General features: G+C 37.0%; 3 protein-coding genes, 1 long non-coding RNA gene and 1 pseudogene across 6 annotated transcripts; 4 read left to right on the top strand and 1 right to left on the bottom strand.

Annotated features, from left to right (window-relative positions):
- Positions 1–29,050: 29,050 nt before the first annotated feature.
- LOC113061525 (uncharacterized) lies at positions 29,051–29,845 on the top strand. The gene is made up of 2 exons (XR_003278377.1): positions 29,051–29,298; positions 29,383–29,845. It is a non-coding gene; the product is annotated as an uncharacterized LOC113061525 (long non-coding RNA).
- Positions 29,846–56,444: 26,599 nt separating this feature from the next.
- LOC113061524 (ubiquitin-conjugating enzyme E2 N) lies at positions 56,445–67,535 on the top strand. Of its 2 annotated transcripts, XM_026230688.1 has the most exons (4): positions 56,445–56,597; positions 62,595–62,841; positions 65,566–65,706; positions 66,520–67,535. In XM_026230688.1, exons 1-4 carry the CDS (start codon positions 56,568–56,570, stop codon positions 66,564–66,566), a joined length of 465 nt encoding a protein of 154 aa, XP_026086473.1. In that variant the 5' UTR covers positions 56,445–56,567; the 3' UTR covers positions 66,567–67,535. The 2 variants fall into 2 exon arrangements, with proteins under 2 accessions (XP_026086473.1, XP_026086474.1); XM_026230689.1 differs by lacking the exons at positions 65,566–65,706; positions 66,520–67,535 and adding an exon at positions 65,094–65,245.
- Positions 67,536–68,263: 728 nt separating this feature from the next.
- Positions 68,264–82,995, top strand: LOC113061523 (diphosphoinositol polyphosphate phosphohydrolase 3-beta-like). 2 transcript variants are annotated; one of them, XM_026230687.1, is made up of 5 exons: positions 68,264–68,860; positions 74,425–74,535; positions 78,981–79,025; positions 79,219–79,303; positions 81,275–82,995. In XM_026230687.1, exons 1-5 carry the CDS (start codon positions 68,633–68,635, stop codon positions 81,478–81,480), a joined length of 675 nt encoding a protein of 224 aa, XP_026086472.1. In that variant the 5' UTR covers positions 68,264–68,632; the 3' UTR covers positions 81,481–82,995. The 2 variants fall into 2 exon arrangements, with proteins under 2 accessions (XP_026086472.1, XP_026086471.1); XM_026230686.1 differs by having other exon boundaries at positions 79,216–79,303.
- Positions 82,996–84,076: 1,081 nt separating this feature from the next.
- Positions 84,077–107,391, top strand: LOC113061522 (early endosome antigen 1-like). Its single transcript, XM_026230685.1, has 29 exons — positions 84,077–84,240; positions 86,109–86,183; positions 86,907–87,019; positions 87,215–87,269; positions 87,408–87,479; positions 87,608–87,641; positions 87,940–88,044; positions 88,216–88,337; positions 88,477–88,632; positions 91,893–92,009; positions 94,194–94,532; positions 95,239–95,388; positions 95,653–95,772; positions 96,138–96,341; positions 96,433–96,633; positions 97,850–97,963; positions 98,080–98,235; positions 98,544–98,683; positions 98,940–99,270; positions 99,378–99,479; positions 99,573–99,767; positions 100,112–100,294; positions 100,364–100,549; positions 100,808–100,939; positions 101,575–101,760; positions 101,865–102,103; positions 102,184–102,304; positions 102,426–102,524; positions 104,796–107,391. Exons 1-29 carry the CDS (start codon positions 84,217–84,219, stop codon positions 104,916–104,918), a joined length of 4,194 nt encoding a protein of 1,397 aa, XP_026086470.1. The 5' UTR covers positions 84,077–84,216; the 3' UTR covers positions 104,919–107,391.
- A 331-nt stretch (positions 107,392–107,722) lies between these two features.
- LOC113061521 (pleckstrin homology domain-containing family G member 5-like) lies at positions 107,723–125,130 on the bottom strand (annotated as a pseudogene).
- Positions 125,131–125,392: the final 262 nt, after the last annotated feature.

The following is a 125,392-nucleotide window of genomic DNA, read 5'->3' as shown; positions in this document are numbered from 1 at the left end:
ATGTTCCAGATTGTTTGGATCTTCTGCATTTCAGACTTCAGAACCTTCACTCTCAAGATTACTCTGTTCTAGACCAAGGACCCTCTCAGTGCTCAGGAATTCATCTTTCACTAGTGCTTCGTGTTCAAGACTGTGAGATGGATCTAACTCTTTTAACTAACTTCCTTCTAACTTCCTTCTAACTAACTTTCTAACTTTTCTTCTAACTTCCAACTGCAATGTGGCTCATATCAACAAGTTGAAGATGCTGCCGCCATAGGCTGAATAAAAACATGGGCATAGTGTCTGTGACGTCAGCCGCAGGTTTATGAAAAGCATTTTTAAGGCCAAAGTGGGCGGAGCCGGTTGCCGTCATCTTGGCAGCATGTCACCATTTGTCACTCCCGTATAATCAAAATGGGCAAAAAGGCAGAATGTGGGTGGAGCTGAGGTTCTTGGTTGCTGAAACCATGCCCGCCTAGCTCGACAAAAAGACAATCTACCTGCCACTCAAGTGACTACGCCGATAATTATGCAGACCTTTAAGGCTTAATATAATTTAAACTGAAGATTTATATAAAAACAAACAAACAAACAAAATAAAAACACCCCTCTCACAGTTGTCATGAAGAGAAAAATTAGCTATATAGACCAGAACCACCTTTTGTACCAGGCTGTAAACATATTGTTTTCTGCTGTAAAGTTTTTTTACAAGGGGGTGGATTGACTCCCTTTTGTGGACCAGTCAATGAATTGCAGTTTATAGAGGTCATATGATGCAATTTCAAATTTCCTTTCTCTTTGGAGTGTGACAAGCTGTTCGTACATGGATAAGATCCCTAAAGTTCCAAAGACTAAAGTCTCACACCCACAAATATATTCTTTATAAAAGTTAAGACTCCTTCATGCCCTACTAAAAGGCCTCATTTAAACATGCCCCCACATATCTACATCACTGTGAAAGCAAAACTGCTTTGGTCTTCCAAAAGAGGACACAACTATAAATCAGTGGTTAAGTTGTATTTACAACAACACTGTTCAAGGACAGTTCAACACAAATATTCAGATGTGTGCAGCATATTTTATGGAGGACTGTTTCCTGAACCTGGAAGAGTAGCCTAGTAGCCTAGTAGATATAGGGAGACATACAAAATGTGCTGGGCTCGTAATACTCCAGTGGGGAATTGCACAAAAGCAGGATAAGGGATGAAGCTGTGATTTTTCCAGTTATGCTGGTTGAATTTATCCCTGATTCAGTTGCATGAAAGCAGGCTAAATTAAGCTTAATTATGTTACTATGAAGATTTATTCTTTGCCGCCAGCTGCTCCAGAGCAGGCTAACAACCAGGCTAAAATGAATCATATGGATTTATCTGTTAGTTCTGCTGTCAATACTTCTAGAAATGAATGTGTAAAAAAGTGAACAGCTTATGTCATTTGTGGATTAATGCTTATTGGAGATGCGAATCGTTTTAAACGATTCAGTTCGATTTGGTGAACTGGTTCAAGAAGATCTGGTTACATTGAATGATTAGTTCGCGAACCGGATATCAATACACTGCAGAGTTTTGAACTCTCTCACAACAGACACGGAAGACAAGACAATGATCAATAAAGTCGTAGTTTTTGCTATTTTTGGACCAAAATGTATTTTCGATGCTTCAAAAAATTCTAGCTGACTCTCTGATGTAAGACGAACTACTTAGATGATGTTTTTCTTACCTTTCTGGACATGGACAGTATACCAAACACACAGTTTCAATGGAGGGACTGAGAGCTCTTGGACTAAATCTAAAATATCTTAAACTGTGTTCCGAAGATAAACGGAGGTCTCACTGGTTTGGAACGACATGAGGGTGAGTCATTAATGACATAATTTTGATTATTGGGTGAACTAACCCTTTAAGGCAAAGTGTACAACTGTTAATTTGTGTAAATGACAAGTCACTCGAATTGTAATTATGATGGCTTCAGTGGAGCACTGGTTATTTGGACTACTTGTGCATCAAATCGGTCTGCTTTTAGGCTTTTGTTCTTTGTTTTAATATAGCAGCTGTATTTCCCTTTTTACATATATGTTTCACGTTTTTATATGTTTCCATTAGAAGCTGTTGCTCATTTGGTGAGAAGTACGCTGCATGAGTTTTATCCATTTCTGCATCATTGATTCTGTGACCGATCCTGGAATGCTGTGACATGCACTTATCAAAACTATCTACACCTGGCTTGACATAGCATCATGCTCTCATATTGGATCAGCAAACGTGCAATGGACTAAGCCAGGATTTGATGATTAAACTAGGTCAAGCTGCGCCTTTTCTTTTATCCTGGCTTTCTTAATTCTATTTTTGTGCAATACCCCTCAGGGCTGCATTTACACTGGCACAAAATAATCTGATTTATTTTCTCCCATCTGACAGATCAAAATTGGTTGCATACCTTTAAACACATAAATCTGCACTGATTTTATTCACATCCAATCTGGGACACTTCCAAATGTGGTTTTAAATCAGAATTATATCTGATATCTGGACATGCGACCTATGTCTAAACACGCATATCTGATTCTTATTGGAATTCCAAGCCATCATGAGGTGATGACGGCATGCTTGCTCACTAAATGATAGCTTTTATGTTATATTATGAAGCTGATGTGCCTGTATATGCACTCGCACTAAAAATTGTCAGCATTATAACTGAGGTGGGAACTTTAGTTCTATCTATTTTTTCTTTAAAGAAATTGCATGCACACGCAAACACACACATATTCAGCAGCTGAATTTCAACCACTGCCTAGTTAATTTAAAAGAGACACTTGAGTTTTTTTCCTTTTTATTATATAAACCAAAAGCTTCACTGTATAGGCTACTCTCCCTTGCTCGCTCTCTCATTATCATTATATTCAAATTATTTCTAATAAATGTAATCTTACCTGCTACTTTATTTCACTTCAGAATTCTAGATCTAACGACTGTAGATACAATGACAAAAGCGATTTTCACAAAAGTGAATCTGACCAGTAGAAACGTTTAAAAAAAGTTTTTGAAGTAGCAATGTTATGGAAAAACAAGTTGAGCTGAGACATACACAAAGCGTATTGTTAGGCAACACTATCAGCTGTCTCCTTGTTATCTGGGATGTACTCTACATTGACAATTCTATGCAATTCTATGCATGCAGCCAGGTCATCCTGATTAAGTGGGTGTAAAATGACAAAGTCATTCACCTAGGACTAGGACTCTTTTAAAAGGTACACATGCCTCCTCACTGGGAAGTTTGAAAAGGTACGGAAAAAAAACTCAAAACAAGGTTTGTTTTGTTTTTTTCCCTAAAATGTTTCGCTAAATATGTTGCATGTTCTAAGAAGTGCAGATCAAAACAATTCCAAAATGTAAAAAAAATGCTCATTGTGTTTATTCTCAGGTTGTCATGTTTGTTGTGTTTATTATTTTGTTATTTTTGGGTCTTATTAATTTTTTATTGCCATTGCCATTGCCATTGCCGTTGTTTTTTTGTTTTTGTTTTTTTGTTTTTTAAGAAAAACGTTTCTTGTTTGTTAGCCAAAATAATTTTTCTCCAGTTTTTTACCATTTTATAGATTTGAATCCTTGTTAAATGTTAACTGCTCTTTTAAGTAAAACGTTTTGATTCATATCAGATGTTGTTTTTTTAAGATCTTTCAAAATAATGCATTTTAAGTAGATGCGTGTAGCCCACAGAACAATAATATTCTACTGTAAATCTAATTATAACATCATTGGTTACTTTAAATTCACTCTTTACAAAGGCGTATAATAACATTGGTTTTAAAATAAATCTAAAAAAAGATTTGATATAAATTAAATAAGTAATGAGTCTTCAATCTAATTATTTCTATCCATTATTTTATGCCTTTGTACAATAAAAAGTGAATTTAAAGTAACCATAATGATGTTGTAAATATCACAGAAATGTACTGATGGAATTTTTACAGAAAAAAAAAGCTGTTAAATAATTCACAGTATGAATATTGTAGAATTACAGTAGATTGCTGGCGACTTTACAGTTACAAATTACTGTACACATTACAGTTTTTTTTTTTTTTTACTGATTTTTTTTTCTTTACATTGTACCCATCCCTAAACAAAATAAAATATTAATAACAAAATTTAAGACCAAAAACCATTACATTCATGGCGCTACTTAGATCTAAAACCTCCACATTTAATAGTGCCCTGTTTGATGCCCTCTAAGATTGAAATCACTACATCACTATATGGTGCCCGTGTCAGGCTATCTGACATTGAAACCAATATATTTAGTGGTGCCCCGTGTGAGGTTACCTTACTTTAAAATCATTACTATGTAACAGAAATAAGTAATCAAGAATAAAAGAATATATAACATTTCTATTAGTAATAAAATAAATAAAATTTGGGGAAAATGTCATATTATAATTGATTATTAATTAATAAATTAATAAGTTTGATAAAGTATTCAAATTTAAACATTTAATCTTTAAATTAGGATATTCTTTTAAAAAGTTTTTAAGTACCTGAATTCATGTCTCTGTCGTTGTTCCATAGTGATGCTTCCAGAGCAGCAAAAACATCTGATTAATAATCTGTAAAGCAAACAAGAGCTTTATAACTAGATGGGAGGGATCTATACATTATTTAATCATGTTCCTCATATGACTGGATGCTATTTCCACTTTATTTTATTATTTTTTTCAAATATGAATACTCCTTGCTTTTATGATGAAACGCTTTTATTAAATTGTTTTCTAGTGATTCACCAGAAACAAGCCCAGATATTTGGCCAATCATTTTTAATTAACTTGTGGTACTAGTTTTGTTTTTCTTGGTAACACTATGTTTTCTCAACAATGATTCTGACTCCTGTATAGGTTAATTAAAGAAGGGAATGTTGTTTGATGTTTTTATAGCAGCAATGAAGACAATAAAACAAAACTGGTTTGAAACATTTTGGATTCACATCCTCCTTAAAATACTGACTTGTAAATATACAACGGCACAAATGAACAACACTTTAAAAAAAAAGTGTAATTTTAACAGTACAATACGCTAAAGAAAAGAACTGTTAATAGGTTAACAGTAAGTTCCTGTACTATATAGTATATATACATAGTATATATACTATGTAGTTTTACAGTAAAATGCTGATAATTTTACAGCTTTTATAAGTAAAAAAAAAAAGTCAATGTATAATTTACAGTCAAAAACTGTAAATGATATTCCCAGAATTCCCTGCATAATGCTCCACGGTTAAAAGTATTTCGTTTAAATAATGTTTTTTAATAGTTTTTTGTTTTCATTTCTGTACATTTGGGCTTTATGTTACATCTTCTGTTGTTTCATGAAACTTTATTGCATTATTAAAGTAACGTGTGATACCATGATGGTGTTTTGAGTTTGCATGAATGACTCTGCGCACCTTCTATATATTAATATATACTTCTGCTTTTGGCAAAGCTACTTGTGATGAGCTTTGATTCCTCAAGTGGCTTTCTCGTTTACCACCTGCAATTTTATGGTGGTTGTCAGTATGTTAAAGGTACAAAACAGATTTTAATAGTGTGCATTGTTGAATTTACTAGTTTACATTCAAATTTTCTTGTTTGTAAATTACAGCTTTATACTGTGACTTTTACGTATTTGACTGTAAATGTGTTTACAGTTTTTCTGTATTTTTTTTTTTTTTTTTTTTTTTTTTACAAAATTATTCTGGCAACCAGAGCTACCAAAGTGGTGTTAAAAAAAAGAAAAAAATTGGATTATATAAAGTAATGAATATAAAATGTTTCAGATTGTACAAATATTTATATGTCTGTTGTGCCCCCTTCCCTATGTTGTTTGTTTGAATGGATTTTGTTTTATTCGATCAAAAACAATAATAATAAAAAAAGGAAATAGTTTGGGCCATTTTATGTTATTGTGGGACAGTACACTTGCAACTAAGATGCATGAAGAATTGGTGTCTGATGTGAAAGTACTTAGTTTCTAACATGCAAAAAAGTCCAGACCTCAACCTCAGCATGTGCTAAAAAATATAAATGTATGACAAAATATCTAAGTGTCACACCCCAGTACTGTTTTTTTATTCCCCATGTGCTCCGTGACCAAGGCTGTGTTCAAAATGGCATATGTGCTTACTGCCCAGTACACAGTCTTTACTACCTACTATTTTTTAAAGAATAGTGCAACATAAGTGTGCTTATTCATAATAAAACGTGCCTCAACATGTCTCCTGCAGTGAATGCATGCGTTTTTGTAAGAAAAATGTCAATATTTCAAATGTAATAAACACTTTCTTTAAACTCTCACTTCTGGTATCTGTCATACATGGAAGCCATTCCAGCGAATGATGCAGCATGTATGCACAGTGCGCACTTTAGAGATATGCTAGTCTAACAAGTTTATAGGAGCAAACGAAGCAAAGTTTCCTTACTTTAGCAAAGGAAAACCAGTCTCCTCTTGCTTTATATTGAAATCCTCCGAAATTTTTCTTTGCAAATCCTTTGGTTTGTACTTATAATTTTTGACTGGCATTTTGTTTTGTTCTCTCTCCACTTTCATCACTAACCCCGCAATGAATGAAGGAAGGAAAAAACAAACAAATGAACGAACGAACGAATGAATGAATGAATGACTTAGAACCAATTAGAACCAATGCCAGTGTACTATTACTAGTACTAAGAATTAAATCCACAGTGCATTTTAAACTTTCGCAAACAATACACTTAACAGTCTAATCAACAACCAAAGCCATCATCAGACCAATAAAACGCGTTTAACATACTGAATAGACTTAAACATTCAAAACCACAAGAAGTGTGACCTCAGAGTCATACATTAACCATGGTGTACTTGCTAAGATAAAGTTCTAACTTATAAACAATATGAATATATGACAGATATTTACAAATTATTGTACCACAGTATACAATATAAAATTATAAACATGCATTACCATTAACACAGCTATTCAATCAACCTCCCATTTATTCAGTTGAATGCAGAGAAAATGATGTATTCCAAACACATTTTTTAAGTAAAAACAAGTTGTTTTATTTCAGTGCATTTAATTAATTTGACCTCACAAAAATACAGCTCTCCTTGACTATTCCAGAGACAATAGCCCCTCTTTGTCTGTCTTTAATCATGTTAAATTAAGCATTGCTAAGTGGATCGATAGTCATAGTCATAGCCTATGTCAAGCCCCACATTGACAAATGATCTCACAAGTACCATTGCCCCATTTTCTGTAAGAACTGCATGTTAATACCGTGCAGCATGCTCTAGAATGTGCATATTAAAACTGGAATGACATTTGCCATATAATCTCTCAAATCGGCTCACAGAATTTTTGAACGGAAATTCAGCTACATCTATGTCATGTGGACAAATAATAAATTTCAACAGAATGAAAGTTCCTTGTAAAAGTAGAAGTAATTGTTCAAGGAAGTGCCATGGTAAAATGCCACTCAGGCATTGAAGACAATAAAACAACACAAAATTCCTGTATTATGAGGCCTTCCAGAATTTGTGCATCTTTATAGATCATTGAGGTCTTGTATTGTTGGCTGGTGGCTTTATTTCAAGTAGCCATTTATCAATGGCATGGCTTCGCTTTCAATATACCAGCTCTCTCCATGATACTTTGAATCAAACCATAGTGTTGTCAGTTGCTGACATACACCAAGTTAAAATTCCATGCATATAGACAAAACCAAATAAGCAAATAGTCACATTAATAGCAGTAAAGGCGATCGACCTTTAACTCCACGAGCACATGTGCCTTTTGTAACTACTGTTCTTGCATCATTGAAGTGCTGGTTGTGGGTGCGTGTGCTTGAATCTCCACTTTCCGGACTGTGTACTCTAGTGAAACCTTTTTTTTTTTTTGGCAACAGTTTCACCCTTCTTTCAACACCAGTTGCATCCGTGTTCCTCATTAAAAAATTTGGAGAGTGCAGAGAGCAACTGAGTGACACACACAGACTGTACAAGACTGAAAACACTGACATTCAAACTTTGTCCTCTGTGCATTACAGTTAGACCTTCTTCTTCTAGCTGAATGCATGCATCAGCAAAGGGCTGCAGAAAATAATTCATTTTGGGCTTACAGGTGCATCTCAGTAAATTTGAATGTCTTGAAAAAGTGATTCAACTAATATTGTGAAACTTGTGTATTAAATAAATGCAGTGCACACAGACTGAAGTAGTTTAAGTCTTTGGTTCTTTTAATTGTGATGATATTGGCTCACATTTTACAAATACCCGCCAATTTACTATCTCAACAAATAAGAATACTTCATAAGACCAATAGAAAAGTTTTTTTTTGTGAATTGTTTATTCTGGAAATTATGTTCATTTACTGTACATGTACTCAATACTTTGTAGGGGCTCCTTTTGCTTTAATTACTGCCTCATTTCGGCATGGCATGGAGGTGATCAGTTTGTGGCACTGCTGAGGTGGTCTGGAAGCCCAGGTTTCTCCACCCTTCTCCACCCTTCCTCCAGAGTCTAGGACCTTGGATTCCAAAATGAAACACAAAACTCGCTCCCATCTGAAAATAAGGGCTTTGGACCACTGGGCAACAATCCAGTTCTTTTTCTCCTTAGCCCAGGGAAGACGCCTCTGACTTTGTTGTTTGGTTCAGGAGTGACTTAACAAGAGGAATATGACGACTGTAGCCAAATTCCTTGACATGTATGTAGGCCTTGACCCCAGCCTTAGTCAAATTCTTGAATCGATTTTACTTGAAAATCCTCATAAGGCTGCGGTTCTCTCGGTTGCTTGTGTTAACATGCTTGGATACAGCACTCTGTGAACAGCCAGCTTCTTTGGCAATGAATGTTTGTGGTTTACCCTCCAAACTGATAGACCATTCTGAAGGCTCAGGAAACCTTTTGCAGGTGTTTTGAGTCGATTAGCTGATTGGCATATCACCATATTCTAATTTGCTGAGATAGTGGATTGGAGGTTTTTTTTGTTAAATGTGAGACAAAATCATCACAATAAAAAAGAACCAAAGACTTATGCTGGGTACACAACAAAATATTTTTTACATCATATAAGATTTTCAAAAGGTGACAGACCGCAAACATGAGGATCAAATATCGAAATATTTAACCGTTTTGCTCCTATAGTGTGTGTCACAATTATCGAGTCTCAAGATCCAAGTGCGAGGGCAAAAATGGTTTATTTGCATAACTCAGATAGCCAGCAATGAGACAGTGTGTTGTGTGCTATGATGTGACAAAGACAGCACACCACACATGAACAGATTTTCAACCAGTCTCGACTGTGAACACAGGAAATCTTGTAAAATCTCAAGAGACTTCAGAATAAGCATAGCGGACGATATGCAGAAAGAAATTGTAATGATGGTGTTTGGAATGATTTTATACACGACACGTTGTATGAAAATTTGTGCTGTTGCCACAAATCCACAAGCTGATCCTCCATCTCTGCTCTCCACATCAGTTACACTTTGTGCTGCGACATGACTGCTTCCGACTTCCATCACCTCGCTTTCTGATTGTATACTGTTTCAATACTGTGAAAATACTGGATTGCAAAAATGTACGTGCTGTGAGCTTCTGTGTGCATCGCGCGCCGGTCTGCACCATGATGTTCTTTTTCAACTGTCACTCTGAGAGCCCTGTCAGGTAATGCTCCTCCCTGCCTCAGGTGAGTGAAAATAATTTAAATATATCTATAATAGTAAAAAAAAGTCTTGCTTAAGATTGTTTTTTTTTTCTTCTTCTTCTTTTATTATGTTGTCTCCTTGTTATGTACACCAAATACATGGGTTGGCCTGTTAACTAAATGTCGTCTATGGGCCCCCAAACTAGTGCATTTGGCATGGTTTTTGTAAAACTGTGTTGGCAGAATGGTTAATAATACACATTAAGCGAAAGACTTAAATATATATTGCACTTTAAGCATGAACCCATTAACGTTACTGTACCTTTACAATTATTAATGTACAATGCGCACGCAATGTAATCAACCTTGTGTGCCATTTTGTGCTACCTGACTAGTCACTGACTATTTAAAATGTACATTTTTGTTATAACGTTACACTGTTTGTTTTCTCATTGTGCAGTGTATAAAAAGACATTTAAAAAATCCACTTTTATTTAGATGATGCATGTTGAGGAACAAATTACAGTTAATCTAACCATTTTACACTGATGTGAATGCAGGAGTGAGGGAACTTGACAAAACTCAAATATAGTATATTAAAAAGCAGCAAACAGGATTTTATTAGAAGGAAGTTTTCAACCATTCTAGGTAAACTATTAATGTCTTTGAATCTTTATATCACTAGTGGTCAAAGTAAACATTTAAATAAATAAAATTATTTTGTAATTTCTTAGTGTCATTCAACAGATGCAACTCGGACTGGCACCACAACTAGCTTGAATACAATCCTGAAAGAACACAGAGATATTTCTTCAAGAAAGTTTGTTTAAAGCTGCTGTCAGTGACCTCGTGGAGAAACATGGATTGTGAGTATATGTGGTTGTTAAGAAGCGACCATAATTCCAAAGCTCTTTAATTCCAAAAGATCTTTGGAGAATAAAAATGACATCAGACACTTGCTGGAAAAAGCTGATAATCAGCATGATGGTGTGATTTTCTGCCTCATTGTCTGTTGCATGTGTACACATTTCTAAACGTAGTTTAAATGAGAAAAATAATAAATGTGAATTGAACATTCAATTCAAGTAATCATTTCAAATAAATCTTGTTTTAAATTCTCCTTTTACATGTGACCGGCATCTTCCCTTTATCAAGATGAGCTGTGTTATACTTTGTTGAAGAATTTATTCATCATCTTCCACACATGGCATCTGGCAGAAGTGTATGGAGGTAAATCAGTAGCTAAAATTGAGAGGTTGAAAATCTGAATGTGAGAACTTGTCATATTAATATTTGTATTTGCAAGCTGAAATTTACACTCACAGCTCTGATGTGAAAAGCTGAATCTTTCAATTTGCACATACAGACAATGATCAAAACACCCGTGTTTTGAATTGGAAGTTGTAGATTAATATTTACAAATGTGTAAAATTACATTCACACAAAGAAATTGACAAACAAATTGTTTACAACATATTTACTTTCACTTTACTTCAGTTTCGCTGCACAATGTCAAGTCGGCACTTAAAACCTCTTAGAACTGGTAGTACAAGTTCAAATCCTAGATGTGAGAGCAGAGCCAGGGGCGGGGCTTTGGTGTGAATGAAGACATTTTATTGATTGATCCCCAACCAATGAACAATGCCAAGCATTGAGACTTGCCAAGAAGAAATTTGTTTTATGCATTTGTTTCAATTATTTGTAAAACATTGCAAATTTTCACTGAATACGCTTAGCTTTTACAGTATTTTAAGAAACCAGATTCATCTTGTCATTCAGGTATTAACTGGCAAACAAATAATGCAACATCTTTCATATCTACGTATATACCACTGCATATTGCTGTACCAGAGCAGCAACATAACTCTGTTGTTTTTATTATTTTTATGTTTTGTAAAAAATAATTTAAGCTTCTTCATTTGGTTAAATTCCTAATTTGCTTGTGAGTAATGAACCTCTTTAAATGCAACATTAAAAAATTCACAAATTCACAAAAAACTAATTCACATTCCGGATCAACAAGCCCTCAAGTTTTGCTACTGTATTACCTTCAATGAAGTGTTGCTGGCAGTAAATGCTGTGTCTCTGCAGTCTCATACCTGTTGGAGCAAGTGCCTGTGCACTTTTTATTGTGTTAGCCTGCAATTAAACAAAATTGTTTCTCATGCTGTAACATTTTTGATGCTTTTCATTTTAATTTCTGTAGGCTGGTCCCAATGTGACCTCCTTGCTCAGTGAATGAAAGAGTCCCTGTCAGCTCAGCCACAGTTGGTTTCCATTGGTTCTTTTGGACATGGAGCCCAGTACATAACTGTGGCAAAAGAATGGTTCTTTTGCCCTTGCACATGATGTTGAAAGCCTGAAATGTGCTGTAGACAGACTTTTCAAATTCTTCTGGCTGTGCAATCTTCAGTATCCATGCCAACTGTCCTCTGTTTTTTTTCTCTCTGTTTTTTAAGGATACATTATGACCTACCTTTGTCCCAGTCCTCCTGCAAACGATCAAATGTCAAGTAATTGATTGCAAAAATGCAGTCTCGTCCCTAATTGAAATAAGCATATAGCCTATACCTGTCCAAAGTGTCTTAAAAATGTTTTTGTTGAAAAAGCAGTTAATTTGGCATTTAAGGGAAGTACATACACTCAAAAAAATTATATGTTGGAATTATTTAACTTTATGTCAATGGGTTCCACACAACTGAATTAGGTTGCATTTAAGTGACAATTTTTATTTCAGTAAACTTAAGTTAATTACTTAATGTTAATGCAATGTTGTCTAGTTGAATGAACTTTCTTTATTTTATTTTAATCTATAAGTTAATTAAGCTCCAAATTGATTCTAAAATTAATATTGTCATCTTCAATAAAATCAATCAAGTTTCATTGAGTTTATTCAATGTCCATTCAAAACATTACAAATTTCACAAGTTTCTCCAACAAGAATTTGTACAAATGCTTCACAGGTTTTTCACTTAATACAAGAAAAGAAGTAAAAATAAAAAGTATGCTGACTTCAAGAGGATTTACAAAATACTTCATATGTAATATATGCCTCCTTGAAACTGAAAAAATGCATCTGTTATTCAAAGCGAGACCAATTTAAAAGGAATATAACATGGGCAATATTGAAACAAATGTACTGCATATTTGTCAGATATTCAGATGCCTTCAATCATGATCCCAATTTCTTCATAAGGAATCTGCCCCTTCATGTACAATTACATGGATTCCAAGGGTGGTGTTGTGCATTGAGGATAGGGCAACTTCATGTTCAACATCATAAAAATGTCAAGTATAAAAAGAAACCATAACTAACAGAAAAAAGTAAGTATTTACCTTACCATATACTCCTTCCTTCACAAGGTTTGAGGGATCTTCATTAAGATCAGCCAGGCCTTTTCCCAGTAGTGAAATGCTGAATATGAAATGAGAATTAGTCAGCAATTTTTGAGATGTTTACATCTCATTATCAGTAGCATTATACCAATTATCTCACTGTGTTGTTTCAACAAAAGTTAAGTTTGTCAATCTTATCAATCGATAAAAAAGTCCATGTGATATTAGTGGTTCAACCATAATTTTACGAAGCTACAAAAATATCTTTGTGTGAAAAAATATTGACTTTATACAACATCACCATCCTCCTCCGTTCATGAGAGTACCACAACATATTTGTGCATTGTTGCTGATGTAGAACATGCATTTGTCGTGTTATTCTCTTTAATGGAAACAGAGGGTAACTCAGGGAGAAGAACTGTTAAATATTTTTTTTCTTTGCATAAACAATTATGTCACAAGGACTATTTTATTGTTATCCTTACTACCTTTTTTGGACTTCAATGCGTAAGTTGCATTACTGTCTAGAAAGCTCTCTGAATTAATAAAAAATAACTTCATTTGTGTTCTGAAGATGAACTGAAGCTTTTACGGGTTTAAAACAACATGAGGGTTAGTAATTAATGACAGAATTTTCATTTTTGGGTGTACTATCCCCGATTTAAAATGACAATGAATTTAGAGAATTTACCTGATCCATAACTGACAGGATGTTTGTGATCTTCTGTGACGCTGCTCCTTTTTTTTTTTTTTTTGACAATTTTGAGAAGCTGGGTTAAGAAATTATGAAGCTGGCCCATTGGACACCAAAGGGATTGTTGTAATTCTGCAGCTATCTAATAAAACATTAAAAGTACAAATCAGGTTAGCTGCTGAAAATGGATATGCGTGTTTGTGGCCATAGTGTCCATGTACCAACCTGAAGTGTTTTAAAAGCTTTGATCTGGATGTGTGATAAGATCCACAATCTCTGCACAGCCACATATGGGTCTAAAAGCAGAACTCCAAAACTCTGTGTGTGTGTGGGGGGGGGGGGTGAGTCACCAATAAATAATAATAATGAAAAAATAAATAAATTGTATAAGTTAAATATAAGTTATATATATATATATATATATATATATATATATATATATATATAAAACACTGCCAACTAGTAAAAATGTGTTGGATAACTTATAAAACAAGATTGCACTCTTCCTAAACAGCAATTTATGTCATTTTCATACTTTGTGTTAGGGAATTTAAATATTATCAAAGTTCAACAAGTATAAAACATTACATAAGAGTGAAAACAAAGAATGTAACATATCAATTACTTTAGGGAACGCTTTGTTTGTTGACAGCAGACAATCTTGCCTGTCACTCATCCTGTGGAAAGTTTCTCTGCAGACCTACAAGGGAAAACTATGCATACCATGTAATGTACAACTCCATGCAAGTGCAAACGGTGTCAAGCATAACTCATGCCTAAATGTATTGTCATCTCACTGAGAATATTGGTGTGGACATTATGTATGATGTGCTAGAAGGAGTCGCACCTCTTGATGTCAAATTGATGCTGCTGCATTTCATTTAAGAGGAGAAATGTTTTTCTCTTGAACTATTAAGTGAAAGAATAGCAGTGTTTGACTATGGCTATGGAAATCAAAAAAAAAAAAAATCTGAGGACATCTGAAAATGCTATTAAGCAGACTGCATCACAGATGTTGTGTTTACTACTAGTCTTGCCTTTTCTTTTAGGTGCTTTAATTGATCAAAAGAGCCCACATTGGCATCTTTTCCTGTTGTTGGGGGAAATATGTGACATGATTTTTGCACCTGTTACAACAACTAATAATAGATCACCATTCATAATTCATGTCTCTTTATCCTGATAGAAATCTAATTATCAAACAGAATTACGTGGCACATTACCTGAGTATTGTTACTTTATTTGGACCACTTTCCAAGTTGTGGTGCATGAGGTTTGAAGCCAAACATCACCCTCTTATGTGACAGGCCAAAGCAGTATGCAACTTTCCAAATATTTAAAAAATGCTGACTCATTAACATCAGATTCAGCAAAGGTGCCACTAGAAATTGAGCTCACCGCTCAATTTTGAATTGACTGTGCCAAATGATTTCCCAGTTGTGATTTCATCTTTGTAAAAGGCTGACAAATTGCTTGACAAGTTATACCATTTTGCAAGTTATACTTATACCAGTTCAGTTCATGCGACTAATAATATCAGTTTTTTGGGGACAACATAATGGACGGGATGAGTTCTGACTTTAAAAGCAGGTGAGAACCGTTATTTGGTGAAGTTGTACACATTATTCCCCAAAGTCAAAGAGAATGTGTGTTCTGTTTTGTTTGTAGTTTATGAGTTTAGCAGTTAAGGTTTAGTTGGGGCATCTCATATGCTGAAGATTTTGGTTTTGGTTTTATTTTTATATTTCTTATTTGTGTACCTAGTTTAAAAATGTGTCAGTAGGATTGTTTTGTTTTCTTTCATTAATTTGGGTGACACTCCTGTTTTTGTTTTATTTTCTATAGTTAGACATTGTTAAACTTAAACCACATGCATTTTCTTTAGAGATGTTCAGTAGTCTTTCTAAAAAATACATTTTAGTAGCCTTTAGTTTTTGATCCGCACCACACCTAGTAACACTTGTACCACTTAAATGTTACGGTATCATCCTATTTAACATCAAGCTTGTAACATTTGGGGGCAGCGGTGGGATATTATGATAAGTCTTTTATTGGGATGATATGTGGGACATTGTTGCTGGTGTGATGAAGGATCAACTCTGAATAGAGGTAGGCTACTGCTGGGGTAGTATGTTGGAGGCTGTTTAGTAAATAGGTAGAGCGTCATTGGTATGGCTGATTTTAACTTAGAATGTATTGTTAGTGCACCAAATGTCGAACAATTAGATGCGAGCAGAAAGGATGATTTGTTGAGAGTTGACGTCCATTTCTAAATGTTAGTCTCTAGACAACAGTTAAAACATGATATTAAGAGAGTCATTGTGCAGCATTTAAGGGAACGAGGGGTGTTGGCTGCTAGTTCTCCTGCCGTTGACGGTCGCTCTTCTGGGTTAGGCAAGTGGGAAACGGGTGGGGCTGTTTGGGCGGAGGGTTCCGAAGCCAAAGCTGCTCTGCCGCCTTTCGAACCTTTTTCTCTGGAGGTGATGCTCGCCTCAAACTGCGTCTTGCGAGAGATAATCACGCCGAAATGGAACTACGACTTGAAACTGGAATTGGAAATCGAGACGAAAACGAAAGCCAAGCTGCGAGAGCTTGAGTTGAATGAGGCCAAAACCTGTGCAGAATGCTGCACCTTCTACTGACTTTGTATAATACTGGCGTACGTTTGATGTGAGTAAACATATATCTCTTGTACCTCAATTTAGGGAAGCTGAGGTTAATTCTTATTTTACGGAACGACTTGCCTCCGCTCTTGAATGGCCAATAGATGTTTGGCCTTTGCTTTTGCAATAGGTTTATTGGCAAGGCTCAAGAAGAAGCCTATGTACTGCTCTGTCTTTGGAAGACAGTTTTGATTATGACGTTGTGAAAAGGGCAATTTTTGCAACGTTTCACGAGCCATAAGAAACATTCATGTCCGACGTTCTTATAATTCGCGAGAGAAAAATGTGTATTGTTTGACAAATGGTATACATCAAATAGGGTGACAGATTTTCAGGCGTTGCGCAATTTAATTATCTTGGAGGAATTTAAGAGTTGTATCCCTGACCGTATTCTGGTGTACTTCAACGAACAAAAAGTAACTGTTTTTGTCTCAGGCATCTGTTTGTACTGATGAGTTTATATTGACCCATATAAATGTTTTACTCCGGTCTCTGGTTGTCAAGAAAAGTTCAGAAAATATTATGGCTGATGCTTTGTCAAGAACTTAAAAGAAGATGGGAGTAAAAAATAAAACTAGACGTTTTTTTCTTCTTAACCTATAGTTTGTCTTAAGGGGAAGAGTGTTAAGTTCCACGTGTGTTTTTTTTTTTTTTTTCACTCTCCGGTCCCTTTTGTGTTGCTGCTCCGCTTCTAGGTCGTGATTGGGTCAAGCGACTGTCAATCATCATAACGACGTACAGCCAAGCTGTACTTGGCTGTACTTGAGGACGCGAGCTGATTTTATGTGTATGCGTGCCAGCGTACCTCGTGTTCCAACACGATCTCCTGATGCTACGTGTATCTTTCAGTGGGTCTTGTTTTGGTCTAGATTTGTTTCTTAGCCACTGACTTATAGAATTCTTAGCAAAAGCTTAGGTTTTAGAGTTCCAGCCTGATTAAGGGTCAAGTTCCCAGCAAGCAATTTTCGGTTTAAAAGACGTCTATTAGCCATCTAAACACAGCCCAGACTTCTAGGCTAAAACAAGGCTGAATTTGGGCTGTCAGTGAAAATTTAATAGACGTCTAACCATAATAATCGAATAGACAGATTATGAATGCTTACATAATAGATAACAAAAAAATACCTAAAATATTTTTGTTAACTAAATATAACATATTCTTCTCATAAATAGCAATTAAAACAAACACATTTTTTTCACAAAAATAAAACTTTTATAAAAAAAAACATTTTATTAATGAAAACTTGAAACAATATTTAAAACAATATTGAATACAAAATGAAAAACATAAGAAATAATGTATGAGCCTTAATACCCAAACCAACCCCCACCCCACCCACTCTCCCTGGTGCTTGTTTAAAATACTCCATGGCCTTCCTCAAGTCTAATTCAGTTGCCATTGGGAAGTTGGTCATCACATCTGGCAAGAAATAAAAACAATAAACACGATAAACAGCTTTTTTGGACAACATCATGTTATATTAATTACATTAATTGTGATGGAGAATCTTTCAATTTTACTTAGATCATTGGTTCCCAACCTTTTCAACTCGCGGCCCACACAACCACACACATATGTTTGCGCGGCCCATAGGCCCACCTCAAAAAAATTAACTGACCCCGCTATTGTTGGGTTAATAATTTAGTACTCAGAAGCTAGATTGTTAACTGTATTTATTGAATGAACTAGGGCTGTGCGATATGGACAAAAAAAACTATAGCGATTTCTTTGATCAATTTTGCGATTGTGATACACACCGATATGCTTTTACAGTCATAAATGCATTCAGGATTAATTTGAAACATATTTCCAAAAGAAAACCAATTAGAGCTTTATCAAAAAGTTCTAGAACAGACATAAGTCAAAATTATCACTATAGTAAAGATTTAAAAATGTATAGACTTAAGGCAAAAAAAATGGCCATGCATTGTTCATAGAGCTCATAAATTGTAGCGGTGCTTCAGGTCTTTGCAGAGTGTATACAGTATGTGTATGCGGTCAGCAGCGAGAGTGCATAAATATAACGCGAAAGCACATTAAAATAATGCACAACTGCGAATCTGCTGCGGAGAGAGTGTGCGCACTTAAAACGTGTCCTGTGCGCTCACAACTCTCTCTATGCTGATGTGTTAGATATTAATTATTTTCATACATTTACCGCGTGCAGTGTGAACGCTCTGATCCATTAACATGGGCTCAGAAAAAAAGAAAGTGTGTGAACCTGGAGTTAGGCATATGCCCACTCTGTTCTCTTCTCGCACTAGGCGCAATGCATTCTGATTGGATCGGATAGCATACTACGGGAGGTCAGGCCCGTGGAAAATCGTGCTATAAAGCGATTTAGAAATCGTGCACGCTCAAATCGTGATTTTATGACGATTTCTTTTAATCGCACAGCCCTGGAATGGACTGGAAATGAACAGAAAATAATGGCGGCACACCTGCAATACCACCACGGACCACAGGTTGAAAACCACTGACTTAGATGATAGGGCTCTGTAATATAGAGCTGACGTTTATACAGTAGTCTCAGTATATACTGATTTGGAAAATATGTTTATATTTTAACACTGACTGATGTCATAAAGAAAAACATGAAATCATTAAAATAATGATATTATATATCACCTTTAAGCCTCTCTGAGCAATGTTTACATGCAAACACACGCACATACCTGTAATGACCGGGAACAGAGTCGTCTACTTAAATGCTGCCTTCTGCAGTGTACCACACCCCTTCATGTTAAAAGTGCACATGAGACAATTTTGCAAAACCCTAAAACATAAAAAATTGGAAATAAATACTGACATGACATCATTGTGAACACATTAAAGAATTGAGTATGGACACCACAATGTTTGATTAATGTGGCACGTTTTGAAGGCTTTACCTGTCCATCATCCTTCTGTTACAGTCTTTGATGTTTCTTCCTCCTACTGTGCACAGTTTTGACCCCTGAGTAACACATGTCAATGTCAAGCAGATAGAAATATATGCTTCAGTGTACAAGTGTGCAATGTACTTCAATATAAAATGCTAGATTTATAAAGAACTGAAAGTTTTAGGGCCTCTCAGCTCAGCTTTCTGTCTCCAGTGACAAAACTACATTTGGAGAATAAGGATTCAGTTTTTATATGGAACAAACTGCCAGAAGCTGAAAAACTTTACTATCTGCATCTAATAATTTCTGCGAATTATTAATCTCTCACATTGCACTTATTATAGTGTGTTTAGAGGTATGTAAATGCATAAAGTTGACTGAGGAATATGACTGGTACAAACATTTTATGTCTTCCAAAGTCGATATAAAAACATTTAGAACCCATATCTTGGTGATCTCCATCGGAAAATATGAAGAGATTTTCAACCAACATAACACAAAGTGCTTTTGAACTGAATCCATTGTCTTTGATATAACCACAAAATAGCGTACTCTAGTTACCCTGCTATCTCCTATAATTTCCTGGTCCCTACAAGATATCTATACCAGGTCAAATCTAATGGCGCTAGCGGTATTGTTTATCGCAAGATCTGTCCGAATTCTTTACCAACTTCCAAGTCTCGCGTTGGCAGTGGCCATCTCTCAGTAGAACAAATTGCCATCTACAGGTTGGGATATGTAATTGCATGTTTATTTAACAAAGTAAAAAAAATCTAATCGGGAAATGCCACAGATTGCCTTGATTTCACCCATACACAGCCTGTCCAATTCTAAGATAAATCGTGGCTCCAGATGTCTCGAAATAACACTTTTTGTCTAGATATTATTGATACTGCGAACATGATGGGAACCATCTCATGTGCTGCCTGGGCAAAAACTGTCATATATTTCGCAACTTGCAAAAATGACATAAAACCAAATTCAAGGTTATAGATGAGACAGATATCGGGTCATTTTTATTTTTGCCTAATTCAATATTTAATAATATGCTGTAAAATAATTACATAAACTATATAATAATTCTAATTGCAATTTGATAAGCTGCGTGGTCAAAACTTACATGTAAACAATTTTAAAGCTATTTTAGTAATGCTCATCGCTGGTATAGGGCTATAGCCAAGCCATTAAAATTAGATAACATATAGCCCCAATTTCTCCCAAGGGATAAAAGCAGACTATACGTAGCCTGTCCAGAGCAAAAACGTGACTACATATAGACCAGGTCAAGAAATTACACTTATATTTTTTTAGATGTTATTGACGCTGCAAACATAATGGGATATGAATCATGCACTGCCTGGACAAAAATTAGTGGCTCATTTTGGACTATGAGTGGGCTACAACTAGCTGCTCTGATGAAGAGTTACATAGTGGCTACACTCAGGATACTTATTGAACATGTCAAAGAAATTAAATCAAACACCTTATAAACGCTGTTGACTTTGATTACATGATGTAATATTATATATCGGACAAGTTATTTTGCCAAAAAATGACTTTTAACCAAATTCTGGGTTAGTTGGGCCAGACTATATCTGGTCTATAGTTAACCGAGACGGTGAAATGACAACTATTGCTTGCTGGGTTCAAAGTTAATGCATGCATTGATACAAATTATTTTGTGGTTAAGTAAATACTAAATAAAATAAAAAAAAATTCTACATTAAATAATTTAGTTATGGCAAGAAAAAAAAGAAAGAAAGTAAATTCTTTGTTAGTACTCAATTTAAGTTCGTAGAAATTAAAGTTGGATCTCATAAGTATATGTTACTCGGAACCTTTTATTATGTTTACAAGGATTCCTTCAGTAAATATCAAAGTTTTGATCCCATATTTCCCATCATGCACTGGGGCATAAATAATAATAATAATAATAATAATATTAATAAAAACTATTTTTGTGAGTTGTAATTTAATTGTTTTATGGCTGCTTTTGATGTTAGGTTTAGTAGCATGCTGTTTTGTGACATCTGAAGTTTATTTTCTACTCAAAATGACAAATTCATACTCAGACACTATTCACTGATTGTTACCATCATTGTGTATGGTGTAAGTATTGCGGTCTGATATGATTGCATATTATCTTAAAAGGATAACATTCTGGGCCCGGTTCCCCAAAACGTTTTATCGCTAAGTAGTTCTAAACATATTCCTTAACCTCTCTCTTAACCTTATGGCACGATTCCCGACACGTTCGTACGCTAAGTATATCTTCTGTAAGTCACACTTTCGTAGGGTTGGTTCTGACCATTCGTAAGCTCTCTTTTAGCGTTGTTTGAGCTCAAGACGCTAGTCGCCGCCAGTGGGCAGACTTTAAAAATAAACGCAGCGCAGTACAAGTCAAAATGTGGTATGACAACAATGATCTTATGTTATGGACATTTTAAGACTAATAATAAAATATGTTCGCAATGGATACAGGCCTATTTATGAAGTTGACTTTGTGTGGTATCAGAACTAATATGATGGTAATTAGCCTAGGCTATTTCGTAATGCCATTAAAGCGTTTAAATTGGCAATCACTTTTGATAATTAAAATCTGGCAAACGATTTGGCTATTAAATGGCTAAGATCTATAAATGGGTAATCATGGTGGTGTCCAGTAAGCGACCAACTATGGCGGAGATCCAACTTGTCCTTGTATTGAATCAAAGACGGCGCAGGCCGCGGAGTTCATGTCAGTTATTTTATTCGGCAAAACTTAAGCCCTTTTGACATTTTGCCTGACGTGGCTATATTTAAAAAAAATCGCCTCCCAAGACAACTCATTATGGAGCTGCTGGACCTTCTCAGACCTGAAGTCCAGCTGCTTGCAGCGCTACGTTTTTTTGCTACAGGGAGCTTCATCGAGGTCGTGGGAGAGGGCTACGCACTAAGGAAGACCTCGGTGTGGAGGTGCGTCCACACTGTCACCAAGGCCCTTCTGCGCCATGCCGGGATTACATCCGGCTGCCGGTGTTGTGCCGAATTTTGACCCCCTGCCAAATTATTACCCCCCTCGTTCAAATCGCTACCTGATTGTCTAATCCTAACCCCACCCCTAATCCTAACCCCTCCCCCAAACCTACCAATACTAGGGGGGTAATAATTTGGCAGGGGGTCAAAATTCGGCACCACACCGGCAACACGTCAGAAGGTCCAGGAGGTGCACTAGGTCTGTCATGCCATTGCTGGCATCCCCAGATTCTTGGGCCTGGTGGATGACACACTCATTCCTATAGCCAGTCCATCAGTGATTGATCAGGCGTACATATCGGGTGCCCATTTTTACGTTGCTTCCCCACCATATTCTGTTTCTAACTCTCTCTCTCTATGTTCATTATAGATAGGTTGATTTTTATTGAAAACATTAACCAATGACAATCAATGCCAATTCTGATTGTAAAGTATATCTTACCATTAATATAAAAGTGTATTACATAATTTTAGACGTCTTTAAACCCATGTCAAGAAGCGGCACAAGTGGCACAACGGGATAAGGAGGGTGGATGATCAGCGAGGGATACCCGGTTCGTTTAACTGTAACATATCGTGTGAACATTACTGCCATTAGATCGTTTAATTTATAGTCTATATTTTACCGATAACTTAAACTATAGTTAAAATAAATGTTACTGGAATAATTTGAGGAATGTTTCATTTGCATAGAACGTGTTGTCTTTCTTAACGCTGTAATGCACCTTCGCTTGAAGTGGAAAATCGATTCCTGAGCCATCGATGCCAACTAATTCAGCACCCTCACTTTGGACAGCGCCTATGTAAGGTCGGACGTAACAAGGCAGCGTGTTAAGAAGCTTCCTTAGGGACACACCGTGGAACGCACTTAGGAACATAAACAACTTTGGTAAGATATATCTTCTTAGCACGCTAAGAATGAGCGTTATCGGGGGACCGGGCCCTGGTTTGACTGTATATTTAATTTTTACAGTGCTATTTTAAATTTAATTATTCGGTTTCTATTATTTTCTATTCGGACACTTACACATTTGAAAAAAAAACTTTAAAACTGTGTAAATAGCACAAACAAATAAACAGAACGACCATACAAATTAAACACTTTCAGACAGGGCCCACTGGTACAACCTGCACCGGGGTCCTGCTAACCCCTGCTACGGCCCTGGGTGCATATGAACCCGGGCAGTTTGGGGACATGCCGAGCTGGGGGAAACTTCTGAATAAAACAAGGGAACGAATAGAGCCCTTTATGGGCCGGGCCGTTGTCCAACATATTATTAGAATTCTTGGCCCGAGTCTGACTGCATACCATGACTTTTTTTCTCTCTCTCTTCCCTATTACCCAGCTATTAAAATAGTTTCGTTTTGGTTATAATAGAAACGTTGTCATATTTATTTTTGTTTCCTTATTAAGTTAATTTAGAAATAAGTTTGGAACACTTTGTGTTTGGTAAATTCAAGTTCGAGCAAACGGCAGACAGTGAGTTGTTGAACATTATGTTTGATCAATTTAGCCTTCTCAAACCAACACGACTTGCCCTAAAATAAACAGACATAATACTCATACGTTCCACAGCATTAATTCAAACATTTAACCTAAATAAACGAGCACTGTTAGGTGTATCCAATCGTTTGTGTGGAGAGTGAGCGCTTTGCAGGACATGGAGGAGACAGCTTGCTTTTATTTTAATGATAGTAACAACTTAAAAATAAGGCATTCGGAAATAAATATATTTCTGATAAATATATCTATGCTTTTTGCGTTTTAAATTACTATTTTAAAACGAAATAGTTCCAATCGAAAACAAAAACTCTTTCATTATGTAATCCTAAAGATGCATTTCTCTCTAAAGTCATGTACAAAAAAACAGGAAGTCAGTATCGTCAAATTCATTTTTGCAACATTGACTCAGAAGACATTATTTTAAGAAATAATTCAAATATCTCGACATTTCGTTTGTTTATTTTTTATTTATTTATGTTTTGTTTGTTTGTTCTTGGGCCGCTGACGCTGTGCCAAAATTGTGTTTAGATTCAGTAGCCTATAATGCAGCATTTTGGACCACTGAATTAATAAGATTAACATCATAATATTTTAAGAAAAAAAGTCAAATAAAATAATAAATAATAATAAGTCGATAATAAAAATATATTACATTGTGAAGTAATACAATTTTTAATATCTTTTTTTTTTACTAACTCTGATTGATCGATTCATGAGACATTAGTTTGTATTAAACTGTTCTGGGTTGGGTTTCCCGCTAACGATTGATCTTAAGCGCGTAATTTTGCGATCGTTCGTTATTGTTTCACGTGCGTTTCCCAAAAATGCACTTAACACAGTCACAGCTGTGCTTTATACTTAGGTGTCGCTCTCCGTTTGTCAAGTGCTGAAATGTCACCTTATAGAATGACTCTTAATTGTAGTACACGTTCGCTTATTGACGTTAGCCTAATGCTGCGTTGACAACTTGTATATAATAACTATAATACAATACAATATTATATTATAGTCTATAATATTATACTTTACATATATATATATATATATATATATATATATATATATATATATATATATATATATATATATATATATATATATATAGGCTATATATATATATATATAATTTAAATGTGTATTTCTGTTTTTTCTGCCCTTTTAAATTATTAGAAAAATAAATAAAGAAAACGACGAAAAAGTGTACAATAAAGCACAATTAAATCCTTATATTATAATCACATTGCACTTGAATCAAGTTGGTGTACTTGTCCTGCAGGTGATCACATAAAAGGGCCCGGTTCCCCGATGACACTCATTATTAGCGCGCTAAGAAGACCTCGACAGATATATCTTAGCAAAGTTTTTTATGTTCCTAAATGCGTTCCCCGAAGTGTCCCTTAGGAAGCTTCTTAACACGCTGCCTCTTACGTCTGACATTACAAGAGCGCTGTCCAAAGTGAAGGTGCTGAATTAGTTGGCATCGATGGCTCAGGAATCGATTCTCCACTTCACGCGAAGGTGCATTACAGCGTTAAGAAAGACAACACGTTCTATGCAAATGAAATATTCCTCAAATTATTCCAGTAACATTTATTTTAACATAGTTTAAGATATCAGTAAAACATAGACTATAAATTAAATTATCAAATGGTCAGTAATATGTTCACACGATATGTTACGGTTAGACGAACCAGGTATCCCTCGCTAATCTTCCACCCTCCTTATCCCGTTGTGCCACTTCTTGACATGGGTTTAGCGACTAATTATAATTATGTAATACACTTTTATATTAATGGTAAGGTACTTTACAATCAGAATTGATAAGCAAGCAGCTGCAATTACTTCTTCGTTTGCCAGATTTGAATTATTAAAAGTGATTGCCAATTTAAACGCTTTAATGACATTATGAAATAGCCTAATTACCACCATATTAGTTCTGATACCACATAAAGTCAACTTAATAAATAGGCCTGTATCCATTGCGAGCATATTTTATTATTAGTCTTAAAATGTCCATAACATACAACCATTGTAGAGGCACAGTATTGTGAATATACCGTAGTTTGACTTGTACTGCGCTGCGCTGATTTCTAAAGACTGCTGTACTCACCGCCACTGACTAGCGTCTTGAGCTCAAACAACGCTAAAAGAGAGCTTATAAATGGTCCAGACCAACCTTACGAAAGTGTGACTTACAGAAAATATACTTACTTTGAGTTTTTGTGCATCCATTGACCGACTATGCAGCTACCACTTTAAAACTCCAGTAAGGTAACAAAGACATAATTTAAGTAATCCACGTGACTCCAGTGGATTAACCTCAAATTTCTGAAGTGATGTGAGTGCTTTGTTTAAAACATGATATGCGATTGAGATTGATAGATGAATATGGTCACACTTTATTTTAAGGTCCAATTCTCACTATTAACTAACCATTAACTATGACTTTTGCCTCAATTAACCCCTTATTTGCTTATTAATAGTTTATAAGGTAGTTGTCATGTTTAGGGTATTGGGTAGGATTATGGATGTCATGCATTATATGTACTTTATTAGCACTAATAAACAGCCAATATGTTAATAATGGACATGCTAATAAGCAAGTAGTTATTAGTGTGAATTGAACCCTATACTAAAGTGTTACCATTATGTCTTTATTACCTTACTGGGGCTTGAAAGTGGTAGCTGCATAGGCGGTCAATGGATGAACAAAAAACTCTCAGATTTCATTAAAAATTTCTTAAATTGTGTTCCAGAGATGAATGAATGTCTTGCAGGTTTGGAACGACATGAGGGTGAGTAATGACAAATTTCATTTCAGGTGAACTAACCCTTTTAAAACTGACCCTGCGAAACAGGTTTCTTCACATATTCTACATTTTTAAAGGCTTATAACATTTAATAATGAAAATCACATGTACCATGAAAATTACGTTTTGTTACAAGGATATTCTATATCTCCAAAAATGTGGTTGAATGCAAACACTGTTTTTATATCTAATTTCGTGAGTAAGTGTACAGTATGTGAAGGGAAATGTGAATGGATGAGTGACTGCAACCAAAGAAGAAATAATGAACACTTACATTGAAGTTGACTATCACTGAACACAATGATTTTCTCATTGTCATTAGAGCTGGCAAAGAGTTATTTGTTTCTGAAATTTTGGCTTGAAAGTTGATGAATAAAAACATCACATCAGAGAGTGTGACTAGGGTAGAGTAAAATCCTCTCCCACTAAACAGTGAACAATTTGTTCCTTACTCCGTGAACTCTGACCGAACATGTCTCGCCACCAGTTTTCATCAGCAATTTTTAGAGTACTTCAAATGTACATTTGTCCTTCTTGGGGTAAGTGATATTCAGGGCATAAAGAAGCCCCAATAGAACAGCAAAGGCATTTGACACGTCCTTTAAGCTTTAAGCAAAATCTGCTCCTCTAACACCACAGCCACATCAATTATTTCCTTTGGGAGGAAGTTTGCAGTGTTCTCCTCTGTGACCACCAAGAGTCCAAAAATTCATCCCCTTCACCACTTCTTCCTCATCAGTTGGCTTATAAGAGAAAAAGGAAATTACTATGAATCACAAAATTACAAAGCATTTGTAGGTTAACAATGAATGAGTTTTAAACAGAGGTGTGCTTGCATTAGAATAAGGGTATGTGAATAATCTATAGTACAATTAAAGGTAAATATTCTTTAATGTTTTAATTATTTTAATACATTTAGGTCTTGTCAACAACCTTGGACTACATCCCTCTAGTTCCTGCAATAATGACGTAACTAAAACAGTTTTTTGACTAACCTCCACCCACATGAATACACAAAACGGGGGCGTGGCCTTGTTGCGCTCCGACGCAGAAGAGGAAGAGCTGTGTTTGTGTTTGTCACCATGTCGTCGAAATGCTGTTATTTTCATCTCAGAGTACAATCATCTTTGTTTGGGCTTCCCAGGGACGCTGTACTTGGAGATGAATGATTACAGTTTATGTTTAACTCAGTTCCAGAAAATTATAATCCACATGTAAAACTATGTGCAGCAAATTTTGCTGAGGACAACTTTCTCAATCACAATCAGTTTAATGCCGGATTCGCACAAAGATTATTCTTGAAAGATGGAGCAGTTCCCTCTTTGTCTGGAGAAGGCGTTGTTTATGGACCACAACCGGTAAGTGTATTTTATTATTTAAGTTGGTGCATTTAACAGTTTCTGTAACTTACACAAAATTACACAAAGGGCAACGCTGTTTAGCTTTGTTAAATGTTAGGGCTGTGCAAAAAAATCAAATGCGATTTTCATGCGCATCCCATCAGTAAAACCGCTCCTGTGATTATAAGTAAATCTCCAGCACGTGCGTTCTTTTACTGTCTATGGTTCAGATCAGGATTGCCAGGATTTCAAAACAAATCCACTTTCTCAAAACTACTCCAAAACTAGCCCAATCGCGTTTCCAGGAGGGCAACGTGCTCTAAGATGGTGTCGAATCAGAACACAGGAACCGCTGGCACAATCAGAACTCGTTACGTATTTCTGAAGGAGGGACTTTATAGAACAAGTAAGACATCAACCCATTTTTAGGACAATGAAAACAGTGGTATACAGATAGGTGAACTATGTGAAAAATACTGTGTTTTTTTTACACGCGAAACTTGAACACGTTATATTGCACACTGTAAACACAATCAAAGCTTCAAAAAAAGCACGAAAAACGTGACCTTTAATCTCCCTCCTGTCGTTCTATTCCATAAAAAAGTGTGCATCTTCATGACACGAATGACACGAACGATAACCCAAATCTCTGACACCCAAGAAGCATGGCAGTGTAAGCAGGACATATAACACTCAAAACTGATCATCCACATTTCCCTGCTAATATTGTTTTTATTTGGTTTTATACAGGTGTCTGATGTTGGTGCAGTCTGGGCACTAGTGTCTGTTGGCTTGTTGACTATCACTAGCTGCGTTTCCACTGTCTGGCTTAAACCGTGTGTGCTAGTGCGTGCCAGGGCCAGTCGCATTTCTATTGTCACTTCCGGGGCTTGATCGTGCCTTGTCGGGGCTTCCTTGGGGCCAACAGCCCGGGTTTTTTAGCCCGACGAAAACCTTGGGCCAAAGCGGGCCAACTGAGGCTAGAGGCATGGTCAAAGTGAAAGGTGGAGCTTTCTCCGGTAAGCGAGTATTATGTTGTGCAAAGAATTCCAACTAAACTTAAAATAGAGAATCGCCAGTACTGGTCTGTGGAAGATACCAGGGCTCTTCTTAGCATTTGGGCAGAGGACAATGTACAACACCAGTTTGACGGGATCTGAACTCGCAAAGTTAAGTATCCAGCGCACTATGATGCAAGTTCGAGAGAAATTAAAGAAATTACGGGCACAGTATAAAGTCATAAAAACACACAATTGACAAAGCGGTGCCCAGAGAAGGTGATTGCATATTTGTATGTTTTCTTACCAGTAAGTAATTATAGCTAAATGTATGTTTATTGTAGAGAGACACGATGGTCCCCAAGACATTACAGTGAACAGAGGGGGATCACATCGCTTTCCACAAAGGACCAGAACAGGTCATGTACCTGCTGAATCGCTCAAACCATACTAGATGTGGAGCTTATTGTTCACATACTTTTCTCCCCTTTTTTGTATTTCAGAAAGTTGAAAACGTAAAGCTGCTAATTTGGCATCAAGGAAATTTTTGCAGTGTATGCGTGACATAACACAGCAACAGCTGGAAGAAGAGCGGGAGTTGAGAAGGGAAGAAATGAACAAAGACATGATGATGAGAAGAGAGGAGCTGGATTATGAGGCACGACTCAGATGTGAAGAGATGTCTCAGAGAGAGAAGGAAGCAGATGCTTTTGCTTCTGTCTTTGCACATTTGGCAGCAGCTCTACAAAAAAAGTAGATGAACACTGCACTTGTTTTGTGTTCTGTAAAGCAAACCTATTCATATTACTTGTTTCTTATTTAAAATGTTTCTTTTAAATATTTTTTTGTCTAAATACTATATTGCACAAACACCTGTTTGTTGTGTATGCACATTTTCAAAGCACCTTTGTATTTATTCGCTGATACAAATTTCATATATAAATAAAGTTATACGTTTGCTGTTTTCCCAGAGACTATTTGAAGTTATTGCATAAGGGGCACAAGGTCCAAAATATAAACATTATTGTTGATGTAAGCATTCATTTGTTTTAGTACATATCAGTTCACAGTGCACTTACTCATGTCAGAACATAAAGTTATTTTTTGTAAATAACAAGCAAATGTCAAAGTGATAAATGTAAATGTGAGAGCATAAAAATCAAAGACATAAAATCCCAAATATGTGTCTGAGATTTTCAAACCATTAATCACCTGCTATGCAAAAAAGGTGCTATTCAAATAGAATCACACAATCAGGCAGATATTGATGTGGACAAATTATGCTGTTTTGATGGGCACATTACTTAAATGGCTCTGATGGGCACCTTTTGTTTCTGTGTAAACCAGGTCCTATTCAGTAAGAGTTATATACACTATGAACTATTGTTAAAGGCAACTACACATAGTGAAGGGAATGTCTGATGAGTGCCTTTTGTTTTTGGTCAAATGCAAATATGCTTCCATACAAATATCAGAAATTTCTGACAACGTATACATTTATTTACATCATCATGAAAAAACACTTAAAAGACAACACGTACTAATGTTATTACACATCTGTACCTGAATCAGAATCAGAATGAGCTTTATTGCCAAGTATGCTTGCGCATACAAGAAATTTGTTTTAGTGACATAAGCTTCCAGTACACAGAGACACCAACACACAGACAAAAAAAAAATGTAGGCAAATAAATAAGTGTATAAACAATTGTGCTATAAATGATAATGGAATAGGATTGAATAAGACTCAGGGATGTACTAGGATGGAGGGGTAACAAATAAATCTAAGGATATTGCACTTTTTTTGCATAAGCATAAGTGGGGAAAATGTAACTATTCATGAGGTAGATTGCCTGGGGGAAGAAACTGTTGTTGTGCCTTACTGTTCTGGTATTTGCGGCTCTGAGGCGCCGGCCTCAAAATAAAGACATAAAAAATTTAAACTAGAAATACAACTGTGTAGTTAAGATGTCAACATAGTGTGTTAATTTGAAAGCAACTATTGGCTCCAGGTTGAGTAACTCTTTGACAGGATGAAGCAGTTCACGGAGTTACCCGGTTCACCGAGCTGCGCATGTGCTGCTTATAGCGTCATGCTGCTGTGGAGGGCGGAACTTCAGTGAACGAGAAATATGAGTCAGTAGATTATGTCAACGAGAACGATTCGTTCACCTAAAAGATTCGTACACCTAAAAGATTTGTTCACCTAAAAGATTCGTTCAAAAAGAACGATTCGTTCACGAACGACACATCACTACAACGCACGGCCTTCGCCGCTAGTGGAGGCAGCCTCAAACTGCGCCACAGCCGGAAAAGCCACGGTGAAAGGTTGAGCCGCGACGAGAAGCAAGAGAGGCTTGCTGCGGTGAGATTTGGGGTGCGGCCCAGGCTGGTTGAATCCCTGCTGCTGCTTTGATCCAGCTCTCACAGAGAGCCTGGTCTTGGGCGGGACGATCGTGTTGTCGAGTGAGGTGAGCTCGGGGCTTTGCACGGTCTTTTGGCCACAATGTGTGGCTTGGTGAGAAGATCAGCTGACGCTATGATGCATGTTGGTGCCCGTGTTTGGTGGTCAAGCAAAAATGCGGCAGATCTGAAAAATCCACGTTATAGATCTCTTCGTCGGAAGGAAAATTGGGTCTGTGATAAGATGACAGACAGAGCGAACCCAATACTGATAAACCGTCCATGCCGAAAAACTGCGGTAGGACAGGAGGTAGGAAGGCTAGATATATATTCACTTGTTGTGCTAGTCAAGATGGTAAGCTAAACGAGATGCACCTGTGCCAAATTGGATGATTATCTGATCATGCTCCTCCCAAACTTTGTTAACAAAACCCCATTTGATGTAATACCAGTTGGATGAAAGATTTGTGTGTAGGTCATTAAAACAGAGAAATTAAAGCTCCTTTTCAAGTGATTTATTTGTAGCATACACAGATGCAATGGCACTTCATAATTATTGCTGTTGAATAAACAACTGTTGAAGAGCACTTCTGACATCAGAACAGACATCACCTACATTACAAGGTGGACGTTCAGCATCTTCATCAGGGCCACCACCCCACTCTGGCACAAATCTATCCATGTATAATACACATAGGTTGTGCAGTGTACAACATGTCTCAACCATATCAACAACAAAATTTACATTGCAGTTGTTTCTTCCACGATCCTTTCAACCTTCCGAATTCATGCTCAACCACACAACGGGCTCGACTTGTTCTCATGTTGTATAGTTATTGACCCTCCGTAAGCCGGCCAGTGTCAGGAATGGTTTTAACAACCATTTCTGCAATGGGTAAGCAGAGTCACCAAGAATAAAGTAGCCTACATCAGTTCCCCAAATATTTTTTACTCTGCCAGAGAAAGCATTACTGTCTGTGGCCCAAGCCCAAAGGCGTGACCTTTTGAGAATGCTAGCACCATGTTCCCTTCCTGGCTGTCCAACATTCAGGTCCCAGAACATCCCTTTACCATCTACAGCTGCTTGTAAAATGATGAAGTGCCAGCCTTTACTGTTGTGAAAGTCATATTGGTATTGTGGAGGATCCAAAATAGGGATGTGAGAACCATCAATAGCACCCACACACTGTGGAATTCCAAACCTCTCCTCAAAATAATCTGCCATCCCAGACAGTTGGGCTTGATCAGGTGTTTTGATAAATTTTGGGCGAAGTATTGCAATCATAGCCTTGCAAAAGTCATGGACACAGCGGCAAACAGAGGTCAGACTGACAGCAAACAGGTTAGCGACTTTCCTGTTCTCAGTGGTTGAAGCATTTTTATACAATGTAATGGCTACCTGTTTCTCCAGAGGAATGCATAACCGGTATGATGTGTCTTGTCACTGTAGTGCAGGCTTCATAGTTTTACAAATGTATTTGAATGTTTCTCTGGAAACTCTGAAGTCCTCCGGCCACTGCTCATCTGTAAATCTTTAAGCAGTGTTCTCCCACCAGTCACTAGTTCGAGGATAGGTCCACACCTCTGAGGTACGGGTGTATTGGTGTAGTAGTAGTGATGCACCATCTGAAAAATAATAGAATGAAAGGTAAACATTAATTATCCAGTTATGTTATATATCTACAGATGTATATAAATGTCAAAACATAAATAGATCCATCATTTGAATGATAATCTAAAAGGTAAACAATACGTCCCTAGTTATGTTAAATATCTGTTTATTAATAAAAACAGATATAAAAAGATGTACAGAATATGAAAATAGTGCATTGAAAGGTATGCTTTACTGCCCTAATTTTCATTAAGATCTATATTAACATAAATGTTTAAACATTTATGTAAGCTTACGTTAAAGAACAATAATCAAACCAACTCCATATGTTACTTATATAATATATCTCATAGGGCTAAGTTATATATCATCAATTTAGGTTCGCACTGAATATAATGAGAAAAATCCACTATATTATGTAATTTAACAACTTTTACCATTTCCATCCATTGTGTGCGTTTCTGCTTTCGCTGCATCCGGTTTGCACTTCGCAAAATCGCTCTTTTTCGCCTTGCAGCTAGCATGAGCTTTCGGCGTAAATGCCGCTGAGCATCCATCTTCGCATCTAGGCTGCACTGCCTCATCTTCCACCATGAAAACACTAAAAGGAGCAAACAAACAGCTGCTTCGGTTCTCTCCATTTTGCTCAATCAATAGTCACACTATAGTGCCCTATCTTCATAACTCATTTTTCCCGCTGAAAGGGGAGGGGTTTCGTGACGTTTGATCCAAGGAGGTGTGTAAAGGGCGGGCTTCAGTTTTGTGCAGTGGGGCTACTGGCTCGACAGTGGAAATGCTGTTTGCTTTTGGTCTTGGTGCTTGCGACTCGAGGACATTGGCCCCGCTCGGCATGCTCTTAGCCCTGGCTTGCACTGGCCCGACAGTTTAATTTTTATCATTACATTATGGAAAATAATGAACTTTTTCACAATATGCTAATTTTTTTAGAAGGACCTGTATATATATATATATATATATATATATATATATATATATATATATATATATATATATATATATATATATATATATATAAATTCTTATGTTTTATTTGAGTTTGTGTAATTTATATATTTCTTCATGATTTTGAAGTTGTCTTAGTTTTTTTTTTTTTTTTTTGTAGTGTGTCTGTGAGGTTGTTGTGTTTCATTTTTCTTTTGTTGGTTGCTGTTTTCCAGCCTCTCAACCAACTGGTCATTGTGTTGGCCGGACGCAGCCCCTTGATCAGCGTGGCAGAACTGACCTGGCGAACTTGGCTATTGGTTGAAACTGTGATGCATGTTCGTTTCAATGTGTTTTTAATAATTCTTTTAATAGTCTTATTGTTCCTTTGTTTCTTCAGGATTTGGGCAGCCAGCTGCAGAGAATCGGCATCTCTTCTGTGGTGGCAGGTAGAGATGAAAAATCATGATTTTTCATGGTCGATTCTGATACCGATTTTTTACAAGCAAACTGGACGATTCCGATTCCGATTTTTTTTTTATGGAACAAACAAGAAAGAAGGAAAGTATGCATAAACAAGATGTTTATTATTTAATAGGCCAAACTGGCTTTTGGATATTGAAAACAAGCTATTTATGACCGATCAACCAGTGCATCCCTAGTGGCAGGTCTCTTGCCTGAATGCAGTGTTCACAGTGAGGTGTGGTATGCAATGGTGTGAGTGTAAACTTGACTGCTGGGTTCCTATACAGACTATACAGTTTGGCCAACCCTTATTCTGGATTGGTAGACTCTGTGTGAGTGATTGTTTTTTCAGAATGTATTGTGTATGTTTCTATAATATAAAATAAAAATTGTTATTGTTTAAATTGACACCTCCTCGTCTGTTATCTGACTCAGCCTTTACGAACATGTGAGCCTGGAGGGCGATCCCCAGTAGTAAGCATAGGTGGTTAACCAGGGTAGTTCCTTAGATAGTTGTAGTTCCTTAGAATTCGTTTTACACATACTGCCACAATGGAAAAGGAATGTAATATGCATGTTTAATTAAAAAAATACAAATAATCAACAAACATAAGGAATGTCAGAGCCTTATGAAAAATAACTAACTGGTGCTCAACTGGCACCACAAGCGCTAGAATCAACTGAAATGAGAAAATGTTTCTCAAATTTAGGAGCACTCAGCAAAGGAGCATTTGATGATAAAGCTTAACATTTTCAAAGACTTTGAATGTAGGCCTCTCTGGGCTCAACAGATCAAAGGTGAAAGTGAAGTGTGGCCAAGTATGGTGACCCATATTCTGAAATTGTGCTCTGCATTTAAACCATCCAAGTGCACACAAACACCCAGAGCAGTGGACAGGCATATTGCTGCAGCACAAGGGGAGCAGTTGGGGGTTTGATACTCAGTCGTGGTATTGAGGGTGGAAGAGAGCTCTTGTTATTCACTCATCCCCACAAAAATACCTACTGGACCTGAGACTTAAACCTGCAACCTTTGGGTAGCAAGTCCAGCTTTCTAAACATTGCGCCACAACTGCTTCCCTCTAGCTGTTTGAGGTGCACTCACAAAATCCTCCATAGTACTTCAGCATTCCTAGGAAATGCCACAGTTCAAGAGGGGACTGTGTGTGGAAACTACAGATAGCATCCATTTTAGCATCGATGGGTCTTACAGATCCTTGCCCAACTGTGTCTCAGAGCCTTTTTTTTCTAATTCACATTTGGCAAGATTAATGGGCAGATTAGAGAAAAGCTCTAGTAGTTCAGACCAGGAAAAACTATAGAGAACAACATTATCCAAGTTAGCATTGTATTCTCTACTTTCAAAAGGTTGAATTAGCCAAGAACTAAAACTTGGTTCTGTTCAATTATGAGGAAGTAAATGATTCACCTACCTACGTATTTCTACTTGAATGGAATTCACTCAACAGGCATGCTGTTTTATCAGTTGGGCCATAGCAACATAAATGTTATGCTCAGTGACACGAGATCTGGTTAGCTGGCCCAGTGTTTTGTAATTCGCTAACCGCCTTGTGCAAGCTAGTATAAGCTCGACTGAGAAAATGACATTGACACTCTTACTGTTCTAGACTAACCCTAATTTTTTTAAATCAAACAGGCATATTACATTCCCTCTCGATTGTGGCAGTATGTGTAAAAGGAAATACTAGGGAACTACCCTAGTTAACCAACTAAATCACCCCAGGGGCCTACTACCAGGGATTGGTTGATCAGCGCGGCAGAACTGACCTAGCGAACTGGCTTGTTGGTTGAAACTGTGATGTGTGTTAATTTTAATGTGCTATTAAAAATTGTGAAATGGTTGTCTTATTGTTCCTTTGTTTCTTCAGAATTTGGGTGGCCAGCTTCAGAGAATCAGCATCTCTTCTGTGGTGGTGGGTCTCTTGCCTGAATGCAGTGTTCACAGTGAGGTGTGGTGTGAGTGTACACTTGACTGCTGGGTTCCTTAGACTAGTGTGGCAAACCCTAATTCTGGATTAGTAAACTGTGTGTGAGTGATTGTTTTTACTGAATTTAGTGTGGTATGTTTCTATAATCTAAAATAAAGATAGTTATTTTTTTAAATTGACACCTCCTTGTCTGTTATCTGACTCGGCCTTCCGAACCTGTGAGCCAGGAATATTTTTCTGTGAAGGGCAATCCCCGGTAGTAGGCCCCGGGGTGGTGTAGTTGGTTAACCAGGGTAGTTCCTTGTTCCTTGAGTTGTATTTCTTTTAACACATACTGCCACAATGGAAAAGGAATGTAATATGCATGTTTGATTAAAAAAATACAAACAATCACATCAGAGCCTTATGTAAAATAACTAACTGGTGCTCAACTGGCACCACAAGCGCTTGAATCAACTGAAATGAATTTTTTTCTCAAATTTAGGAGCACTCAGCACAGGAGCATTTGATAATAAGCTTTAGCATTTTCAAAGACTTTGAATGTAAGCCTCTCTTGGCTTAACAGATCAATCAGTGGTGAAAGTGAAAGTAAGTGTGGCCAAGTATGGTGACCCATATTTTGAATTTGTGGTCTGCATTTAAACCATCCAAGAGCACAGGAACACTCAGAGAAGTGGGCAGCCATATTGCTGCAGCACAAGGGGAGCAGTTGGGGGTTTGATGCCTTCGTCAAGGGTCTCACCTCAGTCATGGTATTGAGGGTGGAAGAGAGCGCTGGTTATTCACTCACCCCCACAAAAATACCTTTGGGTAACAAGTCCATCTTTCTAACCATTACGCCACAACTGCCCCCCTCTAACTGTTCGGTGTGCACTGACAAATCTCTGCCACAATCCTCAATAGTACTTCAGCATCCCTAGAAAACGATACAGTTCAAGATGGGATTGTGTGGGGAAACTACAGATAGCATCCATTTTAGCATAGATAGGTCTTACAGAACCCTGCCCAACTGTGTCTCAGAGTCTTTTTTCTAATTCACATTTGGCAAGATTAATGGGTAGATTAGAGAAAGGCTCTAGAAGTTCAGACCAGGAAAAACTATAGAGAACAACATTATCCAAGTTAACATTATATTCTATTCTTTCAAAAGGTTGAATTAGCCAAGAACCAAAACTCTGTTCTGGTCAATTATGAGGAAGTAAATGATTCACCTACCCACGCATTTCCATTTTAATGGAATCAAAAGGTGGAACTCACCAGGCATGTGGTTCTATGAAGTTCCTCCCTCAGAAATACGCAATGAGGTTCAACTGGTTAGCTGGACCAGTGTTTTGTGATTCACTAACCACCTAGTGCCTAGTATAAGCTCCTGTGAGAACATTTTGATTAACGCTTTTGCTGTTCTAGACTAATCCTTTTATTGCTGCAATCCTAAAAAACAGTATGCAAGAGGGTTAAAATGCTCTGACCCTCCTTATGTTTGTTGAATTTTTTATTTTTTTTGGCAGTATGTGTAAAAGGAAATACAACTATCTAGAGATCTACCCTGGTTAACCAATGTAACAAATTAGCTCAAAGTGAGATGTACATAATTAATAATAACAGGTTATTATTAACTACATTCATCTTCAGGAATTACTTATAGCATTATAGCATTAATAGTATAATAAAATGATTTGTTCAACTGCGGGGCGGACAGTGTTAATCATTTATTGACTCTAAGTAAAATTATTTATCTGGCCACAAAAAAATATTTTACTACTAATACATTTCTCCCAGAGGATGTAACGAAACTGGAACGTTAAAGTGACTTCGTCCTGTGAGCAGCAAACACGGGCAACCAAGTGTGAAAACATATGGATGTTTATTAAACTACACTACAGGGGAACATACAACATCAGACTAAACACAAACATACACACATTAAACATAGATGCCAACGCAAGGAAAGCATTGATAGAGAGAGAGAGAGAGAGTGCACTGCAGAGAGAGTGGAGAGTCATGGCAGCATTTACTCATAAACCAAATCACAACCTGTTAAGAACCATCAAAGAATCTCATCACCTTAATTAAAAGGGGTCAAATAATGTCAGAGCATTATTTAAAATAACTAACTGGTGCTCAACTGGCACCACAAGCATTAGAATCAACTGAAATGAGAAAATGTTTCTCAGATTTAGGAGTACTCAGCACAGAAGCATTTGATAATAAAGCTTTAGCATTTTCAAAGGCAGAAATTGACTGTAGGCCTCTCTGGGCTCAACAGATCAATCAAAGGTGAAAGTGAAAGTAAAGTGCAACCAAGTATAGTGACTCTTACAGAACCCTGCCCAACTGTGTCGCAGTGGCTTTTCAAATTCACACTTAACAAGGTTAATGGTTAGATTAGAGAAAAGCTCTAGATGTTCAGACAAGGAAGAACTATACAGAACAATATTGTCCAAGTAAGCATTATATCCTATTCTTTCTAAAGGTTGAATTAGCCAAGAACTAAAACTCGGTTCTCATCAATTGTGAGAAAGTAAATGATTCCCCTCCCTACGCAATTCCCTTTTAATGAGGTTCACTCAACAGGAATACTGTTTTACCAGTTCGGCCATACCAGCATAAATGTTACGATCAGTCACATGAGATCAGGTAAGGACAACAGAGAAGAGAAAGGAGAATGAGCTTACCAACTCAACATCAGCATCTGAACTTTAAAAAAGTTTCGAAACATATGAAGTTTGAACCCTGATCTGACAGAATCATTCTGGAATGCCAAAAACAGACATAAAACTTAAGATGTATTTGATCAGCTTTTTCTGAAGGATTGATTGTGTTTATGGGGTGCAAACAAAAACAAATTATTTTCAATTTTTTACCTTTATTCTTATTGTTTTAATTGATTATTTTTGGAGGTATTCCGGGGGAAGAGATTTATTTCTCTTAACTGGTAATCCTCTGAAGATTAAGAAGATTGTAATTAATTTTGTGGATCGATAGATAGGTCTGGAGTGTGCTTACTTGATTCTTATTATTTTTTATAATGGCAACATTTGATTTGACTTCATTAAGCAATCGAGGGTCGAAACATTGGACAACTGTCGGAAAAAGGTTCTGGTATTGTTGCCCTTGCTGGGTGCTGCTCTCGCTGCACGTTTTTCAGGGCCCTATGTCGTTATGAAAAGTGTGAGCGAGACTGATTATGTGCTTCATACTCTAGATTGACATAGGAAAGCGCCTCTATGTCATGTGAACATGTTGAAAATGTATACGGAGCGATCAAATGACACTACCGTGACAGGTATCCTCTCTGAGTTAACCACAGAGATTGAAAAAGTGAACCCTGTATTGTCCGTGTTGAATGCACAGGTTAGTGAGGATGGATTGGAAGTTCACTGTGAGATGCTGACGGATGGGCTTTTAGATAACTCTGAGTGTTTAAATTCTCTAGAGAAGCAGTTGTCTTATTTAGATGCTGATCAAAAGCAGGATGTTATGGAGTTGATAAAGAACTATCCTGTTTTGTTTAATGACATTCCCTCCTGTACTTCAGTGTTACAGCATGATATCAATCTGGGTTCTGTCACACCAAGCAAACAACACGTGTATTGATGTTCTATAGACAAAAAATATGGGAAATGAAAACCGAAGTAGTGTATTTGTTGGAGAATAATTTCTGAAGTCTGAGTAAAAGCCTGTGGAGTTCTCCTTGTAGGGGTGGGCAATAGGGGAAGGGGAAGTCGTGGCCTAATGGTTAGAGAGTTGGACTCCCAATCAAAAAAAAGGTTGTGAGTTCAAGTCTCGGACCGGCAGGAATTGTGGGTGGGGGGAGTGCATATACAGTGCTCTCTCCACCTTCAATACTACAACTTAGGTGTCCTTGAGCAAGGCATCGAACCCCCAACTGCTCCCTGGGCGCTGCAGCATAAATGGCTGCCCACTGCTCCGGGTGTGTATTCACAGTGTGTGTGTGTGTGTGTTCACTGCTCTGTATTTGTGCACTTCGGATGGGTTAAATGCAGAGCACGAATTCTGAGTATGGGTCACCATACTTGGCTGAATGTCACTTCACTTTATCTCGATATTTAAGATATATTGATATATTTTAAACCCAATATGGATTTTGACAAATTGTGTATGTAGACATGTGGTTTATATTTAATTCTGATTCCACCACTTGCTTGTTTGCCTTCTATGTGCTGTGCCCCCGTTCGCTCGCACTCCGCCTCCTTGCTTTTGTTCCCCTTCCCCACGCGTGTTGTCTCATTGAACATGGCGGTGTCCGCAACCAGCCCGGAGGCTACAGAACTCGTCTCAAAAATAAGGACAACCGGCTCCATTATATGAATATACTTAGGTTTTAAGGCGTCGGATAAACAGCAGACAGATGTCTACTACCGTGAATGTCGAAAGTTGGTGCCAACCAAAGCTTCTAGCACCATAAAACTTTTTCATCATTTACAGACAAGGCACAAGCTCGCATACGAGGAGTGCGCCAGACTAAGGTTCCTGGCCACTAAACTCACTAGCTCTGGCAACACTCTACACACTACAAACATTACACAGATAACACTCCACAAATCTTTAACGCGGAGTTTAGAATATGAAAGAAAGAGCGCAAGGTGTTGTAGCATCACCGAGTCCATTGCATTACACATAGCTGTGGACATGGCACTCATTTCTGTCATTGAACAATGTGGCTTTATACGCATTCTAAAAATACTTGATCCAAGATACAGTTTACCTAGTCGGCATTACTTTGTGAGACAAGAACTCCTACAACTGTACACTACGGAGAGAGAGTGGCTTGCTGCTGATTTGGAGATGGTTACTTACTATGCCCTGACTACAGACATGTGGAGCAGCAGGACATGCAAGTCTTATATGTGCGTGTAATAATAAAACTCCATATTCGTCCCTCACGGACGACTGATGCACGCAAATAAAAAGCAAAACCTAAATTAAAGCCCAGGCCTGGTCCTTCTCTGTCGTCGCTCCAGTTTTATATCCTTCCATCTCCAGACCGGTGGTGGGTCACAGGTGTAGCTCATCTCCAATCACTCCACCGGCCTCACTCCTCCTTCCCACATCCCTCAGCCCCACCCCACTCGTCACAGTGTGTCTCCATACAATATATTTTGGACTGGAAGATTAAAAGCACATGCCCTCAGAGACGTTACAACAACCTGGATGTTAAATCCAAATGGACCCGTGGCCATTACCACTGACAATGGAGCAAATATCATCTGCGCAGTCCAAAACAACAACTGGCAGAGGATGCAATGTGTTGGTCACAGACTACATTTGGCGATTGGTGAGTGCAATATACCTGGTCTTACATGGGCATGTGTGTGTGTGTGTTTGTCTGTGTGTGTGTGTGTGTGTGTGTGTGTGTGTGTGTGTGTGTGTGTGTGTGTGTGTGTGTGTTTCTGGCTGTTTGCACTTGTAGGTTAGTCTGCTTGGGACTGCCTGGGTGTGAAATGTTTGATTGTTTTGGGGGAAATATTTTAGCAGTGGGAAACTGGGTTGCATTGAAAGAGAGGGTCATCTGCGAAGCACAGAGTTTGCTAGGTGATCAGGGGAGCTCTGCAGGTGTTGACAAAGCTGTGCCTCAGTCTGCACAAGAGAGTGCCATAGCAGATCCTGTGCCCCCCATTGCTGAAAAGAAAAACCCCTTACTCTTCTTCATTCACACCTCGAGAGCCCATTGAGAATGAGCTGTCAAGCTATTTACAGGCTGTATGTTTGGAGAGTGAGGCAGATCCACTACAATGGAGGCAGGAACATAAGGTTGCCTATCCATCACTGAGCACCCTAGCAAAAAGTACCTCTGTGTGCCTGCCACTAGCAGTCCTTCTGAAAGGATCTTCAGCTGCAGTGGAAATATAGTTACTTGTCTTACTGGTCTGATGTGTGTCAACAATCTTTTGTGTGCGAAGTCTCTTTTTTGCAGTGCTCTAGTTCTGTCAACTCCTGACCTGTCCCTACCATTCATGTTGGAGGAGGATGCAAGTGTGACGGGAGCGGGAGCTGTCCTGTTGCAAGATGGTGCTGACGGGTTTTCTCATAATGTGTCTTACATTTTTACTAAGTTCAGTCGGCCTCAGCTGAATTATTCGACTATAGAGAAAGAGACATTAGGGATGTTAATTGCGTTACAACATTTTGATGTTTATCTGGGGGCTGTTTCCTTACCTGTGGTGGTTTTTACTGACCACAATCCTTTGGTATTTCTGTCATGTATGTACAATCATAACCAGTGCTTAATGCATTGGGCCTTGATGGCCCAAAAATATACCTTAGAAATTAAGCACAAGAAGGGTAATGACAATATTGCTGCAGATGCTCTTTCGCGAGGATAATGTAGCCTTCCATGTATGATGTTTAGGTGGGGAGGTGTTACGGTCAGTGGCTTGGTCTGTGTCTGTGTCTGTGTCTGTGTCCTCCCTTGTTTTTCTTGGCGTTACTCTATCCTTTTGGAGAGTGTACTACACACTCTATCTCTCTCTTAGGTGGACGCACCTGTTCGTGAATTGAGTGGCTGATTAATGGAGCTGATTGATACCTGTATAAACATCAACACAGAGGAGAAAGAAGGTTGTCGACAGATCTTTATTATATTTGTATTTAGTTTTCTTTCTTTGTTAGGATTTGTCTATTCTGTACAATTTCGTTCCCTGATTGGTATGTTCATTATTATTGTGACGTCTGTTGTGAGTGAGTGAGTGAGTGAGTGAATAAATAGTTTTGAGTGACTTCAATATTTACTCGTTCTTGTTTATGCTATGTAGATCTCTTCTTATTAGTATTATTAGTAATTCTTATTAGTAATCTTATTAGATTAGTAAACTGTGTGTGAGTGATTGGTTTTACTGAATTTAGTGTGGTATGTTTCTATAATCTAAAATAAAGATTGTTATTGTTAAAACTGACAACCCTTCGTCTGTTATCTGACTCAGCCTTTACGAACCTGTGAGCCTGGAATATTTTTTCTGTGAAGGCTGAGTCCCGCTAATAGGCCCCCGGGGTGGCGTAGGTGGTTAACCAGGGTAGCTCCCTAGATAGTTGTATTTCCTTTAACACATACTGCCACAATGGAAGAAGAATGTAAAATGCATGTTTGATTAAAAAAATACAAATAATCAACAAACATAAGGAATGTCAGAGCATTATGTAAAATAACTAACTGGTGCTCAACTGGCACCATAAACGCTAGAATCAACTGAAATGAGAAAATGTTTCTCAAATTTAGGAGTACTCAGCACAGGAGCGTTTGACAATAAGCTTTAGCATTTTCAAAGACATACTTTGAATGTAGGCTTCTCTGAGCTCAACAGATCAATCAGAGGTGAAAGTGAAAGTGAAGTGCGGCCAAGTATGGTGACACACACACGTTGTGAAACGTTGTGCATTTTTACTTTCTCAAAAAAACTCTGTATGATTTATAAGCGTTTTGAAAAATGGGGACATGGGTTATGTCCTCATAAGTCACCCTCTCCTTGTAATACCTGTGTCATACCCATGTCATTATACAGAGTTGTATCCTGATATTTCACAAAAACAAGTGAAAGCGCACACACACACACACACACACACACACAGCAGTGGGCAGCCATATTGTTGCAGCACCCATGGAGCAGTTTGGGGGTTTAGTGCTCCGATCAAGGGTCTCACCTCAGTCATGGTATTGAAAGAGATTAGAAGAGAGCCCTGGTTATTCACTCACCCCCACAAAAATACCTACCAGACCTGAGACTTTAACCTACAACCTTTGGGTAACAAGTCCAACTTTCTAACCATTACACCACAACTGACCCCTCTAACCATTCGGTGTGCACTGACAAACTTAAGAAAAAATACTCAATAGTACTTCAGCATCCCTAGAAAATGATACAGTTCAAGATGGTATTGTGTGGGGAAACTACAGATAGCATCCATTTTAGCATCGATGGTTCTTACAGAGCCCTGCCAAACTGTGTCGCAGTGGCTTTTCCAAATTCACACTTGACAAGGTTAATGGTTAGATTAGAGAAAAGCTCTAGACGTTCAGACCAGGAAGAACTATACAGAACAATATTGTCCAAGTAAGCATTATACCCTGTTCTTTCAAAAGGTTGAATTAGCCAAGAACTAAAACTCGGTTTTCATCAATGTTGAGAAAGTAAATGATTCACCTCCCTACGCAATTCCCTTTTAATCAGATTCACTCAACAGGAATGCTGTTTTACCAGTTCGGCCATACCAGCATAAATGTTATGATCAGTCACATGAGATCAGGTAAGGACAACAGAGAAGAGAAAGGAAAATGAGCTTACCAACTCAACCTCAGCATCTGAACTTTAGAAAAGTATCGAAACATGAAGTTCGAACCCTGATCAGACAAAATTGTTCTGGAATTTCCTAAAACAGACATAAAACTTAAGATGTATTTGATCAGCTTTTTCTGAAGGCTTGATTGTGTTTATGGGATGCAGTATAACGCGTTCATGCTTTGTTTATCAAAACTAAAACACATTATAATCAATCTTTTTTACCTTTATTTGTATTGTTTTAATTTATATATTCCGGGGGAAGAGATTTATTTCTCTTAACTGGTAATCCTCTGAAGATTAAGAAGGTTGTAGTTAATTTTGTGGATCGGTAGATAGGTCTGGAGTGTGCTTACTTGATTCCTATTATTTTTTATAATTGCAACGTTTAATTTGAACAACTTTATTAAGCAACTGAGGGTCGAAACATTGGACAACTGTCGAAAAGATGATTTGTTTCTTATTGCTCAGCAGTATGAGATATCTGTTTCTAGAGTATTACTTAATAAAAAGAGTTGAAAGATTGTTTGTTGGCCGGTCTTATTGAAAAAGGGGGGTTACCTGATGACGCTGAAATAATGCAGCAGGGTGAACCATCAGTCTCCTATAGCTCCTGTTACTCCAGTAAATGCTGGTATGGTAGGTCCACCGTTGTCTATGCCAAAATTTGAGCCATTGTTAGTTTCCACTGATATGTTATAGACGTCTGTAGTAGGGGCTCGTGTGAAGGTACGGTTAGCTCGACTGCAATTGGAGGCCCAAGATAAAGCTCAAGAGTGAAAAGATAAATTGCAACATCAGTTGGAGAGGTATCATATTGAGGCAGAAACTAAAATTCAGCTGCGAGAGTTAGAATTGGGAAAACAAAAGGAGATGGTATTCGAAAATAAATCATGTGTAGACTCTAGAGTGAGTAATGTTAACTCCATAGAAGTTGCAAATGATGCCAGTAATTCTGCACCTGCCTTTATATCAGATTCTTCAGCTGCATTAAGTGTGGTGAAGAATATTTTCCTGGTGCAACCTTTCAGAGAAAAAGAGGTTGAAGGATACTTTCAGGCTTTTGAGTGCATAGCTATGGTTTTAAAATGGCCAAACAAAACTTTGTCATTGATGCTGCTGTGTAAGCTCAAGAGGAAGGCACAGGAGGTGTGTGGATCATTATCTTTAGAGGAGAGTGTTCAGTATGATGCAGTAAAAAATCTTGCAGGCATACAAGTTAGGGCCAGAGCACTATCGGCAATGTTTTAGTATGACTAAAAAATCTGCTTCCCAAATGTATGTTGAATTTACTCAGGAAAAGTGTGTATTATTTGATAGGTGGATTAAAGCCTGCAAGGCTCCTGATTATGAATCTCTGCACGAACTTCAACTTACTGAAGAGTTAAAAAATTCAGTCCCAGAATGTACACCTCTTTATTTGAACAAACAAAAAGTAACTACTGTGCAACAAGCAGCTTTTTTGGCCGATGAATAGCTTTGATGCATAAAACTACCTTTGTTAGATTCCGTTCCTCTCCATCGAGTATGGCTTACATCTGACTTGGTGTCAGGGTTCTTCAATGTTTCAGTTAGTTCTTTTCCTGTAAAGGGCGTTGAGTTTATTATGGGAAATGATATTGGCGGTGGTAAGGTTATGCCAGTGTTACATGTTACTAATATACCACATGTTGAAACGTACCCTGATCAACTCGCACAGAAATTCCCTGATGTATTTTCAGTCAGTGCAGTGTCAACAAGAGCTCAGGTGAAGGCAGCATGGCAGCATGAAGTGGATTTGTGCGATACCTTGCTGGCTGATGTTTCTGAAGATGGTAAGTTGCTTAACGAACAAATAGGCAAATCGGAGTTAAATCTTAAAAGTGTGGCTGTGCCAGAAATGGCTGCATTTTTGCCGTGAGTCACTTATTGAAGATCAAAATAGTGATCATACCCTTGAGAGATGTCGTGCAAGTGCTAATGATGCCGGATCACAATCAGATAAGCACCAATATTATTAGGACAAGGACATTTTAATGCATAAATGGAATGCACGCTCATTCATTGAAGATAATGAGTGGGCTTCTGTGAACCAAATTGTTGTCCCTTCTAAATTTCGACAGCATGTTCGTTTAGAAGAGATATTTTTTAAACACGATATTGATTTTGACATATTGTGTATATAGACATGTGGTTTATATTTAATTCTGATCCCACCACTTTGCTTGTTTGCCTTCTATGTGCTGTGTTCGCCCCCGCTCGCTCACCCTCCGCCTCCTTGCTTTTGTTCCCCTTCCCCACGCGTGTTGTCTCATTGAACATTGCGGCGTCCGCAACCAGCCCGGAGGCTACAGAACTCGTCTCAAAAATAAGGACAACTGGCTCCATTATATGGAGATACTTAGGTTTTAAGGCGTCGGATAAACAGCAGACAGATGTCTACTGCCGTGAATGTCGAAAGTTGGTGCCAACCAAAGCTTCTAGCACCATAAAACTTTTTCACCATTTACAGACAAGGCACAAGCACGCATACGAGGAGTGCGCCAGACTAAGGTTCCTGGCCACTAAACTCACTAGCTCTGGCAACACTCTACACAATACAAACATTACACAGATAACACTCCACAAATCTTTAACACGGAGTGTAAAATATGAAAGAAAGAGCGCAAGGTGTTGTAGCATCACCGAGTCCATTGCATTTCACATAGCGGTGGACATGGCACTCATTTCTATCATTGAACAATGTGGCTTTATACGCATTCTAAAAATACTTGATCCAAGATACAGTTTACCTAGTCGGCATTAATTTGCGAGACAAGAACTCCTACAACTGTACACTACAGAGAGAAAGTGGCTTGCTGCTAATTTGGAGATGGTTACTTACTATGCCCTGACCACAGACATGTGGAGCAGCAGGACATGCAAGTCTTATATGTGCGTCTCCATACATTATATTTTGGACTGGAAGATTAAAAGTGCATGCCTCAAACTACTTATTTCCCACAAGATCACACAGGTGAAAATATCCCAGAGGCCCTCAGAGACGTGACAACAACCTGGAAGTTAAATCCAAATGGACCCGTGGCCATTACCACTGACAATGGAGCAAATATCATCTGCGCAGTCTAAAACAACAACTGGCAGAGGATGCAATGTGTTGGTCACAGACTACATTTGGCGATTGGTGAGTGCAATATACCTGGTCTTACATGGGCGTGTGTGTATGTGTGTGTGTGGGTATGTGTGTGTGTGTATGTGTGTGTGTGTAGCTGTGTGCACTTGTAGGTTAGTCTGCTTGGGACTCCCTGGGTGTGAAATGTTTGTTTGGAATGAAGGGCGTGTGGCAAATAATCTGGTCTTTAAAAAAAACAGTGTATTGCAGAATAATAAATTAAAAACACTCTCACACGCAAGACCTGTGCTCCACCTCTTTAACATCAGCCTCCTTGCTCCTGAGGAAGGTGACAGTGAGTCTAGCAAACAAACCATCCTGACTTACTTAAATGAAAAGTATTCAGAGCCCTCTACCAGTGACTTGCTGGACATTGCTTCCTTTATAGACCCATATTTTTAGGGGAAATATTTTAGCAGTGGGAAACTGGTTGCATTGAAAGAGAGGGGCATCTGCGAAGCACAGAGTTTGCTAGGTGATCAGGGGAGCTCTGCAGGTGTTGACAAAGCTGTGCCTCAATCTGCACAAAAGAGTGCCATAGCAGATCCTGTGCCCCCATTGCTAAAAATAAAAAAAAACATAGCCAGTTTCTTTGTCCAAGATGCAACCCCTTACTCTTCTTCATTCACACCTTGTGAGTCCATTGAGAATGAGCTGTCAAGCTATTTGAAGGCTGTATGTTTGGAGATTGAGGCAGATTCACTACAATGGAGGCAGGAAGGTTACCTATCCATCACTGAGCACCCTAGCAAAAAGTACCTCTGTGTGCCTGCCACTAGCAGTCCTTCTGAAAGGATCTTCAGCTGCAGTGGAAATATAGTTACTTGTCAGAAGGCTGCACTTAAGCCTGACACAGTAGACAGATTGGTATTCCTTGCTCAAAATATTCAAACGTAAAAGAGTTACACAAACTTGTTTTTTGGCTATTTGTTGATGGTTTGATTCAGAAGTGTGCTGGTGAGTTTGAAAAAGAAGTTTGTAGGTGTTAATTTAATTTAATTTAATTTAATTTAAATGTATTTATCGTTTTATAGATTTAAATACACTCTACAGTAAATGCATACATGGAAAGAATTTAAAATATCTCTATATTTAATTAAGTTCAAAACTTTATTAACGACACACTCGGTCCAATAAAGACACGTCAATAGCAACATATAAAAACACGCACAAGGACAAAGTACACAATATCACGTATTTACCGGTGTACTAAAATGCCTGACTGAACTTAGCCAAGTTCATCAGTGTTAAAATTATAGTGTATGTACATTCTGATAACCTACACTTACACCTGTACATGAAATTACACAACACATCAGCGCAGGTTGGCACACGAGCACTGACAAACATTTGGCTTGCACTGCTCCTTGGCACCTTAAGTAGCAATCGCATACCATCATTATGAGTCTCTGCATGCTGCTCTTTCTATAATGCTGCCACAAATGACATAGAGTATACAAAGAGTATACATGACTGCCAATTTAACGTGTTAATTTAGTGTGGTAAGTTTTTGTGTTTTTTTTTTTTTTTTTTTGAAGAAGAAGAAAGGAATATAGTGGCATTGTTACATACGCATGACATTTTATTTAGTTTCACAAGCAATTGCTTGTACTAAGTACGGCTGCCCCCTAGTGGTCTAAAGTTTTGTTGCGTGTTTTTGTTTATCAGGTGCCGATTTCATTCACCTCAGCTCCTTATGAGACGAATGGTATATATGCCAGTAAAAATTTTACTGAAGTAAAACTAAAAGTACTTATAGAAATATTTACTCAAGTAAAAGTAAAAGTACTAGTCTGAAAAGTTACTTGAGTAGGAGTAATAAAAAGTATTGGATAAAAAAAAGTAGTTAGTTACTAGTTACTTTGGGTCATATACATATACATATAACATTTATATTTCATCAGCCTTGGCTTTACTCCAGTCTTCAATGTCAAACAATCCTTCAAAAATAATTCCAGTATGTTAATCTACTATCAATGATGTTCTTTTTAGCTTTCTATTCATCAAATAATCCTAAACAAAATGTCACAGGTTCCAAAAAATATATTAAGCAGCAAAACTCTTTCAAGCACTGGTAATAAATCAATATATTAAAATTGTTTTATCATTATGAGTCAAAGGATCATTACTTCTGGAGTAACATCTGATGAAAAATCTGATTTGCATCACTGAAATAAATTCTTTTTTAAATTATGTATTAGGGTAAATTTGACCGCTTGAAGAAATCAGACATCAGCTTCTCTGTCACAATCGTGTATTTATTAGTAACCTATAGGCTATCTGTCATTCGTTTCGTGTAGTTTAGCTCCACGTTGCCTATCATAAAAAACTATAAAGTTTTTTTCGGGGGCTTTTATAAAAATAGAGATATTATCATTAATTCTAAAAGTGACAGGCTATGTGGCTACAAATAAATAGAAACAGACTGGACTGAATAAGAAGGCTATTTTTATAAGCATAAAAAAAAAAAATAGAAATAAGTGTATTTCTGTGTGATTAATTTTGAGTCCTGATCAATTAATTCATTATGATCAATGTATAACTTATTCTATAGTAAAACATCCATGCTTTTGAATTTGAATATTTAACAAAGCATGCAAACAAACGGCTGCTTTTATCATGTTCGTGTGTGATCGCGCATGTTCCAGTAATTTATTTCTTATTAGCTTTCTGATAACTTCTCTTTGTTTGTGAAATTATGAGGTTGAATGACGTTGTTCCTGAGAGGCGTGTAAAGGGCGTGTTTTAGTGACGCTCAGTGGAGCTTCAGGTCCTGACTGTGGAAACCCTGCGCAATTCTGGCCTCGGTGCTATATGGAATTACATTTGTTTCAATAATAATGAACAAAACTTTTTAAAACTGAACGTAACTTTTTCAGAAACTATCAAAAATATGCCATTACAAAAGAAGAAAAACACTATGAAGATGAAAAAAAAAGAAGAAAAACGAACAAATTTAACAGGCTCTTCAAATATGCTTCATTCTTTGTTAATGTTTTTCAAAGGTTCGTTTTAACTAATCGTGAATTCTAAATTCATTGCCACAGATTTTGCTTACGTTTCACAGTTTTTCCTTTGGGGTTTTGACACAAACCTCTCGTGGGGGCGGGGTTAACAGTGATATACTCTGATTGAATAGTGAGCTTTTGATGGACAGGTGCTCTCTGACAGGGAAATACCACAGACAGTAAAAGAAATGGACACAACGACCCCATTGGAACTCAATTGAGACAAGTGAAGCCCATTTTTAGCGTTTTTTAGCACTTCCGTTTATGACTGGCAGACTCAAACTAAGCTTGATGATGCAGCAACCTGTCTGACAGATGTAAATCTTCTAGTAGCTGTGCGTGCAAACTGCCATCGTTAATCTTGCAGAGACGGCGAGCTTGAGCGGGGAGTTCTTTGGCTTGAGTGAGCAGGAGTAAGTATTCTGATTAATTATTTTGTATAGTATTTTAAAATGTAACGCCAGAATGCCATATTAAGTTAATTGCCTGCGAGCTTCTCCTCCTGTCTGTATGGTAATTTCTCTACTGTGCACAGAGTCAAGTGGTTATGACGCAATCGTTAGCCTATTTTTACAAAAACTGTTTCTATGGGGCCATAAGGTAACATAGAAGGTAATGGAGCCCTTTATTCATTTTCGTGTATCTTTAGAAATAAATAATGGACAAATGGAGTCTTTAAGTGCCTCAGATGTAAAGTTATTCGCTGTCAAAGTCACGGCAAAATGAATGGGAGTCAATGGGATGCTAACACAAGTGAAGTTCTGCTACAAGATGGCGGCACGCGGCCGACTTCAACTTCCGGTTGACTTCCTTGCCGCCTGGGAAATACCAAGGGGCAAGGAACTCGACCAGAAGTTGAAGACGGGTGGGGGTTGCCATCTTTTAGCAGAACTTCACTTGCGTTAGCATTCCCATTGACTCCCATTCATTTTGGCGTCACTTTGACAGCGAATAACTTTACACCTGAGGCGTTTAAAGACTCTGTTTGTCCATTATTTATTTCTAAAGATACACGACAATGTATAAAGGGCTCCATTACCTTCTATGTTACATTATGGCCCCGTATAAACAGTTTTTGTAAAAAATAGGCTAACGATTGCGTCATAACCACTCGGCTCTCTGTCGCATTACCGTACAGACAGGAGGAGAAGCTCGCAGGCAATTAACTTAATATGGCGTACTGGCGTTATATTTTAAAACACTATACAAAATAATTAATCAGAATACTTACTCCTGCTCACTCACGACAAAGAACTCCCCGCTCAAGCTCGCCGTCTCTGCAAGATTAACGATGGCAGTTTGCACGCACAGCTACTAGAAGATTTACATCTGCCAGACAGGTTGCTGACGTCATCAAGCTTCGTTTGAGTCTGCGCGTCAGAAACGGAAATGCTAAAAAACGCTAAAACTGGGCTTCATTTGTCTCAATTGAGTTCCAATGGGGTCGCTGTGTCCATTTCTTTTACTGTCTATGGGAAATACAGACGCCATGATGTCCATAATTAAGGCAACACTGGATTATGTTTAGATTTTACAAATTGGATCAACACTGATATTGCGTTGTATACCTTTCAACATGGATGAATACACAACTGTACGTTCAATTAGACCTAGTTTGCATTTAGATCAACCTTGTACATCAGGGCCGCTTTGCAGGCGACACAGGCGGCCGCCTGGGGCGCCATCTGCTGGACGGGGCGCAAAATTGCAGAATAAAAAAAAAAAAAAGTTAATTAAATGTATGTATCATATTATGAAAGCTGCGCAAACGGAGTACACTTTTACTGTGCACTGTGCACACACTGTTTGTATTTGTCCATTTCTTTTACTAGATTTCCAATCCTAAAAAAGGACTGAGTCACTCTGACAGGCAGCTGTCAAACTCACGCACGCTCAGCAAACGAGAGTGGCGCGAAAACATCTGACAGCTGGTTTTAGCGCTTTAAATGATGGGGTAAAATATATATATATATATATATATATATATATATATATATATATATATATATATATATATATATATATATATCTGACAGGCAGCTGTCAAACTCACGCACGCTCAGCAAACGAGAGTGGCGCGAAAACATCTGACAGCTGGTTTTAGCGCTTTAAATGATGGGTGTAAAATATATATATATATATATATATATATATATATATATATATATATATATATATATATATATATATATATATATATATATATATATATAAAATCTTTTATGATGAAAAGAACACCCAAGCCATCGGGATCGGCTTTCCGAAAACGAAGGAAGGAGGAGGAAGAAAAACGGGCCCAAAGCAGAGGTAACTTATGTAGACTATATCATCAAGCTCGGCAAAGATCAAATACCTGGCAGCAATGGCTTTACCTGTAGAAGAAAAAATCCAAATAAAATATAAAAAAATCAATAAAAACACCTTGCATATTTTGCACTGCACTTGTAAGAGAATTCATTGTACTTAGAAAACCCTTGTACTCTTTTTGACTGAAACCAGTTGGTCTTTCATTTTGGTGAAAAAATAGTTTGTGAAAACATTTCATTAGAAGAGATTTGTACATTTGTTCAGTAAAAATGTTGAACAGTTTTAGAATGGAACCTACAACATAATCCGTGATAAAGGGGTATAGTAGACAGATTGGTATTCCTTGCTCAAAATATTAAAATGAAAAAGAGTTACACAAACTTGTTTTTTGGCTATTTGTTGATGGCTACAACAGAGTTAATGCAAAGATGAGCTTGAGTTGAGTTGTTTTATTTTTTAATTAAAGAAGGCAATATGTATTATTTCTTTTATTTTAATAAATTATTATTATTTATGTAATCATGTATTTTTTTTATCTTATACAATACACAATATCGGAAATGCACAGTTAATTACGAAGTTGGATCTTTTAAAAGGATACTGGCAAGTGCTGTTGACTCCATGTGTGTCTGATATTACTGCATTTGTTCCATTGTTGCATTTGTTGGTGTAGGTGGTTAACCAGGGTAGCTCCCTAGATAGTTGTATTTCCTTTTACACATTCTGCCACAATGAAAGAGGAATGTAATATGCATGTTTGATTAAAAAATACAAATAATCAACAAACATAAGGAATGTCAAAGCATTATGTAAAATAACTATCTGGTGATCAACTTTGGCACCACAAGCGCCAGAATCAACTGAAATTAGAAAATGTTTCTCAAATTTAGGAGTACTCAGCACAGGAGTATTTGATAATAAAGCTTTAGGATTTTCAAAGGCAGAAATTGACTGTAGGCTTCTCTGGGCTCAACAGAACAATCAAAGCGCCCAGGGAGCAGTTGGAGGTGCTTTGACCAAGGGTCTCACCTCAGTCATGGTATTGAGGGTGGAAGAGAGCGCTGCTTATTCACTCACCCCCAAATAACTATCGGTGTTCTGTCGATTTGTCCTACGCTGTCAGATTTTCCTACCTCCCACTAAAACAGTGGGTAGTACAATTCCACAACGAAAAATGCTACTGTAAAGTTATGGTTTATTAACGTCTACACCTACCACAACCCTAATCATACCCTTACAGTACTGCAAATACAGTAACTATGTGTTATATTCGTGGTTGTAGCTAGAAGGGATACAGTTACAGGAAACCAACATTAAAATTATTTTCTACCAATTAGATTGCGTTTTTATTAAAGTCTACACCTACCCTAACCCTAAACCTACCCTTACAGTAATGCAGATACATTAAATATCGTTGTTTAGCATGAGACAAAGGACGCGATATTGATGTGCGCGTGCGCAGTAAACCCGGGTAGGAAAATCTGACAGGGTAGGATAAAATGTCAGGACACCGGACCTGAGACTTGAACCCACAACCTAGGTAACAAGTCCAACTTTCTAACCATTACACCACAGCTGACCCCTCTAACCATTCGGTGTGCACTGACAAAATTAAGAAAAAATACTCAATAGTACTTCAGCATCCCTACAAAACAATACAGTTCAAGATGGAATTGTGTGGGAAAACTCAAATGCATTTTAGCATCAATGGTTCTTACAGAGCCCTGCCAAACTGTGTCGCAGTGGCTTTTCCAAATTCATACTTGCAAAGGTTAATGGTTAGATTAGAGAAAAGCTCTAAACGTTCAGACCAGGAAGAACTATACAGAACAATATTGTCCAAGTAAGCATTATACCCTGTTCTTTTAAAAGGTTGAATTAGCCAAGAACTAAAACTTGGTTCTCATCAATTGTGAGAAAGTAAATGATTCACCTCCCTACGCAATTCCCTTTTAATCAGATTCACTCAACAGGAATGCTGTTTTACCAGTTCGGCCATACCAGCATAAATGTTATGATCAGTCACATGAGATCAGGTAAGGACAACAGAGAAGAGAAAGGAAAATGAGCTTACCAACTCAACATCAGCATCTGAACTTTAGAAACGTATCGAAACATGAAGTTCGAACCCTGATCAGACAAAATTGTTCTGGAATGCCAAAAACATACATAAAACTTAAAGATGTATTTGATCAGCTTTTTATGAAGGCTTGATTGTGTTTATGGGGTGCAGTGTAACACTCCCCCTTACCATTATGGGTAGTTGCATGTGCTCCAGTGTATGGTATACAATGGTGTCTATATTATCTTATCAGTTTGAGCCTGAATTAGTCCCAGGGACTATCAGTGTATCAGAATATCAGTGAAGGGGATCGAGTAGAACAGTATAAACAATATATATATATATATATATATATATATATATATATATATATATATATATATATATATATATATATATATATTTATTTTTTTTAAGAAAGGAATATAGTGGCATTGTTACATACGCATGACATTTTATTTCGGTTCTCAAGCAATTGCTTGTACTAAATACGCCTGCCCCCTAGTGGTCAAAAGTTTTATTTCGTGTTTTTGTTTATTAGGTGCCGATTTCCTTCACCTCAGCTCCTTGTGAGACGTATGGTATAAATGCCAGAGTTGGGTAGAATACCCAAAAATTGTACTCAAGTAAAAGTAAAAGTACTTATAGAAATATTTACTCAAGTAAAAGTAAGAGTACTAGTCGGAACAGTTACTTGAGTAAGAGTAATAAAAAGTTTCGCATAAAAAAACAGTAGTTAGTTAATAGTTACTTTGGGTCATATAGGCTACTGAATATCTATAGTATATTTTTATTTTTATAGTATATTTTTATTTATTTTTTATTTTTATAAGCGTTAAAAATAAATAAAATAGATTCGACGTTGATTCTATGTCAGTTTGCTGATCTGGGGCATTTCATCTGTATAAGAAAACATGTCTTATAATTCTGCACACCTGAACATAAGAAGCTTTTCTCTTCCAGCTTTCATGGACAATTGTATATATCACTCATAAATTATTAAATAAAAATGAATGGTAGTTATTAAAATAGGTTTGGAATTGGTAAAAATTAACTGACATGAATGGATGCTATATTATTATTGTTCATGTTAACATAGTTAATGTTTATAAATTAATTTGTAAAGTGTTACTAAAGTTATATACATCGTTCTGTGAATGTGATCTCAAAGTCTATATGATTCGGATTAACCCTATAACTGCCGTATCCCTTAAAACCTGACTGCCAGAGGGTTATTGTAAATACATGTGCCAGCTAGGCACAGTTTACCTGATGCCTTGTGAATCATGTGGGTTTTTTTTCGGAATGTGTGAGAGAAACCGCTTGCATTCAGCACAAACTACAACTTCCAGATCTTCAGCGAATTTATACGTTTCCGCGTGCGTTAAGACGCAACGTGCCCGGAAGGCGTGCCGTGTGCACTGCGTCTCCGCCGTCAATGCAAACGAAGTAAGAGGCACCGAGAGTCAAACCTAAAATCCGCATTCAAGACAAGATGGCAGGGTTGCCCCGCAGGATCATTAAGGTAACCGTGAAGTGAGACAAACTACACATGTTTAGCCACTCTATTTAAATTATAATACCACGAAAACTTCAAATATCATTGAAAGGATCAGCCAAAGAGAAGCGACAGCTGGCTTAGCATTTGGCACTCTGTTTGTTAGCCACTTCCGTTTCGGGGCATTCACTCATATCCCGAATATGGGTGGGTTAAAAATACATCCACCGCTGTGAAAGATGGCGAATGGCCCTTATTCTTTGCTATTTGGAACCCATAATCAAAAGCATTAAGAAATGACAAGCGTTCCCACACTAACCGAAGTCTAATCGGTGACAGGGAGATTCATTGCATGCGCTCGAGCTGCTGTGTGTGAGCTTGAGAGCTAACGTTAACCTCTCCAGAGACGGTTAGCTAGGCGTAAAAAGATCGAATTTAAGCAGTCACGCGATTATTTACTTAACGATTTCACTCATAGACAGTCATGTGTCTATTTTCTTGCGTGCAGGATGGTTATCTATCGATTTAGGATACGATTATAAACTAAAGAATCGGGCTCTCCCGCTTCCTGTAGGCTAGGGAAGCTGTCGCGGTGCTTCTGCTGCTAAATGAGCTAATGACGGCAGGCCCCAGACAGCAGAAATCAATGTCAAATAAAATACAATATAAGATAATTAAATAAAACAATAATTTAAGGACAGCACATTCTAAATAAGACCTACCGTTTATACCCACAGATGAAGTAAAAGTGTAACACTGAATTAAAGTGACAGTTAATAAAAAAATCACATTTAAATCCTCATCATCAACTACACTCTTGTGTAGTTCTAAACCAAAAATAAAAAGGTGTATGTCAGTCTGATTCTGGAACACAGAAAGAAATGTTAGACAAAATGAAAGTTTGACTTTTTTTTTTTTTTTTTGGAACAACACAAGAATTAGCAAATAATGTCAGATCCCCCCATTTAATGTTTTTAAAACCTCAGTTTCCAGTGAACAGATATATGGCTTATGAAAGGACACCAGCTGTTTCCTCCTGATAATATCTCGACTTTTGAATGCATGTTTCTGCATATTTAAGAAGAAATTAGATTTATTAGTTAATGCCCTGGTGCAACCTAGATGTGTCTTCATTTTTTGGGTATATTATAAATTTTTTTCTCCCTTTGCATTGTCCACTTCTGCTATCATCCAGTGCCTGAATATATTGCACTGCCAGGATTTTTTGGTCACAGGGATGATACTGTTAGTTGAATGTATTGCATCTCTGGTTGGCTGGGAAAATGACTGACTAATTTGAGTTGGAGGGCTGAGAATGCATATCTAAAGGGGTCATATGGTGCTTTTTATTTTTAAAGATAATTATTTTGTGTATTTGGTGTAACAGAATATGTTGAAATGCTTTAAATGGAACCCTGGGTATTAAGACATGTTAATATAACACATGATGTCTCTTATTGAAATATGTAATAGAAAACCCAATAAATATGTATATGAAATATTTTAAAAAATCAACGTTTTTACACGGGGGGGGGGGGTACCATTATTTTACCATTATGTGCACAGTTCATTCTGCGTTGATGACGTCAAATGGTTGCAGTCGGTGAACTCCTGGAGCTTTTTAATGTGACACAACTATGATATGATACCACATTGTGTGGCTTTTGGATGTACTTTTCTGTCGGGGGGGCAACAAGAGAAGCAATATAAGACTTCACGGATTTCCTAGTGATAAGAAGAGGAGAAAAGAGTGGGAAGATACATGTGGACGAACAAAAATTCCTAAAAGATCCACTTTTTTTATCTTCACTTCAGCCCTGATGCCTTTGAATCTTTTAGTAGACCTCAGCTACTGAGACGGCTGAGACAAGAAACGCTATGCCATCCTGTTAGGATTTAAACATGCCGACGCTAATCATGATGCTGCGGCCGCTGGAGGAGTTTCTCCCTCAAGAACTGGGGCGTTTAGACTCTTTGTAGGGAAAAATCGATGGTACAGCATTTGGTTTAAGCCTATACTTATATCCATCACCACTTGTAAGCTTTTTCAGTAGCTGTAGTCATCATATCAGTATTTTATTTTCAGAATTGTCTATTCCGAGATGTGTTGCATCAAGTAGCGGCAGTAGCTCACCGAGTGCAACCATATTACATCAACAGAATAATGGCACCCCACATAGTCCAAAATATGTATAAAACTGTTTTTTTTTTTTTTTTTTATAACATCTATCTTTAATGGGTTTTCCTCTACATATTTTTAGTAAGGACATAATTTACGTTATATTAAGCTATACAAGTCACGCACGTGTTGTAATTTACTGCTGATTTCAGAACCGGCTTTACTGACAAGATGCGCATTAATTGGCCCATATTTATCCTTCACCTTTACATTATTTTTTCAAATACTGTACATTATAGTAAGTCCTCCATGCCTCGCCCATCTCAAACGTGTTGTTTTCTACAAAGTTCCTCCTCCTGACAAGTGCAGTCTGCTCTGATTGGCCAGCTGACCCAGTGCATTGTGCATTGTAATTGGCCTTACACCACAAGCACTCACCGTAAATGTAATGCCCCTTTCCATAATTGCAAGCTTCATCTTTCAAAATAAATGTAAAGACAGTTAATAATGTCCTTATCTTAACATCAGTTTAATCCCGAAAGGAGAGTGACCTGGCAGACACAGTGATGGAGCTCATATGTGTTTTCAGTACACAAGCCACAGTTAAGACCGCTAAATCCACTGTGTGACTCTCTCTCTCTCTCTCACACACACACACACACACACACACACACACGCAAAAGCAAATACTTTAATCTTAAAGATTCCTTAATGCATCTACTTTTGGAAGGCCCAATATAATGCTTTGCTTTCACCTAGAAACACACAGCATCTCTGTGACATGGCTGCTTCAACACTAACTGCGTTACTGAAACCACGCCTTCTTTCTTTATGTGAACATTTGGGCAGCATTACACACTGCAATTCCGGCAAATACATGGGTAATGTGTCCCGGCAATTGTTTCCCGGGTCGCTAGATTTTGCACTTTCACACTGCCAGTGTATGTGCGTGCTTTCCCACACAACCTGTAAAGGGCCCGTAATGACAAGTGACAAATGTTCCTGCAATTTGCCGGGTCCGACATGCGGTGTGAAAGGGGCTTTAAAGTGAAATTTTCGCCCTACCATACCTTTTTGAGCTGGAGTACACAGACGAAGCGCTAACTGTGTCTGACCTCTCCAACGGGATTACATGATGCATGACATCACAGAAACTGCAGTTTGGACCCTTCGACCCGCTGGGTTCCATTGAAGTCTATTATATATAAAATCCTGGGATGTTTTCCTCAAAAACCTTAATTTCTTTGTGATAGATAAAGGAAAGGAAGTAATCGAATCTTTTAATGTCCCCTAAGCATGAGACCATGGCAGGGAGCCCCTCTCTTGTTTGTTTGCTCTGCATGGTTTTGTCTGTGGGTTATCTGAATAAATATGGGGAAGATAATTCGGAGTACTCTGCATATGCTAAGTTAACAGAAATAACAGTGAAGACATTTGTGCCTTAAGTTAACAGTATCTTTAAGAAACGTTTTTAGGAAAAATATATGGCTGTGATTTGGAGTAATAATTAAATATTTTCTATTTAGTATGAACACAATAAAATGGTCAACAGTGACAGCGAAGATTTATAGTTTTGCAGTATATAAATGCTATTCTTTTGAACATTCTATTAATCAAAGATTTCTGAAAAAAAATATTATATTGATCATAAGAATGTTTCATTCAGCTTTGCGGACATAGGAGTAAATGTAGATTTAAAAATAGATATAATAAGATTAAAAAGTTTTCATTTTATATGCAAATTTCAAAAACTTTAAAAATAAGCGTGCCACCCCCAAACCACCCCTGATTTTCTTTGTAAATCAGGATTGTAAAAATATTTTATAATTTATAATTTACTCTGGTTTAAAAACTGGAAATTCTTGTAGAAGATTCTTGTTTTACAGGTTCATCATTGTGTAGCCATAGAACCCTCATCCTTTGAACTGGGTTAATGGACTGGTAGCTTTGGAGTGTGAAGTGTTTTGGAAACAGATTTGGGACACTAAGATGATAATGTCCACTTTTTGACGTGAGTTCTCAGATTCCAAGTAAACAATCTTTCAGGTGGAGTACAGAATAGTACAGCAGTTCTCAGATGAATGACCTCTCCAGACCCAATCATTCCACAGGTGATATCAGATTCTCATTAGTCATATGGGTGTGAGTTTCCAAAGAGCTTCAAGATTCAGCCCTGTGTCTCTTTCATGGGACACCAAGTGTCTGTCTTGATTGGGTTTGTAGACTCTTGAAGACTTGGTTTCAGATAAAATGCCAGGTTTAAACAATGGGTTAAACAAACAGGTTTTCTTTTTTTTCTGCTGCAAATTAGGTCATATTCCACCTTCACAGTCAACCAACCACCACTTTTAATTTGAAGGAAGTCCAGTTTTGTGCCATAATTCCACTCTTACATCTTTTTTTCTTACGTAAAATCGAACTTTTTTTTTTTTTAATCACTTCTCGTGCATGAGTTGTTCATAGTTAAGAGTCTTCATAGTAAAATATTTTGTAATGTGTGACCCCCAGTCGCTAAAACGAAGTATAATGTGCAAAACACAGCAACTTAATTATACCATGATAACAGTTTTATAGTGTGAAAGGAACAGTGAGCAAATGATTTGATGAAAATTGTGTAGTGTATGCCTGGTATTACTTGAGTTATATTCGTGAGTTTGAAATCTAATACCATGCTGAATGTCATTGAGCTGTGCAAGCTACAGGACAGCGTTACGACTAATCATGTTATAAAAATAATGCTTGATATTGAAATTGCAAGATACTGTCTTTTCTAATGTGGTTCGAAGAGTGTTTACTGAAAACATTGTCATAGTGCTTAACCAGTAGTGTTTGTAGTATAAGATCTAAGATTGTCCTCTGCCCTGCTGAAGGTTATGGGTGCTGTATTAGCTGTAAATATTGTAGTTCTGATGTTAGTAACTAAATTTAAACACAAATTTTGTGACTTGGTTAATATTTACGATAAAGCACTTTTCTTATTTAAGATGCATACATTTTCAGGAAACCTTTCAAGGTTCAAATAATTGTGCCTATAATGGCATTCAAAAGTTGGGGGTCAGTAAGGTTGTTTTAAAAGGTTTTTAAAAGAAGCCTCTTATGCTCACCATGGCTGAATTTTTTTTTTATTAAAAATACAATAAAAGTGTTTTTTTGTTGTTGAAGTTTTCTTTTTGAGCAAGTCACGTGATCCCTCAGAAATCATTCTAATGTGCTGATTTGCTGCTCGAGAAAATGTTTTATATATGTTAAAAAAGTTATACATTTATTAAAACCATGATGCATTGTTTTTCAGGATTTTTTTACAAATATTTTGTAACAGTAATATGTATATACGGTCACTGTCAATTTCTACCAAAAATAATTATCTTGCTTGCCCCAGGTTTTGAATAGTGATATACAAACTTGGTGTAATACAATAAAAATAAAGCAAGCTGCAGATTTCCACAGGAACATTTTTGTTCATTTGGTAAATATTTTTTTTTTCTTCCAGTAAGGATGTTTAAATTAAGCCATTTTCACCCTGACAATCTGTACTAAAAGTTCGTCTGGGCTTGGTCATGTTAATATCTAATAAAAAAAAAAAAAAAAAGATATTAACCTAACATCTAGAACCTAACATTCTTAATGGCTTGTCAGGCCATGTATCACCGAACCATACAGGTTCGTTTGCGGTTGGAATGTGTTGATGCAGGACAATTATTCTTTGTTACATGAACATTATGCAAAGTTACTTGGTGAAGCGAAAACAACTGTTGTCACTGTGTGCATTACATGCTGGCTCTTTCTGCTGATTTGTTTATTCCTGTGTACTCAACTGTCTCACTACCAGTGCTTTGGCAAATTGCTAAATAACTAGTTTGTAGATGCTTAATGATCCAGCCTAATTGATCCTTTTTCATGTGTAGGAAACACAGCGTTTGTTGGCAGAGCCAGTGCCAGGTATAAAGGCAGAGCCAGATGAGGGGAACGCTCGCTACTTCCATGTGGTCATCGCCGGACCTCAAGACTCCCCATTTGAGGGAGGAACTTTTAAACTTGAACTCTTTCTTCCTGAAGAATATCCCATGGCAGCTCCGAAAGTACGCTTCATGACCAAAATATATCATCCCAATGTAGACAAGCTGGGAAGAATATGTCTAGATATTTTGAAAGGTGAGATAATTTTATTCCATCTTCTGAAACTTTCTAAATAACAGATGATACTGATTTTACTCATTTTGACCTAAACTTGAATGTCATCAGCAGGGATGGAAATTAGCACCTGCCAAATGCGGGTGATTTTGTGTTGTGGGTAAACTCACTTCACCTACCGGCCACCATGGCGGGTAAATAAAAATAGCATACTGTTTCATCCGGCCGGTGGACATTAAAATTAATTTCCACTCCTGGTGTGTGTACAACACGTAATAAAGTGTAATATCATCCGAAGCAGCACCGTGGAGAAATGCGGTGTAAACCGGGCTTGAAATGGTGCCGTTGTGCCCAGTACAGTGTTTGCAGCTGAAGTTAGTGCCGCTGGCGTAGTAATATATTTGCTGGTTATTTACAGTACGTTTTATTGCACGCACTCATGATATACAAGATTGCGTGAATAGTTGAATTTATTGCGCATAAATTTCCGCATATTGTCACGTCTCTGTCAAACCCCAGTAAATTCATTCTCCTCCAGCATTCTGCAACATTTTAGATTATATGGAGAGTTTGTGTTTATCTTTTTGTTTTTTTTAATGGCATAATAATCAAACTTACAAACAGTATTATCGGTCGCATGTCTAATAACTGCTGTCTGGGGAATGCATTTTATTTTCAGTCTTCAAGTACTTTTTCAGAAGTTAGCTCTGTGGCTAGTAAGTTGTTACGCTGTTCATTTTTATTTGTAGAAATAACATTGTATCTCTACACATTTGACAGCTCTGGTGTGGTGAGACTAGAGCTGCAACTAACGACTATTTTTTTCTGTCGACTAATCTAACGATTATTTTTATTACAATAAATTAATCTAATGTTCTTTTTTTAATTAGCTAATGAATCCTTTGGATAACTTTACAAAAATATATAAATAAGTACAACTTCTAATATAATATTTCAACCTTTATTCATTTTCAACCAACAGTATAAAATAATAGAGGCAAAGAAAATTATTTTACTATGGTAAAAGTTTATGATGGCGTTTATAATTAAACCACAGTAGCCATAAATTTACAGTTGTCTGAGACGTCATGAAATCTTCTTTAGCATCACAAACCATAAAATGTAATCGGGGTTCTGCTATGGTTTAGCATGGTTTCCAGAGATCTGGAGCTGATTCGGGGTAGCCCGGTGGTTTGTGACTGTTGTCTCGCGGAGCGCTGTCATTATTTCCAATGTAGGCAACACGCTCATTTTTTCCAGGGGCATCCTCACCGCATCGAGTTAAAAACATCTAAACTTTTCAGAATGTCGCAAGTGCAAGAATATCATACCTGAACCAGGAAGTTGGTCACAAGATCACACTGTAACCAGTTAAACCGTAACACCGGAGAGTGCCAAGATGTTTTCCTCTATCATTCTTTACTCAGAAGCAAAACAAGTTCTGTCACTGGTCTAAGGTACTTTTTTGGATGTCCTTTTTCTGTGTCTTCAATTCCACCTTATGGACTCCTGTCTTCTCCAGGGATAGCCTTTGTGATTATCGTCATAGGGCAGTTGTTGCGGACAACTAGGATGTCCTTGAGAGGGATGACATCTCCTTCTTGCAGATTTTGGTGGGAGTTGGTCCATTTTTTCCGGCCTTGTAAAGTTGACAAGTACACTTGTCTCCAATGGTGCCAGAACATGTTGGTCAAGGCTTGTACTTGTCTCCACTGCTTGGTTAGGAGGTCTTTCTCTAAAGTCTCCTGAAGGAAGTGGAGTACCTACTTTCTGAGTTAACAACATAGATGGTGTGAGAATGAATGGATCTAATGGATCATTTGAAACTGGAACCAGAGGCCTTGTATTCATAATTGCTACCACCTCCGCCATTAGTGTGCACAAGACTTCATGGGTCAGGTGAGTGCCATTTTCAAGAAGCATTGACTCAAGGATCTTTCGAGCCACTCCAATGAGGGGTTCCCATGAACCACCCATGTGCGAAGGATAAACACCCAGGAGCATCGTTGTTGGTGTAGGTACCTCTCAGCATTGTCTGGTTGGTCTGCGCTCATCCTGAGTTCTCTGCAGGCCCCATAGACATTTGTGCCACAATCTGACTATAGTTGTCTGGCTGTTCCTCTTATGGCGAAGAAACGCTTTAAGACATTGATACAGCTTGAAGTGTCCATTGAGGCAATCACCTCTATGTGAACTAACCTGGAGCTCATACAACAGAATAATATGGAACAACCTCTTGCTCTCAGGCTGACCTCCTCTTGTATGTCTGGTAGTGATGTGCCATGGTCTGAAGACATCTAGCCCCACATACGTGAAGGGAGGGCAGGCCTTGAGATCCCCTGGTGGCAAATCCGCCATTAGTTGCTCCTGCATCAGTCCTCTGAGTCTACGACAGGTCACGCATTTGTGAAGACTATTTTCTTTATTTATTTGTGAAGACTATTTTCTCTATTTATAAAAAGTTAATATTTATGAAATGTTGTCAACCATCTGTTTTCAATAGGACGATTTTGAGATTTGTCTCGAAGTTGTAAAAAAGTTTTTTTTAAATAACTGGTGTTAAAACACCAAATTAATGTAAAACACGAAAATGTTTAAACATTTACAGTATTCTAAATGATGAAAATGTGAAAAATTATTTTTTATCTCCTGTGACAGTGAAAAAGCCACGGAAGCTAGTATACTTCTCTAGACTTTTCTGCTAATGCTCTTGTCTCTCTCTCTCCATGGCGTGATGTCGCCCAGATAAGTGGTCTCCAGCCTTGCAGATCCGCACAGTGCTGCTATCAATCCAGGCATTACTAAGCGCTCCCAACCCTGATGATCCTCTAGCAAACGACGTTGCAGAACAGTGGAAGACTAATGAAGCTCAAGCCATAGAGACAGGTGGGTGCTGGTTAAATGCATTTAAAGGGATAGTTGAAAATAAACAATTTATTTGCTCAGTCATGATATCCTTTTGGCAGTTGGTGGAATTTTTCTCACAGTTCAGCGTTCTTTGCAATTCTGAGAAAAAAAAGTAGATATAAACTTGTATATAAAAAAAATAAAGTAAACTTGGAAATTGTGAGAAAATTAGAATTGTGAGACAGAAACTCAGAATTATGACTTGTCTTGCAATTCTGAGTTTCTCAATTTTTTTTTTTTTTTACATCTCGTAATGTTGACTGTTTTCTTCGGAATTTTAAGTTTACATCCAGCAGTTCTGACATTTTTTTTTAATCAAAATTTACTTATCGCAATCAATATTTTCACCCACGGTGGAATAAAAAACTGAAAATTGATGATACGGTGGAATAAAAAACTGATGATTGCAAATATTTTATTTCACAATTCTAACTTGTTCTCGCATTTGCAACTTTTATTGTTTATTTTTTACGTACTGTGGTGTAAAATGAGCCTCCATACATTCTAAACCTTAATGGCTGACTTCTGTGGTACACCAAAGATGTTTTGTCTTCTATAAAACTGCTCTTGCGCAATAGATTTTATCTCATGTAATTGCTTTCGAAGTTCATAGTTTGGATATTGCTCATCGCTTTTTACATTTGTTATGAATTGTAAAAAAACACACCCATTTTGTTCACACAACTGGAGTTGAAGTCATGCATCTATGATTTTTTTCTTTGTGCTGAAGATACATTTATCAGGGATTTATGTGTAACACTAATTAACTCTGTGTTTGTTTGTCTATTTCAGCCCGAACATGGACCAGGCTTTATGCCGGAAACAATATTGAAGTCTAGAAATGTGTGTGGGGAGACAAAAAGAGAAAAAAGGAAGTCAAGAGTGAACACAACTCCATGTTCTGCCAAGACCTATTCATTTTCATGTTAAGGACACAGTCTTAGGAACAAAAAATTATGATAAACTGTAAAGAATACATTAACACAAAAGTAAAAAGAAAACTTCAGACAGTTTGTGATTTAAATGCACATTAGTACAAAAAAAATGTCTTTGTCCTGATTCACTGCTGTTGAGATGCATGGGCAGATGATCTATTCATACGGCTTTCTTTAACAGTGGTTGGGGAGGTAGCCGCAGACTTCTGCTATGAAGCGTGCATTAAAACTGACTGTCATTTGTCTGTCCCTTGTTTTCTTAGTTTGTGGGAGGGAGGTAACTTTTTATATTTCTTTTAACCTTTTTTTTTCTTCTCATTGCTCTGCGTTAATGAGGAGCAGAAGACTAGTCCCTGTTTAGAGCACCCGTTCTGGCAAGCTGCAGACTTAGCCTGTTAGGAAACCTAGAAAAAATTAATAAGTTCACACCAACGGAAAAGAGACGCAAGATTTAAACCACATGCAAACAGTAATTTCAACTGGAAAGTCCTTCCACCATCACAGAAACTGTTAAAGATGTAAACCCTAATTTAGACTTGAATTGTGTTTTGGACTATAAGCAAGTCAGAGCTAGAGTGAAGAAAGTTTTGCATAATATTTCTTTTAGTATAACAGTTCTTGCCATCACTGTACTAATAGCACTCTTGAAACTCCATCATTGTGTGCTTTTTGTTTTCTTGTGTCCATCACAGTCCAGTGCATCGAGATTCATTTGTCTATTTCTTCCCTTATAAGCATTTATTTCGATATGCCATGGCTGCAGGGGAACTGGAGGCGAATGATGAATAGTGGGGTTTTAGCAAAGGGGTGAGGGGTGGGAATGTTTGCAGAAGCATTGCAAAAGATCAATAAAGGCTTCGTCTCAATTTCCAAGATTGGTCTTTGGTTAAAACATTGATTTCAACTCTTCCTGCTTTCTGTAGAAAGGGGAAAAAGATCCTGCTTTTGAAAACGTTATGACAACAGTCCACACACACATTTATGTTCTTTCTGTAAATAAAATGTTGATTAATAAGAAATATTTATGGTGGTGGTTTTATTACATTTCCGAGAATGACTAACGCCGTAACTGCTCATTTGTTTTTCCGTGTCTGCTGTTTTTCCTGGACTGGAGAAAATATTAGTCACCGCGTAAACTGGTGCAAAGTTGATCATTACTACAAACCAACCTGAAGTGATCATGCAGATTTATTTCACAAGTTCCAACAAGCACATCTAGTTGGCCACAAAGTTTAATTTATTAATTCTCATTAATTATTTTATGAAATTATTACCATTCACGTCGTAAACAGTACGTTTCGTTTGTGTCAGTTCAGCAATTCGACTTTTAAAGTACTCGAATCCCCGCCTCACAGGTCGAAACTCTCGGAAAGAGGGTTTGAGGTGCGTTAAGTTTCTTGATTTATTCAGTCAGTCGTATAAGCTAAACTTTCAGTCATGCTTTGTGAAACAGTTCAGCATCGAAGAGTTAAAATAATGAATTTTAAAATAAAAATGCTCTTTCTTCACACTCTTACATGATTGTATTATTACACGGTTACCAGCAGATGGCGCCAGAACATCACCTCAATCTGAACGCTGCAGCGTGGCTTTTGTCTCTAGCGTTACTTTGAATCAGTCACTGTCATTTGTATTAAAATGATAGTGATGCGGCATTTTTATTATTCTACTCACTTAAAGCGCTCGTGAATCAGTTTCATCCTTCGACCGTCGGCTGGAGTGATGTCTCATTCATATTTTCAAAAAGGGAAACGCCTATCTGTTGATGGTATCTTGGGTTTTTAACGCGGATCCTATTGCAGCTGATTTAAGGCGACTGCGCAGAGCTCGAGAGCCGCAGCAGAGAGGAGTCTCCACACAGCACTAAGCAGCCACCATGGTCAAGACGAGAACACCCCAACTCACAATCTCCGCTGTCACGAGAGGAATAATGTCTTCAACGTGAGGCACTTCTTATAAATGCAAACTGTATGATCAGCCTGGAAAATCTGGAACGACTTTCAGCTCTTGGCCTGAAAGGCAGTTGCGTTGCGCGTAGGATCCAAAAACTAGGCAACCGAGAACACTTGCATTCTTGTTTTGTTCGGAGAAAACCCCACATGATGAAATTTAAGCCCAATCAGACAAGGACTTATGACGGAGAGGGCTTCAAAAAACGAGCAGCGTGTCTGTGTTTCAAGAACGATCGGGAGGACGAGGTAAAGCTGAGAAAAGTGCGAAAGTGCTTGGTGGTTTACATTTACTGAGTTACTTCTGCTGTCGCCTACAGAGACGTCAAAAATAGATATTGCAATCCGTTTTTAAATTGCATTCTTTGTTGCTAACTAATCGACTATATATTATATGATGCAATCAGTCCTTTTATTAAAATAAGCCAACCAACGGTGACTAGTCGTTGGATGCTAGTGCTTTTTCGGTGACACTTCACAATAACGCCCATTAATTAAACTTAGTCAATAACTGTTAAATTGTTGGTTCATGTTAACAAGTGCAACCTAATCCACTAGTGACAAGTGTCAAGTCAATTAGGTAGTGACTAGTAACTTTTCCACTGCAACTTTGCCATTTAATTTTGTATCAATATGTGGTTCAGATATAAACTCAACTATTAACTTGGCCTAATCCAGTTAACTGGTTCTATTAAATTTTTTTTTCTTAGTTACTAATTTATTACTTGTATTTAAACTAGTGATTCGTATTCCCAGTTGTTACTTGTAACATTTCTCATTTCTCAGTTGCTATTTAGTTACTGTTGCTATTTAAATGATGACTATTAAAAATGGCTGTTCATGTATTGTACAAACAATATTATACTAGTTAGATAAAAAAAAAAAAAAAAAAAAAAAACCTTGCTGGTAGTACTATAAAAGCTGGAATACCAGTTATTAATAACATTAAAAATAAGGGCATCACAAGAATACGATTACATTTTTTAACGTGAACTAATAATGAAAAATACTAAATGGTTTTTATTAATCTCAGTTCATTTTAATTTCAAGATTTAATAATATATTTTTTTTAATCAAAAGTTGTATTTAATGGACTAGAACTAACATGATCTATCATTAACTAACCCTAACTAAGGAACCTTGTTGTAAAGTGTAACCATAATAAATAATAGCAGCATAAACATAAATACTAGTTTAAGTACAGAATGTTAAAACGGCTTGCCACACTTCATCCTTTTTTAACTCCCTAAAGTAAATACGCACTGGACTACACCCAAGTGAAATCACAATGATAAGACTCTTATCTAATTCATGATTCATGGATAGAAATATAAGAGTGTGTATGGAAGACTGATGGCAGGTGTTAGAAATGTAATCAATGAGATCAGCTCACTAAAAGCCAGCAGTGAGCTTTACTCTTGAGTAATGACAGCTGTCCACAACAGGTAGCAACTGACCTTCTGCTTAAGACATGATACTGTATCTCCTCCGGATCAAAACTCACAGCTGTCACCCATTCTCCAGTTTAATGTTTTCATGGTTTTTGCTGTTTAAGCTATATGCATACTGTTTTGTGGTCTATATAAAAGTGAGATTAAGGAACACCATGTTTTTAATCAGCAGGGTTGTTGCCTTATCTTTTTTAATGTACCTTATCAGCCTCTGCTAGTATAGGATTTTATTTTCATAGAGCTGCTTTGATTGGTCTGCCACAGGTTTGCAAAGTATTTATTAAAAAGACAGACACAGTTAAACTATAGATGCTATATTTAGTGCATACTCAAGGTTTTATGATTGCTAGACAGAAGATTGACAATTGTACAACAAAATGTCTAAATGATAGTTATAAAGATGAAAAAAGATCATCTAAATCACCCAAATATGAATCATTTGCATAATTTACCTGTATTACTTTTAGAAAGGAAAGCAAAAATAAAATCTATTCTTCTGTTTGACCTGATTATTCATCACCTGTAACATTTTGCGACCTCCTCGAAAGTAGGTTCTGCTTAGACTAAAAATACTGTCTGTTATGAAATGTGTCAGTCACAGTCGAGGTGTTCTTGACTTCTGAGATGAGGGCTTGACCTGGTGTGCAGTGCCCTCAGAAATGACAGGAAAATGCTGTTGCATACACAAATACACCCCCATAGATGTCTTCTTTCCCTTATATGAACTTGAAATTGACCAGATCATTGTATTTTTAATTATGAAGTACTACTCGGATGTTTGAGGCATAGGAGCTTCAGACCCTGAATATTCCGCATTGCAACAGGACCTGGTCTCCCAGGTCTCTCCTCCATGTGATTAGCATTGAGAGGGGGAGGAGAAGAGGTAAGTTACGCTATGTTCTGAGGCTCCAAGTGACCTATCAGCAGCAATTTATAGAACCAGAATGACAGCGCTCCCTGTCCCCTGACGGATTCCTTTTCCCACTTTTTGATCAGGCCTTTTCCTTCTAATGAATTCAATTGGTTGCAGCTTTGCGCTTTTGTTCATCCTCCTCTTTGATAAGGATTGTACTTCTTTTGTGTGGTTCTATTTACTCCTGATCATTTTTATAGTTGAGTATAGGAACTCGCTCTGCTGTGGACGTCAGTACATTCCTGTCATAGTGATAGTTAGCCGAGTACAAGCGACAACAAGCACATCCTTGAGAAGTGCACTAGTGCAGTCCTTCAGCTCTACAAAAAGATATCTCAAAGACCCATAATAATAATAATAGCTGAATGTTTACATTTTTGTAAGAAAGTAAAAACAAGGTATCCTCACTCATGTGCTAATAATAATGCATAGAGTGCTGCAGCAATAATAATTACGATATTCCAATGATTAAATCTGTGGGATTTTTGTACTTTTGAACTGTCAAGCTGAGCAGACCGGTTCGAGAACAGTAATGACAGAGTAGCACTGGAGTAGTCAGAGCAATGTCCTGTTAAATGCGAACATGATACAGTAGACTGAACCTGAACAATGACCCTTCAAACAATCAGAATTTAACAGCGCTCTGTTGCGTGCTGTACATGACTGATTTTTAGCCGCGGTTTCCTCCTTTGGCTTGTGAGCTTTACCTTTTAAACTTGCAAATAAAGTGAAAGGTACACTAGCAACTGGAAGTTCATGGGTTCGATTCCCAGGAACACACACACGACGTGTCATTCCACTGTAAGAAGTTGACAATGTTTGTGAATCTTGTAATACTTTTTGTAATCTAGTCCACAAATAGATTCATAGAGATTCCTGAAACCTCAAAAACAGCCCGACCCTGTCTGCTGGTGTGAAAGGATTCACGCTTTCTTCGGTCGTGTTTATGACGAAGGGCAACACGTGGCCCTCTGACTCACGCTGGGATTTAACATGCCCTTCATCTTGAGTGTCAGTGGGACTTGAACTGGGTCAGTGTGTCAGTAGATGCTTAGCACTATGAGTGATTTCCAGTGATAAAGCGAATTCATCTTTGCATTATGGGGGAGAGACTAATGAAATTATCAGACATTAATTGTTTAGAGAATGTTATTCAGAAGAATGTGCTGTTTGTTTGTTTTTAAGGTAGAGGTCATAGAAATTGTTATCCATTTATTTTGGCTTTCAGACAGTCCTTGATTAAGAAGGTTTACTTTATCCTTGATTTTGAACGTCGATAGCTGCTAGATTTTTCTATTAATTGCAGGATTGTGTATCATTCAGAACTGATTGAGAATGCTTTTAAATTCTAATTCAGTTTAAATTTGAATCAGGGATATTAAAGCTAAAACCATAAACATTTGATGCTTGAGAAAAAGAAAAAAAAACTAACTGAAATAAAACTTAAATATATATTTAATTCAGTTACTTGCTGTACTCAAATAACTCAAACTAAAAATGAAATAAATTAAAAAAACGTATATAGATGTTTTTTTTAACAAATGATAGTGAAAATAAAAAAGACAAAAATGTATAAAAAATAAAATATATGAATAAAAACTATAATATAACTTCAGTCATACTAAAGTAATTTTAATTGAGGTGACAAAAGATCCTTGTAATTTGAATTTGATTTGGAATGGATTGAAAATTTGACATTTTAAATAGTTTCATTCTTGAACTGACACAAATGTTATCGTGTGTGCGTGTGTGTTTGAAATGCCAACTGTAGGAATTCCAGTTGTGGTCATTTAATTTAATAATTTGTGTTTAATTTTATATACGTTTTCTTTCACATTTTATGAATTTATGTTTATTAATACTTTAACTTTTATGTTTTGGAGATGGTGGAAGACATTTCCCAGTATGCTCGAATATACTCTGTGTAATATATAATAAAATATCCACATTTATTGAACTCTATTTAATATTACAGCCACAGATGCTGTAATGTATATAAGAGTTTGAAACCGTAGTGCTACCCTTATGCTTCCATAATGAACTACTGTGATTCCACTGCATTACTCTCACTGGATGCAGTCACACTCCAGTATTCTTCTAGAAGGCAATCGTATATATGTGGAATCACTTCTTATAAATAAACTACCAGCAACAGCTGCCTCAGCCATAGTGACAGATTCAGTCTGCTCCGAGTCAAGCTCTGCTTTGGGGTATGAGTTGTGGGAGCAGAAACAGCTGCGACCGGACCAGGTGACCATGAGAGATGTGGAGAAATCGTACAGGTTCAGTCTTTACATTTCAAAGTCATCGCATTAGATTGGCAAACCCTAAGAATCGGTCTGTATGCCAGCTAAAGCAGGTTCAGTGAGCTGTTAAGAAATAAAAACATTAAAATACTGCATCATAATACAGAATGCAGGAGACAATTAGTGTTAAGGTTGCTTAACTTCTAGTGCACTTTCATTCCAGTAAGCAGTCAATATTATGCTATGTAAATGAATATAACTAAGCCATAAGGATAATAAACAGATGCAGTTGTAATTAATATAGATTTTAGTGACAAACATTGGATTTGCTCTCTTAACTTTTTTGTAAGTGCATGATCAAACTTGCTATTGTCTTTTATCAGACATCCGTCAGACCTAGCAGCCCCATAACAACCGCTCAGAAAACCCTAGGAACTTTTTAGCTCCTTTAAAGGATTCGTTCACCTCAAAAATGAAAATTTGCTGTTAATTTACTCGCCCTCAAACTATCCAAGAACAGTAAAGAAGATTTTTAGCTAAAAACCATGATGGTCCTCAGTAATTCATTATGGAAGTCAACAGCTGCTGTCACTTTGAGAATATTAAAAAAAGCATATAAAATGAATACCAGTGGCTCTTGACGATATATTGAAGTGAAACAGTCGGTCTGTGCAAGAAAATTAATATTATTTACAAAATGAATACCTGTTAACCATAGCCTCAGGCAAACTGAGATGTCTGATTATTTTAGACGGTGTGTTTCAGTGAAATGGTACAAATAACTGATCAACGCAATGATCTAAAGTATACACGGTTATATTATTGAAGCACCAAATAACCATCTCTTTAAATGGTTTTGGACCCCATTGACTTTCATTATATGAACAGAAACCGTTAAAACGATCTTCAAAACGTCTTCTTTTGTGTTCCACAGAAACAAAGTCATCCAGTAAATGATGTCAGCAATTTCATGGTTTTGGTTGTACTATCACTTTGAATTCAATGTAATTTCCACAGGACATGTTGAGGCAGTCGTTAGAATGCCAGGAAGGTTTATCAGATGCATGATATTTCTGCAGATTGATATACTGTGAGCAGTATCAGGTTAGACTAGTTATGTAATCAAGATGTTCTGACAGTGTTGATGAGCATTTGGATTTGGACTATCTGTCTAAGCTCTTTTTGCAATTATGTGTGTGGCAGGTTTTGCTTGTTAGCAGCAGTCGACATCCAGATCAGTGGATCGTTCCAGGTGGAGGGATGGAGCCAGAAGAGGAGCCTGGAGGGGCTGCGGTTCGAGAGGTCTATGAGGAGGTGAGCTCTGTTCTCAAAATGCTTCTACCTGCTCCTCAGATAGAGGAGTTTTGAAAGATTTGAATGATCCTCCAAGGCTCAACATTGCTATTCAATACCTTGTTAATCATAGTTATATATATTTTTGTGTTTGCATATGAGTTTATGGAATTACTTTGCAGGGCTTTACACTGCCTAAAAAGGTCGCATTTGCAACCAAAAATATTAAAGGGGTCATATGATGCGATTTCAATTTTTCCTTTCTCTTTGGAGTGTTACAAGCTCTTGGTGCATAAAGAAGATCTGTGAAGTTTCAAAGACTAAAGTCTAAAAACAAATAGATATATTCTTTATAAATTTAAGTCAACCACACACCCCTAAAACGGCTTGTTTCTTACATGCCCCCACATCTCTACATCACTAATGTGGGAAGATTTGTATAACGCCACCCAAATAAACCGGTCGAACCAGTTCACCAAATCGAACTGAATCATTAGAAACGCTTTGCGTCTCCAGTATGCACTAATCCACAAATTACTCAAGTTATTCAGTTTATAAACGTGCCTTACATTCTCTCTGACGATATGATAAACCAATATCCCGAGTTAAATACAAGAAAACAGACTGGATGTGTGTAAAACACATGACGATATTTATAAGATGCATTGATTAGGAGCCCAAACTACACTGAATAGCCAAGTGATGCTTTCATAGATATGGTATGTGATATTGGCACGTATTAATGATCAATAATTTGTGACTGTAAAGTTCTGAATTTGGAAAAGACGTTTAGTTCCCACTTTAAGTGAACCTTAGTTCCCAGGACATCTGCAAATGGATTAAAATGCTGACGCTGTAAAAGGAGGAGAGGCATAAACACAAGACCGTATGACTGAAATATTAAGTATGACTGTAAAAAATAAAACAATTATTCTGTGGCACTTAAAAAAAAATTATTTGGCGCCTAGTTTTGTTTCTTATAGAAGCTAATAGCTCCTTAAGTGATTCTTATTTATTTTTTCTGGAGCCCTGCCATGTAAAGGTCTGTTAAAGACAATGGTGGGATCAAAAATCTCTCAATTAAACACCTTCCAGAGATAATTTAATCATAAATCCACCTACATTACCTTTCAAGTGTTTCAAGTACACGTCTGATAAAACATTTATTGATAGAATGTTTTATCAGAATAAGTAATATAATTGTGTTATAAGTGTTTGAATGAATGCAATTTTTTTAAAATCATTATATTTATCAAAGAATTAAAAAAATATATAGAATAGACAATTATTTAAATTGTAATGTTATCTTTCAATTTAACTTTTTTTAATTGTATTTTTATCAAATAAATTCAGCCTTGGTGCACTTATGCGAAAACATACAATTTCCAATCTCCAAACTTTTAAAATAAAACAAGTTAGCAAGAACTATTTATATGTCTTAAATGTTTTAGTTATTTAGCAAGAATCCCACATTATCTGTTGATCTCTGAGTTATGTATTTATGAGTGTAAAATGTCTTCACTGATTTACGAAGGTGGGGTTGCATCATCAGGTGGTCTGTTGGGTAATGTCGGTCCCTCAGGCTTTTAAGAGGGCTGTTGGCGGTTCCAGGGTCCTTAATGAGGCCTTGCTGTACTGTAGTGCTGGGTGTTTACACTACCAGCATATAGACCTTGCTCATGTTCAAGTGAGTTATGAGTTGCAGCTGTCTCAATCTTGTCACCAGGATTTTTTTGCTTTGCACTATGTATACTGCTTATTGCATACTTAGCAGTATATACTATATGCTGCATACTATTTTTAAAAAAGTAATATGTGACACTGTATAGCAGGTTACAACCAATCATCATCTTGATAAGCCAAGTTCTAATCCATTTATGGAAAAATGTCTTAAACTTAGTCAAATAATGACTAAAATATTATGTAATAATAATAATAAAGGGATAGTTCATCCAAAATTGGAAAATGTCAAATTATAAATTCAACATGCTGTTCTAAACCTATAAGACTTTCTTTCTTTTGTGGAATATAAAGGAAGATTTTTTTTTTTAGTTCATACAATAAAAGTCAATAGGGTTGAATGTTTTGGACCCTGCTGATTTTCAATTTACGAACAAAAAATGGTTGTTTTTAATATTTGGGTGAATTTTCTATTTAATATTACAAACCTACTCATCTATATTCATCACGTGTTTTATGCAATTCAGTTATCCATTAAAATGCCATTGAGACAGTTTTGCCAACACCTTTGACTCAACTGTTACAGATATCAGAATGAGAGCTATGGTCATGTGATACCTGCAGCACCCTATAGATTCCTCCGTCATCATTCACAATATACGCTTGAGCCCGTTTTCTGTCATCTTCAATTTAAATGGATCTTTTCATGTCCACCTCAGCTAATGGTTATGTTGTTCGTTTCAAGGATGCACTGTGTCATGACATTGAAGGACCATCCTAGAGGTGGCCAAGAGGGTAATTTGTTGACAGCTGTGAAGCATTGCAGCAACATTTAGAAACTGTGTCCTGCTACCGTTGGCCTCGACCATCTGAAATGTACATGTCCCAGAGGCTCAAGAGTCACGCTTGTGGTTGCCTAATTTGAATTCAGCTTAATTGCTGCAGTTAGTGTGTTTTTTTAAGTGAAATTAATTATGGTACCCCAAACTAATAGTGGCATTTACAGTAGAGCTAGACATGCTATCTGACTGTATAATAAAATAAATAGGCTAATTTTACATGCTTTTTTACTTGTTCTTTTAACATGTTGAATTCAATTCAATCAATTTAAATCAGATGGTACAGTTTTTTTAATTTCAGTTAACTCAAGCATAATTGCATAATACTAAAAAAACTTGCACATCTAAGCCATATTTTGCCTATTTCAGTGTTATCCTTCATGCTCAAGACTGTATTTTTACTTCGAGGGATTTATATGTTACATAATGGTTTAAAAGGTGTAACTCAAGCCATTCGAGTGTTAAAGAGACCCTGGAGGAGACCATAAACCTGTCTGTGAATTACGGCATGCTGCTGAATATGGCAACACTCATGGGATCCAAACTACTTCCCCCAGGGGCTTTGCCAGGGGTGGGATGTCCCAAAGATCTTGGCATTTTTAAAACCGACTGCTTGCAAGGAGGAAACCTACATTTATTTTTTATTATTTTTTTTAATTTACATTTAGTTTAAAGGATTAGTTCACTTCGAGAATAAAAATATCCTAATAATTTTCTCACCCCAATGTCATCCAAGATGTTCATGTATTTCTTTCATCAGTCACAAAGAAATTAAGGTTTTTGAGGAAAACATTCCAGGATTTTTCTCCATATAATGGACTTCCATCGGCTGAAGACCTTTCCAGTGCGATCACATGATGCGTGTATTGCAGTCACACATTGCGGCACTAGTGCAAGATGTGCATTTGTGGTTAAAAAACATATACATTTTTATTTAATTTAAAGAAAATGACATTGTTTTGCTAAATAAGACTATTCAACAGCTGGGGTGGTGTGGGGTCCTTTGAAGCTGCAATGAAACTGCAATTTGGACCTTCAGCCTATTGGCCACAATTGAATTTTACAAAGAAAAATTCTGGAATGTTTTCCTAAAAAAAAACTAAATTTCTTGCAACTGAAAACAGAAACACGTGAACACATGGATGACATGGGGGTGAGTAAGCTATCAGGAACATTTTGATTCTGAACTAATCCTTTAAGAATAACCTAAAAAATTGGTTACTTTTGTCATGTTTAATTAATGTAGACTGGTCAAAACTGTGGAGTTGACTTCATGAAATGTTTGGAAATTTGGTCCTTTTCCAGCTGATGGAATGAAAGTTGCTGTTTGCCTCTAGGGTTTGTCTAGAGCAATGCACATGTCATGTGACCGTGTCAGATGAGGACACGCAGAAGACAGAAATGCATTGAGGCATAGACAAAATTTGTCATAGTCCCTGAAATCACCCGCTATTGTTTGTCAGTTCCTATTGTGAGTAGTCATATCAACCCAATTTGCAGGGTAAGCTCGGGCTGGTCAGGGCATGAGACATGATGTTCCCTTGTAAGCATTATGTTGTCCGGAAATCTCCTGTGTTGTGGAAACATGCAGCTCAGGTCTCCCGGATCAGTGAGCCTGGGCTAATGTTTTGGCCTGAAGTGTCAGCATCGGCTGGTAGGGTTACAGAAATTTGGTGTGTTCATCTTCTTGTTAAGCTGCTGTTAACACTGATAGACACATGCTGCAGCTCATGTCATAGCTGAAGTCATTTCCTTTTTAAAGTGCCTTAAGCCCAACAAGCATCATTGATATATTTTGATGTCAGTGTGGCTTGTTAGAGGGAACAGAATTTTGAGTATTTTTGTTAGTTAATTCAATAACATTTTTAAAAACGAAAAGGCTGGTGGGTTGGGATGAATATGAGTCTCTCTAATGTTTTTTTTCTGTGTCTATTCCTGCTTAAACAGGCTGGTGTGAGGGGCACCCTTGGCAGGCTTCTGGGGGTGTTTGAGGTAAGACTGCCAAACTGCCTTATATAAAGTAAGACGTTACTTCAGCTTGTCTTAGCATGTCACTGATACTTAAATAAACAAGACTTTATTTCATAAGCATTCATATCTTCACACCTTCTCAATGCACGCTTTACTGCGTTTCACACATTGTATAGCCATGTGATAACTTTATATTTCTCATTCTGTATAGCAGAACCAGGACAGCAAGCATCGGACCTACGTGTATGTGCTTACTGTTACAGAAACACTGGAAGACTGGGAGGACTCAGTTAATATTGGTGAGATGATGTTACACGTGTGAATGATTTAGTTAGTCAGATTTATTCAGTTAATGGCTCAATGTGATTCATATTCCCTAAAAACCAGCTCAAAAGAGTAATTTGCTTGTGAATCGGAACACACTAGTTGCACTGTATGATTTTGACTCACTATAAAGAATTGACTCAAAAGAGTCATTCATTCAGGAATCAGACTTCACTGATTGTCCCATGTGTTTCGCACTGTAGATTCGGTTCACTCACGGTTTCCACAAAAACATCAAATATCACATTTAACTTAAGTCTTCTAATAATTAAAAAAATAAGACACAAACTTCAAGGTAAAACATTGTTTTAAAAAAGTTTGGTCTTAGTCAGCTTAGTTTGGTAACAGTACAGAATTTACATTTTTAGACAAGCTTCTCATAACCAGCTCGTTTCTTTTCCTAAGACACAACTGCTGATCTGTAAGCAGTTGCAAATATGGGGATTTGTATAACTATTTTACAAAGCTATTACAGATAAGGACCAGGTATGTGGATTAGCCACGTAAAACCTTTACTTACTGAATTTTTGTTGTCAGGAAGGATACACAGTAATGACATTTGCCCACAGACAGCGCAATTCAAAACTTGCACTATTTGTAGATGGCGAGGAAAGAAAAAAAACTGGTAATCCTTCACTCCCAGCAGCCGTATAAATAGACTGAAGTTTATTCACAGGAAGGCGTGCTGTTAGCAGGGGCACAGTTGTTTTCCAGTTAGCGTCACTACACTCCCCTATCACTGGCCTCGCTCCGTCTGTACCATAGTTTCGGCTGCCAAATAGGGCATCATAACCTCAATACACAGAGTAGAAAAGGGTTTACTCAATACAGAGCTGAGTAGCAAATGCAAAAAAGGTCAATAGTCTCAAGGTAATGACTGTTAACCTTTCTGCATATATGACATATTTAAAAATGCTTAAGGTAAATGTTTAAGTTTCAGCACTTTGTGAGAGACCGTTTTCAGGACTATAAATATAGTGGAATGTTTGTCAGCCAGATGGTTGGGCAGCCAAACGTCTGACAAGTTCACAGTGAAGCTGACCCTTTGTACTGTATTTAAAATAAAGCTATACAATTTGTTTAACCTAGGCAGAAAGTGTAGTTAATAGCAGTATGTCAGAAGTAAATGAAATGCGAAATTGTGAATGCAAAATAAAGTTTCAGTCACCTCAGGCAATGGACAAATGTAATTACACTCTTAAAAATAAAGGTTCCAAAAAGGGGGTCAAAAGAACCATTTTAGCTTCTCTAGAGAATCTTTCTTTTTTTTAAAGGTATAGTTCACCCAAAAATGTGATTTGTTGAAAGTTTACTTGCTCTCAGGCCATCCAAGATGTAGGTGAGTTTGTTTCTTCATTAGATTTTGAAATTTTTGCATTGCATCATTTGATTACCAAAGAATCCTCTGCAGTGAATGGGTGCCGTCAGAATGAGAGTCCAAACAGCTGATAAATCATCACAATAATCCACCAGTCTTGTGAAGTCCATCACCTGTTGCCCTCTTACATCAAAATCAATGGCACATTTGTTTAGAACGGTTTTGAACCTTTTTCACTTGTGAGTGCATATTTCTCTCTTTATTCAGACGATATGACTTTTTCACTGGAGAAATCAGATTTCTTGATAGGTGACTTGTATTTTATAAGAAAGCATCTTAATGATGAATTTGTTTTTTTACAAACACACATCTTTTCACAAGGTGTTACTTGATGGTTATGATGCGGTAATCAGCTTTTTGAACTTCCATTATGACGGCACCCATTCAATGCAGAGGATCCAATGTGCAATGAAAATGTTCAATGGCTTTTAAAGGTTCTTAATGGAAGCATGGAGTCCAATATGAAGGAGCCTTTATTTTTAAGAGTGCACTGTTGTTTATGCAGGCAAATAGTTTGTGTTGGTTTCAGTGTTGCAAGATGCTATTAAAAACATAAAATGTTTTGAAGGTCGGAAACGGAAATGGTTCAAGATCGACGAGGCGATCCGGGTGCTACAGTGCCACAAACCTGTCCACGCAGAATATCTCCGTAAACTCACTCCTCGCTGCTGCCCTACGAACGGCAACACTCAGGAGCCAGTGAACACGGTTGACAACACCCCCCTCCATCAGACAGCCTCACATGACTGTGGACTGCCCCGTTTGCACAGATAGAACTGCCACCAGAGGGCATCGATGCAAGGGAAACTTGGACTGGACTGGGAAAGACAGTTGTGCATGTATAATTTCAATGTTTACTATTTGAACCTCTTTTTTTAAGTGTAGAAACCAAAGGCTTGTTATGAAATGCCTGCAGGTTTCTGGGTCAATATGAACAAGGAGAGTTATTTTCATAACTTTTCATTTGTAAACGTGCATTTCAAGCCAAAGAAGGTAAAGTTATTTGAAGAACGTGATGTTAAGTATTAAGTGCAGATCGATGGAGACGATAGCCATGATGGACATTTTGGAAATATTATTTTACAAATGGCTTTAGATGGAGGAAGACTGATGGATGTGCCAAGGTTTGACTGATTTTTTTTTTTTTTTTTCAGAAAGGTTATTTAGGATTGTCTTTTGAAATGCTGTCTATTTATATCTAATAGATAACTAGGCATATTTGTTAGGTATTGGGTATATACAAATTCTTGATGAACCAAATAAGAAAACGATTCAATAAAATCATGAATTATAGAATATATAAATAGTTTAAAACTGAATTTTTGGGCTGCTTTCGATTATTTAGATTCCTTCATCACAGATATCTACCTGTAATATAGGTTTAACATGCTGTGAACTTGAAGGTCTTTTCACAGTTTGGTCTTAAATGTGAATTTGCCACAACAAATGGTGCAAACTGATCTCTCATCTTTATATTTACACAAAAAGGTTTAATTTTCCATCTCCTGTAAGACAGAAGAACTACTTTTGAGCCACTGTCTCTTTAAGACAATATGGCATTTGGTAAAATGTGAACAAGGAAAAATATGTCAATGGTTCATAAAGAAAAAAACTATGGAATGTTATACTGATTATATATTGCCTGAAGCGTATTCTGAATATTTCAGAAAAAGAGATGTTAACCCTAATCTATCTTGTCAAACCAGGGTTTCCAAAAGGCCACGGAAGTGCAATATACATGTATTGTGCATATACTAACAATTCAAACTTAAAAAAAAAAATCTTTAAATAGCTGAGGAGGAGTTTAATTAAATTTTGCTTACTATTTTGTTCCACTGGGGCCTTTGCAATCTTTTTTTGTCAGTGAACTTAATGTGGAATTCACTGAATAAGATGGAATATGTTGCCAAACTGTTTTATTAAGACTGTAAAAGGTAAACAAGCATACTTATCTTCCTCAGAGGGAAGATTGCATGTTAGGTTGTAAATATGTTTTAATATTAAAAATGTCGGCTTCTGCCTAAGTAGTTTATTTAGTATTTAGAGTCTCAGTTTGTTTAGGACATGATTAAAGGATTGCACTGCTAAAAACACAGGCACCTAAGCTCTTTACTTGTTGATCAGTGAAGCTCTATGAACACCGTTTAATATGTAAAAGATTACCATGTTAGAATGTCCCCTATGTGATTTGACAGATATTACAAATGTTTTTGCCTCTCTTTGGAAAATCAGAAATACCCTGAAAACTTTTGAACAAAATAAACTCATCTCTGTGTTCTAAAGTTGGAATGATCTGTGTAGTTGGTTTTGATTGGGGTTATGGGTTGAATGATAACTTCAACCCACTGGCTTACTAGGATGTAAAATGTGATTTGTTATCCCTTCCCTGTAATATAATGATATATATATATATATATATATATATAAACTCAGAAACATGGCTGAAAGAGAGAGGCAGCTTAGGATAATATAATAATTTGAAAATATATTTTAAAAAGTTCCATAGAAAAGCTTAAGTCATGTGAAAGTCATGTGGCAAGTGCGCTCCTGGGGGCATATTGAGGCATTTTGAGGAGACAGGAGAAGTCAACTGGGAAAGAAATTATTACAAAATATGAGATATTCTTATTAAAATGTTGCCAAGTTATTACTCCCATTATTACACTTAATACACTTGTTTCACATTAAAATACAAGTACAGTAGATGCAATGTATAGAATACTAATTTATGAACAAATACACACATATTGCATGAATTAAATAGTATATCAATCATGTTATATCTTTCATAACATGGTTGAGAATCATGTTTGTGCAAAGTTTAGTTAAATATATCCTGAAACCTAAAAACTGATTGGTGAATGAAAAAATAAAACATAGTTTTTTTCCTATAAATGCCTTTTCATGTCTATTTATTTATTTGAATAACTTAGTCCTGCATCCTCTAAGGACATAGAATAAAAATATGAATACTTAAAAAACTTATTTTTTCTGGTTCTCAGGAGGCTATTAAATCATTCGAAATGCTTTATGGGAAACGTAGTTCATGGCCTCATACCATACTGTAGTATATTTATCTGGTTTTCGAATACGTGTTTACTTCAACAATGTTTGTAATGTTGAGATTTAAAAAAAAAAAAAAATCCTGATTGGGAAAAAAAATGAATGGGGAATATACTTCCGGAATCGAGGCCACTAAAATTTGGGCGGTCACTGTTGCGCTCCATTCCGATAAGTCCCGCCTTTGACCTAATATATCTTTCCAATGATTGGCGGACGCTCCTTACAGACAGCCAAATATTGGCCGTCTTAGAAGCCATTCACACAAGCGGTCCAATCATAGCAAACATTGCTTAGGTGAAGGGCGGGACTTAGTGGAAAACGGGTGGGCTCGTACAGCAGCAGCAGTGTGTGTCTGCAGGTGTCAATAACAACACATTAAAACACACTCGTTTGTACAAAACTTTTAAGATTTTATTTTTCATAGTTCTAGCCAGATAAAGGACTATAATGCTAAGACGAATATTACAGATGGTGAGTGAAATACACACAGACACTCGTTCAGTTGTTTGTGAGTTGTACGTTAGCTCGTCGGGCCTGACACTGAATGATGGCCTTGTGCAAAATTGAGTAATAATGGCTTTTCGCTTCTGGTTTCTTGAGGACAGTCTCAAATCGAGAGAGCAGAATATCTGTTTTGTTCTTCGGGAATATTAAATATCCTGATAATATAATTCTGCGTAAATGTTGACATGCAGACTGATCTGTTAGCCTGTTAGCGGGCTACATAGCTTTGCTCAATAAGTCGTGTCACTAACGACAAGCAATGACAATGTTTCAGCTGTAAGTTAGTCATCAAGCAGCTGACAGCACAGAAATACCGTTATTTCTGCTTAATATTCCTGTAAACTCTGATCTTAATGATTGTCAGTTTTCATGTTAAGTCCAGTTATGTTCAATTAGCACTGATTGCTGCCACCATCCAGCAATTCACTGGATCATTGAATGCTTCTCTTCTTCAGTCATGTAACATGAGCTAATGGATCTATCATAATTTTTTATGGTAGATACCATGGTATACTAATCTACCATTGTAAAATAATCTGTTTTTGTTGTTGTTGTTGTTGTTTGCCATGTGCTGTGGTGTGTATACTTCAAAACATATAATATGTACACACACATACACACACACACACACATATATATATACGTAGAGAGAGAGAGAGAGATTGTTCTTATACCTTATCTTTTTGATAATAAAAATACAAATTTAAATATATTTTTAAAATATATTTATACAAATATTTTTTTATATTTATTATTGTGACGTTAGAGCTTAAAGTTATAAAACGTTTTTTATGATTCTTTGATGACTAGAAAATTCAAAAGAAAAGCTTTTATTGGAAATATAAATCTTTTGTAAAAGTATAAATGTCTTAATTTCTTTAAAAAGTTCTTACCCCATACTTTAGAACGATAGTGTATTTTAATTTTATTTTAACAAATATATATTTTAAATGTATCATTATTATGCAATTATTTATACATCTAAGATCTCGGTAGCATTTGCTGCACGGCCTTTAAAGTTCATTTATTTTAAATCATAACAAAACAGTATTTGCTCTGTAATAAAGTAAAAAAAGAAAAAGAAACTGCAAGACAGTAACAAGAATGAAGAGATAAAATGTTACCAAGTATCCTGAAAATAATGAAATGGTGCAAAAAAAAAAAAGGTTCTTAATAGTAGGTAATATTAAATAAAATGATGCAAAATAAAGGATCTTTTTCCCTTTGGCTTCAAAGTGACATGAATATTTGAATATTCTCATTGAATGAGAATTTGAACACCCTGCTTTTTTGGCTTACTGATTTTCGCATTGGGAAGGTGGCATATTTGAACAACTTTTTATTATAATAAAATTATATTTTGAAACAGGCCAATATATTATGTTGCAATGTGTCAAAGTTATTCTCTTTAACAAGTGGAAGGAAAGCTGAGAATGAGATCTAATAGGGATTAAAGAGCAGTTTCCAACCACTGTGACATCTTGTGATCTGACAGTAGGCACATATGAAATGTCAAGGGTGTATCAATGTTAGAGCACAGTATTGTTTGACATCATACTCTTCTCGCTTGCCAAGATCAAGGGAAACGTTAAACGCCCGTCCTGCTGAGTATAACAGTTTCAGCACGATGCATGTCCTCGTATGAATTTACACCTTGTGAATGACATGCAGTGAGCAGGCCAAACCAGCACTCAGTCTTGATCGCTGCCCAGAGACTTGATCAGCTGTGCCAGACCTGAATAGTGTGACATAATGAGATGAATTTTCTCACAGATGAAATCTGACTCAAATCCTTCCTTTCTCTTCTTCCTCTGTCCAAATCTTTGTGGAAATAGACTCCAGGGAAAGGAGGCTCCCAGAGCTCGGAGTCTGAGCAGCCGTCTGCTGATATGAATAATGAGTCCTCCGAGGTAAGCCGAATTCAATTTATGACCCTAACATATTAGTGCCTAAATGCCTCATTGCTTTAAAGTCTTTTCTCTCATTTGCTATCAAGTGATATGAGTGTTGTATTCAAGCCTGTTTTAGGAAAAAAAAAAATCAGTCAGAAGTTACAGTTCTGTCATCATTTACTCACTCAATTTTATTCTAAAACTAGATTTTGTTTCGAAATGAGAAGTTTATCGAAATACTCATGCTGCTCTTTTTTCATACAATGGAAGTGAATGGTGACCAGATGACATCAAGCTTTAGAACTGACAAAAATAAATCACCATTAAAATGAGTCCCTATTAGCCAAGTCTTAACATTATGGCTTTATGTGAGGAATCCCCCCCCCCCCCCCAAATGTAATATTTTTGAAACAAGAAATTGAAATGAAACCTCAGATTTTCTGTCCTTCCAGTGAAATAAGCTTTGGTTGCCTGAACATTCAATGGACAGAGAGAGACACATTCTGTGAGAATGGCTCTTTAATATGGAAATGTGTAGCATGAACGTCTCCCTTTGTGTTTGATGGAAGAAATAAAGTCATATTTGTATGGAATTAAATCAGGGTGGATAAAAGATGAAAGAATATTTTTGGATGAGCTCTCCCTTAACTCTCCTTTCAGTTACTGATGTTACGCTGCATGTTCTTTGCTGTTTGGTATCTTCGCCTGATTTCACTGTGCTGTTAATTTGTTTGTCCACAGGGCTTCATTTGTCCCCAGTGTATGAAGTCACATAACTCTGCTGAGGAGCTCTTCAAACATTATGAGGTGTTCCATGAGCCAGGAGACCAGCCGTCCCCCTTCAGCCCTGGCAGGTGGGCTTCTGTAATAATAAACCCTACTTGCTTCCTTTCCTGTCAGAGAAACTCAGTCTCTCAACCAGATAATCCAGCCAGCATTTTATTTAATCTTAAAGCGAACTATACAAAGACTTCAACATTACAGAAAGTCATATTGTTGGTCATTAATATGAAACATGTATAATAAAGGCTTTTGGTTTTCATGTTAAGGGAGGATCTAACCCTTCTTCGACAGGAGGTCCAAGATTTACAAGCTTCTCTGAAGGTATGATGCCTTCGGCTCTTACCCTTCTTATCTTATCGGCCTTAGTGTGCATGAAATGTGCATTACTCAGTAATGTCATTCCACTGGATATATGCATTGGGTTTCGAAATTGCTGATGTGCGATTGTGTTTTTTTCAGGAGGAACGCTGGTTTTCTGAGGAATTGAAAAAAGAATTAGACAAAGTACAAGGACATCTAGCAACTAACAAAGTAAATCCTTTGAAATGCTTGGTTGTTCAGACAGAGATCAGAGATGAATTAAGAAAAGTTTACACTTTTTAATGGTGTCTGTTGTCTACTGGATGTTGTTGTCTTACTTGCTGGTTGTTCGATTTTAGGGCTCACAGAGTGATGGTACTAGTGAAGAATCAGGTTAGTTGAGTAGTTTTGATTTTTTTTATTCTTTAAAGGAATGTACTGGGTTCAATAGGAATTAAACTCTACTAATAGCTCTGTTGCTTTACATTGATCGTCATATTAGCACTGGATATTTAAAGTTATACTATATACTGTAACAGCATTTTCATTTAATTAAAACTGAAGGGTTATCAAAATAATTTTCAGTGCAAATGCTGTCAACAGAGTTAATCTTGTATTGAATCCTGAACATACTTTTAAATGTTTAATGGTTTATTTTGTGACGTTGCAGTCAGTGTTTCTTTCTCCTCAGAGCTTGAGATAAGGCTCAACAAATCTGAGACCGAGAAGTTCAACATCAAACAGATGAAAGACTTGTTTGAACAGAAAGCTGCCCTGCTCGCAACTGAGATAGTTGGTAAGTTTTGCGGGAAAGTTCCTGCCTTTTAATATTTATGTGATGTTTAGAATGTTAAAATGTTTGTTTCTATATTTCTGATCATTAAAAAAAAGTGTCAGCTTAAGGTCAGTCGAAAATGAAATGAAATGAAATAAAATAAAATAATAAAATATGCCTCTCATATCCTAGACATCAAATCTCGTTATGATGAGGAGAAAAGCATGCGAGAAGCATTGGAGCAGAGGCTGGCCAATCTAAACCAAGATCTGCAAAAAGAGAAACAGGACAAGGAGAAATTGGCGGCAGAACTGGTAATGTCACATTTATTGTCTCCTGATAATTAAAAAAATAAGTTTGCATCGTCTCAGCTGCTGCCGCCCATACCTCATCAACCTCTTAACTCATCGGTCTCTCCTGGCTCAATCCTGTCTGTCTTTGGCTCTCCTCCAGCTACAGAGGCCTGGAGTGGAAGACGTGGAGGTGTTGAAGAAAGAGCTGGTGCAGGTGCAGACGCTCATGGATAACATGACCCGTGAGAGGGAGGAGGAGTCCGAGCGCCTCAAGAGCCAATACGAACAGCTGCAGGCCAGCTTCACTACCTCACAGGTGAGCTTAAACCTGCTGTGACCTCGTCTGCGCTGTATAACTGACGTGAGGACAGAAGTTCCATGATGTTTTACAAACAGTCAAACTCTGCTGTGTGCCAGAATCAATAGCTCGTGAAGTCAGAGATAATGAAAGGGCATTTTGAGACCGCGACAATCAGCTGACCTTTGGATGGGTGCGCCGGTGACGTCACTTTGCCCATTGAAGTGAACCGAGATCACGAACGACTGCGTGCTGGATTAATTTACCCAAAAACTATAAAGGCGTTAAAATTCTCAAACTATTTCATACTGTCAGCTCCAAACATAATGTCGTGTCCGAACATGTTTGTTAAACATCTCAGGGTCACACTGACAGATTCCTGAGGTTAACTGTTAACCCATCGGCAGGCCCTCCCACCTCTGAGTGTTTCCTGTAAACATGCCTGTAATCGCCTGCACTTCTGACCTACAAATCGCTTTTCATTATATAAGGTTCCACAAGCAGAATATCTCTGGTCCATAGATCATTACAAACAGGTCGCTTGAGTTCACTTTTTTTTTCAGATATTTTGGTTTGACGTTTTGTAATTCAAAGGCTGCCATCTAGTGACTGTATAAGAAAATGTTAAAGTTGCTGATATCATTCTTTGCCATATGCCTCCATAAATGTATTGGTTTAAAGTGTCTGTGTTTCAGACCCTAGAGAGCTGTTCCTCACATGAATCACACACAAAGTGTGAGAACTTCATTTTGAACTGATGTATTCTTTCCATACTCTTTAAAACGTGAAAAAACAGTTACACAACTGTTCAAAAGTCTCTTCTGCTAACCAAGGTTGCATTCATTTGATCAAAAATACAGTAAATCAGTAATCTTGTGAAACATCATTAAAGTTTAATGTGAGTGTCTTATTAGATTTTAAAATGTTATTTATTCTCAGGTTGGGCGTTTTCCGCAAATATCACATTCAAATATTTGAGCTCACAAAAAAACAATATTCGAATATTCGTTTATTTAAATTAAGTTTAATGAGACATACGTTATTTTTCAGCAACATTTATTGTTTCCCGTTATTTTTGAACAAGCTTACACACAATAAGCTTGAACATTACACATCGTGTTTTGTAGCTGAAAACCTTTAACAATGCGTGCAAACAAACAAAAGTACAGATTAGAAGCAAAAAAAAAAAAAGGGGGACAAAGAAAAAACGTAAAGCAGCCTGCAGCAAATAGGCTATGGTACAGAATGTAGTTTACACTTAACTTTGAAACTTTGAAACTGTCAGCAAAGCCAGCTTTTTTTTTTTCTGTTGTTTTACATGTTCTTGTTAAGAAACATGGGCATGTAAACATGCCCATTGTCTGTTAACAATAAGGCCGGCCGCGGAGAAAACGCTCTGACGGCACAGACGTTGACGGGACTCACAAATAACAGTGTGCTAAGCGAATAAGTTTTGTGAAGCGCTTCGTGTTTTCGTTTCACCACTGAATGGGATCCTCATCTGGTGGAATACATGGCTCCAGCAAGAACTGTTCTCAGCTGGACTCTCTGTAATCATCGCTGAAGAACTGGCTCTGCCTTTTCCAACAAGTGGGCACTGTATCCTCTTCATCGTTGGTGACGGCGGCTGCATCCGCACCACTTGCATCAAGGAAAATGTTCTGATAATGTTCAAAAAAGGTTTTTTTTTTTTTTTTTACTTCTCTCATGTTTTCATCGAGAAACCTGAGATATTTGTGGCGAGGGTTTAGGGCGGATGCGAGAAGAAGAGTTTTCACTGCATTCTCCAAGTTAGTGGTGTTTATTTGTTGCTTGAGAGATGCCGTAACAATGTTCTTCAATTCAGTCACTTTCTGTGATTCTCAACGGCATATTTGAAGTACTGTAGAAGATTGCAGTTCTTATTCATTAATTAATAATTTTTGCTTGCATACATCTTCAAATATGCTGTGGAAAATCACAGAAAGTGACCGAATTAGGTTTTATTGTGGACTTTTTTTTCTATGGCAAGCAAAAATATAGTGAAATTCGAATATCATTTTTATTTATCGAATAATTAGAGCAGAACGAATATTCAAATATCCGTACACACCCCTAATTTATTCCTTTAATTGTGGAACTAATTTTTTTTAGCCGCCTTCTGACTGCCCCATTGAATGCCAAGTAAATAACAGTGTCAAGGTCCATAAAAGATATGAAAGTCGTCGTCAGAATACTGCATTGCTTCATAACGTTACAGTTGAAACACTGATGGCAGATGGACTATTCTGATGACATCTTTCATACTTTTCTGGACCTTGACAGTGTAACTTACTTGGCAGTCTATGGGACAGTCACAAGCCTCCCGGTTTGTATTCAAAATATCGAATCGAACAAAGCTTTATGGGTTTGGAACGACATCGGGATAAGTGATTAATTACTAAATGTTAATTTTGGGCTGGAGTAACCATTTAACTTTTTTTTTTTTTTTTTTTTTTTTTTTGGAAACTGTGATACACTTTTTTAGAACCGCTTTTATTTCAAAGAAATATTTCATAACAATGCTGAATCTTTGCTATGACTTTTAATCAATTTAATGTGTCCTGACCGAATAAAAGAAAAAATTAAAAGAAACAAAAAAATCTTACTGACCCCAGACTTAGTGTCTCTATGTTATACTTAACATCAGAAGTATGCCTTAAACACCTTCTAGGTAGCTAGCGCCAGAGTTTGAAACATACAGTATACTACATAGGCTATAGTCTATATAGTGTTTTGCCCCAAATTCCTTGTCATAACCATTAGACTCAGTGTATTGGCTCCTCTGCCTCCTCACCTCACCTCACTGGTCTGTGTTTGTGTGTCCTTTTCCCTTGTTCACCTTTCACTTAACTCTGAACCTTTTTTGCTTGCTCTTGGAGATTCATAAACTAGAGGTAACAATTTTTTTCTTTTGAATGCCTCGGTGTCATGTTTTTCATTATTTTTGTTTAGAAAATGTAAGTTATTGTGCAACACTAAAGAAGCCTGTCTTAATGTCTATGCTCTTTTATGTTCTTCATGTCATCAGTTTTAGAATTTCTAGCCCCATTCTCCACCATAATATAATGTTCTTTTCATTTCATCCAATGGTGAAACGCATTATACGATGAAATTATTCTTTTCTCGCTCTCTTGTTTTGCCATGTGCAAAAATATCAGACTATAGCCAGAGTAGATTGCATATTTAAATTGAAGCGAGCATAAATGACACTAGACTTGTTTGCTTTGGCGATTTCACATTTGCATGCTTGTTTATAGACAACAATTGGTCAGTTGAAGGCAGAACTGGAGAAGGGTCCTCAGGAGGCAGCGGTCTACACCCAGCAGATCCACCAATTACAGAGCAGCATGAACAACTTCCAGCAGCAGACCCAGGTAACACTCACATGCATAAACATTTGGAGATATGTTGTGGCTAGAGTTACTAGACCACCCTAAGCAACAAGGCATGTGCTGTATGCTCACAGCAAATCCAGCTGTATATTTTAATGGCCTACTTTACAGCTCCACAGAACACATGCCAGTGCTGACTATGTTGAGACCCACTTCCAAATATAAGTTTACTGTACCGCCGTTTACAAGCGTCCCCAGCTGGCTTTCAGGAAATGGCCCAAAACATTTCATAGGAAGCTTCTTGGGCTGCTGGCCCCACGTGTTCATTCCAAAGTCGCCCCATAGACCTGTCAGCACACCATGTGTTTTGATTGGCCATTAAAGAGTGTTGACATACACCTCACAGATGATGTGTAATTAAAGCAGCATGGGTTGATTCATCTCGTGCATGTTGTGGAGGTCAGAGCGATATATGGCCACAGGTAAAGACCCACGGCTCTCTAGTCCATGTTTCAGGTTGTCAAAACAGGATTAAGAGATTAGACTCCAAAGGTGGTCTGGCTTCTGAAAAATGTGGATTAAGGTACTGATGGGAAGTGAAATAGTGGCGATTAAGGGGTCATTAATAGAACCATCCCTGTGAAGTGTCCTGCAGGATAAATATAAATAATAATTTCAAGTTCAAAAGGAAGATGCATTCAAGGACAGGAATAAGCAAGAGCGCAAACTTAAAGTGACCAATTTGTTTTATTGGTAAAACTTCAAAATAAAGTTTAATTTAACATTAGTTAATGCATTGTGTATCAGGAATGAAAAGTGAATGATTATTACGGAATATTATTTATTTTGTACTGTATATATTATTTATGTAATATATAATCTAGGTCAGTGGTTCCCAACCTTTTTGGATAAAAGCGTCTGCTAAATGAATACATTTTCAACTCACGGCCTACACAACCAAACATATGTTTGCGCGGCCCACTGCAACAAAATTAACTGACCCCGCTATTGTTGGGTTAATAACTTAGTACTCAGATGCTAGATTGTTAACTGTCTGTATTGAATGGATGCTAGATTGTTAACTGTCTGTATTGAATGAACTGGCAATGAACAGAAAATAACTCTGGCTGCATGGCACCGCTTGGCACAACTGCTGTTGTTCTGTAGCATATCCAGCAAAAATATCTAAGATAAATTGGCGGTTTATTCTTAAACCAATCAGTGAGCTTGAATAATGGAAGCATAGTTACAGTTTCATATTTATTTTTGTTATTTAATTATACGAAATTATGTTTTTATGTTATGAATCAGACATTTTTACATATATGAACAATATTATTATTTATTTTAATAGTTATTGGCAATACCATTGTGACCCACTAGTGGGCAGCGGGATTTGAAAACCACTGATCAAGGTCATGTTAATATATAAAAATAATGTTAAATCCTATAAATATGCCATTGTTCATTGTTTCATAATAGATTAACTAAGTAATAATTATATGCAACCAAAAATGTTTCTGATGCTAGATTAATGTGAATGTTTTGTTTTTTACAAATGTTGTAAAATTGTAATTCATTAATAGTTTATTAATTGTATTTATTTTCTCGTTCTCTCTCTCTATATATATTAATATACAAGCAGGCATTGTTAATATTAAATTATATAACATTATTTATTTTTAATAATTAAGACATTTTGCAGTCCTCTTGGAAGTTTCAAAGACTGCAAGTAGGTTTTGGTTGAGAACCACTGCTCTAAAGTACTGGAGGCAGGGGCCTAGAAAAAAGAAAGTCATACAGGTTAGCTTGAGTTAATGTTGACATTTTCAGTTTTGGGTGAACTATCCCTTTAAGACTCTTTTGTACACTTGAAGGACCAAATAAAAAGGGGCCAATACAAGAAGACACTGTTGACAGCATCTTATCTACTTTGTCATTTTAATAGCTGTCACTGACCAAGGTCACAACACAGATGCCCAGCCCTGCCCTCATAAAACTCTGCTCTCATAAGAGAGATCCCTGAGATATCCCAGATATTTGTTAGCATGCCACAACACTGTTATTTGGCATCTTATTGGAATTTGATACTCTGTACAGTGTGCAAAGGCTTGTCTGAAAAATCTATTATTATGAATTGTCATAAAAAGACAATACATTTTGTATAATCATCATCATAAAAAAACTGAATGGCAATAAACATCTAATCATTCTGTCACTCCTTAGCTTTTGACAGAAAAGTTATCTCGTAAGGAGAAGGAGAGTCAGGAACTTGAAGAGCGTCTGGGTCAGGAACAGGCTTCTAAGAAGAGTCTTCAGGCTAGTCTGCACCAGAAAGACCTGGAGCTCCAGGAGAGCCAAGCCAGGGTGTCATCAGGAGAGGCAGCCCTGAGTCGGGCCCAGGCTGAACTAACTGAACGTGGGGAGGAGGCGGCACGACTCAGGCGGGAACTTGGCGAGCTGGAGAAGGACCACCAGGATTTGAAGGCAGAGAGGAAACAACTTCAACAGCAGAGAGAGGATAAAGAAAACCAGGGCCTGCAGCAGCAAAGTGAGATCAGCCAGGTCAGTAAAGAAAATGACAAAAAAAACAACAACACTATAACAACAATACACCCAGAATTCGAATCAGTTCCATCCATCTATCCATCATTTAGTTCAGAATCAAATTCATCAGGGTTAGAATCAGAATCAAATCAAAGAACTCTCCTAAGTGCATCCTTCTGAGCTCGTTCCCAAGCAGGTGCGTGAGGCATCATCGTCTTCTTTTTGGTTTATGGCGGATCGCAGACTTATAATGCCAGGTGAGGTCGGCCGGGATGTGCATACCAAGGAACTTAAAGCTCTGTCAGATGCTGAACCTCCTTCTTGTAGGCTATCTCATTATTGTCTGTTATTAGTCCTACTATAGGGGTTTCATTAGAAAACTTGACAATGGTGTTGGAAGAATGGATGGGGGAGCGGTCGAGTGTGAAGAACGACTAGAGGAGGGGGCTGAGGACACACCCCTGTGGTGTGCCAGTGATTGGGATGAGAGTGGATGATGTGTGACCTCCCATTCTAACACTCTTGGGTCGGTTGCTTAGAAAGTCCAGTATCCACATGCACAGTGAGCTGCCTAGTCTCAGATTTGTGAGGGAACCAGTTTGTGAGGGGAGACCGTTATCCATAAACAGCATTCTTACATAATTGTGCTGATCAGGTGTGTAAGTTCTGTGTGAAGATTTGTACTTGTATTGTAATCAGGGTATCATATTTCCATCCTCTCTAGTTGCATGCAAAGCTGCTGGAAACTGAGCGCCAGTTGGGGGAGCTGCAAGGCCGGCTGAAAGAGCAGAGACAGCTATCTGGCGAGAAACTCAAAGATCGGGAGCAGCAGGTGGCAGACTTGCAGCTTAAACTGTCCCGCTTGGAGGAACAGGTAAAGACAAAAAATGGCTGATCGTTACGTATATCACAACACTGTACATACAAGACGGAAGACTTGGACCACATGACTGCAGTAAAGCACACTATGAGTAATTACTGCGTTTTAATTGGTCTGGGTTTTGCACGTAAGCATGCATTATGAAAGTATTATTATCATGGTGGGCTTGAGTGTGTTGTTTTCACTTTTAACCACTGCACTTGTCTCTCTCTCTCTCTTTCTCTGTGACTGTACGTATCTATGATTATGTGCGTGTAGTTAAAGGAGAGCTCTACAAAGTCTACTGACCTGCAGCTTCAGCTGGACAAATCCAAACAGCAGCACCAAGAGATACAAACACTTCAACAGAGCACTAATGGCAAACTTAGAGAAGCGCAGGTAAACAGAACTGTAGGATCTCATTAAGTGTTCCATCAGTGGAGTTAAAAAAAAAAAGCAATATTTGCTTTACTGTTCAGAAAAATAAATGTAAATTTTTAGACTGTATTTATTCAAACATACAGTAAACAAGTAATATTGAGAAATATGAATACAGTACATTACATTAAATTAAATGTATTCCTGTCATGCTAAAGCTGTAATTTCACCAGCCATTACTGCAGTCTTCAGTGTCACACGATCTTTCAGAAATCATGCTAATATGCTGATTTGGTTTTCAAGAATCATTTAAAAAATTTAAGTGGTGCTGCTTAATATTTTGTGAATATATGACTTATACATGTTCCTTTGACGTCCTCATGCAGAACGACCTGGAGCAGGTGTTGCGTCAGATCGGGGACAAGGACCAGAAGATCCAGAATCTTGAAGCTCTGCTGCAGAAGAGCAAGGACAGCGTGAGCCAGCTGGAAGCAGAGAGAGAGGATCTGTGTGCTAAGATCCAGGCCGGTCAAGGAGAGGCAGCTGTGCTGAACCAACTAAAAGAGAAAAATCACTCACTACAGGGACAGGTGCTGGAAACTGGACTAGTATGACTACACACTCCCACTCTTTGAACAGGGAGGAAGCTCAATCTAGTTTTTCACCTATGTGTTAATTCAGATTGCGCAGCTTACCGACAAGCTCAAAAACCAGTCAGAGAGCCACAAACAGGCTCAGGACAACCTTCATGAGCAGGTGCAGGAGCAGAAGACCCATCTGCGTTCAGCACAAGACCGCTGCCAGAGCCTAGAGACCACCATCTCTGAGCTTACCACACAGCTCACAGAGAGCAAAGAGAAGATTGCCCAGCTAGACACACAGGTACTTGTGTTGTGTTTGTTCGGTATTATTTAAAATAACAATTAATGCAAACATGAAAATTATGCCTTTTTCTGACCAGTTGTTATTGTTTACTAAAACAAAAATGATTTAGTTTTCATTAATTGCAGGGGTCGAAGTTATCTGGCACCATGCCGGATCTCAGGCGTGCGATGTTTGTCTGCGGGAATAAAAAAAAGTTGTCCATTTAAAAAACACGTGTTGATACAACCTTCGAGTTCATAAATTCGTCTACCAATGTATGAGAGGAACACAGCTTTCACTCTCAACCAAACTAACACTACTAGCCAATCAGAAGTTTTTGCTCTTATAAACAGGAGATGCCCATTAGCTGATGATTGGAAAAGAAGCCTTGGTCTCGAGCGCGACGCATTGAAAAAGCTGTGAGGCACAATGGTCAAATATTTCCATCTAGCATCGTATTGACATGATATATTTCCAGAAGGAATTTACCGTTTAAATAAACGTTGTTGGCGCCCTCTGCAGGTATTTGTTATAATATTGGCATATTAAATTGTGTATTGAACAGTGTTGTTCAATAAAACCATGTACTTGGTTTTGATACGTTATTTGAGTCCAATTATTATTGCCTCATCATTACTTTATATATAAATAAAGTCACATTAAAGCATGTTTACTGTCAAGGGCTAATGGCAGATACGTTACTAATTAGTTTCAAGGAAAATAATTATCTTTTTTTTGTTTGCCAAATATGTATGTGTCTGCCCCTGCAAGCCCCAGAAAAAAATGTTGAGGCTCAGGATTTATTTTTTTTTTTTTTTGCTTTAACCCCTGTAATTGTAATAAAGCTCAAATTAATATTATATGAAAAACTTAAATGTATAGTATAATAAATAACTAATAAAAATGACAAAAGCACAAAACTATTTGCTAAAACTTTAACAAAAATAAAATTATAATGGAAAATAAAGAATAAAAAGACTATTTACGAATGTAATAAATACTAAAGTAGTGTAAATATAATAATAAATACTAGTTTCTGTCTTAATTTCTTCACCCCATCTCGTTCTAACCCAATTTTCTGTGAACCATTCCTTTAATGCAAATTGACATTTACATAGCTTTTAAATTCTAGTTTTTATTATTTATTTATTTTATTAATATTTAATAATTGTCACCAAATTAAGTATTAAAAGAAACACTATTAAAGTTTATACATTACTTTTTTGTGTTTTAGCTAAAAGCCAAGACTGAGATGCTGTTGTCTGCCGAAGCAGCTAAAAATGCTCAGAGAGCTGACTTGGAGAACCACCTAGAGACTGCCCAGAATGCATTGCAAGATAAGCAACACGTATGTACCATTGCTTTGACGAAATTTGAACCTAGTGTATTTATATCAGTCAAATGCTAGAGTGTGTCATTTTGTTGGAGGTTCACAGATTCAGTTTTTGTTGCGTGTCCCTGCAGGAGTTGAGTAAATTGCTGACTCAGCTGGAGGAGCAGGGCCGCAGGCTGCAGGAGAAGCAGGAGCACTGCTCTCAGCTGGAGACCAGTCTGAAGGACGGCAGAGACAATCTGCTGACTGCGGAGCAGAGGATCGAGACTCTGGAGACCCAAACAAAGGTCAGCGTCACTGCAGCACATTTCTGCTTTGCTTTGTCATCTTGACTTCATTTAAAAAATGTTACAGGCCTGTTGCGATATGTTAGAGATATCAAATGACAAGAAAGCAGTCTTTCAGAAAGCAGATTTATTTCTTTGCTTTTCGTTATTGACTTTTTGCTTACAATGAATTACTTGGAAAAATGTGCAATGTTTACTTGATTGAGAAATGCTTGAAAAGCCACACACCATTGTTATATCAGAATCTTTTAATATGAATTGTATTACAAGGAAATGTCTGGGATGTAATGTGTTTTTGTCTAATATAGAAAGCCGAGGTAGAGTTAACTGAACTCCGCTCTGGAAGGGAACAGGCTCAGAAAGAGCAGCAGATGCTGAAGCAGCAGATCAGTGAGCTGGAGATGAAGACGAAGGAGCTGAACCGTCTTTTAGACTCTGAGAAACAAGGGTAGATACTTCATATGGAAAAAGTCTTCTGGGAGACTGGAGTGAAATTTAGCTTCGCTATCACAGGAATACATTACATTTTTAAATATTTTAAAATAGAAAAACATTTAAAATATTATTTTACTATATCTTTGATCAAATAAATGTATCTTTGGTGAGCATAAGAGACAATACAAATTACTGACTCCACACGTCTGATCTAATATGTATAGAACACGGTTGTGACATGAGGATTTTCCCTTTCCTTTCTGTCTCAGAGCTGCCACACAGCAAGAGGAGCTGAAGAAGAAAACATCAGCCCTCTCCGAAACAAGACAACAGCTGGAGAAGGCGGAGCAGGAGCGTGGAACCCTGCAGGCGAGCCTGGATAAACTGTCTCAGGAGGGTCAGAAGCGGCAAGCAGAGCTGGACAAGAAAGTCCAGGGTCTGAGCACAGATCTTAAGAAAGCTCAGGAGGAGAAGGAAGCTCTGACTAAAGAAATGGCCACGGTGAAAGAGGCTCTGAGCAAAGCTTCGAAAGCTCTCAAAGAGAGCCAGACTAAATTAGAGGCAGAGAAGAAGAGCAGCAAGGCCACTATGGACGAGAAGGTGAGGATTTTGGCCAGTTGTGTATGTTTCAAAATAAAGTCAATTTCTTTACTTTCATGCAAACATTTTCACAGAAATTTAAATATCAACCTTTCTCTGATTTGTAGGAGAAGCTTTATCAGAAAGCACAGCAAGAGCTTCAGAAAAACACAGAGACTGCTTCTAAAGAGCTCAGCCATGTCAAAGGTCAACTTGAGAAATCAATAGAGGTAAGTACAACTCCATGTTTTTTCTTCAAAGAAGCATTTATTTCGAACTTTATGTAAACCCATGATTTTTTGCAATTATGTTGAACCTTTTAGGCAGAAAAGGGCCTTCAGTCTCAGCTGACCGCACTGAACACTCAACTGAAGCAGTCTCAAGATACACTGAAAGAGAAGGAAAACAGTGTACAGCAGCTACAGGCAGAGCTGAAGACCTCACAGGGGTCCTTCAGCCAGGAAGTGAAAAAAATGAAGGCACAAGTTTCCGAGCTGCAGACTTCCCTCACTACAAAGGCACATAGAGTTTCCTTACTCCATTATGTGTCATAAAATCCACATAAATTATCTTATATTCTCTCATTTCCTGTTCTTAAATGGAGAGTTCATCTACAAATGAACGTTCTGTCATAATTTAATCTCCCTCATGTCGTTCCAAATCTGTATACCTGATTCTGTGGAACATTAAGATATTTTTAAGAATATTGATAACCAAATAATTTTGGTTCTTTGATGCTTGGAATTTTTTTTTTTTTTTTTTTAAGATGAGTAAATGATGACATGATTTCATTTCTGAGTGGACTGCCGTGCTTTTAGACATTTTCTGACTTTATCTGTGAATAAACTGAATTGTCTTTCAGACTGAAGAGGAGGCAAAGCTGAAGGAGCAGGTGACCGCATTGTCTAAAGATCTGAACTCCGAGAAGAATCGCTGTGCAGAGCTGCAGAAGACCAGCGACGGCACCAAAGAGAGGCTCGCCGCCCTTCAGTCCGATTACTACGGCAAAGAATCGGAGCTCTCTGCTGTACGCCAGGACCTCAAGGTCTGTCTTATAAAGTATGTGTAATAATTACGTGAAGTTTCTGATTAATAGCTTGTGTTTGTCATGTAGGTGTGTGAGGAGAAGCTGGTTCTAGCTCAGGAGGAGATGGTGGCCAACAGGAACCAGCTCAGTGCTCACGAAACCCAGATCCAGGAGCTGAAGACGGGCCGCACAACGTTGGAGAAAGACCTCAGCAAGAGAGACGAGAAGATCAAACAGCAGACAGAGGCTCTACAGAAGCTCCAGAAACAACAGGTAACAAAATATGCTGCAGATTTCTTTAGATATAACCATTGTGTCCTTAAACAAGCCTTTGAACCACAGATGTTACGGAATATCTGTATCGTGTGGCTGTAAATAAAGCATCTGTTCCATTCGTTCTGTTGTGACCAGGAATTGTTATAACTTTAATTTGCTTACCAACACAAACATGGAGAATATTATTTCATTATGTTATTTCAGAATATTTCTGGAAATGTGGAGTTGTTCAGCTGACTGTGTCTTTTGTTTCAGGAACAAACCGAGGAGCATCTGAAGAAGGAGAAGGCTCAATACGAGGAGCTCAAAGAGTGCCAGAGCGCTCTGGAGAAGGACAAAAACAAACTGACTACTGATCTTAAAGCTCTGGCTGAGAAGAATGAGAAGGTCAGACTGATCACCTCTGACCCCAAATCACGTTTATGAATCATATGCACTATATGTTGTTTCACTGTAAAATACTTACTATTATTGTTACACTAATTTCCACAAAATATTAGTACTTTGAATGAATCCCATCAGTGTCCTAAAATAATAAATCTCAGTTCAGGGACCCCCATGATGAGACTTATTATTAATACTTAATAATGTCTGTCCAAAGTACTCATTTAATTTCACTAACCTATTTGTGTACATTTTCAGTTACTCAATAAAGTAGTTATAACAAGTCATATTTTTTATAATGGCATCGTGTTACTGAAATATTTAGCTTTTGAGGCTCCATTTATTTTATTTAAAAAAAAAATAACAGAAAAAACATTAATACTTTGAAATAGTATTACAATTTAAATTGTAGTATTAAAATTTTTATATTTGTAAAATATATTTAAAATATGCAAATGTTTTATGTTTATTCCTGTGATGGTGAAACAGAATTTTGAGTGATGAAGTCAGAATGATGACTTTTGGATTCCCATGAATTGTGTAGCATAGTTTGATGATCTAGGCTTATACCAAAAGCGTAACAGGTTCACATCCAGCTATGTTTATAACTGGCAGAATTGTTTGTATATCTCTCACAGGAGCTGAAGGAGCTCCTGGCAGCGAAGCAACTGTTGATCCAACAGAAGGTGGAGCAGCAGGGGAAGGTGGAGGCAGCTCAAGCATCTCTGGAGCAGGAACAGAGAGAGCATCAGAAGACCAGAGACTCCATCAAACAAAAACAGCAGCAGCTCAAAGCTGAGACGGACAAGCTACAGCTGCAACTGGTACTGACGAGATCAACTTTTTTTGTACATTTTTTATTGTTATTAATGATTAGCAAGTAACCTCTTTACATTCATACAAAAGTGACATTCTCTTCCCTTCTCAGGCTTCAGAAGTGAAGGCTAAAGAAGAGGTGGAGAAGCAGAGGGATGAGGCGGAGGTGAGGATGTCTATGCAGGTGGCAGCACTGAACGAGAACGTGGCGACGCTGAAGCGGGAGTGGCAGAGCAGCCAGAGGCGGGTGGGCGAGCTGGAGAAACAGACGGATGAACTGAGAGGGGAGATCGCTGTTTTGGAGGCCACCGTTCAGAACAACCAGGATGAGAGACGCGCACTTCTGGAGAGGTTTGATGGCTCTAGATCATTTTTGGTGCTCATTAAACATAGAAAAAGTGATGATCGCTTTCAATTTGATCCTTTTCCAGGTGTGTCCAGGGTGAGGGTGAGATCGAGAAGCTTCAGGCGAAGTTGGTGGAGATGCGCAGGAAGCTGGATGACACTACAGCCGCCATGCAGGAGCTTGGCCGGGAGAACCAGTCTTTACAGGTCAGACTTGACGCAAACCCCAGAATAACTGAAATGACTTTCAGTTTTGGTGATGTTTTGCATCTCTAGCTGAGCAAATTTTAGTTTTTAATAAAATGAGGCTCCTTTTTCCCTTTTCCAGATAAAACAGTCGCAGTCTCTCACACGAAAGTGGGCGGAAGATCACGAGGTGCAGAACTGTATGGCTTGTGGGAAGGGCTTCTCGGTCACTGTCAGAAAGGTCTGCATCATGTATACACACACGCTCACATTCTTATTTCATGAGGCAGCCGCTCGAATGGATCAAAGTATAAGATCAATAAAATGTTAATGATTTAAACTACTGATCCATGCGCCTGCTTTCAGAGGACTGTGATCACATGACATGGTGCATCACATTCGACCAGTAAAATATCTGATATTCTCAGGAAGTTATTGGCAGTTAGTCATTCTTACATCCACATCATAGTGTCTGTCATATTTATATTAGCCTAAAAAAGAAGGATTCTGAGTGTAACATTTTGAAGTTTAATAATAATTATTTTTTTTCTTCATTTGAATGATCTAATATCAATTCTTAAAACATCGGTATCGGCACACTACAAATAATACTTAATTATAATAATACTACTAGTAAAAAAATAAAGTTATAATAATAATAATAATAATAATGTTATAATAAATAATTGTTATTATTGTAATGTATTCATACAGATGCCTTACCAGCAGGACAGTTGACACACTACAAATAATGCTCCACATAATAATATTCAGATTATTATTATTATTATTGTCATTGGAAAAACACCTGATCTGTAGGACAGGAGGGTTAAGAAACACTCTACAAATAATGCTTCACTTACTAAACTAAACTGAACTAAACTAAACTGTAACATAACATATAACATAACATATAACGTAACAAACATATAACATAACAAACGTAAAACATAACATATAACGTAACAAACATAAAACAAAACATATAACGTAACAAACATATAACATAACAAACGTAAAACATAACATATAACGTAACAAACATAAAACATAACATAAAACGTAACAAACATATAACATAACAAACATAAAACATAACATATAACGTAACAAACATATAACATAAACGTATAACGTAACAAACATATAACATAAACATATAACGTAACAAACATATAACATATAACGTAAAAAACATATAACATAACATATAACATAACCAACATATAACATAATAATTCCATACAATACGATACAATACTATATAATAAATAAGGGTTAATGTACATCCAGGCGGTTATCTTAGAATAAACCCCGACAGGATCTTGTATAAAACTGAAGCAAATTATTCTGTTATAACAACTGGCTGGGTGTACATTATCCCGTTTATTACAGAGCTACTTGCCACGTCAGTAAATAATTAGACACAAAATATTGATTTGTGTTGAAATATTTGAATCCAAAGCTTCCGTGAACACAGGAGTTGCGAGCAAGCGTAAAGTTCAAACTAGACGGAAATTTAAGGGAAACGGTGCAGTCAAACCACTTATTACACAACATTTCACCACATAAATAATTAAGGCAATAAAAGATTTATTTAATTTAAAAGATGAAAATGTTGTAAAGTCTTACCAGTTTGTTTAGTTATCTTATAATCCATCGTAGCAAAATGGCACCAACTGCGTTTGTATGAAACGAGAGAGCGAGTCGGCAATAACAGGATGACAAAATTAAATAATTGAGTTTTAATATTTTATTAGCTAAACAAACACAAACTTCCACCAAGAAAAAACTGTTCCTAGAGTACAGCGCCGACTGCTGTTACCCGGATGAGCCTGTTTTATCAGCGTTTACCTGCTTATTACACGGCTAAAAAGATTTGTTTTTTACCATTTATTTTGAAATTAATGCTGAGGTCTTCCATTGTAACACGCAGTGGTTAAGTGTTTTCAGTCACAAGTTGGTGGCAGACAGTCAATGGTAGCGGGGTGACTCGTTAAGCATTTAAGTAATACCGGTTAATATAACTCGTGGTACACATATGAGTGGTGTGTTATTCAATTGGGCAGTGGTTGGGAATAACATACGGCTGGATGACACGATTGACCAATCAGAATCAAGTATTCCACAGAGCCATTTTTATTCTATTTATTTGTTTATTTTATTTTATTTTTTTCATTATTTTTAGTATGCCTCTGCATTGTGGAAATTTAACATTTTAGTTTTCCATACATAAAAAAACATGGATGGAAACGCATAAGAAGATTTTCCAAAATGTGCATCAAAAGTCACAAAGTTGTTTGAGCCAGAAATCTCTGAACCAGAATTTCTCCAAATGAACCAAATGGAAGTGTGAATCAGATCTTTATGATTGATTCTGTGCCATAACCAGCACAAACAATCCCAGCCTCTAACTTTCTCACATCCATTCCTTTCTATCTATCTGTGTGACATTGACTTAACTTAACCACCTGACCTGAATCATGACCCCTGTGTCTCTCTATTCCTCCAGCACCACTGTCGACACTGCGGCAACATCTTTTGTGCGGAGTGCTCTGCCCGCAACGCCATGACGCCCTCCTCCAAAAAGCCTGTCCGAGTGTGTGACAATTGCTATGATGAGCTCCAGGTCTGATTGCCCTCCCTCCCAAACCCGTCCCCTGCAGCCCTCTGTGCCCTGCTCACCCTGACCTTTCCCCAGAAAACACGAGCAACCAGGAGAGACCAGCTGAGGGCTGATGCAGAAGCTGCAGGGGCCACTGAGGAACAGCGTGTCATGGTGGTCACTTAATGCTGCCAATCAGATAGAGGTTACACTAAATTAAACCTGCCAGAACGGCTGTCCTCATCTGTCCAGTGCCTTTGCCACTCATGGGGCCACTTTCAGACCCAGAGGATTTAAAAGGGAGGGACCGCTTAAGCAGATGTATAATTTGTAATATAAAGATCAGTTCCTTATGAAAGTTTTTTGCTAAAGTACAGCAGCTTTGACACTCAGGATTGAGTTTTACATTGATGTCGTCATATAAAAGTCTCTAATGTAACATTAAGAAAAGGGGGGTGGGAAGGAATCGGAGTAGAACCAAAGCTGTTCGCAGGGTCCTTATTTGATATCATATTTGTAAGTAAATGTACAGACAAAAGAGGCACATGTGAATAATTCAGATATAACTGTCACTCTGTGGAGACTGTATCATTTGTCGTTCAGTGTGGGCATGTTCATAAGATATACGTACATACTTGCTTTGCTGCTCTTATGTCTGTTGAAATGAAACACTTGATTGGTTTGTTTTGCATTTATAACCTCACCAGTAGAACTTGGTGAATTATTTTAAAGATTTACACACACGAATATGTCTTTTTTTTGTTTCTTTTTATCAATTTGTACATGCTGGATGTACATGTCCTGCTTTTAAGCAATAACTGTGCATCAGGTGTGATTGTTTGTGTGCTAGTATATTGAAAATGAATGAAAGACCGCTGATTGTGTTTAGAATATCGGCTGCTACAGTTCTCTTCAATTTGAGCGGATTCTCTCATTCATGGCAAATCCAAGTTCTCACCATTTACAAACCTTCCAAACCTGTATGACAAACTTTGTATTGAGGAACAGAAAAATGACAACCATTGTATTTTTGTCCATACAAAATATTTAAAATAATCTTTTTTTTTCTTAGTTTTTTTAGTAGAACACAAGATAATTTGAAGAATATTGAAAGCCAAACAAAAGATTGTCTATACAATGGAAGTCAGTGGGAACTGAAACTATTTACTGACATTCTTTGAAATATCTTCTAATAAGTCTTGCTTTCTTTGTGCGTTTTGCAGATTACAAAAGAAGGTATTTTGAAGAATGTTGATGACCGAACTATTTCAGTTTACTTTGACTTCCATTCATTTTTTGTTCAAACAATAAAAGTCAATGAAGTTTAAAAGGTATTCTTCTGGATCCCATTGACTTCCACTGTAAGGACAAAAAAAACAGACATTTTTAAAAATATTTTCTTGTCATACAGGTTTGAATCGACATTAAGGTGAATACATGACACAATTTATATATTTTTGGTGAACTATTCCGTCATTGTAAGCGCTAAGTGTAGAGCTAAATGCGAGCGAGTGCAACTAACTTCTGTAAAGTATGCTTCACTGTATGCGATTTATACAGTAGCTACGTTTTGGTGTTTTCGCTCTGCTTAATCGGTTATAACGCAGCGGTCAGTTTGATTCTGGGGAATTGATTACTTCCTGTTTGTGTGGATAGATGGATTCAGGTTCATAACGATCTGTAGGTATCCCAGGAAGAATCATTAATGTCTCAGGATGTTTTGCGCTCATCACCATGATTTTAGAAAACCGAATATTAGCCCTTTAACGTGATTGTGGATGAAATGTGTGCTGCAGTCAAGAAGCCCCTCAGTGCCATATAACTGGTCAAAACCCTCCATCTGACATCACTTCCTGTTTTCTCTAACCATTAACAATGCTGTAATTATTAGCAATGTGTCTGTGCACATTCAGAAGAAAAGCAGGTTGTGCCTCTTGAAAATAAAGCTAATTTGTGAGCGCATATGCCGAGTGCATCACTTGTAGGTTTTTGCATCAGAACTACTCACTAACAGTACCTGTTTTATGGCTGTCATGAATTATTACTATTGATTGGCTCATATATCCAGCAGGGTGTTCCCATTCATGTTGTGGTGATGTGTTTGTGTGCCTTACAGTATGTCAAGGTTTGTTTCTATCACTCAATGCAGACATGTCTTAACAGGCAAAACCTGTCAAATACATGTTCATTCATTTAGAAGGATCCTACATATTTGTAATGTGAAAGCAGTATCTGAAATAGATGGAAGAAATCAACCAGAATATACTAAATACACAAAATAATAAATCTAAAAAGAAAAAAAAGTGCAAAATATCACCTACTGACAGTGATTTTTAAGGTTAATTGTTTTGTTTGCTGAAGGTCCGGGCTCAAATGAAGAACAGCTGAACTTCTTCATTACCTGAGATGTTTTGCTGTTGTGGGAGAAAAAATGTTCAGAAGTATTATGTGTTCAAATTTTCCATCATGTTTAAGAGTAAATAAACTAGCTGTTTCTATTTTCTTTCAGTGTCCTGCAGTGTTCATTATTATTATTTATATACTACTATAGTAGCAGTAGTAGTAGTAATAATGTTTTATTTTTAATATTATCATGTTTAAATTTAGTAAAAAAATAAATATAATCATTTTGTTGTGTTTTAGTAATTTTTTAGATTAAAAAAAAACATTTTAGTACTTAAACTTCCGTGTTGGCAACTAACTAAAATACATTTTTCATTTAATAATTATATTTAATTCAAAATACCAAAAATTATTAATTATTCAGTTTGGTGTCCTGGTTAAACTTTCAAATGAAATATTTTGTTCATGATGTATAAAAACAACTTTATATTTTATTTTTCATGGTCAAACAAGTTAATTATTAATGAAACAAGGCAGTGCATAATATTGTTTTAAAGACAAAAGATTTATACAAATGAGAATTTTGCTAACGTACACACGACACATACATACAGTAGGTTCTTTTTCTAAGCATTTAAGTTTCCCCACAATACACAGTGTCACTCTCTGACACAAGATCATTCAGAATCTTTTTTTGTGTTATGAATGTGCAACATTCTGTTCTCCAAATATATATATATATATATATATATATATATATATATATATATATAGTTTCAAACCCATATGACTTTCTAAGATGTAATAAGTGACTTTTGCATAATGCGAGTCATATATAAGACTTGAATACTTTCATGGTGATTTCTATCCTTTTCAGAACTTGACAGCTTCAGTTCTGTTGAATGGAAAAGAACAGTTCAGACATTCTATTAAAAGCCAGTTAGGTTTGGAATGACATGTGGTGAATGAATGATGACAGAATTTTCATCTAAACTACATGAAATGTCTTTATGCACTGTGGTGGTTCATTGGCACTCTGGGAGAAGGTCTCTTTATAAATTAGATCTGTGTAGACTCCAGAAAAGATTTGTTGACGCGCGGCTGCTGACAGTCCTGCTTCAGCAGGGAACTGATGGCCTCCTCAATCTCTGACACCCACGCTTTCTGAAACACACACAACACGCAGCCTGAATGAGACCTTTTTATGTGATTTGAAATAAAAGCTACATTTATTTTAAATTCTAAGTTATTTATAATGTTATGATATAATAATGTAGCCTTGACACCTTTTTTTTTAAATAATGAAATATTTATATTGAAATACTTGCAATATTTAAAATAACTGTTTTCTGGTTGAATATATTTTAAATTGTAATTTATTCCTGCGATGGCAGAGCTGAATTTTCAGCATCATTAGTCCAGTCTTCAGAGTCACATTATCCTTCAGAAATCATACTAATATTCTGGTTTGCTGCTTAAGAAACATTTCTTATTACTATCAATTGAAAACAGTTGTGCTGTTTTTTTTTTCTCCCCAAAATGAATATGTAATGCAATGTCAAATTGACATTCAAATTGAATAACCTGATGATGTTGGTTAAGTTTGTGAATTATGAGTGTTGGGTGGAAATCAAAGCATGGGTCTTTGAGAATGCATTAGCAGGTTACAGTATTCACCTTCACAGATTCAGTCTGGGCTTGGAGAACGAAGACTCCGATGCATTGCTGGTAACGATTCTGGTGCATTATTATGAAGGAATTTGGCAGACCAGATGCTGAAACATTCAGAGATCAAAAGTCAGTCCATCAGTGAGAACTTCAGTGTTTGTATCAGTGCATGGCTTGATCCATCCTCAACGGAAAAGTCTGTATTACTAAATAATTACATAACAACTGTAAGATGATCTCAATCCAAAGAGTGTGTCATGGTATGTCAGCACCTGTGGCGTTGAGCTGGTCTATGTTCTTCAACTGCAGGCGGTCCAGAGAGATGGGCTGGTCCAGGACAATCAAACTACAGCTCTCCTGTAATAAGACCTCAAGCTCTTGGCCCACAGCCGGACGCAAGGGGTTCGACTCAATCACGCCAGACTTCTGTAATACAAAAACACACGGCAGTGATATTAGTGGTTCAAAAGTTTGGCCTAACTTATGCATACAGTAAACATTAAACGGCACTAAAAAAAAGCTATTTTGCATTTGTATTGTATTGTATTTCCAAGTGACAGAAAATGTTGAAACATATTTAATCTAGGATGGAATTGGGCTATTCCATCAATATTTTTGTGAAAAATGCAATTTATTCCTGAATTTTCAGCAGCCATTACTCTTGTCTTTAGTGTCACATGATCCTTAAGAATCATGCTAATATGCTGAACTGATGCTCAAGAAACATCATAATTATTATTTTTATTATTATCAGTGTTGAAAAAAGTTGTGGCATTTGTTTTCAGGATACTTTGCCTAATGGAAAATTCAAAAGAACTGCATTTATTTGAATTTTTTTTTTTTTTTGAGTAAGTTGTTACCATCACTTTTTATCAATGTAATGCATGAATTATTAAAAGTATTAATAATTGCTTAAGAAAATAAGAACATTTTACTGACCCCAAACATTATGAGGTTAAATTATGTCATTTATTGCATGTTGAATTTTCAGCATTATTATCTAGCAAAACGATCTTTTATTGTAAATGTAAGAGCATCTACGTTCAAATATATTCATATAAATATATAAATCTCCATTTATAGTAGTTAGTCCAGTACTATCTATCATCTGGCACAATCCACTGATCTCTATTCAACCTTAGCGTGTAAAAGGGAGTCAATAATCACTCCCAGACAGAATCAACAAATCCATTTTCACATCGCCGTCACATGCTCTGATGCACCGCCCATGCTTTGATTTATGTCAACAGAGACAGGGCTGCTAAACATTAACAGTAATAACACCAAACACTAGTCGCTTTCCTTTATATACATACTTAAAATTGATCAATGACTGCACCTTTTTGCTTCGCTTGATCTTCGTGATTAGAAGGAATTGGTCAAAGAGAAACAGGTAGACCTCATGCATCTTGGCATTTTCTGTGTGCAAAATTAGATTATGTAAATATACACAGCACAACCTCTTAAAAACAGAGGGTTTTTTATCCATCTAACCTATGAGAACGAGCTTCCCATCATGCAGAAGAATACGGTGAGACACCAGGTTCTCCAGAGTTACAGCTTTCAGCAAGTGCTTCAGATTCTGTGAAGGATTAACGACGCACAGCTTTGAAATCTCTATAAATACATTTCAGATCAAACTAAAATGAGAACATTATTAAGTATGATGTGCTTGAAGATACAGATTTTGACACAGACCTCAGGGACATGCGCCCGCTTGTCTTGCTCCCACACAGGAAGCCACACCAGAGCTTCCTTCAGCTGTTTCACCTTCTGGTAGTTGTCCAACCACTTCACTTTTCCTTCAAGATCATCTGTTCAGATGCACAGAGAAAGAGAGAGAGGTTTGGGTGGGAGCTCTATTGTATCATCAGCCTACACAAAGGCGGTTGGCTACGAAAGGTTAGCGTGATCATCCACACCTCCCCAAACAAACATCACTGCTTTTGTAAAACCACAGAATCCTGTTTTTGGTTGTTCGGTTGGAGACAATCAACTGTGTTTTAATTCTAGATTCTTCCTTCTGCGTTCCAAGTACAGGCTCTTTCATCAACAATGACACAGTCATGTGCTTTGATCCCCACACCCTTCATACGCTGACATGTTTTAATTGCAGCAAGTCACCGAGAAGAGTTGTGCACACACCCTTATATTGGCTATGGGAACTGTCACAAAGTGTTGAAATGAGCTGCTTACATCCTGGAATGTTTTTAATAAAAAAAAAAAAAAAAAAAGCTTTTTTATAGAAGATTAACGGATTAATCATTTCAAGTCTGTCTAGCCATAAATCAGCCTGGGAGCAGGTCAATAAGTCAAGGCAGGACGGCAAGTGCGATCATTACCATCCCCTTGAGCATTACGGAGAATATTACTGAATTCGTGACAGCTTATTTCACTTTTTAAATACCAGCTAGAAAAAATGTCATTACCATCACAAAGAGTCAGTTGATGGGATATTTGTTGTAAAATAAGATTTTTTTTTGCCCTTCAGTATTACTAAAAATAAGACATTATTTTGTTGTGTCATCAGCAAACTCTTGTATCACTACCATAACAAACACAGTCATTACCATCATAGAGCATTTTCTGTTAAATTCTTGTTAAAATAATATTATAAATATTGAAATGTTATAAATGATAAAATTTGATATATTTTAGCACATACATAAATACAATCATTACCAATGAAGAGCATTTTTGAGTACTATTTTTTCATAGTAAATTATACATTTTAATAAAACTATTTTATAAAAACAAAGTATAATTTAATATATTTTACAACAACTTATAAACAACAACTTTTAATTAAAATGTTGCAAACAAAAATATTTTAGCACAGATGAATAATGTATTGAATAATGTAATGTAATAATGTATTACTCTCACTTCCTTGGGCTTTTGGGCTTTTATACAACATGTATATTCAAATGTCACGTCTTCACGGCTTACTAAAACACGATGTCCTTTCAGGTGTTTTGGCTCACATATCAAGGGCAAAAATAGCTGTCTTTCACAGAGTGACTGCATATCCTTTCTCACTACATGCCTCACAAACAGCTTCTCTATGATGGCACTCAGAGAACAGGAAAAGTCACCTGTCACCTGGTTTGACGTAGTGCTTTACCCAAACGAGATTAAAGTGTCCATACTGAGAAACAAAGCTCATCAGTCACAATAACTGTAGAAAGTGAAAACCAATTTTCCCAACTATTGTAAAAAAATACTTAAAGCAAATACTATGAATATGAATATCCATTTTCATACTGTATATGTAATGTTTTGATGTCTAAATTCACTTGTAGCATTCAAAAATACGGACCCGTTTTTTTTTTTTCATTTATTTAGAAACATCATATAATTTTAATATAATCCATTTATCAGTTATCTATGGAAGATTGTATCTGCCTCAAAATAAAAAATTGTGATGTAATTTTATCTCACAAGTCTGACTTTTTTTCCCTCACAACTGCAAGTTTATATCCCACAATTCTGACTTTTCTGAGAAAATCTTTTTTTATTTTTGCCTTTTTTTGTTTCCACCAACGAAAAAAAAGGAATTATCTCACAATTGTGAATTGTGGGATAAAAAGGTCCTTTTTTATTATTTTTTATTATCCTGAAGTTGAAACAAGCTTCCAAAATGATTAGCTCTAATAACAGGAAATTAATGATCTGCTTATCAGTATTGTACAGTACATTTATCTATCACAAGAATGCCACCAACTTACAGATGGCTCTGTCAATCTGATCCACGATGCTCTGTATGTTGTTCTCCTCGTCCTCCGAGCAGCTCTTCTTCCCTATGTTCTTCAACAGCAGAGGGTACCGTGTAAATCTCTGCAGAGGAGCCACCAGCAGATCCTTCAACTGCAGCCTGCGGCACTGCTCGTTTCGTTCAAACCACTGGATGACACAAAGAGCGAAGGATGGGAAGAGATATGCAATGTTCAATGTTTTATGAGATTGCACTGATTTTGTTCTGAATAAAAAGTCAACCGACAAACAAGATCCCTTGTGTGCAACTGATTGCGAATTCTAGAAATGACAGGGCAAAATTGATGTCTAGACAGCTTAAGAATACAACAGGGAACAATGATGATGCAAGAAAGGGAAAATAGCAGTCAACACTTTTTCACCAGTGAGTTCCTGTGTGAAAACAATCACTCAGCAATGGCCTGAGCCTCGCGTGGCAGTGTTTGTCCTATTCCCTGGATCATGTCAGTACGTTGTGACCAAGCCCCGATTTACAGTGTCAAATCACGCTTGCCACAGTTACCTTCACGAAAGAGCCAAAGTCCTCTCTGAGCTTCAGGCTGTCCAGATAAAGGATGGCTGTACTGTAATTCAGGCAGTATTTCTGCAGACAATGGCAAATGCTCTCACCAAACGCCTGCAACAGTCAATATGGAGGAGTGATCAGAAGAGAACAATAGAGAAAACAGCCTGTTATCTTTCAGCAAATAAGGAACAAAAGTTTAATGGTGTTCAGTTTTTTTGCTTTGTTTTCTAGAACAATCATTTGCTAACTGCCTAATATAAAAATACATTCTGTGAGCACAAGATAGCTCGGGTCAGATCACATGTTTATGTTTAGGCAGTTATATATTATGTTTAAAGGTCACTGACTGTGACTTTCCATTTCTATTCTATTCTTCAACACTGATAATAATTTTTAAAAAAAAATTCTTGACCACCAAATTTCTAAAGGATTATGTGACACTGAAGACTGGAGTAATGGCTTCTGAAAATTCAGCTTTGCTTCACAGGAATAAATTACCACTCTTTTTACTGTATTTTTAATGAAATAAATGCAGCACTGTAAAAAAAAAAAAGTGTTTGTGTTGCTTTGGTCAGGTTTGAGTTTAAGTAAATTACATTTAATACTTTTTACAAATATTATTTTTAAGTTGACAATTGTTTTTGTTTTTACAGTGGATTTAGAGACTTATTTCAAAAGCATTTAACACATATGCTATATATATAAAAATATCAGTTTATGGTATCCTACCTTTCTAAGGAGTTCAAGAAGAGACTGTGTACTATAACTGTCTGGATTGGTCCACATCTCCTTAATGACACGCAAGAAACTAGTAAGGAAGCCGAAGCTAACCTGCAATAGAGTAAGAAAGAAATTGAGAACAACATTTCATATTATAAACCAGAACACAGACCAAAAACTGCATCCAAACTGCATCACATATTTCCACCATGCTGACTGAAGTCTTACCAAACAGAGCTCATTGAGATTTGCAAAGAGCCTCCAGGAGTCAATGTCCTGAAGACAGTCTCTCATCTGAAGGTCTGTTAGTGTGGTCAAAAACACCTACACGCAGAACAAAAGCAAACACACGGAAGCTAAAACTCTATTTTTGTCATGTTTGTCTCTTTCACCGGTGGACATGTCATTCCATAATTCTAAAGGCGTTAAGTTCACACCTCTTTTAAAACCATGAGCTGATCAAGGAAGTAGACACATTCACTGGTGAAAAATTCCCAAATGGTTTCCTGTTTACGGTAGGCTTTAGGATCCTCTGTTGCTCCCAGTTCAGGGTGACCCCTCAAAAAGTCCTCCAAAGACATATCCTGAAAAAAAAACAGAGAAAATTGTATTCTTTATGCAAGACATTTCTCATGCACTAGTCAATTCTGTTGTAATAAATTTAAACTGGCTTTATTCAATGCTTAGATTTCTGTTATGGGAATGTATTTATTAGTGCATAGTCAATTAGATAATGCCTCGTTGGCATGTATAAATATAACATTTTCAGAAAACTTGTAATACAAAAAATTTTTGCAATACTAAATGTAATCAATTAGCTGAAAAAGTATGGTAATATCTATTCATTTTACCTGGTAACATTAAAAACTAATGTGCTCACTTAAGGGGGTTTTCAACTCATAGCAGTTTGGCATCAGTTTTGAACACTCACCTTATATGTCTGAAAGTCTGTGTCTCGCCATTCCTGGATTTGAATGCCAGCCAGACACTTGCCAATGTCAGCTATGCTGCGAGTCTTCCCTTTTGTTTCCTGGAAAACACCACTCACATTTATTCAGCATCACAGTGCCCTGCCCTCAACAGGTCTCTTTGTGTTTGAGCATAAACTGTGGAGCAGATTGCATAGCATGACATGTTTGAGAGCAATGGGCCCGTTTTGTTGTTGTTTACTGTTAATGGAATTGATTGGGGGAAAGGGGTGCGTGCATTCAAATCTTATTCAGCTCAAAGTGGGTCAGTGAACACTATGTGCTAGATATCATCAAAAGCATCTGCAAATTATGACATAGCATCTGCAGATGGTAACAATCACCAAACTGGCACCAGATCAAAATGTCATGGGAGAGGTATCTGCATGATGGTATTGAAACGTTAGAAGAACATAAGAATTTTTGCACTTACTGTGCTACGCCTTGAGAAGGGCCACCTTGATTTCTTAGTGTCTGTGAAAAAGTGTATTAAAATTACAATCTGTTTTATAAAGTATTGATAAGTTTGAGATGGGCTATAAAACTGATTAATATACTTTGTTCTTTTATTAGATCTATGAGTATATAGTAGTACATGTCAGCAAATCGTATTGAAGCCACAGTCATGAGACTGACTGAGGCATTACTAACCTGAATAGGCTGATTTATTTAAAATATCAGCAGCGCCATTGGACACGAACAAATCTCCAGGGGAAACATCCAATCCAGGAAGACTCACAACCACGGAGCTCCGCCTCCTCTCCTTCAGCCTGAGAAAAAGCAAACCAGGAGAGTGCAGGTGAGTTCGTGGAACATTCCGACCCCTGAGGCAGCCAGCCTTTCAAAGTAATGCATGAAGGATGCTCAATGAAATAATGTCGGTTAACCACAGAGCATCCTATTCAAGATTTATTTGCTTCGTACTTGTAAAACGTCACTTTCTACAAGTTCGCCACAAGCTGGACAAGTTTAGAAAATAGATCTGCATGTGAATTGCAATTCTGCCCCAAAAAAAATGTCTAACTTAAAGGGTTAGTTCACCCAAAAATCAAAATTATGTCATTAATAACTCACCCTCATGTCGTTCCAAACCTGTAAGACCTCCGTTCATCTTCGGAACACAGTTTAAGATATGTTAGATTTAGTCCGAGAGCTTTCTGTCCCTCCATTGAAGCTGTGTTTACGGTATACTGTCCATGTCCAGAAAGGCAATAAAAACATCATCAATGTAGTCCATGTGACATCAGAGGATCAGTTAGAATTTTTTGAAAAATCGAAAATACATTTTGGTCCAAAAATAGCAAAAAATACGACTTTATTCAGCATTGTCTTCTCTTCCGGGTCTGTTGTGAGCACGTTTACAACACTGCAGTTTAGTGATATCCGATTTGCGAACTAATCATTCGATGTAACCGGATCTTCTTGAACCAGTTCACCAAATCAAACTGAATCGTTTGAAACAGTTTGCGTCTCCAATAAGCATTAATCCACAAATGACTTAAGCTGTTAAGTTTTTTAATGTTGCATTAAAACAACCAATATCCCGGAGTAATTCAATTACACAAACTGAACTGCTGGGAAGAGAGAACTGAAAATGAACATTGAGCCAGATAACGAACAAAAGATTGACTCGCTCTCGAGTCAAAATGTATTTCCGATGCTTCAAAAAATTCTAACTGACCCTCTGATGTTACATGGACTACGTTGAAGATGTTTTTATTAACTTTCTGGACATGGACAGTATACCGTACATACATTTTAATGGAGGGACAGAAAGCTCTCGGACTAAATCTAAAATATCTTAAACTGTGTTCCGAAGATGAACGGAGGTCTCACGGGTTTGGAACGACATGAGGGTGAGTCATTAATGACATAATTTTTATATTTGGGGGAACTAGACCTTTAACTCCAGTCAACAGTAGCGCAATAGTTCTTTAGACATCAGAAAACAATTATTCCAATAAATTAATCTGAGAAGGTTTGATAAACCCTGGCATATGTCTGTTTATGCAGAGCCAAGCCCTGCTAAGCTTGAAAATTCAAGGCAGATTTGCTTTAGCAGGAAATCAAAGAATTCCATGTTCACATTTCTTACATGCCTTGTTAGTATTAGGTTGCCAGAACTGTGTTTGGAAAGTTGATAAACAAGCCCATACCATGTATCTGCTGTACCATTACAAAGTGACCTGTCACCTGTCAACTGAACAGTTGGATATATTGAAAGTTTCAGATTTTATTATACCCACTGTTTAAGAACAAAGAGCAGCAGCAGAGGTGGAAAATCAGCCCCCTGATTTTTAGCCAGCAGCAATAGGAGAATTCATTATTAATTAAGTCAAATGTTTGCTTTTTTCTTCCTGAGTTTTTGTTGCAAACCAGGGTTAAATATACACAAAGGTTAAAACTATGTTAAACTGCTGGTTTAAAAACACTGTTAACTGCAAAACAAACGCATAACTAAAGCAAAACGAAACTAAAACAGTGACTTAACAATCCATTTCTGAAACTAACAAAAACTAAAAAGAAATTAAAATCTTTGATTTTAAAATAAAATATTAAAATAGAAGGCTAAGCTAATATAAACCTCATGATTCCAGTCACAAGTTTACTTATGTGTTCCACTGCAATGTACAAAAAAAAAGAGTGTACTGTACATTTAGGTATCAGGATTTTGTGCAGTTCCTTATCTAGTCATTATCATCCCTACATTATATTAAACAAGATTATAGTTCCGTATAGTGATTTTATCTTCTGTTTTGCTCTGCTTCAGTTCCCCTGTTACATTTTGACATAAAATCCTAAGGGCTTTTAGGCAGAGCTATGACTGTTTTCACACAAAACTGGACAGGCTGGTTTTTGTTTGAGTTACTGGACTCTCAGCTTTGTGCCCATCCAGCTGTACAGAGACTCAGTGATGTGTCACTTTGTGATATGTTTCATTAAACATTTTACAGGGGCTTACATCTTCAGATGCATGTATGGGGAGCTTGGAAGTAAGAGTTAATCATACCCTTCTTCTATGTAATAAATGCACATCTGTTTTTGCCACATCATTTAACTAGAAAACTAAGTTGATCAAGACAAATTTTATCTGAAAGAAACCTTGGTTTTAATGTCAATTTTAGCATGAAATTTAAACAATAAATGTCATTATAGCTCTCTTTAATGTTGTGTGACAGATCATTGTAGCCACATCAGTTCAAGCAGCAGCATGAACCGGTGATCTATTCCTCTTTACTACTACTTATAGCACCAGAAAAACAAGAATTAACATCAGAATGTACAGTATGTTGAAAGATACAGTTACAAACTATTATTGAAATGAATCATGTCTCATTTAATTGCTCAATGTTTCACCTGCATAAAGACGTCAGTAAAACAGTTTGTAAAGAATGTCTTGTAATGTAACATAACATTTACCTCAGGAAAGCCATTTAATGTCTATAGCTCATTAGTTAGCTTTGAAAAACATCCCTCAAGATGAGTAATAATAAATATATGCACTATATAATATAGTCATATATTTTACTTAACCCGTTGACTTATTTAATGTATGTTTGTGTCAACAAGTTATTACAGCCACCATTTAAATGTTTATATTTCAACAAAGAATTGCATTAGAAACATAATGATATAATTAACAAGTTTACGCTGATACACAATTCAGTTAATTATATAAATGCTAAAATGTAATTTTTTTGTTAATTTATTAACTGATCAACTGTTTTTGTTTTGCTTTTGGGTTTTAGGGTAAATTTTGTTTTTTGGTGCGGGGGGGGGGTGGGGTTTTGAGTGCATCACTGATGGATGAATGGATGGGTGGATGATTGGATGGAATGAGTCAGAAAAGGTTGAAAGTCTGTGGCAAGATTGCTTTACATAGCTTGAGTTTGTCAAGCCAACATTACTAAATAACTAAACATAAAACCAACTGCAGATACTGATATCAGTCTGTGTTCATCACAGTAAATATGGGATTATATACCAATAAATACTTGAGTCATATACAGTTGCCACGAGATATGAATTATTCAGCATTATGTATAGTGAACACCCATCCCCATGGCACCTTGCACAATGAACCCTTCAAATACTTCCTTTTACTTTATCATTTGCATCCTTTTGGACCTTTTCAGAGATAGAGGCTAATAAAAAGCCTCATATGTTCGCTATTTACACTTCTAACTTCTCTTTTGCAAGTGCAAACAGAAACACAGATGCCAGTACATTAGGGTTTAAAACCCTACAAGTAAAGGTCACTCCGCGCATCTCCTTTTTACCAACATTAAAAACAGGTCACCTCAAATGGCTTGTTATCTAGAGGCGCATCCACAATGCAGTCCTAGAATGAAGCGGCCCTCTTATGCTGACTATCCCAACCCGGCACAGCCACAAAGAAGGGAGCTTTGTCCTCGCACCTCCATGGAATAATGAATAACTGTCCTGTCCAATCGCCATCCAGGGATGAGCACTGCAATCAGACGGTGCCATACTGTAATTAAGGCCACAATAGCTGCCTAATTATCCACTGCTGAAAAGACGACCGTGTTCCAAGCAAAGTGGGCCAGACGATGGGGGAGAAACACCACTAATGAGTTTATCTGGGCCGTACACGACTGAATGATGGGATTCTAATAACGCGCCCTTAAAAGTTCATACACAGCTAACAAAGCAGCAATACAATGAACAATGAACCTTCCTCTACCCCAGCTCCCCTTGCATCAGCATGGTGGCGCTCTACTGAAAAAGCTCCCGCTTTGGCCTCATTATCACAAACAAATTCCCGGATTAACAAAACAACACAACAAATTAGAGATGTTGAGCAACAAGTGTAGGATGGATAGTTTTAGTGAACAAGGAAATGCTGGTTTGACAGAACAAAGTTCACTGTAGGGCTGAATTACGGTTCACATGCAAACATGACTTAGGGACATGGTAGGGATGGTTTATGCAAAACATTAGATAAAGACAGCTTGCATACCTTTTATGACAGGGGTCCTTGACCTGTAATCAAAAGAAGATACACCAAAATGTGAGTAAGGTATTTGATGAGGAAAGAACACATACTGATATCTCACACTTGGCTTGGACGAATGTGTGAAAGGAGTAAATGGGGTTACTTTTGATCCTGCACTGACCCTACAATTATTTGGTGATTGCTGACAGTGGCGAATGGAGTCTCACCAGAGGGTTTGCTTGAAGCTGTCAGTGCAAGAAGCTACTGATTCAATTGCTGTCAAAAGCTCTTATTGTGAACTACTATTTCAGGAGGTCGAAGAAGAACAAGACAGGCTTCTTTGATAAGGGTGGAAAGACTCTTGCCATCTGATTTACAGGCCACACGAAAAAAAGATTGTACTGTATCATCACATATTATAACAGAGGAAACTGATTGTTATCAACTTAGAAAAGGCTAATATACAACCAGCAGAACCAGGGTTCTTCTTTTTTTTGTTAACTGAAATACATTTTATTCTTAAACAAAGTAAAATATAATATAATTAGATAAAAACATATCTAAAAGTTTGAAAATTAGACATATATTATGTTGTAATTAATTAGAATTCAAGTAATTTGATCAATTATTCTGCAAAAATAAAAAAAAAGATAATAATATAATACAGATGATGGTGCCTGCTGCATTTTCCATGGACAGCATTAAATATTACAAAATAATAATCGCCACAGCGCAACGGACCAATCAGAATCAAGTATTCCGGAGTGATGTGTAAAGAATTGTTTTGTCATTATTACTGTTCATATACAGGTGCATCTCAATAAATATGAATGTCGTGGAAAAGTTTATTTCAGTAGTTCAACTCAAATTGTGAAACTTGTGTATTAAATCAATTCAATGCACACAGACTGAAGTAGTTTAAGTCTTTGGTTCTTTTAATTGTGATGATTTTGGCTCACTTTTAACAAAAACCCACCAATTCACTCTCTCAACAAATTAGAATACTTCTTTAGACCAATAAAAAAAATGTGTTAGTGAATTGTTGGCCTTCTGGAAAGTATATTCATTTTCTTTACTCAATACTTCGTACTCTTTTTACTTTAATTACTGCCTCAGTTCGGCGTTGCATGGAGGTGATCAGTTTATGGCACTACTGAGGTGGTATGGAAGCCCAGATTTCTTTGACAGTGGCCTTCAGCTCATCTGCATCGTTTGGTCTCTTGTTTCTCATTTTCCTCTTGATAATACCCCATAGATTCTCTATTGGGTTCAGGTCTGGTGAGTTTGCTGGCCAGTCAAGCACACCAACACCATGGTCACTTAACTTTAGGTGCTTTTGGCAGTGTGGGCAGGTGCCAAATCCTGCTGGAAAATGAATCAGCATCGTCAAAAAGCCGGTCAGCAGAAGGAAGCATGAAGTGCTCCAAAATTTATTGATAAACGGGTGCAGTGACTTTGGTTTTCCAAAAAAAAAAAATGGACCAACACCAGCAGATGACATCTCCACCCTTCCTCCAGACTCTAGGACCTTGGTTTGCAAATGAAATACAAAACTTGCTCTCATCTGAAAAGAGGACTTTGGACCACTGGGCAACAGTCCAGTTCTTCTTCTCCTTACCCCAGGTAAGACGCCTCTGAAGTCTGTGGTTCAGGAGTGGTTTAACAAGAGGAATATGACAACTGTAGCCAGTTGTGTGGTGGCTCTCGATGCCTTGACACCAGCCTCAGTCCATTCCTTGTGTTCCTTGTGTCAAAGTTCACTCAAATTCTTGAATTGATTTTGCTTAACAATCCTCATAAGGCTGCGGTTATCTCAGTTGGTTGTACATCTTTTTCTTCCACACTCAACTTTCTGTTAACATGCTTGGATACAGCACTCTGTGAACAGCCAGCTTATTTGGCAATTAATGTTTGTGGCTTGTGAAGCCCTCCTTGTGAAGGGTGTCAATGATTGTCTTCTGTACAACTGTCAGATCAACAGTCTTCCCCATGATTGTGTAGCCTAGAGAACCAAACTGAGGGACCATTTTGAAGGCTCAGGAAACCTTTGCAGGTGTTTTGAGTTGATTAGCATGTCACCATATTCTAATTTGTTGAGATTCGGTGGGTTTTTGTTAAATGTGAGCCAAAATCATCACAATTAAAAGAACCAAAGACTTAAACTACTTCAGTCTGTGTGCACAAGTTTCACAATTTGAGTTAATTTACTGAAATAAATGAACTTTTCCATAATTTTAATTTATTGAGATGCACCTGTATATTTAGGGTTAGAAATGCAAAGCCTATGTAAACCTATAAAAAAATATATATTTTAAAGAACTCATTTTATACCTGGTCATTGTCATCGGTGGTGCTCTCATTATCATCAGAATGAGGCTCTTTTGAACCACAAGACTCTTTGCTTTTGCAAATGACGCCATTGTCAATAGTCTTTGATCTGTGTGATCTAACTCTCCCATGAATCACTGATTCAAAGTTCGCGCTCTCTCCATCCAACTGAGCCGCCAGTGGTGATTTCTGCCGAAATAATGGAGAAACGGGACTCGTGGGAGTGGGAGACTCCTCTCCTAAAGGACCATCTGGCTTGCTTGGATCTCGGTAGGAGATTCTCGTGCTCCTCATCCTCCTCAGAGTGGGGGACGTGGAGATGCGGGCTGGGGCTTGTCTATTAAACTGAAATAAGTGTTGAGGCATGCTGTCAGACTCCGTAAGGGAACCATACCTCAGTCTGGAGGGCGTCCTTTCTAAATTTATTCGCATTATGAAAGGACTAGTCGTTTGTGTATCTTTGTCCTCACTTTGTACACATTGGGTTTGGGTTTGGGTCTGTGCATCCGTCCCTTTGACTGTTTTCATTTCATGCCAGTTTATGTAATTCCAGTCCAAAGTTTTATCCACTTCCTTGCCCGTTTTCGTTTATAAACGCATAATTCAACTCTGTCATCTTGAGTAATCTGGCATTTTATCCAACAACAGAAGACTGATTACGAAGAAGATTCAAGTTTGACTGGAGTCATTCCCACAAAAATGTGTCCGATCCCAAAATCCATGGCTCTGGAGCTTCTGAAAAGTAAGATATTATTAGAAAAGCCACCCACTAAGTTTATTTCAACTCTTGCATAACTAGCCATGTAGAGCCCTTTAATCCTATAATTTCCCAAGATAAGTGTGAGCAACTGTGTAACAATTTTTTTTTCAGATCATATGTAGTGAAAGGGGGAATGATAAAATAATGTTCACATAAATTCCAGAAAACCTCCACTTTCATCATTAGTCGATGTGTATACACAACAACTATTTTTAGACCCTTAAATCTCCAACATAAATTGTGTTCACAAATGGGATAAAATGGGTTAATCTGCATTCAACAATACTTTGTGACATTAATCACCCAGACATTGAAAGCACCTATGAACGTTATGCAATTTTCAACAATTCAGGAGGATTATTTCTACCACATTCTAAATAGGAATTTTGTCGTTTATCATTCAGCAAGCTTAAAGTTATATTACTGAATCTACATTGTAGTCCGTTTGCACACATTATATTGAATATACTTATGCATTTTATATCATATATACTTGTATGTTTATACATGTGTGTTCATGTTACTGTTTTAACTACTAGCCTTTATATTTGATTTGGTCTGGTTTTCTTCTGTGGAGCCTGCAAAAGCTGGGTCATTACATTAAATAAGTGCCTTTTCCATTTAAAAATGTGATTTTGAAAAGCATATTTAATTTATGCACATTACATCAGAAAAGAACACGTTTATTTTACTAAACTGCTTGTGCCATCAGCTACATTAAACAAGGTATTGTTAATAGTTTTACAGTTAATTTAGTCATTATAAGCCTTGTGCTGAAGGTCAAGGTCAAAACTAAATACTGTATAAAACGTAATTTTCTGTAAAGTTGCTTTGTAATGATTTGTATTGCAAAAAGCGCTATACAAATAAACTTGAATTTAATTTAATTGAACTGAAGGTCATAAATTTACATGATGATTATTAGAAAGGGAATTTAATGCTGATATTTCTACAAAAATCTAGTTTTTGGTAATTAACCTTTTATGATACGAAATCATGATTTACGAATTGACTATATAAGATCAACCGTTAACACTTTACAATAAGGTCCCATTAGTTAATGTATTAATTAACATGAAAAAATAATGAACAACACATTTTTTTACATTATTTATTAATCTTTGTTAATGTTAGTTAATGAAAGATTAGAATATTATAATACTATACTAGAATACTATTAAGAATAGTGCATTAACTAATGTTAAAAAGCATTTCGAATAGTGATTTTAATAATGCATTAGTAAATGCTGAAATTAACATTAAATAAGATTATTAAATGCTGTAGAAGTATTGTTCATGCTTAGTTCATGTTTAATGAACCTTATTGTAAAGTGTTACCAAAAGTGATTAGAGAAAAAGAGAAGTTTGCAGTAATACTTTTAGGAATATCAAATTTACACTCATTTTTCTTCACATATTTTGGTAAAGTTTATCATTTAGATGAGTTCTAGAGTGCTAAATCTAATAATAAAAACTTTATTTTTTTAATAAGACAAGACACATCCTCATACATAAAACTACAGAAATGTGACTTTAATGATAAAAAAAACATGTTTTTCCATTATCATTTTCATGGGAAACACAAAAGGCACATTTTAAAATTACATTTAATCACAGCATGCTTTATCGTTGTGCATTTGATAAAGAAACTTTGTAAACAGTGCAGCGTGGGAAACAAGGGCACCTGCTACTGCTGCTGTTGTTAAACATACTGTAAAATACCTCAGCTTACTTCTTAGTTTATATTATGCAAAATCACGCGTTCACAAACGTTTATCGATTCGGACGAGTTGCAGATGTATGTTTGTAGACAAGCCAGTTAAATCCGAATGTAAATCGCGATTCTGTTCTAGTCTGTGCCACTTACCTCTTAGTCGTTCCCGGGTGAGACTGAGACTCGGGCTGATGGAGGGAAAAGAACTGGACCGAATGTAGGCTACAGTGTCTCTGCTAGAGTTCCACACAGGCGATTTATCCGCAAAATATGACACTTTACAAGAGAATCCAGCTCCGTTTAAAGTAAAATGAGCGTATGGAAAATGTACTGGAGCACGGATTGTGGAGCTCAGCTGGTATTTATTGTGAGGGAGTTCTGCTGCTTGTCGCCTAAGGTCAATGGAGGTGGAGCATAGCTCTATTGTGTTGCTTTAAGTGCGTGTGCGTGTGTGCGGCGTGCACCGAGCAGCAGTGTAGTCACCAACTGCGTAATAACCTCATGTTTCTTTCGAGGTATAGGTAAGAAAGTAAATGACAGCTAGCAGGCAGGTTAAATGTCGCAGTCTTTCTCACGTGAGCTGTGACCTCACGGAAACTCTGAGCAAATGTCAAGCATCTTAGCTTTCCTTTCTGTGACAATGTGATAGGGTTAATCAGACAGGTAGCTATTCTGCCATTTCTTACATTATTTATTTATAGGATCAGTCAGTAATAATTAGTTTAGTTGGTTATAGTAAGATATTTGTAAGAGTCAGTGATTAATTA

Source organism: Carassius auratus, chromosome 43 (assembly GCF_003368295.1).
Source record: "Carassius auratus strain Wakin chromosome 43, ASM336829v1, whole genome shotgun sequence".
Classification (NCBI taxonomy): domain Eukaryota; kingdom Metazoa; phylum Chordata; class Actinopteri; order Cypriniformes; family Cyprinidae; genus Carassius; species Carassius auratus.
Note: the sequence above shows the minus strand (reverse complement) of the source record. Positions and strands in the feature narration are given on the sequence as shown.

Excerpts from the sequence above, each read along its gene's own strand:
- LOC113061524 (XM_026230688.1), top strand. The coding sequence starts at position 56,568 with ATGGCAGGGTTGCCCCGCAGGATCATTAAG. Across the intron at positions 56,598-62,594 it reads TGCCCCGCAGGATCATTAAG|GAAACACAGCGTTTGTTGGC; the intron begins GTAACCGTGAAG and ends TTTCATGTGTAG. Across the intron at positions 62,842-65,565 it reads ATGTCTAGATATTTTGAAAG|ATAAGTGGTCTCCAGCCTTG; the intron begins GTGAGATAATTT and ends GATGTCGCCCAG.
- LOC113061523 (XM_026230686.1), top strand. The coding sequence starts at position 68,633 with ATGATCAGCCTGGAAAATCTGGAACGACTTTCAGCTCTTGGCCTGAAA. Across the intron at positions 74,536-78,980 it reads TTCGAGAGGTCTATGAGGAG|GCTGGTGTGAGGGGCACCCT; the intron begins GTGAGCTCTGTT and ends CTGCTTAAACAG. Across the intron at positions 79,026-79,215 it reads GGCTTCTGGGGGTGTTTGAG|CAGAACCAGGACAGCAAGCA; the intron begins GTAAGACTGCCA and ends CATTCTGTATAG.
- LOC113061522 (XM_026230685.1), top strand. The coding sequence starts at position 84,217 with ATGCTAAGACGAATATTACAGATG. Across the intron at positions 88,045-88,215 it reads GCTCGCAACTGAGATAGTTG|ACATCAAATCTCGTTATGAT; the intron begins GTAAGTTTTGCG and ends CTCATATCCTAG. Across the intron at positions 102,525-104,795 it reads TCTCGGTCACTGTCAGAAAG|CACCACTGTCGACACTGCGG; the intron begins GTCTGCATCATG and ends CTATTCCTCCAG.